General features: G+C 41.9%; 1 protein-coding gene across 1 annotated transcript; it reads left to right on the plus strand.

Moving 5' to 3' along the window:
- The first annotated feature begins 5,410 nt into the window (after positions 1 to 5,410).
- fa2h (fatty acid 2-hydroxylase) lies at positions 5,411 to 99,913 on the plus strand. The gene is made up of 7 exons (XM_067997755.1): positions 5,411 to 5,860; positions 76,860 to 76,943; positions 82,312 to 82,454; positions 88,710 to 88,816; positions 89,452 to 89,624; positions 94,433 to 94,685; positions 97,237 to 99,913. Exons 1-7 carry the CDS (start codon positions 5,558 to 5,560, stop codon positions 97,314 to 97,316), a joined length of 1,143 nt encoding a protein of 380 aa, XP_067853856.1. The 5' UTR covers positions 5,411 to 5,557; the 3' UTR covers positions 97,317 to 99,913.
- Positions 99,914 to 144,179: the final 44,266 nt, after the last annotated feature.

Consider the following 144,179-nt stretch of genomic DNA (forward strand, 5'->3'; position numbering starts at 1 on the left):
AGGAGAGATTGAGTAGACTAGGCCTGTATTCTTTAGAGTTTAAAAGAATGAGAGGTGATCTCATTGAAACATACAAAATTCTTACAGGGCTCGACAGGGTAGATGCAAGGAGGATGTTTCCCCTGGCTGGGGAGTCTAGAACCAGGGGCCACAGTCTCAGAATAAGAGGTAGGCCATTTAGGACTGAGATGAGGAGATATTTCTTTACTCAGACGGTGGTGAATCTTTGGAATTCTCTACCCCAGAGGGCTGTGGAGGCTCAGTCATTGAGTACATTCAAAACAGAGATTGATAGATTTCTAGATATTAAAGGCATCAAGGGATATGGGGATGGTGCAGGAAAATGGCGTTGAGGTAGATGATCAGCCATGATCTTGTTGAATGGCAGAGCAGGCTCAAGGGACCAGATGGCCTACTCCTGCTCCTATTTCTTATGTTCTTAATCACTGTGAGGGAGAGCAACAATCATTGCAATCTGTGTCCCTGATGCATAATGATATTCACACTGAATGACAAAGAGCAAAATGTAATCATTGCAAGTTTATTATGTGACAATCCACAGTTAATATGTACAGACAAGGAAATAAGATGCCCATCTAACACACAATGAAAGAAAATCCGATTCAAGTCAAGTGATTCAACTGAAGAATACCGACGCTCAGCGCTGGGCACTTTAAGTGCCTACTGCAGGCAAAATAAAAACCTGAAGTAGTAAACTACCCCCCATGTCCACAAACTATTATATATTTATAATAAGAATCATAGAATCATAGAATGATACAGCACAAAAGGAGACCATTCAGGCCATCGTGCCCATGCCAGCTCTTTGAAAGAGCTATCCAATTAGTCCCATTCCCCTGCCCTTTCCGCATAGCCTTGCAAATTTTTTCCCTTCAAGTATTTATCCAATTCCTTTTGAAAATTATTATTGAATCTGCTTCCACCACCCTTTCAGGCAGTGCATTCTAGATCATAACAACTCGCTGCATTAAAAAATTTCCCCTCATCTCGCCTCTGTTTTTTTGCCAATTACTGTATCTCTGTGTCCTTTGGTTACCGACCTTTAGAACCATAGAAAAGATACAGCACAGAAGGGGGCCATTCGGCCCATCGTGTCCGCGCCGGCTCGCTTTCTGCCACTAGAAATGGTTTCTCCTTATTTACTCTATCAAAAACCTTTATGATTTTGAACACCTCCATTAAATCTCCCCTTAATCTTCCCTGCTCCAAGGAAAAAAAACCCAGCTTCTCTAGTCACTCCACGTAACTGAAGCCCTGCATCCCTGGTACCATTCTAGCAAATCTCCTCTGTACCCTCTCTAAGGCCTTGACATCCTTCCTAAAGTGTGGTGCCCAAAATTGGACATGATACTCCAGCTGGGGCCTAACCGGTAATATATAAAGGTTTAGCATAATTTCCTTTCTTTTGTACTCTATGCCTCTGTCTATAAAGCCAAGGATCCCATATGCTTTTTTAACAGCCTTCTCAACTTGTCCTGCCACCTTCAAAGATTTGTGGTGCACCCCTAAGTTTCTGTTCCTGCATCCCCTCCAAAATTGTACCATTTAGTTTACATTGCCTCTCCTCATTCTTCCTGTCAAAATGCATCATTTCACACTTCTCTGCGTTGAATTGCATCTGCCACGTGTCTTCCCATTTCACCAGTCTGTCTGTGTCCTCCTGAAGTCTGTTACTATCCTCCACATTGTTTATTACATTTCTGAGTTTCGTGTCATCTGCAATACAAGTTGGAACTTATTTCAAGAATACAACATGGTGTCAATAAGTTATGAGAGGTTTATGCTACTCAAGCACTTCCACCACATTGCAAGCCACAAATTTGTGGAAGCTTTTTTAAAAAAATAAATTGTTCACATTCATGCAGGAAATGTAAATGTAGCTTTTAAATGAAACATTTAAGTTTCCCATGTGAACCACAAACATTTAAACAAATGCAAATGGTGGGATCCATGCGTGAATCCCTTCCATGCACTGTGTGTTATATATATATAGGATACCTACAATTAACAGTATATTACCAGACTCATGTTGGTTATCAGTGGCATCTCAACTCTCAGAAGAGTTACTGCTTGTTTTTTGCTCCAGTAAAGAGCAACAAATGGCCTTCTTCTGCGCTGTAACTTTGTATGGTTCAACATGCTCCAGAGTATTGCTTTCCATTCTTTTGGAGGTTTCATAATAGAAACAAGGAACAATCAGCACTGACTATATACCACCTGATTAGGCCAAAGGTGACAATAAGAAGAAAGTGTGCAAAAGCTAAAACTTCTAAATGTAAAAGAAAAGAAGAACTTGGATTTATATAGTTCCTTTCACAACCCAAAGTGCTTTAGAGCCAATAATGTAATGTAGGAAATGCGGCAGCCAATTTGCGCACAGCAAGGTCCCACAAACAGTAACGTGATAATGACCAGATAATCTCTTTTAGTGATGTTGATTGAGGGATATATATTGGCCAGGACACTGGGGAGAACTTCCTTGTTCTTCTTCAAATACTGTCATGGGATCTTTAACATCCACCTGAGGGAGCAGACGGGGCCTCGGTTTAATGTCTCATCCGAAAGACGGCACCTCTGACAGTGCAGTATTCCCTCACTACCGCACTGAGGTGTCAGCCTGTATTATGCACTTGTGTCTCTAGCCTTATTCCCACTGAGCCAAAGCTGACTCATAAATACATAAGTAGCAAATGCATGGCATGTAATACTCGATTTAATTTCACTGCCTTATAAAAGGAGAACACCACAGCCTCCTGACACTATGCACAGTATTTGCTGGGTGTAACATTCCTCACAAAAGAAACAAGGTTCCAATCTTGTTGCACATTGTTTATTTACATCAAACCAATCAATCTGGTTAAATCCAATGCATTTGCAAACTCCTTGCAAAGCGAGAGAAATAATGAACGAATTAAAAAAAACACTTAAAATGAAAGAGAAAGGAGGCTTGCGACAAATGTAAGGTTCATAATACAGTAGAGAACCAGGCTGAATACAAAAAGTACAGATGAGATCTAAAAAAGGGCATGAGGGGCAAAGTGAGTGTATGAGAATAGATTTGTGGCTAACATAAAAGGGAACCCAAAAGTCTTTAATAAACATATAAATAGTAAAAGGGTAGTCAGAGGCGGGGTGGAGCCAATCAGGATCCAAAAAGATCTTCTTGTGGAGGTAGAGGGCATGGGTGAGGTAGTAAATAAATACTTTGCATGTCTTCACTGGAGAAGAGGATGCTGCCAATGTCGCAATAAAGGAGGAGGTAGTGGCAATATTGGATAAGATAAAAATAGATAAAGAGGAGGTACTTAAGAGGTTGGCAGTACTCAAAGTAGAAAAGTCACCTGGTCCGGAGGGAAGTAACAGCGGAAATTGCAGAGGCTCTGGCCATAATCTTCCATGATATGAGGGTAGTTCCAGGGGACTGGAGGATTGCAAATGTTACACCCCCATTCAAAAAAGGGGAGAGGGATAAACCCGGCCAGTCAGCCTAATGTTGCTGGTGGGGAAACCTTTAGAGACAATAATCCGGAACAAAATTAATTGGCATTTGGAAAAATATGGGCTAATAAATTAAAGTCAGCACAGATTTGTTAAAGGAAAATCGTTTTGACGAACTTGATTGAGTTCTTTAATGAAGTAACGGAAAGGGTTGATGAGGGTACTGCAGTTGATCTTGTGTGTATGGACTTTCAGAAGATGTTTGATAAAGTACCACATAATAGACTTGTTTGCAAAATTAAAGCCCCTGGGATTAAAGGGACAGCGGCAGCATGGATACAAAATTAACCAAGACACAGAAACCAGAGAGTAATGGTGAACGGTTGTTTTCCAGACTAGAGGGAAGTTTACAGTGGTGTCCGCCAAGGGTCGGTATTAGGACCACTGCTCTTTTTGATATATATTAATGACCTGAACTTGGGCATAAAGGGTATAATTTCAAAGTTTGCAGGTGACAGGAAACTCGGAAATGTAGTAAACAACGATAGCAACAGACTTCAGGCAGACATAGACAGATTGGTGAAATGGGCAGACACATGGCAGATGCAATTTAATGCAGAGAAATGTTACATTTTGTGAGGAAGAAGTTATGTGGAGAGACTGGAGAAGCTGGGGTTGTTCTCCTCAGAGCAGAGAAGGTTAAGAGGAGGTTTGATGGAGGTATTCAAAATCATGAACGGTTTTGATAGAGTAAATAAGAAACTGTTTCTAGTGGCAGAAGGGTTGGTAACCAGAAGGCACAGATTTAAGGTGATTGTCAAAAGAACCAGAGGCGACATGAGGGAAAAAAAATTACACTGTGTGTTGTTCTGATCTGGAATGCACTGCTTGAAAGGGTGGTGGAAGCAGATTCAATAGTAGCTTTCAAAAGGGAATTGGATAAATAGTTGAAGGAAAAAATTTGCAGGGCGTTGGGGAAAGAGTGGGGGAGTGGGACTAATTGGATGGCTCTACAAAAGAGCTGTCACAGGCACGATGGGTCGAATGGCCTCCTTCTATGCTGTATTATTATATGATTCTACTTCAGGAACATCCTTAAAGTTGGTGGAAATATAGGTCTGTGAGAATGGTTAGTTTTGATGCTGAAAGATGTGGAGCTGCGGGACCTGGTGGGTCGGTGGGACAGTGCCCTCCCTTATTCAACAACAACTTGCATTTATATCATGCCTTTAACTAGTAAAACGTCCCAAGGCTCTTCACAGGAGCATTGTCCGACAAAATCTGACACTGAACCACGTGAAAAGATATGAGGACAGGTGACCAAAAGTTTGGTCAAAGAGGTAGATTTTAAGAAGCGGCTCGAAGGAGGAGAGGTGGAGGGTAGAGAAGTTTAGGGAGGGAATTCCCCAGAGCCATTCAGACTATCCATACACGGATGGTACAGTCGAGTGCCTCAATTGATGACTTACTGAACAAATTAAAACAAATGGAGGGAGCTGGTGAGATAGTGCGCCGTGAACGATCAGGAACACACACCGTCACTTATTTTGGGTTTTCTGCACATAAACACACCCTAAACCCCCGCCTCATAAAAGGGGGGCCTAAAACACACAAAAAAAGCGTCATCCTAACTGCACTTCCAGTCGACACTTCAGAGCTGGACTGAGTGGAGGGCAGGGCAGAGCTCTGAGCAGAAGGCAGAGTAGAACGACACCCCTTGCCTACCTACTGGAAAAAAAGGAACACACACCATGAGGAGCTACAATCAGCTCAGGGCAGGTTCCCAGGCCAGGTGCACCGCCCAGTGAAATAAGCATTCATTCCAATGAAGGCGACCCCTCGCACTGCGCAGGTGCACGTCTGGTTGTATTAAAATGCAGGAATTCACTCATTAATATTAATCTCGATTTTTTTTTTCCAAACAGAGGCGTGTTGGAGTCAGGTGTATGGTGGTGTCATGCCTCATTATGTTAATGAGGCGCTGGCTGGTGGAACAAGTGGTGTTGCTCAGTAGGGGGATGCGAGCGCTCGAGGTGAACCAGGGGGAAAAGTAACAATTAATTCACAGCGAAGAGGCACCGAGTGAGAGGAGGCAGAGATGGAGCAGCGCTACTTCAGTGTCGCCGAGGTGCAGGAGCACACGACAGCCGAGTCCTGCTGGATCGTCCACGGCCGGCGAGTGTACGACGTGTCCACGTTCATCCAGCGACACCCGGGCGGCGAGCAGATGATCGTCCAGCGGGCGGGCAGGGACGTGAGCCGGGACATGGAAGGACCGCCGCACCGGCACAGCTCCAACGCGCAGCGCTGGCTGCAGCAATACTACATCGGGGAGCTGAGGCAGGAGGAGGGGGAGGAGGATGAAGAAGAAGAGGAGGAAGAGTTCCGCCAGAAACAGAAGGTAAATCAAACCCCTCTCCACCAAAAAAAAAAGTTTTGAGATCAACTAGGAAAGTTGTATTCCCCCCCCCCCCCCCCGTCTCTATATTCCCTCCAAGTGGCATTTTGTGCACTGACATCTTGAGAAAGAATGAAAAGGACGAGGTCACTCCAGAATACCAAGGAGCAGAAAACAACCTTCTCCATGCGGGGCTGTAATATTATTAGTAATTGTAGAGAGAGAGACTTTTACAGCAGTGAAACCTGAAGGGGAGGGAACTTACTGCACAAATTCGCAATGTTAAAATACTGGCTTTCTGTAAACAGCACACCCGGAAGCTCTGGTCGTTCTTTGTAGCCTTTCGAGACCGTGTGTGTGTGTGTGTGTGTTTTTGTTTTTCTTTAAAAAATGCACCTGCTACAGTATTTGGAATGGGAATATCTAGGCTCCGTGTGTGGAGTAAAATACCGGAGAGAGCCAACTTTCAAAGCGCTCATAATCAGCGCACGATAGTGGTTTTTTTACATGTAGTTCGAAAGACTATAAAAAAACTTTTACAGAACGAAAGTAAACCCCCAAAAAAAGCATACGCATGTGATTCTGTAGAAAGGGGAAATAGGTTTAAAGAAATACAAAGTCAGGCATTGTAAAATAGCCACTTTTTGAGTTGCTGGGAGGAGATTTGTACCCGCGGGCGAATCGATTTGTACATTGATTCTTGTCCTGGAGAAACAGGTGCAGCAGCAAGTCTCCTATTTTTTTTTAAAAAGGGCGTTAACCGGTAGGTTAACAACCAAACCAGTTCAACAAGTATGAGGCATTTATTTTTCACTTTTCTCCTCTTTCTCTCCACCCCCCCACACACACAAACACACTTTTTTTTCTATAGGGGTGTGGGGAAGAGATAACTTCAAAATGTACTGATTCAGAATAAATCGACCATACTGAAATTCCAACACAAAGAAACTCTAGACTGGGTTCTCTGGTTACAGAATTCTGCGAGGAATTGGCCGCACACTCCACTGATTGCAGGGTCATGGATTTAGCTCATAGTTTGATTACATCCATTCTAGTCCTATATGTAGAAGTTAGAGTAACACTGCTGTATGAGAATAAACTGGCCTGTCCTCAACTCATGAGGTGTATGCAATATTGAATGGTGGTTTGTCCATTGATTTTTTTTTGTTATATAGCTTTCTGCATGCTTAAGAATTGGGAACAAGCTGACTTCTTTGTAAAGTTGCAGTAACTCTGGAATTGTGCAAAGTTGTATCGACTGATCAAATTTTTTTATAGCTTCCATATATGTAGGCGCATTGATACTTTTATTAAAGTATCAAATAATTTGGAAATGTGCATTGAACAGGGATAGTCAGATTCTCAGTAGGATGCATCCACAAAACCTGTTCCTAGCCAGTGGGCCTTTGGGGGTGGTAGCCAAAACATACAGGTGCTTCTCTTCAATTTTGTAATGGCTAATTTATTTATATGATGCAAATATGCAAACTAAAAATCGGAGAAAGAATCAAGCAAGGTCACCACGCAAAAGCTCATGGGAGCACTGGTGGGCAAGGATGGAGGAAGGGGATGGGTTGGGGGAATGATAGCAGTGACTTGTACACAGGCACTGAAATCCCAGATGCCCTGGCTTGTATAATCTTGAGTCAGCATTAAAAGATGTCATCCTTTGCCAGGTACCTTTTTGTTGCCTCGGCCTCCATCAGTGGAGAATTAAAGCAGTACAGGGCTCTGATCTGAAACTGCCACAGATTCCATAGAGGTTCGTTGGCATCTGCCCGTTCAAAATGTAGTGACTGACAATAACACACATAGAAAATGTTGCGTGCTTTCAGAAGCTGCTAGACTGGCCCAAGTGCTGCTTTGGGAATGGAGATAACATGGTTGGAGGCAATATGCTTTTGTGAACTTGTTTGCCTTGTAGAATTTGTTTTTTGTGGAAGGGCTCAGTCAAAGTTTGCATATAGAGGGTGGTCAAAAATGGTACAGTTGGCAAGAGATGTTGAGATGGGCACTTTGTGGATGTCCCCTATTTAAACATAGAATAAGACATCGGAACATGCCCACAAGCTGTTAATGGCTGTGCTATTCAAACACTCTAACCAGTATTGCATATAAAAGTTCTCCCTTTACTCTAACCATTGCTCTTTGTTGGTGACAATAGTTTTCAGATCCTTCTTGGATATTAAACAGGGTATTTGGCCATCTGGAAATGGCAAAGGATCATATTCACTTTTCTGCTTCTTCCCCCTTTTCATTCTGATTTGATGGTTTATTTAAATTTGAACTTTTTTTTTCTCCCTCTTGGTTGCCACATCAGTCACTGGGGGACAGGTAACCTGCTCCCATCTCCCTGCCAGCAGCATTCTTGAGCTGATTTACCAGGGATATCTTCAGAACCTGAGATGACACACTTTTTTTAGTTCTTTGCAAAGAGCTTAGTTTACTGTTCACTTTATTTCTCTCTCTTTCCCTCGTCTCCTTTCTTTTCCTTCTCCTCTTTCCCCTCCCCCCCCCCCCCCCCCCCCCGCCACAAAAAAAAACCTCCCAATCCTGGTGACGTCCAAGTGTGGCCCTTAAAACAAATCCGACCACCGTGACACAGTTCACGGTAGCACACTGGTGATCGTAATGTTGATCTGGAGTCAGCCAGATCTGCCTGGGCTTCCATTCAATGTCTGCTAGCGTAGAGTTCTTGAACCTTGCTGAGGTACCAATGTTATAAATCAGGGTTTCAATATCAAGCTTGTCATTGTCCAACAACTGTTTGATTTGCCTTCTCTTTCCTCATTTCACCTTTGATGCTTCCCTGGCTTTAGCCTGATTTTATACACGTGTTATGAATATTCTCAATGTAGCTGTAAAGATCAGTACAGTGTTAAGAATCATAGAATGGAAGGAAGCAATTCGGCCCATCGAGTCCCACTCCCCTGCTCTTTCTCTGTAGCCCTGCAAATTTTTTTACTTTCAAGTACTTATCCAGTTCCCGTTTTGAAGGCCATGACTGAATCTGCCTCCACCACCCCCTCAGGCAGTGCATTCCAGATCCTAACCACTCGCTTTGTTAAAGTTTTTCCTCATGTCAGCTTTGGTTCTTTTGTCAATCACCTTAAATCTATGTCCTCCAGTTCTTGACCCTTCTGCTAATGGGAACAGTTTCTCTCTACTCTGACTAAACCCTTCATGATTTTGAATAGCTCTAGCAAATCTCCTTGCAACTATCTCTGCTCCAAGGAGAACAACCCCAGCTTCTCCAATCTATCCATGTAACTAAAGTCCCTCATCCCTGGAATCATTCCAGTAAATCTCTTCTGCACCCTCACTAAGGCCTTCACATCTTTTCTAAAGTGCGGTGCCCAGAACTGGACACAATACTCCAGTTGTGGCCGAACCAGTGTTTTATAAAAGTTCATCATGACTTCCATACTTTTGTACTCTGACTCTCTTAAAGCCCAGGATCCTGTATGCTTTTATAATACCTGCCCTGCACCTTCAACGATTTTTGCACATATACCCCCAGATCTGTGCTTGTGCCCTCTAGTTTATATTGCCTCTCCTCGTTCTTCCTATTGAAATGTATCAATTTGCGTTTTTCTGCATTAAATTTCATCTGCTACATGTTCGCCCACGCCACCAGCCTGTATCACTATCCTCCTTGCTGTTTACTACTCTTCCAAGTTTGTCATCTGCAAACTTTGAAATTGTGCCCTGTACACCCAAGTCCATGTCATTTTAATATATATCAAGAAAAGCAGTGGACCCAGCACTCGCCCCTGGGGAACACCACTGTACACCTCCCTCCAGTCTGAAATACAGCCATTCACCACTACTGTTTCCTGTCCCTTAGCCAATTCTATATCAATGTTGCTACTGCCCCCTTTATTCCTTGGGCTGCAATCTTGATGATAAGCCTACCATGTGGCACTTCATCAAATGCCTTTTGAAAGTCCATATACTCAATCAACTGCATTGCCCTCATCTACCCTTTCTGTAACCTCATCAAAAAAACTCTCTCAAGTTAGTTAAACACTATTTGCCTTTTAACAATCCATGCTGGCTTTCCCTAATCAATCCACCCTCATCCAAGTGACTGTTAATTCTCCCCTGGATTATCATTTCTAAAAGTTTCCCACCACGGAGGTTAAACTGACTGGCCTGTAGTTGCTGGCTTTATCCTTACACCCTTTTTTTGAACAAGGGTGTAACATTTGCAATTCTCCAATCCTCTGGCACCGCCCCTGTATCTAAGGATGTTTAAAAGATTATGGCCAGTACATCTACAATTTCCACCCTTACTTCCCTCAGCAACCTGGGATGCATCCCATCCAGACCGGGTGACTTATTTACTTTAAGTGCAGCTGGTCTTTCTAGTACCTCTATCAATTTTTAGCCCATCCAGTACCTCAACTATATCTTCCTTTACTGAGACTATGGCAGCATCATCTTCCTTGGTAAAAACAGATGCAAAGTACTCATCTAGTACCTTGGCCATCCTGTCTGCCTCCATGAGTAGATCTCCTTTTATGGTCCCTAATTGGCCCCACCCCTCCTTACTACCCATTTACTGTTTACATGCCTGTCGAAGACTTTTGGATTCCTTTTATATTGGTCACCAGTCTATTCTCATGCACTCTTTGCCCCTCATTTCCTTTTTCACTTCCCCTCTGAACTTTCTATATTCTGCCTAGTTCTCACTTGCATTATCAACCTGACATGTCAAATGTCCCTTTTTTTTTTCCTGTTTCATCTTACTCACTATCTCTCTTGTCCCAGGGAGCTCTGGCATTCATTGCCCTACCTTTTTGCCTTGTGGGAATATGCCTAGACAGTACCTGAACCATGTCCTCAAATGAAATGCAAATCCCCTCTACATAAATATTTTTACATGATGCCAAAATTTGATATTGAATTCTCGGTTGGGACTGAGTTACTATAGAATCTTGACGAGGCTAGTGTCTGTTCCAGGCTTAGGCCCTTCCAGTTATCTTAGCCCTTGAGAGTATATTCTGTCTAATGGTCAGGATGCTACAATGGTTTAAGAAAAATCAGTGCATCTTTCTGCAATTTTGTGTTCAGTGAGCTGTATGGATCACAGAAATATAAATTATTTGAAATTTTCTAGTGAATCTCCCCTGGTGTTGCTCACACTGGATCAGAAGACATGATCTGTAATGAGGGTCTTTTATGCTCTTACAGAAAATGCCCTTCCTGTTCCAAGCACAGACAGAAATTTCCCATCTAGCAACAATTTCACCCTTTTTTTCCCTCCACCCCAAGTCTGATTCAACCAAGTCTTTCTCCTCTTTCTCCCCTTCCTCTACTACCAGGATATTCTTCTTCTCCCTGAGCTACAGAACTGCTGAAATAAGTCAGGAGTTTGTTCATGGGAGATTGATTCTTGTGCACATTAGCCCCATTGTAGGCTGTATGAAGGAAGGTGTGTATTCCATTGTGCTTGTGTTGGAGTCCAGCAGTGTGGTGCATTCTGACATGTTTTTGTTGCAGGTGGATTTATGTTCATCTTGTTTGTAGTGGGATTATGGTGGATTTCCAACTGGGAGTCACCTGATTGCCTGTCACCCCCAGATACTTCACAACCAGAGTCTGAGGTGCCATATATCATGAAAAGGGGACTTTAAAAAAAAAAGTAATAATTTGTTCTTGGCATGTGGGCAACACTGGCAAGGCTGTAATTATTATTCACTCATAGAATCATAGGGTTACAGCACAGACAGAGGCCATTCAGACCATCAAACCTGTGCTGGCTCTTTGTAAGAGCAACCCAATAAGTCCCATTCCTGCTCCTTGGTCCCCAAGGACATTAAGAATCAACCATGTAGGCCAGACTGGGTAGAGGTGCTAGCCTATAAATTTAATAGCTTTTGAAATTTAATTTCACAACTTGTCATAGTGCGATTTGAAATTAAGACCTCTGGCTTGGTAGTTCAGTACCATAACCGTGCCTGCTTCTGTTATGTAAACTGATTTTCAGGGGTATAGAGTGGGACCGAGTGTTGCCATCATGAATCTCCAGAATTATGAGTCAGCAGGTTGTGGGTTCAAGTCCCACTCCAAGGATTTGAGAACATAGTCCAGGCTGACACTTCAGTGCAGTATTGAGCGAGTACTGCACTGTCTTTCAGATGAGATGTTAGTCCCTGTCTACCCCCTCGGGTGAACGTAAATGATCCCTCGATACTTCTTGAAGAGCAGGGAAGTTCGCCCAGTGTTCTGGACAATATTTACTCCTCAACCAACACCACTGGAACAGACTACCTGCTCATTTATCTAATTGCGTCACAAGAGTCAGTACACTTCAAAAGTACTTCATTGGCTGTGAAGCACTTTGGGACATCCTGAGATTGTGACAGGTGTTAATATAAATGCAAACTTGACCCCAAAATTAATGAATGATGTTTTGGGGATTGGTTGAAATTGAAGAGATGGCTATTTTCTATTTTCACTATTAACAAATTGGAATGGTTAAATCTGTTTCTTCTATCAGAAGGTAGCAAATTGACATGGCAGCCATGATGTAGATCAGTATTGGCCACTAGCCACGTGGCTAATTGGGAATCCAGATGTGGCTAATTGCATTAGGTTAGTTAATAGAGTAATGGACAGTCACTGGGCATGTGATCTCCATACTCGCTTGCACACACATGCAAGTGTACTTTAACTTTTTTGTGCGTTTGTTGGTGAAATGTTAAGACTAAAAGTAGTGTGCGAATGTTTTTTGATTGTTGTGCTTAGTTTCCTTGGTTACTGAAGGGTGGTAGATGCTTCTGTAAATGTACATTTACCTGTATTATGTAAAGGATTTCTACTAAAAGTACTGCATGCAGCTAAAATGGTACTGCAGCTATGGCAATTTCCTAATTTCTATTAGGCAACACTGATATAGATGAGACTTGATAAATTTTCTTCTACTCACCTGCCTTGTGTTAATGATTATGTAATAAAAAGGATTGCAATAGATAAGGTCATTTAGTTTATTTTCCAAAATGCTAGAGAAACTTAACTCAGCAAAGTGGCCAAAGATTCTTTCATGAAGTGTGTTTTTCTCTCTCCCACTCCTCGCTCTGTGTAGAGTTATATTATTTGCTAAATTACTCATCCCAATAGCTAGTTATTGGGGCTAGTAATTAATTCAGTAAGGTTAGCAGTTTCTAATTTACAAAGGGTGAAGTGCTCATGAAGATCACATTGCTTCAGTTGATTTCTTGGATAGAGTTGTGAATGGACTGTCCAGAAGTGCATTATCTTCCAAAACTGCTCAACCTGTATTCTGCTTGCTAATGCTGAGTAGCATACTTCAGGCTGAGACTTAAATATTGCTGTTGTTGTATAACATGTGCTGCATTGGCCTGAAAGTTTTCAATTCAGATGCAAGATGTGCATGAATCTGTTAAAGTTGCCAATTTTGCTCTGTTTCTAATAGTATGAGATGTCCTGGAAGGTGGATCTGTGCTGTAATCTGATGGCAGATGCTCGTTAATGGTGCAGAGACATATATTGAAACTTTTTTACAAATTGTTCATGATTAACTCTGTTCAAATCTCCAGTAAAAATGACTGATGGGATGGCCTGTTCTTTCATTGACGCACGCATTTGCTGTCAGTCAGATACTTGAGCAGCAACAACTTGTATTTATACACTGCCTTTAATAAGAGCCAAGCTGCTTCAGAGATGATCACTTGCAAAACACATACTGAGCTTGGAAAGGAGAGATTAGGAGTAACAGTAAGCTTGGTCAAAAGTTTGTTTTAAAAAGGGAAAGATGTAGAAATTTAGGAAGTCAATTCCAGAGTAGGACCAGCTTAAGGGAAGGGATGCACAAACATAAGAATTGCTAGACTAAAAATGACCACGGTCCATCTAGTTTGCCTCTAACTTTTTTGTCTCATGTTACAACAATAATTGAGTTGTTAATTAATCATAGCAATCAATCTGAGACCAGGAAAACTGTGGTGGAAAGCTTTGAGAACCATGGATCCAAAGTTACCTGTTCCCCCTCAAGCATGCTACAATTACCACATGTCATTTCTCAAATTATTCATGAGGGTGGGTGTTTGGAGCAGGGTGTCTACCTTGGGTGGGGCAAGGCCATGGAAGGGTTTGAAGATGAGCATGAAGATTTTAAATTTGAGGTGTTGGGATAGGGAGCCAGTGTGAATCAACAAAAATGGGTGATGGATGAGTAGAATATGTGCAGCAGAATTTTGAATAAATTGAGTTTATGAAGGGTGGGATACCATCAAGGAGACCATTGGAGTAGTTAAGTCTGGAGGTGAAGAAGACAAATGTATAAGGGTTTCAATGGCAGCAGGGGGAGGTGGAAGTTAGCAGCCTTTAGGAAGGAGAGGAAATGAGTTAATCTGTGGGGGAGGGGGAGCTGAAACTCTGCTTGGGGTCAGAGCATGTCATAGTTGTGAACTGTCTAATTTGGCTTTAGATGGTTGCTGGGTAAGGGGATGGGATCAGTGGCAAGGGAGTGGAGCTTGTGGCTGGGACTGATGACAGTGGCTTTAATCCTCGCAGTGTTGACCTGGAGGAAGCCAAGACTGGATGTTGGACAGGCAGGTAGATAGCAGAGATGGTGGAGAGGTTGTGTGTCAAGTGTGCATGTGGGTTGAGTTCTGTATGGACACAAAGCTCTGCCTTGAAAGTGACTGAGTGGAATAATTCTACACTGGTGCCAGTACTGGCCGTATAACTGACACATGGTTGATATGGTACCAGTTAGGCTGCATCCCTCCAGCACAGATATGACAGGGTCAGGTTAAAATTGTGTAGTTCACAGGGCTAGTGGTATATTTAGGCTGGACAGGGGGAAAAATTCTACCAGGCCTCCCATTCCTGATCACTTTCCAGTAACCCTTGCTGGAAAGTCATGTGTGGCTGTTGGTTTCGAAAGAGGTTAAGACCAGAAGGCTGCTGGTGTCTGTGAACATGAGTCATTATGTTCATTGATAGGGGTGGGGGAAGAAAATCTAAAGCTTTGAGTTGTGAATGAAGTAGATTAGACATCTTTTAATGGGAAGTCATTGGAATTCTAACTTCAGCATAATCAGTTTATATTACAGAACTGCTTAATGTTAGAAAGGGATCTATAATGGTCTTGGATCCTGGTGCTGTAGCATCTGCCCTTTTAATACAACAGAATGGATTCCACAGCACTGTCAGGAACAGATGGGCAGCAATTATCTTTGTAGCTATCAGGATTTCTTCCACTCCCTTTTTTCTCTCCTCCTCCTCCACCCCCCCCTTTTCCTTGGTAGCTGGAAAAGGTATGTACAGACCCATGGTTGATGATCATCGTTGGCCTGTACGTGTAGTGATTATGGTTGCCTACCCTCCATGAATTCAAGATTAATCTCCCAGACACTGCTGCGAGCAACCTGGGAGAAAAACCAGGAGCAATAAAAGTTTTTTTTTCATTAAACGCTTCTTTAAAAAAAAATTGGTAGGGGGTGGGCAGCGGAGCGGTTGGAGTTGGAAATAATGAAACCTCCAGGAATGTTGGCAACCCTACTTGTTGAACATTCAAAACATTTTCAGCTAGAGGGGGAAAAAAAAGGGGTCAGCATTGCCTGAGGTGGTAAAAACCTATCTCTCCCAGTAAGTTTTGATGCCCCTGGAGGAAGTCGTGCTGCCTCACTTAACTTGCAGCTGACTTCACCTACAGTGGGTGAGTGTACTATAAATTAGTGTTGTGCCCATCTAGCAAGCATGGGTAAGATGCAGCTGTGGGGGCTCTTGGGTTGGTTCATATTCTGTTCCAGAGGAGAGTTATCTTGCTAAGACAAAATTATGGTTGTCCTTCAGATCACTAGGTTTTGTGATAATTAAACTACAGCCTGGCGTGAAGGGGCTACATTGTCAAAAGAATGTGTTTAATCCTAACATCTTCAATGCAGAATTATCCAGTAACTTCTTTGTTTTTATGGTGGGGAATGTATTCAACAGATAACCCATTGTAAATGGTTAACTAGGCAGTGCTATTTGTGTTTTGCACCAGTTCTGTTCATGCAATGTGTGCTGAAAATGCAAGTGTGCAACTGAACAGATTGCCTTGAAATTCAGATCCATCGGTCACTGAATTTGCGTGGTCAAAGTTTTAAAAACTTGTGTTTGGCAGGAACAGCGTAGTCAGTAATGAGGAACCCAGTTCTGATGAGAAGGTCATCAACCTGAAATGTTAACTGTTTCTTTCTCCACAGATGCTGCCTGACCAGTTGAGTATTTTCTGTTTTCACTTCAGATTTCCAGCATCTGAAGTATTTTCTTTTTTTTAAATTTAGGAATCTAAACTGACTTAGTAGTTTGAAGAAAATTCCACAGTTGAAAGTATCTTAATACTGTTGGTGAGTTATTTGTCATGTATTAAGAACATAAAGCATGAAATGAGACCATTCCTTCCATCAAGCTGTACCTTCACAGATGGTGTATAATCTTGTCCTGTTGTGGACATTTCCTCCATCTGTTTAATCTCCTGAGGGAAAGTTCTGTGAACAATACTCCCTAATCCCCAAAGGTGGTTATGCAACATTCCAGAATATTCATCCACCGTCACATCTCCAACTACAACCCTGACGTAATGTTCTCATGACCACATCTCCGCACCTCTGCATTACAGCAGCCTATGTGCTCCAGTTTATACAGTTCCCTGTAATCGCCAAGTCTATTTCTAATCAGGTATTTTCCAATTCCTGTTTGAAGGACCTTTTTTTAGTGGTTTCCCCTTTCCATTTCTGAAGCTATTAACCTGTCAAAAATGAGTTAAGTGGTATTCAGCCTTCAGTGGCCTTGACAAATGGACATTGATTGTGTGTGCCTTGATATATCCAATGTTGGCAAGGTACTTGATCACAGCCAAGCTGAATTTTTATAGTCCTCCTCCTCCAGATACAGAAAGACATTGTGTTTTAAAAGGGTCAACCAATTCTCCATGTTTTCACACATCCAATTGACCCTGAAATGGCAGCCAAGGAAGGACCGTGAAGTCTGGCACACAGGCACTGATGCAGGTGGGAGTTTAAGAAAATAGTTTCAGTTTTGCAGACATTGAGCTGAAGGAAATTCTCATCCAGGTTGTTAATGTTGAACTTTACCGTGTGTGTGCACACATGTGCTGCCCATCACTGGTGACAACTGATGGAGTGAATTAAAAGCCTATTGGCACAATATTAATTCAAACTGGCTTAAATATCTTTTTCTACAGTGTATTGATATCAACCACCAGTGACAGACCTCTTAATCACCATTACTTCACCCTACTGTTCTACAATTTAAAATGGTCTCTCCAGACACAACCCAAGTTTGGACGGGCAAAATCTAGGATCATCCTGCTTTATTTTACAGTTCCGGTGTATGTAGTACAGAAACTTTATACACACTGTTGCACTTCACTGAAATCCCAGTGGCAACATTATAATTTGCTTTTAATGAGTTGAACAATATTGGAAATTGTCATGTAATGTTGATTTATTTGGGGGAATATTTATTGGTGCTTTGCATTTACCATCTATTTCCCAATGTTGGAGTTCTATCTCTTGCCACAATAGTGACCTTTTTTTCTCCTGTTGGGGTCTGCTTCACAACTACAGTCATCACCAAAGCAGATGTTTACATTGTTTATAACTCCTGTGTAAATCAGGAACCCATATATTAAAATTCCCTTATCACAAAGATGGTATTCTAAAAGAACCTATTGTATTTGACTTTTTTTTAAAAAAAAACTTTTTCATTCTATTACTGTTTTTGAAGTCCCTAATTTCCCCCCCTTCCCAAAGAATTGGCCTTGTTTACGTGTCACCATCTGACAATGCTCTGGTTGTTTTCCTTCTCTTTCACTGCCTTGCTGTGCGCTGCTTAGCACAACACCACCCTACAGTAGCTGTATAAATTTGAAATGCAAAATGTATTGGTTCAGAAACTACAGACCACAGTATTTGCTCTGTTCTATTCAGTAACAATTGTCCAATAATTAGTGTTAAATCAGGCTTAAAGTTTTCATTTGTTGCATGTGCAACACTTCTCCAGTTGAAACCTCGTGAACACTTGGTGTTCAATCTGCTTAGTGTTTTAAATTCAGTGGAGTTTCAGCATTAAATGTCGACCTATCATAATGCACCCCAGGGTATGTATTTTTTCTTTAGGAAAGAAGCTTTTGTTTTAACTTTACAAAGTGTCAGTGTATACAAGTACAGTTTAGCAAAATATCTTCAATTTTACACACGAGAATACTTACTGCTGTCTGTTTTTAAAAATAAAAACAGCCTCAGCTTTGCGTCTTTTAAGCTTCAACCTTAGTGCACAAGTTGTTAAATTGAGGAAATATCCCTCATGAAAGCTTGAAACTTAAATGTCCAAATCTTGCCTCTTTTTATTCTGGTGGGATGGGTGCTTTGTACTGGAGTATTCACTGTCTTAAAAAGACAATAAGTGTGTGGGTGCTAAATGGCTGCTTCTGGCCAATTTTATGCCTACGTTCTTGATTCATGCATGGTAATGGCATTTGTGAAGAATTCTGCTTTCGAGCCATTAAGCTTAAGTGGTGCTGAAGTGATTTCTTCTGGTCTAGTAAAGGATACCATCTCTTCACATTTCATTCTCCATTTAAACTCCTTCCTCCTGAGGGCACTGAATTCATGGTTTTTTTGAATGATGGGGGAGGTCGTGCCACAACCCATATGACCCCATATCCTTCCACCTGCTCACTTCTCATCTAGGGGAACAGGCTTCTTGTTACATGTGTAGCCTTGGAAATGGCCTCAGCCTACAGGTGGTGAGGAACATGTAAACAGCCTATAACCAAAGTGATGACCCTTGTTGAGCAGAGAGTACCACTCATCTTGAATGTTCTGCCCCCAAAATCAACATGTCAGTTGACGCTGCTAGCAGTGGAATTAAGAGCTGTGGGTTGTTTTTACAGCCAGAATATGAGTTAGAGGTTTATTCGAAGTGTGTTATAAGTAAAGATCAAAGGTTTAGCTTGCTGTAGTTCACATTAAAAGAAGTCATTAACCTTAAAGTTCAGTCTTTCGTAAAGTTGGTTTTTCTTTTGCTTTGTCAGACTAGTCTATTTCAGTGTTCTCCAGGACAGCCTCCAGCCTGCCACCCTCATATACTTGAGCTATCCAAAACTTTGCTGCCCATATCCTAACTCACACCAAGTCTTGTTCACCCATCACCCCTCTTGCTCATTACATTGGCTCCTGGTCCGACACAACCTCAATTTTAAAATGCTCATCCATGTGTTCAGATCCTTCCTTCTCCCCCCCCCCCCCCCCCCCCCCCCCCCCTGCCATGTGCTAATCCCTCCTATCTCTAACCTCCTACTACCCTCTGAGATCTCTGTACTTCCCCAATTCTTGTTTCTTGTGCATCCACCATTGACAGCTGTGCCTTCAGCTGCCTAGATCCTAACCTCTGGAATTCCCTCCCTGAATTTCTCTGCCTCTTTACCCCTCTCCTTTTATTAAGTTGCTCCTTTTAAAACCTACCTCTTTGACCAAGCTTTTGGTCACCAGTCCTAATATCTTCTGTGGTCTGATAACGCTCCTGTGAAGGGCCTTGGGACGTTTTTACTGCATTAAAGGCGCTACATAAATGCAAGTTGTATGCTGCTGCAGTGAAGAGCACACCCACTGTAGCAGAATGTTGCTTTGGTTTTCCTGAACTTGTACACTTCTCACATGCATGTTCTCTGCAAACCAATACTTGAATTCATTTTTAAAATGAGTTTTGTCTGTGTTGCATTGCCCCAGATGTATGTTTCTCATGTAGCTTCATAGTTATATCTCTCTATTCTAACTGTTTATAACTAGCTGAATTTCAATGGATGAAAGAATGAATATATTAAAGTGGGACTGAGTTGAAAATAATTTCAGAAAATGCTGGAAACACTCAGCAGGTCAGGTAGTATTTGTGGAAAGAGAAACCAGAGTTAACATTTTAGGTCATTGACCATTCAGTTGCAAGGTGATCGACCTGAAACGTTAACTTTTTTTTTCTCTGCACAGATGCTGCCTGTTTCCAGCATTTTCTGTTTTTTTTTTCAGACTTCCAGTATCCACAGTATTTTGCTATTAGACTTGAAAAATGAGTTTCCCAAAGTGTTTACCCACATGCTATACACTGACAAGCAAGGAAGCATTGGGAAACATTTAAAACAGTGATCAATAGCGTTCAGAAGAAATAATCCTACTGACAAGCAAGAACAAACTAGTTGGTAATGACACCATGAATGAATAAAGAAATAAGGGCAAAATTGAAACTGAAGAAAAAGGCATACATATTCTAGACACAAATAACAAGAAAAATCAGGCTAGGGCCACTGAAGGATGCAAACAATAAACTCACAGGTAATGGCAGAAATATTGAATAATTACTTTGCTTCTGTATTTATCAGGGAGACTAACAAGATGGCATGAAAATTAGATCAAAAAAGATAGACATTTTTAAGATCGAAAGAGACAATTGATAAACGAATCAAACTTGGAGCTTTATCCTATCGTCCAGGGAACTATAGACCAATTAACTTAATTTCGATGGTAGGAAAGATAATGGGATCCTTACACAAAGATTTGGGGGGGTATAGTTAATACTGAGGACTGTGGGGGAGAAAATACAGGAAGACATTATTACACTTGCAGAATGGGCTTGTAATTGGCAAATGAATTTCAATATAGATAAGCGTGAGATGGTAAATTTTGGTAGCAACAATGAGACCACATGTTGCTTGGATAATAGTCTAAATGGGTAGAGGAGCAGAGGGATCCCTGGGTACAGATACACATCACTAAAAGTAGTAATACAGGTTATTAAGGCCTTTTTTAAAAAAAACAAACCAAGCACTGGGGTTCATGTCTAGTTCTCAATTCTATCCCTCCGAGAAAAGTTATGATAAACTTGTATAGAACCTTGGTAAGACCACACTTGGAGTACTGTGAACGGTTCTGGTCTCCAGATTATAAAAAGGAAATGTGGTTCAGCTCAATCATGGCGCTCCCTCAGCTAAACATGAGCAAAAGGAAACATTGGGATTGGCTTCTTCAAAGACCTTAATCCAGATTAATTCACAGAAATCATGTCCCAGGTTAATTTTGTACAACTGCTATGGATTTTAATTAGTTTGTTGGCATTTGCCTCTAGGGGAGGGGCCAAATGATTCAAATACAAAACACTTGGTGGGGTTTAGTCAAATACTGTTTGGCTGCTTTTAGTTTAAATCTGCTTGATCCTGGTCACCCTTTTTTGATTTTTTAAAAAAAAAAATCACAATCTACAGATTGAGTTTGTGTCTGAAGCCTTTGACGTGAGATCGTGGAGTCAGATCGCTTCTGTACATAGTAAGATGATGAAAGGAGCTAAAGAAGAATATTCATTGATCATAGCACAGTCACAACTGTATATGAACTTGAGCATGATAAACTTAACTACTGTAACAATGTTGCTGTTATGACTGTTTGTTCTGTAACTGTTCAATAAATTTGTTTGGCAGCTAATGTCAAAGTGTAATGGCCTGCCTCTTGAGATACCATTCTAAAATTAATAGGGTTCTCTGTTAATTCCTGGGCACACTCCATATTTACCTGGTTATCATTTGGGCAAGTGAGCTAGGGTTCAACTACAAGATATCCAAAACTAGGGGTCATAACTATAAGATAGTCACTAATAAATGCAATAAGGAATTCAGGAGGAACTTCTTTACCCAGAGAGTGATTATAATGTGGAACGTGCCACCACATGGAGTAGTTGAGATTAGCAGAGATTAAGGGGAAGCTAGGTAAGTATATGAGGGAGAAAGGAATAGAATGGTAGGGTGGGAAGAGGCTCATGTGAGAGCATAAACCAGATGGGTGGAATGGCCTATTTTGGTGCTGTAAATTCTATGTAAAGGGGAGTTCTCCCTGGTGTCCAGACTAGAATCCCTCCCTCAACCAGCACCATCAAAAAACAGATTAATTGGTCATTCATGATCTTGCTGTATGCAAATTATTTACCTACTTTCATGATTACGCTTCAAACGTAATTCATTTGGATGTGAACAGTTTTGTGACATCCTGAAAACTTAAGGCATTGCAGAAATACATTCATTTGTTCAGAGTGAAACTGCTGGTTTCATGTCTTTTTTAAAAAAACTTAATTTTGAGATTACTTACACTTAATTTTCCTTGTTGCAGGAGACTTTTGTCCTGTCTGTCTGATTTAACTGCCATTGTCCCACCTCTCAAATACCCATGCTGAACCCTGCTGTCCTTGGAAATTATTGCCCCATCTCCTCACCCCCTCCCTATCTCTGTAACCTCCTCCAGGCTTGCAACCCCTGCTCTGAACTCTCCCTTCCTCTGGTCTCCTGTGTATTTGCTCCCTTCAGTTAACCCATTTGGTGGTTGTTCCTTCTACAGCCTAGGTCTCTCACTGGAATTCCCTCACTAAACCCTTGGCCATGCCAACTCCCTCTCCTTTAAAACGCAAGTTTATGGTCACCCCCTCCTTATATCTATTATATTGATCGCTCTTCTATGAAATGCATTGGGATGCTATATAAATGCAAGTTGTTCAGCACTGTCCCCAAATAAGACTCTTTTAGCCCACTACCCAGGTGTTCCTTAATTCAAAAGTGAATGTTAAATTTAAAAATTAATATTTCAACTTTGCATAACTCCTCAGGGGCAGAAAATTAATCCCGTAACCATGTTGGGTGTTTCTGGCATTAGACTGCAGCTGAAGATCCCCCAGTCACACCTACCTGGCTGGCCGTTCAGTTAGTAAGTAAGCACAGCAGGCTTTATTGCAATGCTGCATTCCTTCCTTCCCACAAGTTGTGGTTTGTGGGAACAATGCATTTGTTCAGTTTTGGTGCTGTGCTCCTTTTGGAAAGCATAATGGTTTGTTTATATTTAAATGTAAGGTTGCTGGTGTTTGAATTTGACCTATTTACATTGTGGGGTGGAATTCTGATCAACAGTAACCAACCAACATATGCTCAGATAGTACAAGCATGGTTGCATTCATAAGTGTTTTAGTTTCTGGCCTGGGACATTTTCCAATTTGGGGTGGGAAGGTCTGTGCAGGCTAGGAATGCAGAAACCGCAGTATTGGCCAGTGTGGGCTGGCTGAGCTCTTGGCCTGTCTACGTAGCCAGCACCAAAAACAATGACTCAGCATTGAGTGCTGCCATTTGTGGCCAGTGATGCTTTGCCTCCAGTTATTAAAGTGAACCTGTGCATCAAGGGCATTAGCACTACCTCCTTTATACCATAGCACTGTCTGATCTTATCAAGCACTTTCCTGAATCAGTGCTTGATAAATAACTTAAATCTTGAGTAAAAGTTTTTCTTTATAGTTTGTTATTCAATTGGAATAATTGATTTCTAAAACTCTAACTAAACATGTCGTGCAGTGGTTGGGAGTGTTCATGGCAGTTGAGGTTTGCTTATGCTTGTGTTGGATGTATGGAGCTTTGTGTACTTAAAATATGTTTGTAAAATGTTTTTGTGCTTCTCTCAAAGCAATCTTCACAACACTGCATCTCATTGCTGTAATTTTTTTATATTAGCACAATAGACAAAAGGCTTTCCAAGTAGTCTGGCCACCAATCTCATCTGTGAGTCTATTGTGTTTCTCATTGGATATGTTGTGGAATTTCTAAAGCATGCATACAAACCATAAATTGGTGGAGAATGTAGTGGGTGTGTGTTCACACTTAGGTTCTGGAATGTGTCTGTTTACAGAATCCTCCCAAGGAATGTGCGTTACAAAAGTCAATTGGGCTTGGCACAAGTGTGTGCCTGTGTACATATCACCAGTTGAAGGATTAAAATTTTATTTTCTTGGCATTTAAACATCCAATATATGGATAGAAGCAGAAAATACATAAGTTATGACATGGTTTCAGTGAACTATGCAAGTGGATATGGGAAGAGTGAATGTAACATCTCTTGGCAAAACTTTGTCTCTTTGTGATGCAAGAGTGAGAACCTAGATCAGTGTAGGTTTAAATACATATAAATACTACCCCTCCCTTGTATGATGCCAAACACTCAACCACTAATGTGGAAATACTTTTGAATAACTTGTGCTATATATTGAAGGGCCATTGTCTTTGTGGGAAGGGTTTTTTAAGGAGTGGGGGGGGAGGGGAGGGAGAGGAGGAGGAAACGAGAGCCTTATGCCAGATTATTTGTAACAACTATACAAGTATTGTAATATATTTTGATGCAGTTAATGCCATTGACTTGATTGGCGAAGATGTGGTCTTTTAAAATCCTTGTATCATGCTTATTTTTTCAAAACATTAAGGATATAAATTATATTGAAGAAAACAAAACTCCAAATACATAAGAGGAGAAAGATGGACTGAAAGCCACTGAGTTGTAATGTAATTTTTTTTCTTTTGAATGTTTTCAATTGACTCATCTTCCACTTTTTAAACTCGTGAGCCATTCCTTCATCGTGAAAATGGGCAGATTTGGTCCCAGGTGTTTTTAGTGGTGCTTTTGTCTTCATCCAACTCCCAGGGAACTGGAAACCAGCTGACCTGCCTGCCAGTTGTCCCAAGTCTTTTTCTCCGCCTAGATCAGGACCTTGCCAGCTGATGCAAACTTGTACCTTGTGTGAAGAACAGTGATTTAACCAGGCCCTTTAATATTGGTGAAACACTTGTTAAATTAGTTTTCTTATCCTGGCCCTAGGTCGTCTTGTAGAAATGTGCCTTTAAAGCTATTTTAATACTGATGCAGCTTTAGTTCAGATTGCAGGGGACTCGTGAATCCAGTTGTTCTAATGTTACTTGCAGCCACTGTTGAGTGTTGGTATCATGTCTAACGGTTTGGGGCAGTTCATGACATCTGGTAGCAAAATGACTGGCTTGTATGGAAAATAGGCAAAGATCCTTCAGCCACTTGGTGTACTGATAGCATGCCACTCTCTGCTCTACATTGGAGTTAGAACTGGCCTCAGGGTGTGGGAGTGAAAATAACCTACATTAGTGTTCTCCTGATTCTCTGTTTGCATGGCATATTTGTTGTCAAATTCAAAGCAAACAAGGAGCTTTGAAAGTCATAATATAAATTAAACTGAGTGAGGGGAGAGTCAAAGTGGCTTTTGCCTTGTACAAATAGTCAGCTGCATTCATAGTTTTCTTGTGATACTTACTAATATAAATGACCCAACCTCACCACAGCCATTGGCAGCTCAGACCTGCTTTTTGCAAAAGAGCAACACGCTCCTGCTCCCTAAATGTGCTGAATCACTAAATAAATGTGCAAGAGATATATTTTGGAAAATGAGGTTATTTAATTCTGGTGCTGTTGTAGGAGTACCTGGGCTACAATAAAGCCATGAAGTAAAAAGACCACAGCACTCCTGAAGGGTCCAGAGTAGACATTACTCTGCTAGCAACTACTGCATCAACATTCCAGAGTGCTACATGAGCTGCAGTAATTCCAGCACATTAAATTAACTTGTTGAAAGGGCAAAATAAACACTCTAGGTCAAAGCTATTTGCATACTAACTAGGTCTATTTATATTTAAATTATGCATGAATAGTTGTGTTGAATTCTGGTTGTAATTCTATTGTGCATTCCCTCCCCTCACCATTGGCAGCAGTGCCTTTTTAGTTGTCCAGGCCCTATGCTGTGGAATTCCCTCCTAAACTCTCCACCTTTTTCTCTTTTACCCCCCCCCCCCCGCCCCCCCCTCAATACCCTATTTTAAAACCCCCATCTTTGATCAGGCTTTGTCACTGGTCCTAATCGGCATCCATTTTTGTCTGATTACACCTCTGTAGAACACCGTAGGATATTTTTCTAAGTTCAAGCCATTATATAAATACAAGTTGTTGATTTTACAGATACCTTCCATAGATAACTTTTGGTTCTATGTACATTAATGAATTGGGTCAAGTATTATACTGTAAGCACTCTTTAATTTGATGCTAGAGCAAGATTATGGGAGAGCAAAATCTGTGTACAAGCTGCCCATATTTACATTGCTAAAACTTGCTCTGCATTCAGTTTTGTAGGTTTGCCATTCTGCCGTAGGAATAAGGGAGACTGTTACCAGTGCAGATGTGGGGAACTGGCCCATGGTGGTTCACTCTCGTGCCCCAAACTCTCAAAGTATCCAAAATGTAGCGGCTAATGCACATTTTACACTAAGTTGATTTTACATTTTGCACTAACCAGAGATTGTTGTCAAACTATCTGCCGCTTTTGTTCTCACTTCAAAAATAACTTTTTTTAAAAGAAAAAATTACATAGAAACTGCTGTTGCGTTGATTCCATTTGACTGCGGGTTCAATGAGAACTGGCAGAATATCTGGTCCATAGTTTTGTTAAATGTGCTATTTTCATTAAATTAGAAGTGAGATTGAAGTTTTAATGGCTCCATTAACTTTGATTGCAATTGTTGTCATGTGTGAATCTTGAATGCTTCAAAGCTATATTTGTGGTTTATTACAAACGTGTTTTAAGATCATTCGCAGAGGTCCCAGTGTTTATGGTTAATCTCTGCCCTGATTCCATTCAGGCTTTAAGATTTTAACTACTGGCTTAATATATGCTGAATATCTTTCTCTTTTCCCCCCCCCCCCCCATCAGATTCTTATCCTGCCAACTCCCAGCACAAAGCTGCAGCATCCACCAGTTTAAATATTCCACCAATGGGCACATCATTTGTTTGCTGTTCTTGAAGCACAAGTGAAACCTGTTGCACGTTTATTGTTGTGTTCATACTGGTGACGCCGATTCCACTGATGTGATGTGTGAGGCTGCTGGAACTTGAGAATTTGTCTCATTTGCAACACTAGGCAGCTTCCAGAGCACCAACTACAACACTGAGACAACCGATCAGTTCTCAAGGCCTGATGCAAATGCCAGGTTTCTGATTGAAGACCTTGTCTTCATCAGTGACTGCGGTTTGGCAGCCCAGGGAGAACCTACAGTCCTAAAATGGATCTTTGTGCTGTATGAGGCACTTGGGCAGCCTGATTTATGTTACAGCACTTCACTGGAGGCTGGCATCTCTCCAGCTGCAATACAGAGGCAGCATTACACTGTGCCATGCTGTGTGCCCTGTTAGTGGAGGGCAGATGGATAGCCTTGAAGATCTAGATTAATGAAATGTTAGTGTGTTGGGATGGGTGGACCATTTTTGATGCTGAACAAAAACCTAATTTAAATTCTCTTACTATTGCATACAGCAAGGCAAGTATACAGAGGTCTTCAGTCTACTTGGGATCCAAGCTATGAATCTTCATGGGTGTAGTCACAGTCATGAATCACTTCTGGTGCCCATGGAATTCTAAGATAGTGTCACTTGGAACAATGTCTCCTGGAACTCCCCCCCCCCCCCCCCCCCTTTGCACACACAAGTTCTTAAAAGTGCTTGCCTCTTAGCTTTGATTTAAGATGTTTAACTGCAGCAAGTTTGCACACTGATGCCATGTTAGTTCTCAAATCTTACCATGCTGTGAATGATCACCAGGCTCTCTTTCAAAAGACTGCCATAGGGGTTCAGACAAATGCATACCAAAAAAATTCACTCTTGCGCTCTCTCCACTTATGGGGTTACCAGAGAGGTGCTTGCCTGATATCATCTGGGGGCTTAGTGGGTTTTGTTTAATTGACATCCTCTGAGTTTGAATGCTGAACCAAAGCTGTTACCTTGACATTCATGGACAAGTATACAGCTGGTCTGTAGGTAATCTGCAATGTGGAGAAGAAGGGACTGGATTTGAGATTCCAATTTCATTCATCAAGCCATAGAGCAAAAGCTGATGTGTTGCTCACTTTGGGCATGAATTTATAGAAAGGTTATCATGTAAAACGTTCTCAAAATAACTTAAGGACTAAGAGCAGCGCTGCACATCTGTCATGCTGAGTGTCTAATTGCAGTCCCTCTGCTTCCCAGTGTAATCCCCTTGACAAATCAATTTTTTAATAAAGTCTGCACAGCTGATCTCTGCTCATTAGCATCTGTTACCAGGCAATCTCGTGGCATGCTTGGAGACATTTAATAGATTTTAACTGGTGTTGCATTTACACTTTTTGCTTGGAGTGATTCCAGTAAAACTTGTTTGTGACACTGAAGCTGGACTAATCCAGATGTTCCACCCTAGATTCCTAGCTGTGTAGTGCAGAGAGCAACACTTGAGATCATACGAATGACTTTACAACACTATTAATAGCACCAGTCTTTAAATTTATACTATCCACTATTTTTGCTTGCTGTCATCAAGGCGAAGGGTTTCGATGTTGGGGAGGGGGGATGGATCACTTTCGTTGTGGACAGTATTTTGTATCGAGCATTGAAGTAGTGTACAGCATGAACTGTGCATTAAAGATCTCCTCACTCTGTTGCAGTGACCTTCCTTCATCTCCAAGTCTTAGCACTCCAACTGTTTTCTACATCCGCCGTACTTGCTGCCTGAGCGAGCTCACCAATTTACAACACATCCTGGAGAGTGCTGTGCTGTGGGCCTGGGTTGAAACCGCTTAAAATTATTTAACTTAACCTTTGTCGCCAGCAGAGAGGATACTTTTGATACTAGCAGTTCAATTGTATTTGAGATGATTTAATGTATGCACCACAAAGTCTAATAACATATTTCTCTGTGGCCTGGTTTGTGAGAACTGGATAGTGTTTGTTAATTTTGTTAATTTTTCCCTTTATTGTAGCACAGCAACATATGAAGGTTTCCATTCTACTCGGACTGCTTTCATTTAATTTACATGTGTCGTTAGCCAATATGTTAACACTGTGTAATACAGTACAGTGCAACAGTTGCTTTAATGGCTGCTTTTTTATTATCCAAAGAATCTCCTATCTGAATGGAAAGAACCTGGATTGGAATTTTAATTTCTTTTTACATGTGATGCATTTGTCTTTCCAAAAGAATCCAAGTCTAGAAATCTTTGCCTTCTGTACACTCTGCAATTGCCCAAAGTCTTGGGGTAAAACGAGATGCTACCTGCACAGAATTCCCATAGAATAATAGTCACCTTGGAGTTGTGCTCCTCATAGAGCATTTAAAAACTGGTCCATAACTGCTCTAAGATTTTATCTTTCCATTTGATTTTCATCAAGCATATTTTGCTGTCTTGTAATTTGACAATTGTAAACAATTTTACAACACCAAGTTATAGTCCAACAATTTTATTTGAAAATCACAAGCTTTCGGAGGCTTCCTCCTTCCTCAGGTGAATTCACCTGAGGAAGGAGGAAGCCTCCGAAAGCTTGTGAATTTAAAATAAAATTGTTGGACTATAACTTGGTGTTGTAAAATTGTTTACAATTGTCAACCCCAGTCCATCACTGGCATCTCCACATCATTGTAATTTGGAAGGTTTTGTTTGTATGTACAAGAACACTACTAACATTGTGTTTTAAATGTCATTTGCTAGTGACAGCCTCCCAAGTTCCATGTCCTTGTGAATAATATCTGCCTTTTTTTGCCTTCCCACAGTGTCTTGTGTGGATCAGCAAAATTTGAAATTCTACTATTTTTTTCAGATTTGTCAGGCTTAGTGTTGGAGGTGGGTAGAGAATAATCCAAAGTATAGCTTTCTTCACAGAATATTGTGACTTTACAGAGGCCTGCTGCCTCTTCTATGATGCATATTGATGGCAACGTAAAATAAATAATCATGAAATAAAACCTTTTCATTTATGTTTTTTGAGGAGACATTTCTACTGGCTGCACTTGAATACAATGCTGGGGTTTGTGGCCACAAGTTCTTGATACCAGATCAAGATTCTGCTTTAAATCAATTTTTCTCATGAGCTCTTTGAAAAATGAAGGGTTATTGATGTCGATTCTTGTGCTCCACTAATTCTCCCCAGAGAAAAAACAAATTTTGTATTTTTATGGCACCATGTCAGGTTTCTCAAATCTCCTGAAGCACTTCACTCACTTTATGAAGTGCAGTCACTGTTGTGGCCAGATGCAGTGGACATTTTGTGCACAAGTTTCCACAAATGGCAATGAGATGAAATTTTTGGTGGTGGTGATTGAGGGGGACATGTTGGTTAAGCTACCAGGAGAATTCCCTGCTCATCGAATAATGGCATGGGATCTTCCTTGTTCACTGGGTCAGACAACTTTCGTTTAAATTCTCATCCGAAGGATACCACTGCCAACAATGATCTTTTTCCATACTACATTGAGTCACCGTGGATTATATGCTGAACTCTTAGAGTCGGACTTGAACCCACAAGTAACATTCATGCCAGACGATGACCATCTCCAAGAGAAAATCTAATTACTTCCCCTTGGCATTCAGTGGAATTACCATCACCGAATCTCCTGCCACCAACATCCTGGGGGTTGTCATTGACCAGAAATTCAATTGGACCAGCCATACACATTCCGTAGCTACTAGAGCAGGTCAGAGGCTGGGTATTCTGCAGCACGTGGGTCACCACCAAGTAAGGAGTGTGATGGAATACTCTCTACTGGCCTGGGTGCAGCTGCAACAACACAAGAAGCTCAACAACATTCAGGACAAAGCAGTCCCCTTGATTGGCAGCCCATCCATCACCTAAAGCATCCACTCCCTCCACCAGTACACCATGGCTGCAGTGTGTACCATCTAAAAGATGCGCTGCAGCACCTCCCAAACCAGTGACTGCCACTTCCTAGAAGGACAAGGGCAGCAGATGCATGGGAACGTCATCACCTCCAAGTTCCCCTGCAAGTCTCACTGTCCTGACTGCCACGTACCGCTGTTCCTTCATAGTCACTGTCACAATCCTATAACACTCTCTATTTAACAGCACTGTGGGAGCCCCTTCACCCTGCTGACTGCACAGGTTCAAGGTGGCTCACCACCACCTTCGAGGACAACGAGGGATGGGCAATAGATACCGGCCTTGATAGCAATGTCCATATCCCAAGAATGAATTTTTAAAAAATAAACACTTTTTGGATTCTGGGAGAATTTGATGGTGTAGAATGAGTAAAGCCATTCTGTCCATACAGCGTCAGCCCTGGCTCAGTGGTGGTATTCTCGTCTCCAAAAGTCATGAATTCAGGCCCCACACCGTCTTGAGCATGTAATCAAGGCTGAAACTTCACTGAGGGAGTGCTGCATTGCTGGAGGTGCCATCTTTTGGATGGGAAGTAGAGCGAGCCCCTGTCGGCCCCCTCTAGTAAACGTTAAAGAGCAGGCAGTTCTCTCTGTCCTGGTTGAGGAATAAATGTCCCAAAACACATTATTTGGTCGTTATTTCATTGCTGTTTGTGGGACCTTGCTGTCTGCAAACTGGCTGCCACATTGCCCTACATTACAACAATAATTATACTCACTGATTTAAATACTTTTGAAATGCCTTGGGCCACCATAAGGTGGTGAAATGTACTATATAAATGCAAATTTGTTAGTTCTTTCTCAACTTGCCTAAATTATTTAATTTTTGTATAAGGAGGTAAGTGACTGGTAAAAGTTACAAGATAAAATTACTCCAATTTAGCTTTAGGACACTCCTGGTCATTACATCCCAAAGTGGAAAAAATAACATTTCGAATCCATTTCATAAATTCCAAGAGCTCTTGTCTTTGCTACCAGTGTTTCATGAGGTATTTCATCACCTATGGTAGTCAGGATGCTGCTTGCAATATCTACAAAATTGCTCATCTCCAAATCCAGTTAACTTGTAGAGTCACTTGTTTCATTTTTACATCTTCTATTGATTTATTCTTAATCCTTATCATTGTGCTTTCTTTTTCAAAAAAGGGGCAATCTCTAGGAAGATGATTTGACATTTATGCGATCACACCAATTAAGCCATTCTTTTAGTGTTTAATCCCAATTTTCCTTCACCCCACCCTTTATCTCTCTACTCTTGATTCCTAACTAAGTTACCTACGTTTTTAAACAGCTCAACTCACTGCATCGATAGCCTTTCTGGAGCAGTGCACATGTACTTTCAGCCTTTTATGCAAAAGTCGTCTTTTATGGATTCATTTAGCATGTCTTAGCTATAATTTTAGCTTTTGTCAAACTAATTTGGCAAACTCCCAGGGGATCAAGTTCCCATCTTTTAAACTGGATTGACATTGGATCCCTTTCAATTAATGGGGATCAAAGGCTGTTTTTACATCATGATTTGGGATTCCACGCTGAATGAATGCTAAGAAGTTAGTGTTAAATCTGAAATTAGGCCCTGACTTGATTCCAGGGTGAGACTCTCTACTTCAGGAAGTCCCATTCCACTTTACTCCAGAGTTAAGATCCAACCTGACTCTATTCAGGCTATGTATAAATTTCATAGCTTCTGTGCAAAGTGAAACTATTTCTCACACATGCTACAGTTGTGCAAATGCAGTTTAAAGTATATGCTAAAGCTGGGAATTGCTTCCTTGTCAGCCGTGGCTCAGTCACGAGGTCGAAGTCCCACTCGAGACTTGAGCATAAGATCCAGGCTGACACTTAACAGTGCAGTGTTGAGGGAGTGCTGCACTGTCTGAGGTGCTGTCTTTCAGATGAGATGTTAAACTGAGGGGGCCCCCATCTGCCCTTTCAAGTGGATGTAATAGATTTCATGGCACTATTCAAAAGAGTAGGGGTGTTCTCCCTGGTGTTCTGGCCAATATTTATCTCTCAACCAACATCCTAAAACAGATTATCCAGTCATTTATCTCATTGCTGTTTGTGGGACCTTGCTGTGCACAAAATGGCTGCTGCATTTCCTACATTACAACAGTGACTACACTTTTTAAAAATACTTAATTGGCTATAATGCACTTTGGGATGTCCTGAGATCATGAAAGGTACTATATAATTGCAAGTTTTTTTTACTATTAGTGTTTACAAGGCCCCAGGCCTTCATCAGTGAGAATATTTAATGCCTCCTGCATCTTAGCACAGACTCTACAAGGAGGATTAAAAGAACCTGTGTAAAAAGGACGTGTCTTTAATCAGCTTTCCAGTATTGCATTGTGGAGGTTCAAGCTTTAATGAACATAATGGGAACAATTCTCATTGTCCATTCATTGTAATTGTTTCATTTCTTCATGCTGTTTCAGTAATGCTCGCTGATTAGATTCATTTCCAGATTCCTTTTGTTTAATTTTTCCCCCAAGATTTACCTCCCATTGCTTGACCTTTCAATTTCCCAGTTGATTCTTTTCTTACTCCCTTTTGAAATTTGATTTAAGCCCAGCATTACATATTTCAATAGCTTTAAATTTTTACTGGTAATCAAAACTAATTTTGATCTCTTTGCACCCAATACTACCAATGTAGAGCTCACACAATGGCTTAATGAGTGAGCTACATAGACCAGGAGTGTCCCAGGATCGAGTCCTAATCTGTTACCTGATTTGAGTTGAGACTGCAGTAGGAGCATGACAATTAGCTTCAATGGCCTGGGTTCGGAAGGGGGAATTTGGTCAGGGCTTCTGCTCTCTTTAAAATCCTCTAGGAAAATGTCTTGTGAACATTTTGAGGACTGGAAAGTACTTGGTTGTGATGCCCCCTCCTGCAGGAGTCAGTGACCTGTCAACACATTGAAAGCTCAAATGAATATTGGACACTTGGGTGAAGTACTGAAGGGCAACTTGCCCATGTGGAGCTATATACAGGGCTTTGGTGAGACCTCACCTGGAGCACTGTGTACAGTTTTTTGGTCTCTTTATCTAAGGCAGGATATCCTCACCTTCGAGGCGGTGCAACAAAGGTTCACCAGATTAATTCCTGGGATGAGAGGGTTGTCCTATGAGGAGAGATTGAGTAAAATGGGCCTATATTCTCTGAACTTTAGAAGAATGAGAGGTGATCTCATTGAAGCATATAAAATGCTGAGGAGGCTTGACAGGGTAGAGGGGTTGTTTTCCATGGCTGGAGAGTCTAGAACTAGGGGACATAGTCACAGGATAAGGGGTTGGCCATTTAAGACTGAGATGAGGAATTTCTTCACCTGAGGGTTGTGAATCTTTGGCATTCTCTACCCCAGAGGGCTGTGCATGCTGAGTCATTGAATATTTTCAAGGCAGAGATCGATAGATTTTTGGAAACTAAGGGAATCTAGGGATATGTGGATCAGGCAGGAAAGAAGTTGAGATTGAAGATCAGGCATGATCTTGTTGAATGGCGGAGCAGGCTCGAGGGGCCGTACAGCCTACTCCAGCTCCTGTTTCTTATGTTCTTGTATCCCAGCAAGGAGTCAATACTTTCAGGAGAGGAGAAAATTGGTAAGTGGAAGGGGCCAAAGCAATAGAATTAAATACAGAATTTATGCCAGAATGTGTTAATCAGCATCAAACTGCTAGTGCAGCAGGGTGTACCTTTATTCTCCACTATTGATTCTAGTTTTTGTTTCCTGTTTGACATCCTTAAAAACAATCTGGATACACTTTCCACCTTTTTAACTGTAAAACTTTTTAACATTTTTCACTTCATTGTACCAGCAGGAGGCAACTGAAGGTGAAGTCTGGTCTCTCGTTACCAGTGTGAGCTGCAAGCTTCCCCTTGTGCCATCCCTTTCTGCCACTCTTCCCCCAGAGGCTGGTAGACTGGCATTTGGTAATGAGAAGGTGGTAGTGCAATTAAGGACAGTGAGTTGCTCTAAACATGGATGCATGGGGACCTGAACTTGTGCAGTGTGATGTTATGGAGGTAGAAGTCGGCAGTCGTTGTGATGGAGTGGACATTGGGTCAGATGTTCAGCTTGGGGTCAAATAGGATGACGAGGTTACACACAGCCAGGTTCAGCCCCAGATGATGGCCAGGGAGATGGAATCAATGGTGAGGGAACAGTGTGTGTGGCAAGGGCTGAAGACAATGACTTTGGTCTTCCCAATGATTAATTTGAGGAAATTAAACATTGGGAAGTTACTCAATCTTTTCTGCCCTTAATTTGGGTGCCATCCTCACTTTTGCTTAAGGTGGGGGTCTCTAATTAGGATAGGTCTCTTTTATCTATTAGCTGTTGAATTGTCCAGAACCTGTTTAACTACTTGCCCTGTATTGGGTTATATGAAAAGTTCTCTGCCTCTTAATGAGGCAATACATTCTAATAAATCTTCCAGCAATCTTTTATTAAAGGTATTTTAATCATTACTTCCTTGTTACCCAATTGAACAGCTGGCCAGGGCAAAACTAAATCCCTTGGGTGGAACGTGAATTTTCACTGCAGTGACGTTTTAGATAATGTGCCCACAGTCCACTGTTTACTTTCATGCTGATGTAACTCATATGGAACTTTGAGTCACATTTGGGCAACCTCTCTTTTTCATTGTCTTCCACAAGGCTTTGGGAGTGTTGCTGAGAGGCAGACTCAATAAGAGATGACTCATGTTGTACGTGAAGATATTTCTCTTTTTTATTTTAAACTTTGAGTTTATATTGATGTACAGATGTCTTGTACACTTTTTTTCATCCAGGATTAGGTGTGCATTGGTAAATTAGATTTGATTATGCAATCATGGCCTGTGTTTACTTACAAACTGTAGTTTGGGTGGGCAAGGGGGTAAAAAGATTGGCTTTGGGGATCTGTCTGTTTTTGGTGGCATTTGCTTGGGTCACTTGGGCTGCGGAGGAGCTTTGGGATGGAAAGTTGGTGGGGTCTGTGCTTGCTACCTCAATCATTGCCTTGTACTCCTCTTCCTGTCCCACCCTACAGAAGTGTGTGATGTGCACTTTCAGAAGGGTTGTTTGTGTTGTATGAAGATTTTGGTGGAAGCCACACTCATTTGTTCCAGATTATGTATATCCCATAGGTGCTTCCCTCATTTTCATTGGTAGGGGGGAAAAGGGAGGGGGAGGGAAAGAGAACAGCAATGTTATCCGAGCAGTGTATCATTTAATTGGGATGTCTTGAAGACATGAAAGATGCTATATAACCTCAAGCTCTTTTTATATATTAAAAAAAATGCATCTGCACACTTCCTATAAACTTTTTCCATTACATATTCCTATGTTTGCATTCATAATGGAAAATGGATATGTAAACTTGTCAAATTGTAATTGCACCTTCCACTGTGCTGCAGCACCACTGCTAGTGGGAGGGTGTAATTGCAGTGTGACAAGATTAGTAAGGCAGTTTCCGTTGTACATGTGGACATAGGAATTTATAATAGCAATATAAAAAAGGAAGACCATATGACTTTCCAATGGGGCTGTATTATGCTGTGTCCTGGTCCAAATATTCGGCTTCAAACCTTTACCTAAACCTGCACTTGACCCTGACACCCTACATGTAGTGCTACAGGAGTTTGTGTCCCAATTAAAGAGTTGTACTACAGTTCAGTACAAAGTTCTTCACTCTTTAAATTTTAAAGTATTCCAGACTATGTTTGGAAGAAATGATATCTTCAGTCAAATTATTAGTCTGATTTTCATCGTTATGTTTTCAGAACAGAAAATTTGACTTCAAGGAACTGCACTAAACTTTACAAACATATGAATTAAGAACAGGAATAGGCCATTCGGCCCCTCGAGCCTGCTCTGCCATTTGATAAGATCATGGCTGATCTGATAGTGACCTCAACCTTACTTTCCTGTCTACCTACTATAACCTTTGACTCCCTTGTTAATTAGGAATCTATTTAACTCAGTCTTAAAAAATATTCAATGACCCTGCCTCCACTGCTCTCTGGGGAAGGGAGTTCTACAGACTCACGACCCTCAGAGAAAAAATTCTCCTAATCTCTGTCCTAAATGGGAGACCCCTTATCTTTAAACTGTCTCCTAGTTCTCGTCTCTCTCCCACAAGGGGAAACATCCCCTCAGTATCCACCCCTTCTAGTCCCCTCAGGATCTTATGTTTCAATAAGATCACCTCTCATTTTTCTAAACTCCACAGTATACAGGCCCAACTTGTCCAACCTTTCCTCATAAGATAACCCCCTCATCCCAGGAATCAGTGAACCTTCTCGGAACTGCCTCCAAAGCAATTAGTCCTTTCTTGAATAAGGAGACCAAAACTGCACACCGTATTCTCGATGTGGTCTCACTAATGCCCTGTACAACCATAGCAAAACATCCTTACATCTTACATCCATCCATTCCCCTTGCAATAAACAACATTCCATTTGCCTTCCTAATCACTTGCTGTACCTGCATATTAATTTTTTGTGATCCATGTACTAGGACACCCAGATCCCTCTGTACCTCAGTTCTGCAATCTCTCTCCATTTAAATAATATACTGCTTTTCTATTCCTCCTGCCAAAGTGGACAAGTTCACATTTTCCCACATTATACTCCATCTGCCAATTTTTTGCCCACTCACTTAACCTATCAATATCCCTCTGCAGACTCCTTATGTCATCTTCACAACGTACTTTCCCATCTACCTTTGTCCTCAGCAAACTTAGCAACCATACATTCGGTCCCTTCATCCAAGTCATTGATCTAGATTGTAACTAGTTGAGGCCCCAGCACTGATCCCTGTGGCTCTCCTCGTTACATCTTGCCAACCTGAAAATGATCCATTTATGCCTACTGTTTCCTGTTAGCTAACCAATCCTTTATCCATGCTAAGATGTTTACCCCCTATGCCATGAGCTCTTTGTGGAGTAGCCTTTGATATGGCACCTTGTCAAGCCTTCTGGAAATCCAAGTACACCACATCCACAGGATCCCCTTTATCCACGTTGCTTGTTACTTCCTCAAAGAACTCTAATAAATTAGTCAAACACAATTTCCCTTTCACAAAGCCGTGTTGATTCTGCCTGATTGCATTGAGATTTCCTAAGTGCCCTGCTATAACCTCCCTAATAGATTCTAACATTTTTCCTATGACCGATGTTAAGCTAACTGGCCTGTAGTTTCCTGCTTTCTGTCTCCCTCCTTTCTTGAATAGTTACATTTGCTATTTTCCAATCTGATAGGACCCTTCCAGAATCTAGAATTTTGGAAAATTAATACTAATGCATCTATTATCTCTGCAGCCACTTCTTTTACGACCCTAGGATGAAGTCTGTCAGGATCTGGGAAATTGTCAGCTTTTAGTTTTAATAATTTTTTCAGAACCCTTACCCTGGTGATTGTAAATGTTTTAAGTTCCTCCCTCCCTTTCACCTCTTGATTCACAATTATTCCTGGCTTGTTATTTCTATCCTCTACAGTGAAGACGGATGCAAAATATCTGTTCAATTCATCCGCCATTTCCTTATTCTCCATTATTAATTCTCTAGAGGACCAATGCTCACTACTTTTTTCCTTTTTAAATACCTGTAGAAACTCTTACTATCTGTTTTTATATTTCTAGCTAGCTTTCTCTCATAGTCTAATTTTCTCCATTATTTTGGTCATTCTTTGGTCGGAATATAAAAAACAGCAATCTTCTAACCTGCCACTAATCTTTGTGGAATTATGTTTTTTTTTTCACTTTGATACTATCTTTAACTTGCTTAGTTAGCCACGGATGGTACGTCCTTCCCCTCGAGTCTGTCTTTCTCACTGGAATGTATGAGTGTTATGAAATATCTCATTAAATATCTGCCACTGCATCTCTACTGACCTATCCTTTAACCTAATTTCCCAGTTCACTTTAGCCAGCTCTGCCTTCATAATTGCCCTTATTTAAGTTTAAAACACTAGTCTTAGACTTACTCTTCTCTCTCAAACTGAATGTGAAATTCAATTATATTGTGACCACTGCTACCTAGAGGCTCCTTTACAATGAGGTCATTAATTAATCCTGTCTCATTACACATTACCAGATCTAGAATAGCCTGCTCTCTGGCTCTAGAACGTGCTGCTCTAAGAAACTGTCCCAAAAGCATGCTATGAACTCATCTTCCAGGCTATATTTGCCAATCAGATTCTTCCAATCTATATGTAGATTAAAATCACCCATGACTATCACTGTTCCTTTCTCAAGCCCCCATTATGTCTTCCTGTATACCCTGTCCTACAATGTGGTTACTGTTAGGGGGCCTATAAACTACTCCCACTAGTATTTCTTGCCTTTATTATTTTTTATCTCTACCCAAACTGATTCTACATCTTGGTCTTTAGAACGAAGTTCATTTCTCTCATGTCATCCTTAATTAACAGAGCTACCCCATCTCCTTTTCCTAGCTTCCTGTCCTTCCAAAATGTCAAGTACCCTTGAATATTCAGGTTCCAGCCTTTGTCATCTTGCAGCCACATCTCTGTAATGGCTATCAGATCGTACATATTTATTTCTATTTGAGCTGTCAATTCATTCATTTTGTTACAAATGCTACGTGCATTCAGATACGAAGCCTTTAGTGCTGTCTTTACAATTTTTGCAACCTCTTGCCTTATCTGCTGGTGCTCTCAAGCTTGCATGCTCTGTCCCTTCCTGCCACTCTGATTATCATTTCCCTTATTGCTACCTTGCCTTGTCGTCTTTCTTTAATTTATCACATCTTCCCTTACTTGATCCCTCGCCCCACATTATTTAGTTTAAAGCCTTCACTACTGCCCGAGTTGTAGGATTCGCCAGAACACTGGTCCCAGCATGGTTCAGATGAAGGCCGTCCCAACGGTAGAGCTCCCACTTTCCCCAGTACTGGTACCAGTGCCCCATGAATCAAAACCCATTTCTCCCACACCAATCTTGGAGCCACGAATTTAACTCATCTTATTTAGCCTACGCCAATTTGTTCGTGGCTTAGGTAATAATCCAGAAATTATTACCTTTTTTGAGGTTCTGCTTTTTAATTTTAGCCCCTAGCTGCTGATACTCCCTAAGCAGAACCTCTTCCCTCAACCTACCTATGTTGTTGGTACCTACATGGACCACAACAACTGGATTTTCCTTTCTCCCCCCCCCCCCCCCCCCCCTCACTGCAAGCTCCCCTCCAGCCCAGAGCAGGTGTCCCAATCCCTGGCACTGGGCAGGCAACGCAGCCTTCTGGACTCTTTCTCGGCTGCAGAGAACTATATCTCCCTGACTATACTGTCCCCTACTACTACATTCTTATTGACTTCCCCCTGCTTGAATGGCTTCCTGTACCATGGTGCCACAGTCAGTTTGCTCATCCACCCTGCAGCCCCCTTTTTCGTCCACAGGCTGCAAGCATCTCAAACCTGTTGAACAATTGCAAAGGTTGAGGCTCCTCCACTTCTATCTTCTGGATCCCCTTACCTGCCTCGTTCGCAGTTACACCCTCCTGTCCCTGATCACTGACCAATTTAGATGACCTTATCCTAAGGGGTGTGACTGCCTCCTGGAACCGAGTGTCCAGGTATTTCTCCCCCCTCCCTGCTGTGTCTGCAGCTCGACCTCCAGCTCGATGACTGAGCCGAAGCTCCTCAAGCCGCAGACACTTATTGCAGTTACGCTTGAAGACTAGGGTGAGTCTGAATTGGGCTGTTACTGGTGGAGGTGAAAATAAGCTGGTGCAAAAAGTACATTATAAAGACCACAATCTCAGACCATTAGCAGTATATTTAATATTTGCATGCCACTTTCAGATTTACTACACTGGCTGGGAAAATCTTCCAGATGGCCAACTATGGAACCTTTTGAGCATTCAGATTTTGGAAGGCTGCTACAGCAGATCAAAAGTTTGAACAAAGTGTGCCCACACTGCCTGCCTAGAACATAGGAAGAGAAGTAGGCCATTCAGCCCCTCGAACCTGTTCAGCCATTGAATTAGATCATGGCTGATCTGTATCTGAACTCAATCTACCTGCCTTGGTTCCATAATCCCTTTAATACCTTTGCCTAACAAAAATCTATCAATCTCTGTTTTGGCATTTTCAATTGACCTAGCCTCAACAGCTTTGAAGGGGAAGAGTTTTCTAGATTTCCACTACCCTTTGTGTGAAGAAGTGCTTCCTGACATCAGCCCTGAATGGCCTAGCTCTAATATTAAGGCTGTGCCCCCTTGTTCTGGATTTTTCCCACCAAAGGAAATAGTTTGTCTATCTACCTGATCAAATCCTTTAATCATCTTAAACACAATTTTATATCCTCCTTTTAATCTTCTATACTCCAGGGAATACAAACCTAGTCTTTGCAACCTTTTTTTTTAGCTCTGGTGTCATTGTTAAATCTGCGCTCTCCCTCTTTCCCCCCCCCCCCCCAAACAGGCCAAGGCTGCAGATTCCCAGTCAGATGCCCATGCCCATGGCCATTGTAGAACGATGTGAGCCAGCGACATACGCATTTGCTTTGTCATGATACTGTTGACTCCTGCCAACAGGTCTTGCCAAGTTGCCGACTGCCTCAAAGCAAATGAGGCAGATTCGCCGAGGCTGGTTTCGTGCCACTGGCTGCTGATGTGCGGGTCTTGTGCAGTGAGCTACAACTCCTAGTAAATGTGTTGGACTCGCCCACAGCAATCTGCATGTTTGTTTGGAGAGTTGCTGCTGGATGTAGCGCAAAATCAGTATAAAGCATCTTATATACTCTTCGCCCGGCACTGTGATCGGGGCAGTGAAATTCTTAATGCTGGTGAAAAGCCAACTGTCCTCTATTAAGTGGTACACAGAACCCTGGGTGCGAAGCCCATGCTGTGTGGCTTGTGCTTGACAAAATTTGGGTCACACTGAAAATAACCACCTCAAACGAGATGTGAACTGTGACTCCTGCTTTTGGGATGTGTTTTTTTTTCACATCGATGTGACTCAGACTGCAGGACAGCTTTTAGGGGTCTACAAAAGGATTGATGCACATGTAAGGTCTTTTCAAATTCTCCCACCCGACTGGGGGACGAATCGAATGACATAGATTTAAGGTGATTGGTAGAAGAACCGAAGGTGATGCTGTGTAAAAAAGCTTTTCCTCACAAGTGGTTAGGATCTGGAATGCACTGCCTGAGGGGGTGGTGGAGGCAGATTCAATCTTGGCCTTCAAAATGCAACTGGATCAATACTTGACAGGAAAAAATTTGCAGGGCAACGGGGTAAGGGGAGGAGAGTGGGACTAGCTGGATTGCTTTTAGAGTCGGTGCAGACTTGATGGGCCGATTGACCTCCTTCCATGCTGTAACCTTTCTGTGACTGAAGATGGGAATTCCTGAATGACCAGCATTCCGGTGCCACCCGACAGCTCATCCAAGTGGCCATTCTTCATGTGAGGATAGATGGTGAGTGCTGGCAGACTAGTTACCTGTGGAGGAGGGTACTGCAGCCCAAACTTGCCCTTCTGATAATTCTGATTTTCCTTCCTAGCACAGGGGCATTTAGCCTTGGTGTTGAACGTCTGAATTGAATTGACACATGCTGATAGCAACCATTTAGTTAAATGAATGGTTGAAGTTTAAAATTGAACTCCCTGGTATTATTGCACTCAGATGGACAAAATATGGCCAAACCAGCTCCTTTATATTATCATGTGAAAGCAGTATTGTTTACTGGTAACTGGGGCTGTCACTGTTCCAAATAGTGTATGGTGTGTGTTTCCTTTAATGCTGGTGCAGGAAACTAAAGCAACAAATATTGATTAACTCCTCCTTACCATAGAAATCCAAGGACTGAGATTTCAATTTTATGTTGTCTTAAACCTCCCCAACGTTGCCAAATCTAGGATGTGCACAAGTGACCTGTAAGCCAGCCTTGGATTGCTTTGGTGGCCTGTGGTGTTAGTGTGTGTTTCTCTGAAGAATAGCCCAGCTTCCACTCAGCCAAACGCTTCTGCAATTTGAAACTATTACTTCACAAGTATTTATAGGCACCAGCCTATTCAGTTAGGCACATCTTAGGAGGTCTACTTTACTTTGAACACACATCTTTATAAGTTGGTTAAGGATGAATTGTGCTAAGCATTAATGTTGATTCTTTCCACACTTGAACTGAGAACAGTGTGGTTGTGGCGAAGGCAAGCATCATCTTGTAGCGTAGTTCACACTTACACCAGTTTGCTTCCTGTCCCTTCTCATTTGTCAAAAGTGCAGCTGTTTTCAGAATCTGTCTTTTTTTCAAAAAAAAATGTATGTACATCTAGTTTTTAAAAAAAAAAGTATTGCATTCTCTGACCTGTACTAATCCATGCATCTATTGCCTGTGCTTTGTCCAGGCGTTTGTACATTCACTGTCCCTTCTGGGTACGCCCAAGTTGCCTTTTTCAATTTGTCTGCAATTTCCTCCTTCAGGCTCGTGTGAGGAATGGCCACTTGGATAAGGGGTTGGAGGAACGAGTGTAAGCAGGCTATCCACTTGGGAAACTTCAGCTGAGCCCAATCCTGTCCTTGTCCCATTGCTGGAAGTTTATTCAGTGACCCACAGCAGCAGCCCTACCTGAGTGTATGACTCCCCAAGCCCAGAGGTACCAAGGCCAGTTGTAATGCCGTACTGCCATCCAAGCTGAGATCTGCTAAGTCAACAGAGACTAGGGATCACATTTGAAACCACATTGGTCTGTATGATCCATACCATACAATGCAGTGCATTAACCTGGCAAGCTATTGGACATGCAAGCTCATTTTATTTTGAAATGAGCAAAGTTTGGGGTCCCTGGTTGCTCAGTGAGCTGTTGAGCTGTACACACCAGGAAGGTCAGACTTTTGATCCCTGGTCTGTGTGGAGTTAACTCACCTTGGCTCAGATGGCAGTAATTGGCTTCCAAGTCACTGGGTAGTGATCAAGTGCCACTGGCCAATTCTTTCCCCCTCCATAACCCAATGACTGAGCAGAAGCGTGTGCATGTGAGACAAGACAAGGACATGCAGGAAGTCTCTGTGCCCCCTGTGGTCAAATAGATTGAGGCAAGTGCAAGAATAATGGCCACCCAATTGAGGTGCTGGAGAACACCTGTACAACAATACTCCAACACAGAGTCACAACCTTTAGGATTAGAGGGGAATTAATGGAGGAAACTTCTGTGTCCAAATCCTGATTAGGTGGTTCACCCTGCTGGTGAGGGGGGAGGGAAACTGTAAATTAAATATGCAAAACAACAAAAGGGTGGATTGAAATAATGGAGTTCATGCAGGGAGGGAGACTGAAGGGATTGGAGTTGAAGTGTAATGGGTTTGGAAGTTGCATGTGATGTCAATAGGATACTGATCTGGGTGACTATGCCTTGCATGTTTCTTTTTTTGTTGTACGTCTCCTCTTGGTCTTGAGAGGTGGATAAAAGCAGCTTTGTCTTGTTGCCCAGGGAGGGTGTGTACTGTGTGTTTTTCTTGTAGCTAAAGTACCAGCAATCTCGATGGCTGTCACTTCACTGGGCTTTGATGTTTGAATAAGTTTACAGTTAAAGAACTGATGCTGGAGTTGAGGTTTTGAAAAGCTGCTCTACCAAATTCGAAGACAAACGGCAGAGTTTGAGTTTTGTATGTGCCAACAGAAAATTGTAAGACTGAAATTTACTGCTTTTTAGCTTTGCAGATGCAGTTCTCTCCCAGCCCACTCAAAGATGCTTGCTCACTTTGCCATTCCATGGGTGCTGGTAGATCTTTGCTTATGTAGCTATTTTCCTTGTGAGGCTAGGTGATTGGGCAGCTAGTCATCCATGGGGACATGATTGCAAAGCTGGATCACCTTGGTCACCATGTGCACACAGTAGGAAACCTAGCTGACCTTTATATATACACGCACACACGGTACCGCCTGAAATGTTGCACTTACAGATGGTTCTGTAATGCATGTGTTTATATCTCCAACTTTGTACAGTATTTGGAGTTGGTGTTTTGTGAATACTTGTGTGCTAACTTGATATATGCTGGATGTGGTAATCTGTCTGGCACTGCTGAAAGTGCCCAGAAGAGAAACTGGGAGGGGAAAGCCCCCAGGCCACTGACTTGTGAACTGTTTTCAAATTCTGTGAACAGGAGGCTAACGTCAGTTCAGTAATCCTTTTGCTCACAGGCACGACTGGTGATTCTGCTCCTGTTTTGCAGCTATAAATGCAGAGTTTACAACAACTTGCATTTATATAGTTCCTTCAAAGTAGGAAAATGTCCCAAAGTGCTTCACAGGATTCTCACAAAAAATTGACCACAATCCAAAGGAGATGTTGGGATAGGTGACTAAAAGCTTGGTCAAAGGTAGGTCAAAGAGCATCTTATCGGAGGTGAGGTGGAGAGATTTTAGGCAGGGAGTTCAAGATTGGAACTAGACTGTTGAGTAGGCCTTGGCCACTCCAGAGGACATCAACTAGTCTGTGGCCCACAGAAGCATAAAGCAAGAAATGTTTCAGGACAAGTATCGTCACTTTCAAAGCGGACCCAGCAACTATAGAGAGAGCACAGAGCTGTGGGCTGCTCAGGGTGGGTGTCGCTGCTCGCCCAACCGAAGTGAGTGAGACTGTCACTCTGCTGGATACTTAAGTTTAACCATCAGAGGTGGGGGGATTCAGCCACTGGTTTTGGGGGAGGGTTGGAGAATAGAGACCTGTGTTCAGTGCCCACCCCCAGGAGGAGGAGGTACACAGAATGGAGCAAAATACCCTTTCAGTGAAGGACCTTTTCTGCTATCCAGCTGCAATTGTGTTGTGAAAGCAAACATGTCGTAGCCCCCATGAATGTGATGTACTACTCAACCTGCATTGCCATCTTTCTGCCCAGTGCCAACACTTGCAACCTTGCCACAACTGAAACAAACAAGCAGTACCCATACCCCAGACAAACAAATATAAAGATCTGCTATTTTGTTTGTATTAAATGCTTTAATCCCTGCAATAGTGATTTTTTTTCTCTTTCCTTCCCTCCCTTAAAAAAAAAACCCTGGCTCAAATGATGTGCTTGTCTTACTCCTCAACCTTGTGACAAAGTGCTTTGAGTGGGGAAAAAGCAACTGGTGGCAGGTTGCTTTTTGGCTTTTGCGGCCTTGAAATGGTCGATGCTTGGTGTCTTCCGGCAGGGTGCTCTGATGTTCCTGTCACATCAGATGATGCACTGACTTCCAGTGCCTTTCCTCTGGCAATTCCTCACCTTTTTTTGAGGGGCCTGGCTGGACTGGGAATTTAATGCCGGTTGTCTGAGAGGAGGCTGTCTGTCTTTCTGGGCCCTTCTCTTGTCATGGCCTCAAAGCTGGGCCTCCTAGCTGCATGCTCCACTATCTGCAAGAGCATTGTGAAGGGTGTCACAGGGTGAAGCCAGCTGTCGGTGCTCTTTCCAGAAGGTGACCTAGCCTATCAAATCTGTTGGCTGCTTTGGATTTGAATACTACCACTATTCATGAGAAAGCTCCTTCATGCTTTTTGGAGCTCTCCTGCAGAGGGCTGTGAACCTGCCACTTTTCCATAATGCTCTGCATGTCAATAAATCCAGATCACAGCACTGCAATGATGTCAGATGGACGATTGCATATTCTGACTGCTGCTGCAGGTTGTACATGGCAGTTCCAAATACGATTGCAAATGTTTTTTTCGCCTACATTCATGCCACCTGAAGACCTACAGTGTAGGATCTAATGCCTTACTCGTGCTGTTGACGAATGGCATGGACTCACTGCCTTGCTACACCTTTCCGGATTCCTCTCTTGCCTCCACTTGTTCCTCCTCCACTTGTAATTTGTGCTTGACCTGAATCGTTGTAGGTTCCAGTGTCTGTGGTGGAGCTTAGGGCAGTTGGAGAGCTTGATGCATTGTGCTGCAAAGTGCTTGGGGCTGACGTGCCACTTGTTCTGCACCCCCCTGCCCCCCTCACTGATCTTGGAAAGAACCTACAGGGAAAGAAAAGGGAATATATTTTATGATTGTATTTCCAAGACAAATAAGATTATACAGCTTCAGTGCATCATGCAGCTGACTGTCAAATGTAGCCACTGTTGGTAGGATTTCAAAACTAGTCACGTGAAGGGGCGTAGCAAATAGCTATTCGCTAGACCGAGGCGCCATGACTCATGCTTTCTCTGCCAAATAGGACATAGTGCCATCTCATCTGTCGTCGGCACCTTCTGGAAGAATGATGCGGCACAGAAGGAGGCTGTTCAGCCCATTGTGTCTGTGCTTACTGGTCCATCTCCTATACTGATTCTTTCCCAAAGATTGTGGACAGCCTTTGGCTGTAAGCACAGTGCATTTATGGAGCAATTAGCAAGCACACAGTGGTGTTGTGCCTTGACTACTTCCTTCTCTGGCTTCAACTACTTCTGTTTTGCATAATGTTTACCCAGACCCACAGTTCGGGGTTGACCTGTTGAGTTTAGTCAATGAAACGATTGGCCCCCACTACTAACTAGGTGTGCCACCTTCTGCAGAATGGAAGGTGTGTTGCAAAAAGGGAACAATGTTGTGTGACTGATTAGCTTCACCCTCTGAAACTATCTGCCAATGAATAATTTGGTTAAGGCCACACTTTGTATGAAGCAATAGTAGAAGTACATGCAGTGGTGCTTGCATTTACCTTTGCTGGGATTAAGACTCCTGGGTAGTCTTTTTTGTATGCTGCAGTTTTATAGATGCAGCAATTGAATTTTTAATTGTTAAAATTGTTTTGCTCATAATTCATAGAATCATAGAAAATTTACAGTACAGAAGTGCTATTCGGCCCTTGTCCGTGCAGGCCGAAAATGAGCCACCCAGCCTAATCCCACTTTCCAGCACTTGGTTTGTAGCCTGGTAGCCAGCGATTCATTTGGGGAATTAATAGCTAATCTATAATTGCCGTCAATTAGTTGTATGGAAGCCTGAATAATCAAATATTTGGGAGCAGTTCCCCAGGAAGGATGGCTTTACCTTGAACTTATACTTCTGACTTACTCCATTTTTGCCCCATCACCAAAGACACGTGATGCAAATTACAAAAAGCAAGTGCACAGGTTCAAAAAGGCAATGTAATGTTGGCCTTTATCTCAGAGGTTAGAATGTAAAAGTGAGGAAATGATGCTTGTTGCACAGAGCCTTGGTCAGAACTCGTGTGGAGTACTGCATTCAGTTCTGGGCACCAAACCACAGGAAGGATATATCTGGCTTGAAGGGGGTACAATGCAGGTTCACCAGGGTGTAAAGGGTTGAATTGAGGTTGAATAAACTTGGTTTGTAATCCTTTGAGTCTAAATGGTTGAGGGATGATCCAATCAAGGTGTTTAAAATGATAAAGGGATTCAATAGGGTAAATATGGAGAAACTGTTTTCTCTGGTGGGGAAATCCAGAACAAGGGTGCACAATTTTAAAATTAGAGCTGGGCCATTCAAGATTGAAATTAGGATGCAGTTTTCCCACACAAGGGTGGTTGAAATCTAAACTCTCTCTTCCCCCAAAAGACTGTGGATCCTGGGCTAATTGAAATTTTCAAGGCCAGGATAAATATAGATTTGTGTTTGATAATTCAGGGATATGGAGTTGAGTTGCAGATCAGCCATGATCTAATTGGGCAGAACATGCTCGAGGGGCTGAATGGCCTGCTCCTGTATCCTTCCGCTGCTTGTGTTTAGTTGTCCATAATATTTCTAATCATGTGATGTTGGTCGTGTTTTTTTCCTCCTATTACTGATCTGAGTATTAATGCACAGGCTACTTAATTCAAGCTGCCTGATTCGGTATTTTTATTATCACTATGGCCACTTTGTTCTTATCACTTAATTCAAATTATTAGATAATTCAAATTTTTTTGTGAAAAACATTACTTCATACTGTTCAGAGTAGATCAGCCAGTTCAGTTGCTGTCTCATAAATGGACCTCGAGTAAATAGAATCTGCACTATTGCATCGGAATGCTGCAGCCTTCCAACAAGGAAATTCCACAAATGGAAGACCAGTTCAACCAGTCCTGTTCCATCCACAGTATCGGTACACGATTGATTCCGACCTTCCTACAGGATTGTTAAATGAACCACAGAAATGACATGTTTAGCTCTGCTGATGATTTCTCTGGTTTTTCCTAGCTGGGCTTTTGTAAACTATTTTATATATAGCTGCTGTTGTAGTGTGTCTCAGCTGACAAAATATGAAGGGACTCCCTGCTGGAGGTGAGTGTTGCTGCACTTAACTGCAAGCTGCAACATCAGATTTGGATAGTCTGGTTACTGCAGGTGGTTGTATAGAATCTTACAGCCTAGAAGGTCGTCAGTCAATCGTGCCTGTACCAGCTCTTTGAAAGAGCTATCCAATCTGTTCCACTCCCCTGCTCTTTCCCATAGCTCTGCAAATTTTTCCTTTTTCAAGTATATATCCAATTCCCTTTTGCAAGTTACTTAACGTGTTGAATCTGCTTCCACCACCCTTTTTCAGGCTGTGCATTCCAGATCATAACTTGTTGCGTTTAATAAAACATTCTTTTATTCCTTCTCTTTCCCCTGCCACCTCCCCTGCAAACATAATTCTTTTGCCAGTTATTTTACATCTGTCCTTTAGTTACTGACATCCTTGCCAGTGAGAAAACACTCCTTATTTACTGTGCCAGTATCAAAACCCCCCATAATTTTGAATGCTTCTGTTAAATCTCCATCTCCTTTTCTGCTGTAAGGAGAACAATCCCAGCTTCTTTAGTCTCTCCACACCCTGGTATCATTTTTGGTAATTCTCCTCTGTACCCTCTCCAAGACATTAGCATGCTTCCTAAAGTGTGGTCCCCAGAACTGGGTACAATACTCCAGCTGAGGGCCAACCAGTGGTAAAGGTTTCCCATAACTCCTTGCTCTTGTACTCTATAAAGATAGGCAGAAAGCCAAGGATCCTGGATCCTGTGCTTTTACAGCCTTATCAACTTGTCCTGACATTTTCAAAGTGTAAACCCCAATACAATGTCAGTTAGTGGGAATGGTTATTGTGCCAGGATGGGGAATTTAGATGACTGTTATTGGTTTCAACAATATCTCTAAGGAAGACTCATTGTATCTCATTGTCTCCATTTAAGCAAAACTCAGTTTCCTAAAAGGAGACTGGTATCAGATATTTCTTAAGTATAGTCTTTACTGGGCCAGTCTGTTCTGTGTTCCTGGCAATGAGAACCTTTGTTAGCACTTGGGCAGAAGTTGGTAGACAAAGCTAGAAAAGTACATTGCCCACATCCCATGAATGAATAAAAAACATCACTGGCGAGGCCGGCATTTATTGCCCATCCCTAATTGCCTTTGAGAAGGTGGTGAGCTGCATTGAACTGCTCCAGTCAGTGTGGTGAAGGCTCTTCCACAGTCCTGTTGGGTAGGAAGTTCCAGATTTTGACCCATTAACTAACTATGAAGGAACGGCAATATATTTCCAAGTCGGCATGGTGTGACTTGGCGAACGTGCAGGTGGTGTTCCCATGTGCCTGCTGCCCTTGTTCTTCTAGGTGGTAGAGGTCATGGGTTGCGAGGTGCTGCCAAAGAAGCCTTGGCGAGTTGCTGCAGTGCATCCTGTGGATGGTACACACTGTAGCCACAGTGCGCCGGTGGTGGAAGGAGTGAATGTTTAGGGTGGTGGATGGGATGCCAATCAAGTGGGCTGCTTTGTCCTGGATGGTGTCGAGCTTCTTGAGTAGTGTTGGAGCTGCACTCATCCAGGCAAGTGGAGAGTATTCCATCACACTCCTGACTTGTGCCTTGTAGATAGTAGAAAGGCTTTGGGGAGTTAGGAGGGGAGTCACTTGCTGTGGAATACCCAGCCTCTGACCACAGTAGCCACAGTATTTGTGTGGCTGGTCCAGTTAAGTTTCTGGTCAATGGTGACCCCCAGAATGTTGATGGTGGGGGATTCAGTGACTGTAATGCCGTTGAATGTCAAGGGAAGGTGGCTAGATTCTCTCGTTGGAGATGGTCATTGCCTGGCACTTCTCTGGCGTGAATGTTACTTGCCACTTTCAGCCCAAGCCTGGATGTTGTCCAGGTCTTGCTGCATGCGAGCACGGACTGGTTCATTATCTGAGGGGTTGCAAATGGAACTGAACAGTGTAATCATCAGTGAACATCCCCATTTCTGACCTGATGGAGGGAAGATCATTGATGAAGCAGCTGATGGTTGGGCCTAGGACACTGCCCTGAGGAACTCCTGCAGCAATGTCCTGGGGCTAAGATGATTGGCCTCCAACAACTGCTACCATCTTTCTTTGTGCTCGGTATGACTCCAGCCACGAGAGTTTTCCCCTGATTCCTGTTGACTTCAATTTTACGAGGGCTCCTTGATGCCACACTCAGTCAAATGCTGCCTTGATGTCAGGGCAATTACACTCTCCTTACCCCTGGAATTCAGCTCCTTTTGTCCATGTTTGGACCAAGGCTGTAATGAGGTCTGGAGCCGAGTGGTCCTGGCGGAACCCAAACTGAGCATCGGTGAGTAAGTGCCACTTGATAGCACTGTTGACGACACCTTCCTTCACTGCTGATGATTGAGAGTAGACTGATGGGGCGGTAATTGGCCGGATTGGATTTGTCCTGCTTTTTGTGGATAAGCTATACCTGGGTAATTTTCCACATTGTCAGGTAGATGCCAGTGTTGCAGCTGTACTGGAAAAAAATTTGGCTAGAAGCACAGCTCGTTCTGGAGCACAAGTATTCAGCCCTACAGCTGGGATGTTGTCGGGGTCCATAGCCTTTGCTGCATCTAGTGCATTCAGCTATTTCTTGATATCATGTGAAGTGAATGGAATTGGCTGAAAACTGGCTTCTGTGATGGTGGGGATATCGGAAGACAGAGATGGATCATCTCTGCACATCTGGCTGAGGATGGTTGCAAACGCTTCAGCCTTGTCTTTTGCACTTGTGCTGGACTCTGCCATCATTGAGGATGGGGATGTTTACAGAGCCTCCTCCTCCCGTTAGTTGTTTAATTGTCAACCACTATTCACAACTGGATGTGGCAGGACTGCAGAGCTTTGATCTGATCCATTGGTTGTGGAATTGCATAGCTGTCTATAGTATGTTGCTTCTGCTGTTTAGCATGAAATGTAGCCCTGAGTTGTAGCTTCACCAGGTTGGTACCTCATTTTTAGATATGCCTGGTGCTGCTCCTGGCATGATTGCAAGAGTCATCTGAGTTTACATCTACAAGGCAAGATAAATGTGTGTTGACACATTGGAATATGTTATCAATTTGATCAAAAGGTTTAATTTAAATTGGTGGTTGCCACTTATCAAAACTTTAATGAATGTGGTAATCTCCTGATTTATTCATCAAAACAATTGACTACCCTATCTACCTGGCTAGGTGGACATGAAGATCACAACACCACCAAAAACAGGTGTGTGTGGTGTGTGCCCCACTTCAAGTTCATTTGGCATTTTGTAACGGCTCCGATTTAAAGTCAATGTTTAATGTACCCCCTTCACGTTCAGTGTTGTTCATCTGTTACTTTTATGCAGCTTAAATTTTAAACAAAAATGATTTATGGGGGATTTTAAAAGCACATTGAAATCTCAGTACTTCTGTGCCTTGAAATTGAAATAACTGATCACCTGACGAAGGAGGAAGCCTCTGAAAGCTTGTGATTTCAAATAAAGCTGTTGGACTATAACCTGGTGTTTTAAAACTCCTTACAAATCTTCAAAGCTGTTAATAAACTTAAGGTCACTGAGCCAGAAGTAGTTTACTATCCAAGCCTTCAGTGTGGTGGTGGGATCATGTGTTACACAGGATGTAAATCACTGCTTCATTTGCTTGACAAACTTCTTTCCCAATTTACAAACTTGTTGAGTGAGGGTGGCCTTTAAATGGATGTTTTTTTCCCCCTGAAGCGTGCACAACTTTCTGGGAGTTGATTAGGAGTCAGTGAAACTATGAGCTCATCGACTTAACTAAATCAACTAAGAGTGCAGCATTCAATTTCTAAGGTGTGATTGGATTTTCTTCATTCTATTACTTGCATGACCAGTTTTTTGAAAGATTGAAATTTGTTCAAATTGTACACGGTGCATCTTTTATTTGGCCCAATAAAGATCTGATGAAGAAAATTGGTGTTATTACCACAGGTTCCAGTCACAGCAACAACTATTTGCATTTATGTAGCACCTTTTTTAATGTAGAATTTGCTGTAGGAAGGCAACAATGGCATCTGCTGTTAATTAGACTTGCCTTTGCCCCTTCAATCTCAATATTTTGTGCTGCAAATTGCTGGAAATGTCAGTGAGGGAAACGGCATCTGGGACCTGAGTGAACAGGGCAAGTAACTGTATCTCTAACTATTTAGATTGAAGGGTTATGAAATTAACAGTGCAAGGACTGAGAAGGAAATGTAAGTTAGCGGGTGAATTCAATGTCAAATCAAGTACAGAAAGAAAGAGGGAATGAAAGATTAGAGAGAGACACCAAGGAAAAGTGTTTAATAAGAAATGTAATTTTAATTTTTTAGAAACTCCAACACTTAAACCTGAAGGCATGAGACACCAGACTAGAATTAGTTAATTTTCAGTGCCAGATAGGCTGACTGGCAGTAATTAACACTTTACATTGTTAAAAGTGCACATGACTCCTTTCTTACCCAATATGTGAGAAACCCAAAGAGAGGAATCACTGCTGGGTCTCGTCATGGGAAATGAACTGGAATAGAAAAGAGAAGTAAGCATGGGGGAAATTCTAAGCAATAGCAATCATAACAAGGTTGAAAATAATTGACAGACCTAAAGACAAAGACCAAAGTAATAGGTCAGAAAAAAGCTAATTTTTGAGGGAGTGAGAATGGAACTGGAAGGTAAATTGGAAAAAATTTTGGACAAAGATAGGACAGCAGTGGGAAATATTTAAAACAATGATCAATAGAGTTCAGGAGAAACACATTCCACTAAACAAGAATAAACTAGCCCTTAATGGAACACCATGGATGAATAAAGAGACAAAGGTAAAATTGAATTTTTTTAAACAAAGCATACTCTAAGTACATCGAGAATAAAGGAAAGGATGGCAAAGGGGAATATCAAACTTGGGAAAGTCCAAAAAAATTAAGGAAGTGGAACTACAAATTAAATTATCAAGGATTATAAAAAATAAAGTATTCTACAGACACAAGTAACAGAAAAATCAGGATAAGGCCACTAAGGGATGCACAAGATAAACTTGTAGGTAATGACAGTGAAATGGAAGAAATATTGCATCGTTACTTTGCCTCAGTGTTTACCAGGGAGACCAACAAGGTGGGCATGACACTAGGAGATCAAAAAAGATATAAAGACTTAACATAGAAAGGGGGCAGATAATTGATCAACCAATCAAACTTAGAGGATAAAAACCCCTGGTCTGGATGGATTGCATCCACACATTAAATTAGGGAAGAAGATAGCAGAAGCACAATTAATCTATATAAAAATTAGAGAAGGGAATAGTGCCTGAGGACTGGGGGACAGCTAATGTTCTTTCTCCCTTAAATATAGGAACAAGTCCCAGGTATTATAGACCAGTTAGCTTAACATTGGTGGTAGGAAAGGTAATGGAATCTTTAATCAAAAATGTAGAAAACAAAGATATAATAGTCAGCATGGATTTCAGGAGGGAAAGTTGTGCTTGACCAACCTAATTGAATTCTTTGAAGTAGTAAGAGTAGACAAGGGTATTGTAGTCAATGTAATATATTTGGATTTTCAAAAGGCCTTTGATAAGATACCGCATTGTAGACTCAAATCCAAGGTTAGAGCGTGTGGTCTCGGGATGGGTAGGAGAATGGATAGCAAGTTGGCGACAAAACAGGCAATGGAGTAAGGGTTAAGGATAGCTACTCCAGACTGGCAAAAGGTGGGAAGTGGTGTTCCACAGGGACTGGTGCTGGGACCACTTGTTCACAATTTACATGAACGATTTGGACTCTGGAATTGGAAGTACTATTTCAAAATTTGCAAATGACACCAAATTGGGAGGTGCAGTTAATACAAAGGAAGAATGCGTTCAAATGCAAGAAGTCATTAATAAACTTGCAGCATAGGCATGTAATTGGCAGATGAATTTCAATATAGATGAGGTGGTGCATTTTGGTAGGAAGAATAAGGTGGCCACATACTGCTTGGATAAGAGTCTAAATGGGGTAGAGTAATAAGGGGATCGCTAGGTACAGATACACATCACTAAGTAGAAACGCAGGTTAATAAGGCCATAAAAGCAAACTAAGCACTGGGGTTCATTTCTAAAGGAATAGAATTGAAAAGAAGTTACATTGAACCTGTAAAGAACCTTGGTTAGATCACACTTGTACTGTGCACAGTTCTAGTCTCCATTAAAAGGATATTGAAGCATTGGAGAAGGTACAAGGATGATACCAGAACTGAGGATATCCTTTATCAGGAAAGGCTGAACAGGCTGGGGCTTCTTTCTCTAGAAAAGAGAAGGCTGAGGGGTGATCTGATAGAGGCCTTCAAGAAAATGAAAGGGTTTGATAGGGTAGTCATAGAAATTGTTTCCACTGGTGAGAGTCCAAAACTAGAGGTCACAAATACAAGATAGTCACTAATAAATCCAATAGGGAATTCAGGGGAAAGTTCTTTACCTGGAGAGTGGTAAGAATATGGAACATGCTACCATAAAGAATAGTTGAGGCGACTTGCATAGATGTATTTATGGGAAAGCTAGATAAGCACATGAAGGACAAAGGAATAGAAGGATGTGCTGATGGGGTTAGATGAAAGGGAGGGAGGAGCCTCGTGTGGAGCATAAACACTGGCCGAGACTAGTTGGTCTAAATGGCCTGTTTCTGTGCTGTGGTCTCTATTTTAACTCGCCTATAAAACGGTACTTGGGCAGAAATGGACAAAATTTGACTGATTTTAGTTTATAATCTACCACACAAATACAGGAACTTCATGTCATTCAATGCATTTCAGCAGCGAGGCAAACAGTGACGTGCCGTTTTTGTGAAGCTAACAGTGGAGCGGTGCAACACAGACAGCAACTTTGGATTTCCGCTTTTAACTGCATATCTGCCCTCGCCTGAAGTGGCTGTGGCATTTGTGCATAAATAACGGTGAGCGCAGTTAGCCTCATCGTTTGACAGCAAATTCTGGGCCACACAGTGTAGTACGTAGCTCCTGCTTACTTGTGCAAGGAAAAAAAATAAACATTTGAGCCATTAAACTGTCATAAAGAACTAATTCCTTTTAATAGGAATTTCAGTGATAGTCTGATGCCAAAGATTGTGTAGATTATAACACTGGAAAAACACAAATTAAAAATCAGAGAATCTACCTCTAAGAATAATCTGGGGGTACGGTAGCATAGTGGTTATGTTACTGGACTAAAATCCAGAGTAATGAGTTCAAATCCTGCCACAGCAGCTGGTGAATTTAAATTAATTAAATTCAATTAATTAAATAAAAAGCGGGAATTAAAATACTAGTATCAGTAATGATGGCCATGAAACTACCGGGTTGTCGTAAAAACCCATCTGGTTCACTAATGTCCTTTAGGGAAGGAAACCTCCCGTCCTTACCCGGTCTGGCCTATATGTGACTCCAGACCCACAGCAATGTGGTTGATTCTTAATTGCCCTCTGAAATGGCCTAGCAAGCCACTCGGTTGTAAAATCTCGCTACGAAAAGTCATAATAAAACCAGACGGACCACCCGGCATTGGACCACTAGGCACCGGACACGACAACGGCAAACCAAGCCCAGTCGACCATGCAAGGTCCTCCTTACTAACATCTGGGGACTTGTGCCAAAATTGGGAGAGCTGTCCCACAGACCAGTCAAGCAACAGCCTGACTTAGCCATACTCAGAATCATACCTTTCAGCCAACGTCCCAGACTCCTCCATCCCCATCCCTGGGTATGTCCTGTCCCACCGGCAGGACAGACCCACCAGAGGTGGCGGTACAGTGATATACAGTCAGGAGGGAGTGGCCCTGGGAGTCCTCAACATTGACTCTGGACCCCATGAAATCTCATGGCATCAGGTCAAATGTGGGCAAGGAAACCTCCTGCTGATTACCATCTACCATCCTCCCTCAGCTGATGAATCAGTTCTCAATGTTGAGCACCACTTGGAGGAAGCACTGAGGGTAGCAAGGGCACAAAACATACTCTGGGTGGGGGACTTCAATGTCCATCACCAAGAGTGGCTCGGTAGCACCACTACTGACCAAGCTGGCAGAGTCCTGAAGGACATAGCTGCTAGACTGGGCCTGCGGCAGGTGGTGAGCGAACCAACACGGAAAAACTTACTTGACCTCGTCCTCACCAATCTACCTGTCGCAAATGCATCTGTCCATGACAGTATTGGTAGGAGTGACCACCGCACAGTCCTCGTGGAGACCAAGCCCCGTCTTCACACTGAGGACCCATCCAATGTGTTGTGGGGCACTACCACCGTGCTAAATGGGATAGATTCAGAACAGATCTAGCAGCTCAAAACTGGGCATCCATGAGGCACTGTGGGCCATCAGCAGCAGCAGAATTGTATTCCAGCACAATCTGTAACCTTATGGCCCAGCATATTCCTCATCTACCATTACCAACAAGCCAGGGAATCAACCCTGGTTCAATGAGGAGTGTAGAAGAGCATGCCAGGAGCAGCACCAGGCGTACCGAAAAAATGAGGTGCCAACCTGGTGAAGCTACAACTCAGGACAATGAGTGCAAAACAGCGGAAGCAACATGCTGTAGACAGCTAAGCGATTCCACAACCAACTGATCAGATCAAAGCTCTGCAGTCCTGCCACATCCAGTCGTGAATGGTGGTGGACAATTAAACAACTAACGGGAGGAGGAGGCTCTGTAAACATCCCCATCCTCAATGATGGCGGAGTCCAGCACGTGAGTGCAAAAGATAAGGCTGAAGCATTTGCAACCGTCTTCAGCCAGAAGTGCCGAGTGGATGATCCATCTCGGCCTCCTCCCGATATCCCCACCATCACAGAAGCCAGTCTTCAGCCAGTTCGATTCATCCCACGTTATATCAAGAAACGGCTGAGTGCACTGGATACAGCAAAGGCTATGGACCCCGACAACATCCCAGCTGTAGTGCTGAAGGCTTGTGCTCCAGAAGTAACTGTGCCTCTAGCCAAGCTGTTCCAGTACAGCTACAACAGTGGCATCTACCCGACAATGTGGAAAATTGCCCAGGTATGTCCTGTCCACAAAAAGCAGGACAAATCCAATCCGGCCAATTACCGCCCCATCAGTTTACACTCAATCATCAGCAAAGTGATGGAAGGTGTCGTCGACAGTGCTATCAAGCGGCACTTACTCACCAATAACCTGCTCACCGATGCTCAGTTTGGGTTCCGCCAGGACCACTCTGCTCCAGACCTCATTACAGCCTTGGCCCAAACATGGACAAAAGAGCTGAATTCCAAAGTTGAGGTGAGAGTGACTGCCCTTGACATCAAGGCAGCATTTGACCGAGTGTGGCACCAAGGAGCCCTAGTAAAATTGAAGTCAATGGGAATCAGGGGGAAAACTCCAGTGGCTGGAGTCATACCTAGCGCAAAGGAAGATGGTAGTGGTTGTTGGAGGCCAATCATCTCAGCCCCAGGGCATTCCTGCAGGAGTTCCTCAGGGCAGTGTCCTCGGCCCAACCATCTTCAGCTGCTTCATCAATGACCTTCCCTCCATCATCAGGTCAGAAATGGGGATGTTCGCTGATGACTGCACAGTGTTCAGTTCCATTCGCAACCCCTCAAATAACTAAGCAGTCCGAGCCCGCATGCAGCAAGACCTGGACAACATCCAGGCTTGGGCTGAGAAGTGGCAAGTAACATTCGTGCCAGGCAGTGACCATCTCCAACAAGAGAGTCTAACCACCTCCCCTTGACATTCAATGGCATTATCATCGCTGAATTCCCCCACTATCAACATCCTGGGGGTCACCATTGACCAGAAACTTAACTGGACCAGCCATATAAATATTGTGGCTACGAGAGCAGGTCAGAGGCTGGGTATTCTGCGGCGAGTGACTCACCACCTGACTCCCCAAAGCCTTTCCACTATCTGCAAGGCACAAGTCAGGAGTGTGATGGAATACTCTCCACTTGCCTGGATAAGTGCAGCTCCAACAACACTCAAGAAGCTCGACACCATCCAAGATAAAGCAGCCCACTTGATTGGCACCCCATCCACCACCCTAAACATTCACTCCCTTCACTTTTTTAAAAAAAAAATTCTTGCTTTTTTTTAAGCTTCCAATATTTTTTTTAAAAGTTAATTTCTTCAAAGGCAGGAAACTTCAGTTTGCCTTTGGTCAATGCCTTAAGTCCCATGAGAGAATTCAACACGTGAAATTCAGATTTTGGAGTAATGACGTTTTGCGTTAATGTACCTCGCCAAATTCCAAAATAACTCTTCATTTCTTTGAAAGTGATCAGTTTCTACTTGCCAGATTGAAATTTAACTTTAGCACATGAAATTTTAAGAGTTAAAAATTTTGAAGTCACCTATTTTAAGTAACTTTTCCACCCATATTGCCTTGATTTCCCTTTCTTTCCGTACACACCCCACCACACTAAACTGCCTATCGTTTGTGCAAAACCATCACCTTATCCTTGCTGCCCTACATTTGGTTCCTGGTTTCTCAATGCCTTAAATTTTAAATTCTCATCTTTAAAAAATTTTCTGGCCTTGCCCGCCCCCCCCCCCCCCCCTCCAATCCTGACTTGTACATCCCAGCATTGACAGCAATACCTTTTTAACTGTGTAGTCCTCATGCTTTGGAATTCTCATTATAAACCCCAACAATTTTTTTTTTTTTTTAAGAGCCACCTTTAAAACTTTATGATTTTCTCTTCCTTTTGGTTCAGTGTCCATTTTCTTATATTCTGAAGCTTGGAACATTTTTTCTTATGCTGAAAGCTATATAAATGATGGTAGTGAAACTATAAATTTCAAAACTCATGTCTACCTGAAATGAGCAAAAATACTTGTAGAGGACATTTGTTAAACGCCAGTCGAGATTTGATGAGTTGACCAAAGGTTAATTGTCAATTAATATAATAGATCAAAGGGCATGGAGTGTTTAGGTTTTACTGTACAGTTGTATGTTGGCCAATTCATTTTAATGTATGATATGTTGCAAGACACTAGTTCATGTCAAACTACTTCCAACAATACCACCGCCAATCGAATTATCAGTGCTTCGACTCTAGTATAGCTTAAAATATCTGCAGAAATAGCCCAGGTTTGCAAGAAAATAATCACTTTACTGCTGGCTGTAACTTGGTTCAAGTGATTGATTTCACGTGCCTGTTAGTTTGCTGGCGTTCCTGTGATAGCCCTACATAGTCCAAGGGGATTATCTATATTCTTCCTCATTCATCCAACCACCACAAGTTTAAAATGTGCAGTCATTCACAGAGAAAAACTACTCTGGTACTTCTGTTTTAAGAAACCCCACTCTGGATCTTTTTTTCCCCCACCCTGCCTGGTACATCAGACTTTGTTCTGAACTGCACCTTCATTTCTTGTTGTGGAGATGCCGGTGATGGACTGGGGTTGACAATTGTAAACAATTTTACAACACCAAGTTATAGTCCAGCAATTTTATTTTAAATTCACAAGCTTTCGGAGATTTTCTCCTTCCTCAGGTAAATGTTTCAAGATCTCCTTGAAGCCTACGCATTTATACATATTGAATAATACATGGTGTTTACAGACTGCCCCTGCAACTGCCCGTTGCCAAGGCAATCACCGTGTTCAGACAGAGAGGTGTCATCTGCAGAACCCCCGAATACACATTCAACAAAAAAACAAACAGGGGAAAAAAAACAGAGAAAAAAAAACAGAGAGGGGCAGAAACATCCGGAAGGCAGAGAGAGCCAGCAAATGACCCATTATATTAAAAACAGATAACATTTGTTCGCTGGTGGGGTAACGTGTAGCGTGACATGAACCCAAGATCCCGGTTGAGGCCGTCCTCATGGGTGCGGAACTTGGCTATCAATTTCTGCTCGACGATTTTGCGTTGTCGTGTGTCTCGAAGGCCGCCTTGGAGTACGCTTACCCGAAGGTCGGTGGATGAATGTCCATGACTGCTGAAGTGTTCCCCGACTGGGAGGGAACCCTCCTGTTTGGCGATTGTTGCGCGGTGTCCGGTGTCCCATCTCAAACAGACCATCGTTCGCAGCAAACTACCCAGCTTTCAAGAGAACAGCGTCCACGACGCCACACAACCCTGCCACGGTAACCTCTGCAAGACATGCCAGATCATCGACACAGATACCACCATCACACGAGATGACACCACCCACCAGGTGCATGGTTCATACTCCTGTGACTCGGCCAACGTTGTCTACCTCATACGTTGCAGGAAAGGATGCCCCAGAGCATGGTACATTGGCGAGACCATGCAGACGCTGCGACAACGGATGAACGGACACCGCGCAACAATCGCCAAACAGGAGGGTTCCCTCCCAGTCGGGGAACACTTCAGCAGTCATGGACATTCATCCACCGACCTTCGGGTAAGCGTACTCCAAGGCGGCCTTCGAGACACACGACAACGCAAAATCGTCGAGCAGAAATTGATAGCCAAGTTCCGCACCCATGAGGACGGCCTCAACCGGGATCTTGGGTTCATGTCACGCTACACGTTACCCCACCAGCGAACAAATGTTATCTGTTTTTAATATAATGGGTCATTTGCTGGCTCTCTCTGCCTTCCGGATGTTTCTGCCTCTCTCTGTTTTTTTTTCTCTGTTTTTTTTCCCCTGTTTGTTTTTTTGTTGAATGTGTATTCGGGGGTTCTGCAGATGACACCTCTCTGTCTGAACACGGTGATTGCCTTGGCAACGGGCAGTTGCAGGGGCAGTCTGTAAACACCATGTATTATTCAATATGTATAAATGCGTAGGCTTCAAGGAGATCTTGAAACATTTACCTGAGGAAGGAGAAAATCTCCGAAAGCTTGTGAATTTAAAATAAAATTGCTGGACTATAACTTGGTGTTGTAAAATTGTTTACAATTCATTTCTTGTGTGCAGGCAAGACTGATACTGCTGATAACTGAAGTTGATCAGTTTTTTTTCATGAAGCAAGATAGTATAATTTTGTGGTGCCAATGTTCAATTTGAGCTTTGTGAAATTTGTAGTGAATGTTGCTACTGTGGTGGTTTTTGCTGCTACCTTTTTTTGGCCTAACTGACACAGCCCCCACCCTCTGCCTCTAAGATTTTTAACCTGGAATATTATTGCTGGAGTAAAACAATGGGCACAGGTTCAAACTGGCAAATAACTTTATTATTCATATCAGGAAATTCCTCTATGATTAGCACATAGAATGTACCTCCAGATAGAATAAGGGAGGCAGAAACCCTGTAATCATTTAAGAAACAATTAGATTTTACAATTGGTGGTGGGGGTGGCGGCGGAATGCTCGGCTCTCTGAATTAAGATGGGCAAAATGGGGCTTTCCTCATCAGTAACTAGTAAAGGAAGTGTGATTTTTGGGAGTTGTGATGTTGCTCTGGATCTAGAATTACCAAGTGCTGCACATGAAGTGAAAGTTGATCACACCTGTAAACTGGAATGTTCCCCCTCCCCCAAGTTTTAATGACTAAGGTTTCTATTCTGGTGCAGTGATTTGATATAGGAATAATCTGGGATTTATGATGTATTGTGATATATAATCCTATAATTAGAAGTGTGTCAATGGTTGGCTGATTTTATGGGACTGAGTTCAGCAGCACTGGAGAATTGTGTGCCAGAAAGTCCTGCTTTGAAGGTGGGGGGGGGGGAAAGGGGATAAGAACATCAGTAGGAGCAGGCCATCCAGCCCCTCGAGCCTGCTCCACCAGTCAAGATCATGACTGATCTTCTACCTCAACTCCACTTTCCTGCCCAATCTCCATATCCCTTGATTCCCTTCGTGTCCAAAAATCTATCTATCTCTGCCTTGAATATACTCCACTGAGCACCCATAGCCCTCTGGGATAGAGAATTCCAAATATTCACAACCCTCAAGAAATTTTCCCTCCTCCCAGTGCTAAATAGCTGACCCCTTGAGACTATGACCCCCTAGTTTTAGACACTCTAGCCAGGGGAAACAGCCTCTCAGCATCTATCCTATCAAGCCCTCAGAATTTCAATGAGATCACCTCTCATTCTTCTAAACTCTGGAGAATATAGACCCATTCCACTCGATCTCTTCATAGGACAACCCTCTCATCCCAGGAATCAATCTAGTGAACCTTTGTTGCACCCCCTCTAAGCCAAGTATATCGTTCCTTAGGTAAGGAGACCAAAACGCTACACAGTGCTCCAGGTGTGGCCTCACCAGAGCCCTGTATAATTGCAGCAAGACCTCCTTACATTACGTTTGTGTGTGTGTGTGACAAAGTCCTGCTTTGCTGAAGGGGGAGGGATGGGCTTTGTATATAACGTAAGGGACTTACAAGGAGTAGGAAATGAAAGTAAGCCTTTTATAATTTTTTTTGTGGTAAATTTGCTAAATTAGAGTCCCATTGAGAATAACTGTGTATAAACCATCTTATTCACATGAACTAAATGCTTCATTTTGATCTGTCACCTGTTCAATCTAAATTAGGTAGAATTTAAGGTTGTAGGGGATTATGGTTTTCTACTCCATTCCATTTGGATTTAGCCTCGAAGCAGCAAAGCACCCAACCTCAAAACTTTGATGCACTCTATTTGAAGTATGAGGTGCTTAAGCATCTTTTATAACCAGACACAATTCTGCTGTTCACTGCCTAAGCTCAAGTCTAGTGCAGTTCTAGAATTTGGGCAAAAGAGAATTTCAACTTCTATATCAAGTGACTCATTTTTAAAAATAAGTGTATCCATCAGCAGGTACAAAGTACAGTACTGTTGAAATACCAGTACCAGTTCATTCCATGTTTAATATGTTGACGGTTGCTTCCACTGCTTTGATATTGCACCAGGACCTGTATTAGTGGTGCAAACTTCCAGTGCCCAGCAACCCAAAAGTAATCTTCCTGATATTCACTTAAAGCTGATACTTAGAATGACAGAATTATACAGCACAGAAACTGCCCATTCTGCCCAACAGGTTTATGCTTCACACTAGCCTCCTCCCATCTTATTTCATCTCACCTTATCAACAAATCCTTCTATTCCTTTCTCCCTAATGTACTTATCTAGGTCCCCTTAAATGCATCTATGCTATTTGCTTCAACCGCTCCATGTGGTAGCAAGTTCCATATTCGCACCACCCTGAGTAAAGAAGTTTCTCCTGAATTCTTGGATTTATTCGTGGTTCTTGTATTTATGGCCCCTAGTTTTGGACTCTCCCACAAGTGGAAACATCCCCTCTACATCTACCCTCTTTATTCCTCCTACCAAAACATGCCACCTCGCATCCATATTGAAAGTCACTTGCAGTTCAGTATTTAATCAGATCTTCATTGCTGGAGCTATCTACTGTTGCTGGGGTATGAGGTCATGGGTGCTGGTACCTCAGCCAAGAGGCTATTGCTCATTTTATGAGTCTTGTTATCAAGGGTCAACAAGTGCTTGTCTCATTAACTTTGTGCAGCACTTGAACAGTCCCACATCCCTTGAAGGCCTTCGCTATGCTCACTGACTCCTATCAAAGACTGCTCGTAGGCACTTCTTCAATGTGAGCAATTCAGTAATGTCTTGTGTACAGCATCTCTAATGCAAAAGAATTCATACCAAAAAAAAATCCACAACAAATTCTAACGCAAAGGATGTTCCTGCCTGGTATTCCATTTCTAATTTAGGTTTTCTCTCATTCCCTTTTTAGGTAAGTGGCTCTGTTCCATGCAGTATTCGTGCTGGGAAAGAAGTGCTTGAAAGTCAAGCTACGAATGCTGATCAGCGGGGTGCCTCGGTGATGAATGTACTTTAAGCTTAAAACAATGGGTGGACTTCAAAGTACAGTAGGTTCTGACAATTGCATAAGATGTGTGGTTTTCTACACAAATAAGCACTTTAGCACATTATAGTGGTGACAATGCACTCAACAATTAAAACTTCAATGATTATAAAACATGCATTCTGTACATCATGAAGAGGGGGGATGTAGTGAACTATTCATAGAAGTGCATAGATCATGGAACTGATATTGCAATTGGGATTTTAAGTCTCACTTACAGAATTTAGTTAGACCAGTTATTTCCCTTGTGCAGTTGAAGATGCTACAGTGAAAGACCAGTAATTGGAGAGTTGAAGTTTGTGCAAATGACCCATTGAGTCATTTCTTAAGGGCCTGAATGTAAACAGCTTCAGTCTTTAAATTTTTTCCTAATATTGTGAATGTTTTCTTAAATGTTGGCAAGGACAGCATTTATTGGCCATCCCTAGTTGCCCTCTAGGATGGAGGTGAGCTCCCTTCTTGAACTGCTGCAGTCCGTGTGGTGAAGGTGCTCCCACAGTGCTGTTAGGTAGGGAGTGGCAGGATTTTGACCCAGCGACAATGAAGGAACAGTGATTATATGACCAAGTCGAGATGGTGTGTGACTTGGAGGGGAACCTGGAGTTAATGGTGTTCCAATGCACCTGATGCTCTTTCCTTCCAGGTAGTAGAGGACACAGGTTTGGGAGGTGCAGTTGAAGAAACCTTGGCAAGTTGCTGCAGTGCATCCTGTGGATAGCCACGATGCACAGATAGTGGTATTGGGGGGGGGGGGGGGTGGATATTTAAGATGGTGGATGGGGTGCTGATCGAGCAGACTGCTTTGTACTGGATGGCATCAAGCTTTGAGTCTTGTTGCAGCTGCACCAATCCAGACAAGTGGAGAGTATTCCATCTCACAATTGGCGGCCATGCCTTCATCTGCCTAAGCTCTGAGCTCTGGAATTCTTTCCCTAAGGCCCTCTGCACCTCTATCCCTCTCTCCTCCATTACAACGCTCCTTAACCTACCTCACCTAATAGTTCCTTGTGTGGCTCGGTGTCAAATTTTGTTTGATAATTGATCCTGTGAAGTGCCTTGGGATGTTTTACTATGTTAAAGGTGCTATATTAATGTAATGTCTGGAGTACAAATTGTACCAGCATTGCCATGTTTGCACACTGCTGCTTTTGAAAGTTGAGTTCTTAAGGATATGGCCGCTTCTTGAGTCCAAATCCAATTGGTTACTTTTCCCCTCCGAAAGGAACTCTAGGCTCTTGCTGTCACGCCCCAATGGAACCTTCCCATGCTGATTCTCGGCACTGTGTAGGATGAGACAGGAATGTTGAGCAGTGAGCCCACATATGACTTAAATCATAGAGTTAAAGCACAAACAGGCCATTCAGCCCAACTGGTCTATGCCTGCATTCATGCTCCACACGAGCCTCCTCCCTCCTTACTTCATCTAACCCGATCAGCATATCCTCTATCCTTTTCTTCCTCTTGCTTATCTAGCTTCCCCTTAAATGCATCTCTGCTGTTTGCCTCAACTAGATGTCTTGGAGCTCCAAGCATTATTGTAGGAAATCTCCCCGAGTGGCACATATCCTAATAGGTAACAAAATACAATAATATAACAAATACAATTTACATTGAGAACTTGTATTGGATTTAGCTTTGAGTCTTCAGTTCTATTTTAGAGAGATGCTCAATGAACTTGTAGCACTTACTCATACTTAAACCTATTTCTGACAGGGATAATATAGAAATATGTAACTCACTAAAATTACCATTTTAAAATGGAAAGCAACTTCATTACATGGCTGTGACTGATATCCCAAGTCTTGTAGTGCACAAGAAGTTGGAGATATTTATATTTTCTAGGCTGATGAATATGAATTGGTGAACATGAACTTTGTTTTTAATGCGGTAAACACCAGGTGCTTGGTGACAGTCGGGATCATATCAAATGTCACAAAGGAACTTATTTGTAGCAACAAGTTGAGTTGCCAAAACATACTTGGGTCAGTTCTGAAACAAAATACTGTTATTCAAACTACATTTGATCAGGTGTATAAAGTTTTGTATTTGCCTTTTATTTCTCATCCTGTAATCTCTGTTGCCAAGAGGTTTCGTGGGTGGCCTATTCTCAAGCCTTTGCAAGTGCTGCTTATTGTCTCTTCCATTGGTGCCGTGGTGAGATTGGGAACTGGCTGCAGGAAACTATGGATGCAAGTTCATGTCCTGCCACTCTGTAGCGTAACTCATTAGTGTCAGTGTGCTGTACCAAGTAAGGAACATAGGAACGGAAGTAGGCCATTCAGCCCCCGAGCTTGTTCCGCTATTCATTTAGATCATTACTGACTGATTTGTATCTTAACTCCATCTACCTGCCTTTGTTCCATAGCCCTTGATACCCTTGCTTAAAAATCATCTATCGTTGCATTGCCCAATAGAGCTAGCTTTTCAAGTGCTGTGACTGGGCCAGCAAAGTTTCAGAGCTTTGTTTATACTGGTGGTAAATGGTATTTGGATCGATTTTAATTAGGGGGTGGGGAGAAAAATGGTTGAGGTAAAGAATGCAGAACCAAGTAGCTTGGGTGCTGAATCTTTTTGAGGTCCTATTAAAATGCAGCAATCTAACACTCTCATTTTCCCCTTCCTATTGAACTGCAAGTGGAATTCCAGTTTACCATCTCCTTTATCTTGTCCCTTGCTTGCTAATTGCTATCATTCCAAAAAAAGTCCATTTCCATCCATTTTAGGGGATGTTCCTTTTTAGCTTGTGATCTTGACCAAGTACTCTAATTTTCATGGTGTGCAACCAGTCCATTATTTGATGTGTTTTGCCTTAAATCTTTGTCAGTGTTCTCATTCAAAGGTAACATTACCATTGCACTAAAAAGCATCTGCTATGTTTGGTTATCACAAGAACACGGCTAGCTCTTGTACTTGTTAGATCTGTTCCTTTTTATGTTGGATGCAACTCTTATCCTGCCTGCACTATTCCTACACTGTACACTGTCTTGGTGGTGCATGCCCATTTGTTAGCAAAATAATTTGGGGCCTTGGCTCAAGTTTGGGTTTTGCTTGTGAAACACTGGTTAACTGCCTAGCCATGCCCTCTGTAGATTAATTCCTGTCAACACTTTAGTTGTGGTCAGTTTTTTAAAAATGCTGGTGATGGTAGTGTAGGACATAATTTAAGTGGATGCACAAGTGTTACAGTAATATGATGCCATGAACTGGCTATAGGTGATTTTACATTAAATGTAGTCTTGGAAAGTGTGTGCCTGTGGATCTGCAGTCTGACTCCTCCAACAGACCTGCTAGTCAGGAGAAACTAAGAACATAAGGTTTATCTTGAGATTTCCCTCTGAATCTGATTCGGTGGTCTGGGCAGGGGAAATTTGATGCGGGGAGCCTGGAAAATGACAGCCAGTCCCGTGAATCAGGAAGCTTGTGTGATTCCACTCCTTGGCGCAAGCACACTGATGTACTGAACTCTCTTGATGCATTTAGTCCGTCTGAGGCGGTCCTTCTGACTGCCAATTGGGAGAATCGAGGAAGCGTGGGTCTCTTAATGTTGCCAGAGGCCAGTATATTTTTCTATAATTACACTAACTTGGGAATCACTAGTCGAATGGAATGTGTATTCAGCAAATTATGTAAGACTTGCAACATTACTTCTGTTCTAATTGTAGAAAATAAACTTGGCTCGATCACTGATGATCTGGTCCTGCAACAGTATGTGAACATGTACCTGTTTGACATTTTCCCCTTGATTCTCCGTTTTCTCTCCCCACCCCCCAAAAAAAAAATGCCTGGAGTGACACTAAACAGACACATCTTATTTCTTGTTTCAAACCTGTTATCAGAAGCCAAAACTAGAGAGTTTAGCTACACTTTCTGCTTTGCTTGGTAGTTGCTGATTTCAATATTTTGTTATCAATGTTGCCCCTTGTGGGGCTTCAGTACTAGATTGTCTTGGCCATTTGCACCATATTCCATAATTGTAAGACACTTAATTTAACTTGTTGCTCCAACTGTTGCTCCAACTGTTGAACGTCAGTGTTCATTTAAGTCTGTAATTATAGATGTCAAATGGCATTTACACTCTGTTTTGAAGAAAGTTGAGGCTGAGTGTATGTGTGTCTTTTAAAATACAGATGGTTCTAAATAATAGGTCAACTTCTGTAATTGTGACATTTGCATGCAGTCTTATTTCTGTATTAAACTGTTCACGGGGGTCACTCTTCCTGAAATCTGCCACTTTTGAAATTTTGCCTACCCACTCCTGATAGCTCTTTGGGATTTATGATGAGGCGAGCACACTCATGTGTGATCCTACACTGACTATTGGCAGTCTGTGTCTTTAGAGGGGGAAGGTATGGCATTTGAATCTGATAATGTCCACACGTTTTTCTGGCAGGAGGTGCAGTTACTCGATAGCAACTAGAATAGGAGTCCTGGTTGTTTTATTTCTGCCTCTCCCCTAGCAAGTGAGTGGTGCCAACGGAACAAGTCTAGCATTAGTCATCTAATCAGTTGAAAGATATAAATTGAATGCTGATTGAGTTTTGAAGCATTCACTGGAAGTGTTCTTAAACAAATGCATTCCTTTAGTCAGTCAATGAATTAACACATTCAAGATACTGGTTCAACTGACCTAAGGAATAAATTTCATATCACAAACAGTACGAGTTTGTCCAGGCTTCGTTCAATGGTAATTGCATCAAGTTGCATGGTGCTGCTGACATGATCTAGTGGCGGGGGGTGTAATAGAGTAGTTGCAGTCTAGCAGATGAAAAATTAGTATATTGGGATGCATTTAGATCTTGGAAGAATACTTAATGTAAGGCCTATTGCCTAACGGGAGGTCAGAAAGCATCTCCTAGGAGTGTAGTCTTAACTGTAAGCTGCAGATTCATGAGTCTTTCAACACCCTTGTTAGATCGTGTTTTTTTTGAATAGCCACTCATGTTTAAGAAGCATCATTTAAGACCTTTGACACGTTGCCAAGATTTCTTACACTGTGGGCTGCCTTTCTGGCATTTGCTTGTCCAGAAGTACACAGTAAGTGGAAAGGGAATTCACTGATTGTGGAATTAGTAACAGATTGCTTCCAGTGCTGAAGGGGCAGCACTGCACATGGTATAAGTGCCTGTTACTTTTAACACTGTAAATGCAACTTGGGTTTCAGATTGTCATTCACAAACAGATGTGCTGCAATAGGCTAAAGGTCAGAACTCACTCCAGGAAAAGGGAAGGAATGCCTGTAACAAGATAACTAGAGGGAACTGACTATGCGAAGGGGAGAGAAATAGGTGAAGCACAGGATTTGTGTTCCATTGATCCAAGTCTGCTTTCATTGGTTCTTTTGGAGAAATAGAAGTGTGTTGGAGAGGTATGTGAAACTAACCAACATTTTGCAGTATCACACACACACTAACATTTTCCATACAAGATAGTTAAAAAATTAAGAACTGTTCATAGCTGAGAACACATGGGCTGTAGCAATTTTCCTGGGTGCAGAATGCCATAAAGGGCTTTTCAAGCACTGCATTCTTGAGGCTCAATAAAATTCCTCATTTGCATGCATGTCCCTAATTAACCCTATTCACAGCAGGGAATTTGGGTAGTGAGTAAATATTTCAGGCTTTTAGGCTACCCAATTCAGTGCGAGGAACACAGTCTACTTGTACTTTCGTTCCTCCTTCACTTTTTTTACCCCCCAAAAAAAAATTCTGAAGCCCAATTCATTCTAATCCCCTCCCCTCCCAACAAGTGTCTCAGGCTTCCCAGTTCAGTCCTGGGAAAGCACTTCTGTGAATCTGAACGGGGAGAGAAGTTGACACTTTTTTAAAAAATCGTCCCAGAACTCTAGCTTCCCTTCCCCACCAACCCCCCTCGCTCATTACTTTCACGTTGTTTCCAGAAACCCAACGCACCATATCCAACACAAGCCTTTATATAGCATCTTTATCGTAGTAAAATGAGATCCCACAACCCCTATCCCTAATGCTTCCATACTCCACCTCAACTATATCCACACTTGTAACACACTGCTCCCAAACTCTGCAACCCCTCCCACTACACTGAACAAAAGGTCTGCTCCCACATGTTTGCACCACCCTTCTAACACCATCAAACCAAACCTTATACCCCTCGCCCTCCTTCCCTCCAACTGCTACTGCTACATATTTCTATTTGGAATGACTTCTCTACCATCTTTGGAGATGGGACTTATGGTTGATTAAAGAACACAACATTGAGTACATAGCTGAAGAGAACATCTGAATCAGTGGCATTGATTACGTCCACATGTTTGTGGTAATTATAATCACATAATTTGAATCTGAAAATGCCGTTAACATTCACAATACTTTGTGAAGTTGCAATCACCATAAATCAGCCACCTTGATTATGTATTGTACACTGCATAGCCTAAAACTGCTCGTGGTAAATGGCGGATGCTCATTGTCCAAGTATATGTTAATTTACAATTTTTGATATGGTGTGATAAAATTATATCACTTAAGAACTTTTCAGGAATAGGCAAATGCTATTGGGCCCAACAACCTTACTTTTTTTTTAAAAACAACAAAAGCCAGCATCTCTGGCCCATCTTCTGCCTAATTCCCTCAATCCTTTCTCCATAAAATCACCATAATTGGCTCTCAAGCCTACTTGTGCTATGGGTTTCATTGGCATTCCTTGATTGCTTATTCCAGTTTTATTATCCTTTACCTTAGGAAGTTACATGACTTCCCTTTACTATTAACTTGCTAATTTTTAATTTGTATCCTGTGGTGTTTGAACTGGTTTCCATTACAAACAAAAGCAAAGGAGCTTCTTTCAACTTCAAGGCTGCAATACAGAAAGTCTTCTAAGCTAAATGCTGAACAGGTTAATGTATTTTGTCAGAGCATCTGGAAGAGAATGGCAAGTACTTAAATCTGTGTATATAAAATAAGACTGGTTGCTTGACTACTGGCCACTTGTCCAGAGTTGGTTGAATAATCACAGAACAAGTCATCGTTCACCTTGCCAACTCCTTGGGTGTGATCTGCTTCAAAAAGGATATAATATTTAATCCCCATTCTAGCAACAAGAGTGTTGGGGCCCTTGTTGATAAAATAGTCCTACATCTACAGTAGGAAGTGCACTGAGACTTAAACTCCCCAAACTGTTAGCTGAATGGCTATGGTTAGTTATTTCTTGCACTGCAAAATGAAAATTGAAGCATGCAGTGTTGTAAAAGTCACTTAACAGTTTCCCTACATTACAACAGTGCACTTCAAAAAGTACTTCATTGGCTGTGAAACACAATGGTTGTGAAAGACTAACTTCTGGGTAACTTATGTACTGTTACTCTACAGAACTACTGCAAGTGACATTTGACACTACATCTGTTATAAATATTCATACAAGCCATGATCAGTAACTTACAGTAATCAGACATTACATATTCTATAACGTAAAACTTGAGGTCTGCTTATGCACATGTATTAATTTGACCAATGTAACTCTATTAGCAAACAGAACCATTGGACCAATCAAATACATAGATCCTCCTATAAAGGGACTGACTGTACATTCAGCTCTCACTTGTACTTCATTTTGTTTTGGTTACTCAACACTTGGCTGCCAGTCCAGTGGTGACTGTGGGAACTTACACCACCAAATTCTTTATAGGTGACAGGATAGCTTGGCATTTGAAATAATTGAGCTGCAAACCATTAATAAATGGTGCAAATAATTAAACTCTTTCCTGGACATCTGATAACTAGGTACCAGCTTTGTGGAGTTGGGTGACCTTGATGCAAATGGATGCCTTTTTCTATAGCGCTGCATAAAATGTAAGGAAGTTGCCTGCAACCAGTCCAAGCTGTGCAGCTATGAAGTCTGAAGATGTGTTGGCACCCTGCTCTGATTTCTTCCATTTCTAACCATCGACCCAGCAGTGGTGGTGACCCGGGGGTATGTGAGATCCCACTGCCCTGCGTCTGATGTTTGATTTGTCATAAGTGATGCCGTTTTTATAAATTGACTCTCTTCCGTTCTTTGTTGGCTGTCCTCATATGGAAGATTTATTTTTCAAACACTAAAGCTTCACCACCACCCCCCCCCCCCCCCCCCCCCAAACCAAAGCTGAGGCCATGCACCATTCTTAGAAAAACATCCCCCGTTCATTACTTTTTTTTCTATGTTAGAGGTGCTATATAAATGCAAGTTATTATAACCCTGCTAGGCCTCTGCCAGTGAAGCTGTGAACCAAGTCATGCACAAGTCATTTCTGCCTTGGTACATTTTTTTTTTAAATGATGAAACTTGTTCAAGGTCTTAATTTCTCTGAAGTTAACATCTGCACATGAGCTTGTAGTTCTGCTTCTGACCTCCTGAGAATGTTAGGCCTTGCCCAAAAGCAAGTGGTGGCTCTAGCTTCAGTGAAGATAAGTGTGCTGCATGGGGTATGAACCTATTGGATCTCTGCCTGGAGATTTTAAAATTCTCCATCCTGGTGTTCAAATCCCTCCATGGCCCTGCCCCTCCCTATCTCTCTAATTTCCTCCCAGCCCTATAACCTTCCCCGAACTCTGCGTTCCTTCAATTCTGGCCTCTTGTGTGTCGTTGATTCCTTCACCCCTCCATTGGCAGCCATACCTCCAGCTGTCCAGGCCCTAAGCTTTGGAATTCTTGCCCTATCACACTTCTCCTTAAGACTGTCCTTCAATTCTATCTCTTTGACCAAGCTTCGGTCACCTGTCCTATCTCCTTATGTGGCTCAGTCAAATTTTGTCTGTTAACACTCTTCTGAAGTGCATTGACATTTTGCTGCATTAAAGGCACTATATAAATGCAAGTTGTTGTTGGACATTGTGCTGTAACTTTATCCACTTTATAGTGGGACCCAAGGATGAATAAGTCCAATTTCACCAAATCTAATTTTGGTTGCTCAGGATGTTGTATTGGTATTAATGTAATGGTTAATGACCCCAGTCTACAAACATTGAAGTATCTCTGAACAGTTTGATTAGGGTGTCTCAATGTTGAAGGATAAAGACAATGACTAAATTCAAGGATTTTGCTCTGAGGATCCATAATTAGATCGCTTATCTATAGATAAGATGTATTTGCATCTCTGAAGGAGTGATGGAGTCTGGTGCATTATTACATCATATGATCACAGTGGATGGTGTGACTGATTTATTAAGGATGTGAAGCAGCACCTCTGGTCAGTGGGGTTGGATCAAGCCTTTGAATTGTGCTGTGATACTATTTTTTTCTTGACTTCAGCTTTTAAGTTTCAGTTCTCCCCAGTGATGCTATTCCTGGAGTTGGAGATTTTTAAAACTTTTTCCTGCAGTGTCAGCGTATCTGCTCGGGCAGAAAGATAGCAGCAAACCACCTAATCACTAAACCTAGTCCTTTTGGCAAAATGTCTTGTTACTTGTGAACGCAACCATCCTGTGATATTACAAATAGCTGGTTCTGCTGATATTAAGGGGAAGACACAAGTTTTGGACTTAGAGGGCAAGGAGTTTACTAGAATGCTACCATTAAAGCCAAATATGCAACATGTTGCAAATGTCTTTTTTTGGTCAATATCACAATTAAATTTCTCATTCATAGAATCATAGAAGTTACAACATGGAAACAGGCCCTTCGGCCCAACATGTCCATGTCGCCCAGTTTATACCACTAAGCTAGTCCCAATTGCCTGCACTTGGCCCATATCCCTCTATACCCACCTTACCCATGTAACTGTCCAAATGCTTTTTAAAAGACAAAATTGTACCCGCCTCTACTACTGCCTCTGGCAGCTCGTTCCAGACACTCACCACCCTTTGAGTGAAAAAATTGCCCCTCTGGACCCTTTTGTATCTCTCCCCTCTCACCTTAAATCTATGCCCCCTCATTATAGACTCCCCTACCTTTGGGAAAAGATTTTGACTATCGACCTTATCTATGCCCCTCATTATTTTATAGACTTCTATAAGATCACCCCTTAACCTCCTACTCTCCAGGGGAAAAAAGTCTCATTGGAAGAGAGTTACCTGCAAAAGTTGGCTAAGCCGCCAGTGTTTCCAAATGGAAAAAACTAAAACATCGCTCAAAAGTTCAAACCATACAACAGCAACTTCTTAAACCTACCTATATGGCACTGAAACCTGGCTAATGTCAAAGACTACAGAGAACAAACTTGACCTGTGTGACATCAGAGCCCCTGTTATGAGAGCTGTCCATAAGTTGTCTCTGAGGAAGCTGAAACACTTATTCCCTGCTCTTTCCAAATGATTTCCTGTCTGTCCAGAGATAGACTCCTGTAACCAGGGTCTCAATGGCACCAGTCACAGCACTCGTGAAAGAACATTGTTCTACATTTGCTCATTTGCTGCTTTGAGGCTCCCCTGCAGCTGGCTGTGAAGATGCCACTCACTCCGTGGTACACTGTATTTGAGTAAAACTCTTGTGCGTGACTGCAGTGATATCAGAAATGCATTCTGAGCATCCAGCAGTTCCTGCTCATGGTGGACTCAAAGAATGTTGCAAAACCTTCCGCTCCTGCATCAGCAACCTTTAGGCCCAGCAGGATACCAAGCCCTTGCCCATACAGCTGACCTGCAGTATGGGCTCACAGCCTGGCCAGATATTTCTGCTTCATCTCCTGCATACTCGCGATTCACCGAGTGCCCCTTCCTCAAACTCATTAACAAACTTCATGGAGTGTTACTATCTGCTGGTGCTTGGAACAGATGGAGTGCTTGACACAACATACTATGAGGTCATGGTGCTATTTCTTATACGTTCTTCCCAAAATGGAGACACCATAAGAGAAAAGGCGTATCATTTACAATGCATCCCCCAGACAATGGTTTTTAGGACCGTTTCGTTCATAACATTTTTAATATGTCAAGCAACTGTAGCCTGAATGCTGAAAGTGTTGGATGTAGTGAACATGGGGAGAGAGTAGTGAACATGGGGAGAGAGTAGTGAACATGGGGAGAGAGTAGTGAACATGGGGAGAGAGTAGTGAACATGGGGAGAGAGTAGTGAACATGGGGAGAGAGTAGTGAACATGGGGAGAGAGTAGTGAACATGGGGAGAGAGTAGTGAACATGGGGAGAGAGTAGTGAACATGGGGAGAGAGTAGTGAACATGGGGAGAGAGTAGTGAACATGGGGAGAGAGTAGTGAACATGGGGAGAGAGTAGTGAACATGGGGAGAGAGTAGTGAACATGGGGAGAGAGTAGTGAACATGGGGAGAGAGTAGTGAACATGGGGAGAGAGTAGTGAACATGGGGAGAGAGTAGTGAACATGGGGAGAGAGTAGTGAACATGGGGAGAGAGTAGTGAACATGGGGAGAGAGTAGTGAACATGGGGAGAGAGTAGTGAACATGGGGAGAGAGTAGTGAACATGGGGAGAGAGTAGTGAACATGGGGAGAGAGTAGTGAACATGGGGAGAGAGTAGTGAACATGGGGAGAGAGTAGTGAACATGGGGAGAGAGTAGTGAACATGGGGAGAGAGTAGTGAACATGGGGAGAGAGTAGTGAACATGGGGAGAGAGTAGTGAACATGGGGAGAGAGTAGTGAACATGGGGAGAGAGTAGTGAACATGGGGAGAGAGTAGTGAACATGGGGAGAGAGTAGTGAACATGGGGAGAGAGTAGTGAACATGGGGAGAGAGTAGTGAACATGGGGAGAGAGTAGTGAACATGGGGAGAGAGTAGTGAACATGGGGAGAGAGTAGTGAACATGGGGAGAGAGTAGTGAACATGGGGAGAGAGTAGTGAACATGGGGAGAGAGTAGTGAACATGGGGAGAGAGTAGTGAACATGGGGAGAGAGTAGTGAACATGGGGAGAGAGTAGTGAACATGGGGAGATTCATTAACAAAATCTAGCTTTAAGCTGGGGAATTCATCCTGAACTCTGCCCTTGAATGGACGAGAACAGCATACACCCATTGCAATTCACCTTGACCATTGAGTCTGTGTACAGTTGAATTACTTTTTAACACCTTTGTGATTTTGTTGGTTGTGTTAATGAAGGAGCTCATCTGGGGCCTTTAGGATGGGCAAGTGACCTTCATGTATTTTATTTAGAAAGGGCAGCAGCCATTTTGCTTTCAGGGAAATCTTGTAGCTTCTACTTAACGTTCAATTCTAAACTATGGTCAGCCATCTACTACACTAACAATACATTTAATCTGTTGGAATCCAAAACAGTAAATGATTTTGTGTTCTGTACAATAGGATTTTACCCTCACTGGCCAGACCCCTAATGTAAGAATGCAGCATTGGCAGCAGCTGGGAAACTGCTATCTGGCCTTTTTAGTAGATGTGGTGTTGCTTGCAGAGTCAAAGTAGGAAAACATTAAATTGCAAAATAGGATGTGAAGTAAACATTTTGTAATGACCATTGTACAAATGGGTAATCTACTGCATTACACTGTTAGTTTGTTATCTGCTTTTATACTGGATTATGACTGATTTTTAAAAAAAATTCCACAGGCTGTCCGAGAAAGGAGAAGTACAGCCAAGCAGGCATCAAATCTGGTGATGGATGCCAGATGCAAGTCGGTGGATCCAGACAATGTAAGGACTTGTTAAAGCCTGTTTTACTGTAATTACTGCATGTTCTCTAACTGCTCACTTTTATGTAAAGTTATTTGTTCAGAATAATTTCACTGTCCTGTGGAGTGACTCACTTTTTAAAGCTTTTCAGTAGCTGACAGGTGTACACGTTTGGGAAATCCATATTTAGTGGGGGATCTTTAAAACTTAAACAATTAGAGCATTATACCTAATTGATCCAATTTTGTTTATGCCCATTTGCTGAATATTAATGTCTGAATATTGGTGTTGAAGGGTGGAGAGAAAGGAAAGTAGAGGTAATAGCATGCAATGTTACTTAACCTGATCGTATGAAATGATCCAAATCAACCTGTGCCATTGACTGTTATTAACCAGTGTTAGTCATTTAGTTACCTTGCACTGTTGTGCTCAGATTTGATTAACTTAGTGTCTTGTATGTCCAACTCACTGTTTCACTGCACTTCCCATTCCATCATTTTTGTTTTTAATTAAACATTGTAACTATTTTAAAGATACCTGGTGATGAGACTCCCTCTTCAACTCTTAAAGCACTGCAGATCATTTTCTCCATAGAATAGCTGTAATACCTAATTTCTATACAATTTTAATTGTGTATAGAATGCCACACGTGTTGAATGTTTTGCAACTACAAAACAAATTGGTTCCTGATTTTGGCTCAAATAACCACTATATATATATATATATATATATATATATATAGGTTAGTCATTCTGATTCACTAAAATTATAGATGGGTAGGAAAAGCTATACATCAAATCTGAGTTTTCCCATTTACTTTGGAAGGCAATGTTTTCTCAACTGTGTATACAGCTCTTTTGTTAAAAATCACCAAGGTATTAAAAACTTAAGCAATTCAGAAAAAAATTAAATTTATGCATGAAATTATGTCTTTTTGGAAATCCATCCCAATAGGTTTTTACTTTAGAAGCCTGGAAGGGTCCAGAGCTTCAGTTTTGCTGCTTTTCCTGGAGCTTGCTTTCTATTAGACCTCCATTGCGTGAGCTCCATGCAGTCATATAACTACTGGCCCTCCCCACTCCAAGGCTGCAGCTTCCAGTTGGTGCTCAGTTGGGCGTAATGCTGAGGTTGCCAGGTTACAGCTGACTGCCACTTCCAGTTGGGTTCCCTCTCCTGAGTCCTAGTTCCCACTGACCGCCTCGTGATAATTCTGGGCTGAAAGCATTTCTTACAGTGCAGCAATATCACAGCCTGAAGGTAATGTGTGCATGCACATGCAAAAACAAATTAAGATTCATTGAAGTAATAAAATGAAAAAGATCCAAAGGATAAAATCAGTAATAAAATATCAATACAAGAAACCTTGGTTAAGGGGAGAAGGAAAGCATGACTCAAAAGGTAAGGGGAAAAGATGAATCCATCAATAACTGTTCGTGATTTTTTTTCACATGCCATGTGAGATCCATTGGAGTGTGTCTTGCAGAAAATCTTGATTTTTGCTTTTTGTGCTTATTAACATATTTCAAAAAGATAATTGGATCTGAGAGGCTCTAATAGGAAAATACATCTTTTTAACAAAGGGTCTCCAACAAACTTAGAATGTTGCCAGTCTAGTTATCTCTGCAGAACAAATTCTGTTCATTTCTAGCAGTTCAACTGCACATCTGTTAAGACTGAGTTCACCTCTGATGTGATGTGTTTTTGAGCTGCTCACCATTCCATGTTTGCCATGTTATACTGAACACTTGCTGAAAATGTATTCACGTGCAGATAGATTGTTCGGCAGGGCTGGAGATCTGCACTCAATCCATTTATCATGTCCCAGGCTCATGGTAAACGTTTTTAATTTTCACAACCATGCATATTGTGTTGCAGCTTGCTATTTTAAAGTAAAAATAATCTTGCCTTCTGTTTTTTTGTTTAAATCTTTTCACTGCTAATTTTTAAATTGCCAGTTTCCTTAACATGGAGCTTTTGTCTGGTTTTTCTACTTGGTCAAGAACAGTGCTGTTCCAAGAAAATGTGCTCTAGTGTAGTTGAGGTTTTTAAGCCTAGATTGTCACCTTACTGTAATAATAAAGTTTACTTCCTAGTGAGCTGTTGAAATATTGCTGGTTTTTGCAGTAACTAACTATACCTGGCATCCGTCTCTTGTATTTTCACCTGCATGTTGCTACCTATATTGTGCTAGTGTTATGGCAAGACTGAAACCTTTTTAAAAATGTTTACCTTTCGAGTTTAAGCCAGTTTCATGCCAGTGTGTGCTAAGTCAGCTGATTTTAGCAGTGTTGAGGTACCAAAGTTGGTCTTAAGTGCTCCTGAGTTAGGAAGGGAAAATTTGGCTAGGGATTGTTGTGAACGGTTGTTTTTCAGAGTGCATGGAAGTTTACAGTGGAGTCCCCCAGGGGTTGGTATTTGGACCACTGCACTTTTTGACATTAATGACCTGGACTTGGATATAGGGGGAGTAATTTCAAATTTGCAGATGACACAAAGCTTGGAAATGTAGTGGTCTTCAGGAGGATGTAGAAAGACTGGTGAAATAGACATAGGCAGATTAAATTTAATGCAGAGAAATGTCAAGTGTTGCATTTTCAAAGAGTTAGGAGAGGCAGTATAAATGAAACGGTAAAATTTTAAAGGGGCTGCCGGAACAAAGACCCAGAGGCTCGCATCCACAAATCTTTGAAGGTGGCAGGGCAAGTTGAGATGGCTATTAAAGCATATGGGTTCCTGGGCTTTATTAATAGAAGCATAGAGTCCAAAAGCAAGGACATTATGGCAAACCTTTTATGAATCACTGATTAGACCTCCAGTTCTGGGCACTATACTTTAGAAAGGATGTCAAGGCCTTGGAGAGGGTGCAGAGGAGATTTAGCAGAATGTGCTCGTATGGATGTTAGATCAGGGCAGAATCAGGCCTGACTGATGCTCAATCACTTTAAACCTGAATAATGGTTATGTGGATAAATGTCTGTCGAACCGCAACCCGGTGAGTAGCCTTTAGACTGTTTTAAAAACACTTGCAGTTCCAAGCTAATTTTCTTCCTACTCAAGTGGGTATGGATTTGTTTTAAAATTCTGTCTACTAACATATATCTTTGATTCCTTTTTTCTGTAATCCAAGTTTCTTCTTTTTTTGACATTTTTCACAAATCTTATGTTTCTCATAAGTAAAGTAAAACCGTATCTCTAAATTAGACATTACACTACTTATGCTGCATTTAGGGCTTTTAAAAAAAAAATTTACATCTGCATGGTCAATCTCTTTCCCAATTCCCCTCTGTTTCTTTGGCCTGGAGGGGAGGGCAGGGCAAACAATCTGCTTCCAGGCCTCTGCCAAGGTTGGTCTTGATTCAAATGTTGGAATGTGTGCAGGATTACCTTGGGGTAACTCTCCTTTCAGTTTGTCCCTCATGGGAAAATTCCAAACTTCTAATCTTTCCCCTGAAGGCAAGACCAAGAGCTTGTGTTGCACCCTGGAATGTTAGCACATGCCTGTGGCTGCATTTTCCAGGATGCCCATAATTTCTAGACTCTGGCCAGATAATGCTGTGTAATTAGCTGCTGACTGTTTCTTCACCTTTTTTAATTGGCTAATGGTAAATCTGGACTCTGTTTGCTCTGTCTTGTCATGTGATTCTATCCTTGTGATCTACAGTTACTGTATACAGAGTTCATTGGGGAAACTGATCTTGAGAAACAATTTGCAGAAATGTGGTGTTTGCAGCACTCTGACTTGTTGAACTAAACTGAGCATCACTGGGATTTTTGGGTTTTAACAAATTTGTTTCCAGAAGTGATCATTTTGCCACCCATGTTCACAGGGAAAGGCTAGAGTTAACATTTAGAAATCAGTGCAATCTGCAACAACTTGCATTTATATAGTGCCTTTAACATAGTAAAACGTCCCAAAGCGCTTCATAGTGTTATCAAACAAAATCTGACAGAGACAAATAAGGAGTTATTGGGTCAGGTGGCCAAAAGCTAGGTCAAAGTTAGGTTTTAAGGAGCGTCTTGAAGGAGGAGAGAGTTTTAGGGAGGGAATTCCAGAGCTTGGAACCTAGGCAGCTGAAGGCATGGCTGCCAATGGTGGTGATTTTTAAAATTGGGGATGCACTAGAGGCAAGAATTGGAGTGCAGAGATCGGAGAGTTGTAGGGCTGGAGGAAGGATTTGAAAACAAATGAGTGAAAATTGAGGCGGTCAGGGAGCACAGGTGTGATGGGTGAACGGGACTTGATGCGAGTTAGGACACAGGCAGTGGAGTTTATGTAAAGATGAGACAATTTAAGCATCACTGTTTACGTAGTGCTTGTTGGATTTTTAAGATGCTTGCTATCCTTCACCTCAGTGTACATTAAAGGACTAGGAAATATTGACATGTTTGATAACTTTTTTATTAAAATATAACCCATTAGATGCAGTGGCTGAGATGTCACAAAACTCACAGGCATAGAACATATCAAGGCTGGTGAGTTAGCTTCTCTCCACTGCTTGCAGTAGTCCTGAGTCAGAGTTCCTGAAGTACAACAGTGTAGCCTGTACTTGTATGGTAAACTACTGGGTCCAATACGCCATTACCTTTTGTGTACATGCTGTTGATATGTCAGCTTGTTTATCGGTTAAGTCAGCTGCTATCAGTCCACGTGTCCATTAATGTCTTTCTAACGTATGGATGAATGAGTGCTCATTACAATTCTCTGTGTAGCCTTTAATCTCATCCTGTCCAATCTATCTGCACTGGGGCTCTTGCTCTCGGTAACCTATCTTAACCATACAGTAGTCTAGCTCATTGTATAATTCTGTATAATACCAACTAGTTTATTCTATTATCTCTACATGCCTATCCTTACATATGTTCATGGATCTCTTGAATAGAATCATGCTTACAATTATATAGTTGAGTTCTGATGAGGATGTAACCTGAAATGAAAATCTGAACAATTTAGTATTAATGCAAGCCTGAGTTGAAGTCTGTTAAGCCAATTGTTCTTCCTTTATTGCTGAGTATCCCAATCGTGTCCAAATTTGATTGCTGTATTAATGATATTTGCACAAATTCATATTTTTTAAAATCCCTGAAACTGGAATTGTCTGAAACACTAGGCAATTTATTGATGGGCTTTGGTCACTTGCCACTCATGGGTACCATCAGTTTCAATTTCAGACCAATGGGGCATTGTAATGAGTCTTGGATTCAATCATAGAAACTTTCCTATTAATAAACAGGAAGCAGAAATGGCTTTTTAGCCAATAAGAATGTAAAGCAGGGTGAATTTAAAATGGACTCCTCAGTTGGCATTGAGGTTAGTCCAGCTGTTTTTAAAAAATAATTTAAATGCTAGTAAAGGGGTTAATGCAGTGCTTCTCTGATTGTAATCCTCCAGGACCTAGTAGATTGGAATAAACCATTGCTGTGGCAAGTTGGGCATTTGCGTGAGAAGTACGAAGAATGGGTGCATCAACCGGTAGATCGGCCCATCCGCCTCTTCTATTCAGATTTAGTAGAAGCCTGCTCAAAAACAGCCTGGTAAGGAACTGAAGTCGCTGCTTGCCTCACAGTTCATGTAATTCATCCTTTGGAAAGTTCCAATGTAATTTAACTGAAAAATAGGTTTTGGATATAATTTTGGATGAAGCTTTTGATTACAGAAAACTGAATCAACGGTAATATGTATTGGGAGTTATATCTAATCTATACATTAATCAAGATATCCTTTATTTAAAATGGGAATTATCCCATCTGATCCACTTCAGAGGAAAGAATATTCCATAGAAGATTACAGCATTGGAGGAGGCCATTCTGCCCATTGGGTCTGTGCTGACTCTTTGCTAGAGCAATCCAAAAATAATCCCACTATGTCGCTCTTTCTCTGAATAGCCCTATGTCTTCCTCCACTTCAAATGTTAACCTAATCTTCCCTTTAAGTGGGCTCTGCCTGAAGCATTGATGCTGTTTTAGTTCTACAAAAACACCTTTCTCAAACAGAAATTTGCAAAGACTTTCGATTATTCAATGCCCTGATTTGTAAAACTGGACAGCAGATTATGTCTCAGTATTGTATATTTTATCATCGGAATACATGAACACCCATCAGTACGAGCATTGGTGACTCGTTTGGTGTAAGTGCGAAGAAATGGATATGGGTTTTGTGCAGGAGTTTTCGAGCCAAAACCAGATTGTTATAGAAATTATTGCAGCTATCAATCTAATATTTTACGTCTCATTCTATTTTAGCCTCTCCTGTCGATTTGGCTTACGGTAATTGAGCAATGATGGATCTGTCATATTTATAATCAAAGCTGGGAATGGTTGAATCATTGAAGAATTTTATGTCTTATATATTCAAGAATTTCAGTTTTTAAAAAAATGATTAGATACCTTTTTAATAGAGACCCCTCTGATTAGTTATCCACTAGTTTCAATTGGAGTAAGCAAATACATATAAAGTACTTCGAAACAGTTATTAACATAACTGGAAAAAGTCCAAACACTCAGTTTACATAGGGTAATGAGTGTGTTGGAACATAGGAACAGGAGAAGGCCACTCTGCCCCTCAAACCTGTTCCACCATTCAATTTGATCATGGCTGATCTGTATCTTAACTCCATCTACCTGCCTTGGTTCAGTTACCCTTCAATACTTTTGCTGAACAAAAAATCTATCAATCTGTCTTCAAATTTTCCATTTACTTAGCCTCAACAGCTTTTTGAAATGGTTGAGATCTTTGGAGCCAGATCTATTGCATCTTATAGAAAGGTTTGGCAAAATTCCACATCATGCCAGCTATAGGAACAAGAGTAGGCCATTCAGCCCCTCATGCCTGCTCCGCCATTTGATAAGATCATGGCTGATCTGTGATCTAACTCCATATACCTGCCTTTGGCCCATATCCCTTAATACCTTTTGGTTGCCAAAAAGCTATCGATCTCGGATTTAGCAATTGAGCTAGTATCAATTGCCGTTTGCGGAAGAGAGTTCCAAACTTCTACCATCCTTTGTGTAGAAATGTTTTCTAATCTCACTCCTGAAAGGTCTGGCTCTAATTTTTAGACTGTGCCCTCCTAGAATCCCCAACCAGCAGAAATAGTTTCTCTCTATCCACCCTATCTGTTCCCCTTAATATCTTATAAACTTCGATCAGATCACCCCTTAACCTTCTAAACTCGAATACAACCCCAATTTCTGTAATCTCTCCTCGTAACTTAACCCTTGAAGTCCGGGTATCATTTAGGTAAATCTGCGCTGCACTCCCTCCAAGGCCAATATGTCCTTCCGAAGGTGCGGTGCCCAGAACTGCTCACAGTACTCCAGGTGTGGTCTAACCAGGGTTTTGTATAGCTGCAGCATAACTTCTGCCCCCTTGTACTCTAGTCCTCTAGATAAAGGCCAGCATTCCATTTGCCTTCTTGATTATTTTCTGCACCTGTTGAAATCCCCAGTGGTACCCAGAAATAGAGTCATCGTACTTGTGAGCTGTGAATAAAGGCAACAGTTGGCTGTACAAAGTGCAGTAGCTCCTCACAATGACGTTCTAATAGTTCATGACCTGCGATAAATGAGCAGTGTTTGTTGACTAAAAAACGAGATGAAGCATCCTTTTATCAATATTCCACTGGCTTTGATAAGGCTCCCAAACAATTTCATAAAGGGGTGTGTATATTTTGCATCTGTTAAGTCAACAATGGATCCATTGTATAGCTGACTGAAATCCATGCTACCAAGTTCCCATCTCAATCTTCCCTTAAAGCACCAGTTTTTCCCATTAGAATATATGCAAAGTTGATATGTTCCCAGTAATCTGAAATACTTAAAGCATTGGGCTCTTTATAAAAGTTCTCCTCACATTCAAACACGAAATGGAAGCATTTTTTTAGGTGCCTGCCTTCTTGCTGTGCATGCAGTTATTGCATGCTGTCTGTAGCATGCTTCTGCTATTTTTTTTTTTAAAAAGTCACTTTTGAACTAGTGTGTATGGTGATGGAAGTTAATATCTAACAACTATTGCATAATTGTTCAAATACCCAGTCTGATTGTAAGGGGGCGTAGAAACCAAAATGAGTTATGAATGGCTCAATCATGCATTAAAATGGAGTATAGTGGAGAGGGAGTAATTAATTTGTATTGGTGGTTATGGTATTTAGAGTGGGCCTGCTGTCCATGATTCATTACCCAGAGCTGTGATGCTGGGTAAATAGCCCATTCACTCCTCCTTCTGTAGGTTCACTATTTAAAAACAAACCCAGGAAGAGCAAAAGGTCCTGACCAAAACTTAATTTATTTTAATGTAGTGAGTGTCAGCACTGTTGATTTTTTACATTCCTCTCCATTTTTTAGAGTTCTAATTTGTCCTGTTAAATCCCCAGGTCATTGGACTTGATTATTGCGAGAAGTAACCATCCAAACCAGAGTCAAAACAAATTATCAATTGATGTTTACTCTGCAGTGAATTCAACTTCGACCCAAAGGAAACCAGCTTTTATTGTGACAGAGCATTTCCACCTTAGTGTATAATACTGTGCCCCACTAGTTAGTTACCTTAAACAACATTTTAAACAAAAATCCATTTATAAAAGTCATGATACTAAAGAATGAAAATTGAATTATTAGCATGAAGTTCAATATCACGTACAAATGAATATTCTGTTATCCAACAAAGCAAGAAGCATGAGTCTCACTGCTCCCTGTATATTGCTACCATGTGGGGTATCTTGGTCAGGTGGCCTGTCTTGTCATCCAGAGTCACATCTTAGTTTCTTTCCGCTTCTGTTTACGTACATGCGAAAGTATCGTTTTTTCCTCATGGAGATTTTTGCACTTTAGTTTTACAGTCAACTAATTGAGCTTTTTTTCCAAAATGTACTTGTTTTCCAACGTAGTCTATATCTTCCAAATCTTTTGGTGCAACTTCTGCTGAGGAATGATTTTGTTTTCATGTTCTAAGTACCAGCCATCCCTTTAGGTAGACCTTAAGGTGACAGCATTTGGTTAAAATCTGTACTGGATAACCATGATCCTTCCTGCTGATGCACCCAACACTTGGTGGCACCTCCTCTACTCATGATTTTTGGACGCTTATTCCTGTCTCAGCTCAAGGATCCCATCATGGCGATTTTGGTGCAAGTGCCTCCAGACATGACTGGCTTTGTTCGAACTGAGTTCTGCTTCGAAGAAGCACACCTCCAAATTCAGGTCAGGAAGATGGGGACCATTTTGGGAATGGTCTAATAAAAGGTGGCACTGACTGATTCATCATGCAAAGTAGCTCAGACAGTTTGGGAAGAGATGTTAATTTCTTCTGAGTGCTCAATTTCCTTCAGTTTATTAAGGTGCTGAGCACAAGAACTTTGATTTTTCCCTGGTGCTCTCTGATATTGGATTCATTAATCTTCGTGCAGCTATCTGTTCTCCTTTGTGGTTTCCAGTAACTCCGTTCTGACCAAGAGTTCTTGCAAGATTCCCAGAAGCACAGGGTGTATTCATTTTTCAAGATCACTTCCTTGATCATTCTTGTTTCACAGGATTTGTTGTCTTTATGGTTTGATCTACTTTAGCTTAAGGGTCCAGCCATCATAAAACCACATCTCAATTTTCTTAACTTGATTTCAGTTCTAAAGAAATAAGTGGCAAGATCTTACTGCCATATGCTTCTTCCATTTAAAAAGAAATTCCATTTTGTTGCACACAAAACTTTAGCACTTCAAATAAATGCATTACATTTTATTATCCAGTCAAGTGTTTCCTATGTGAAGAAAGCTTCACATCTGACAGAATAAATAATTATTTGGGTTGTTAACTTATCATCCTAGTGTTTCTAAATTGGCCAGGAACTGCCAGAAAAAAAATTGAGCCCGTTCAGAGTCCTATGACTACTTTGTCCCAAAAATGTAGAAAGTTTGACTTGACACTCTCTGTATGGCAGTGGTGTAGAGTAATTTGTGATATTAAGCATTATTGTCTTAGTCTGGCAGCCTGAATTTGGAAAGTGCAGTTGTGCTTTCTGGATGATTACCAGCCCTTGAACGTAATGTGACAAAAGTGAAGCATTCTTATCTAAGATTTTGCATTTCATTGGCTTCTTCATTGATATTGTTACATAAAGGTTCAAGAACCAGCTTCACTCTTCGAAATCATATCCCAGCTAACTTGATAGTTTAGTCTTTGTGCTGATGTAGTGGGGGCAGGGCAAGGCATTCAGTTCAATACAAATTTAAGTTGTTGGACAGATATGTAGCCGGTAAAATTCCACAAAATCAAAGAACCAAAAAAGGGGGTGTATGCATCATGAGTAGTTGTACTGATTTGAAAAAAAGCTAAAGTGATCATTGCAGATATTTCAGTAAACTGCCAATGCTAATGTTTAAACATAAACTAAATGCTGGAAACCTGAAATTAAAACAGTAAATGCTTAATAAACAGCAGGTCAGTCACCATCTTAAGAGAAAAGACTGGGTTATGATGATTCGGGTGTGTATCATTCATCAGAACAGTCGACCCAATGCTTAGTTGTGATAAAATGGCAATGAAGGTATCTGGTTGCATTAGTAGGGGGACAGAGCACAAATCAAATGAAGTATTGTTTCTGCATGAGACATTGGTCAGGCATTTGGAGTGGTGTCTGCAATCCTGGTTATGTAATCAGTGGAAGAATATTATCGTCCTGAGGGTACAGAGATGAACAGCAATTAGATTCTGGTTATCTGGAATGTATACATTGAGGGAAGGTTGAAGAAGCTGGGTTTAGTTTCCTTGGAAAAGAGGAGGCTTTAAAGATCTAACTGAAGCTTTCAATGTTTATGAAGGGAATTGACAAAATTGATCAATATTTTACAATTGTGACTGGTTCAAATACCATCAATACAATGGAAAGTTAAGAGCAAGATGGTGTATTGGGCAAAATCTTTTCCAATCAACTGATAAAAGTTGTGAAATAAGTTGCATGGGAAGGTTGAAGCAGACAGTACAATTCAAGAAATGGGATCTGGAGAGGGAGGAAAGATTGGAAGCTATAGTGAGGTAGGTAAGTGGTAATCTTTATGCAAAAGGTGTAGGATTTTTACACCTAAAGGTGTCCCATGTTAAGAGAATATTATGTTCCAAGCACTTCAGTTTGGCAATCCCCAAACTAGCCTGACCATTTAAGTCATAATTTCTATCTTTTTAAGCATTACTTTTGCGGAATACATTTCCGCATTGTCACTAGGTAAGTAATGTATTGGCATCAATATGCAACAGGAAAAATATCGTGAAGTCCTCACCCATGAAGCATCACTGAAATCCCAATGAAAACATTGCATTTGTATGTGGTGATTGAATAAATAAGGAAAAATGTGCCATTGCTTCTTAAGACGGTCATCTTCATTCTTTGTGGAGGTTGAATGACATTTCAAAGCTTCCTGTCTCTGGGTTCTTCTGATGCAACTTAGAGCTTACTGATAAGCCTTTGTGTGGGTGTACATTCCAATGTCCCTACTTTGCATTCCAGCCTTCAGTCAAAGAATTATGGTGTGGCTCAAGATGAGGCCTTGAATACAACATTAATGGGGAAAGCACCTGACCAAGGTAGCTCCTCTTCATGTGAAGCTGTTAAAGATTCCATGCCCTTGGATATTATGTATTCCTTTGTATGTGAAGGTTGAACTACATCCAATAGAATAAGAAAGATATGTATGGTGGGTAACCTAGCATGTTGCAAAGATGATACCATCTGTATTGGGTCCATTTCCCTTTAGCAAGCTGTTAGTTGTTGAACTGTGAAGTCTTTTTTCATTCTGTACTCCGCAGGTATATGGTACCTTTGGTTTGGACTCCCGTTGTGATTTTCTTTAGTTGGTACTGCTACACTGAGCTAGCACAAGGCAACACTCGGCTTTTAACATCCTTTACAACAGGTATTTTAGTAGTTTTGGGATAGCAAGTAACCAAAATTGTGTAGCAAAAAGTCATACTTAATGATGCTTGGTCCACTTTTGATATGTTCTCACCTTCCCCTTCCAAGTCAATTACCAGTGAAGCAACATAGATTCTAAAATTATGTCTGGTAGCACCAGGACTAATCATGCTGGTAGACTGTGGGCATTTACAAATCTAAATTGTGCATTGCTGTCTTCCCAAAGAGAAGTGCACAGGTTTCTGCTCAAGATGCACAAGAAGTTCTTGAGGTATGGTGCTAAAATTGGATGATTCCTCCCACAAGGAGGGGAGAATTCACACTTGTATCCAATTACCCAGCAGCATTGGCAGTGGCCTGCCAAGCCTCTTGACAAGGAATTGGAACTGGTGTTGGGGGGTAGGAACAAAATATTTTTCATGTAGTTTTCCATTAATGCTTTAAGAATGAGGAAACTGGTCAGTGACTTGGAGCAATCCAAAGTCTCTAACTTTTTGTAGTAACATTTAATTAAACTTTAATAGAAGATCAATTATAAGAGTAATCTAGCCTTCCTGAATACTGAAATATGCTGTACTGACTGATGCCTGTAAAGTGAAGAGCAATGATTCACTAATGGTTTCTTTTTTTTTGTAGAATACTCCATCCCCATCCACAAGTACTGCTTCCCCGTTTTATTCTTGCTCGGAATGTTTCTGTGGTCCCTGGTTGAGTATCTGATCCATCGGTTCATTTTCCATATGAAACCGCCAGCCAGCAATTACTACCTCATCACTCTTCATTTTATGCTTCATGGGCAGCACCACAAGGTGATTGGAGGAAAGGATAGACTCCTTCCTGAGCTGAAGTTATAAGTAGGGCCTGCAGCTGCTTGACTTTTTTTTGTAATGAAATTCATTATTTTTTGAGCATCGCCATTTTGGAATTTTCAATTTGACAATGCATCTTAAATCTTTTTCTCAGAAAAGCACAGTGGGATTATAAATCTCAATTTATTCATTGTTGAAGCAGTTTGACATGTATAAAGGTTGCTTTAATGAAACTTTTTTAAAGGGAACTTCGCACATCCCTTTTCCACGAGGGCACAGTTTTTAGTAATTAACTAATCAGTTTTCCAAATTAGAATAGTCTTTCTGGATGACTGTGAAGGATATGATGAGTCTATTCTGGCAGTTGTTATACTATGTACTCCCTGGCACTGGCACCCATTTAAACTGTCAGTCAAAATTCAGACCTGGGGATGAAGCAGCAATTTTACTGCACTTCCATTATGACTATTCTGAAAGTGCATGCTTTGAAGATAGCTAGCAGAATCCCAATTTTACCAATTTTTCTTTTGTAAGTGATGTCGCATGGAGATGTACCTTTTTTATTCAATACACTTTATATAAAACCACAAATTAAACAAAACCTTAATATTTTTTCAGTAATTAAATAGAGCAATTGAATGAAGTAGCCAATATGCTCCTCCCTTCATCCCATCCTTCTGCTGAGTTATATCTAAATGCACCATTAAAGTATCTAGTGTAGATTCACTTAAATAGGTTTGCCTAATCTGAAGAAATCTGATGAATTTCAAGGGAACAGCCCAACTTATAAGCATTAATTGTAGCCCTGGGATGTAGTGCCTCTTGTGCAGCAGTAAGGTTAGTTCTAGTATTATGCACTAATTTTATTATTGTACTTTGCAAGAATATAGTTGGAAAGATTTTGTGTAAGTATTGCACACTTATTGATGTTTTGACATAGCTAATGCTTAAGTGATTGTACAGTGTTGACCAAATAAAAACAAACCTCCAGTTTAGATTTGACATAGGTAACTGCCCTTAAGGAATGTCCTTGCATGACTTGATCTGATGTTTTCTACCACTATATTTGGGCCTCATTCTGAACAACATCCTTAAATTTCTTTCTGGGATGTTGACCTTTTTAGTGTTTTGCTAGGTTCTGAAAGTGTTGCAATCCTGTAAGTTTTTAAAAGCTCAATATAATCTTGAGCTGACAATTTTGAAAGCTGTCAATCCATGGTTCTGTTCTGAACCGTAGTGCTGGCTAATTGAGTGCTGTCGCAGGCAGACTGATTCCACTCAGTACCAGCTCCTGGCTTTGAAATCTGTCAAATGTTATCCTGTGCACACAGGATTTTAACAATCATGTTGGTTGATATACATCAGCTTTTTTTAGTCCATTCTTTCCTGCCATTTATTCTCCCACATCCCCTTAAGAATCTCCACATCATCGTGACTAGAGAATCATAAGTTACGGCACAGAAGGCTGCCATTGTGTACATGCTGGTCAAAGAAGAGCTATCCAGCTTAATCCCACTTTCCAGCACTTGGCCCATAGCCCTGTAGGTTATGGCACGTCAAGTGCTCATCCAAGTACTTTTTAAATGTGATGAGGGTTTCTGCCTCTCCCATCCTTTCAGGCAGTGAGTTCCAGACCCCCACCACCCTCTAGGTGAAAAAATTTCTCCTCAGCTCCCCTCTAATCCTTCTACCAATTACTTTAAATCTATGCCCCCTGGTCACTGACCCCTCTGCTAAGAAAAATAGGTCCTCCCTATCCACTCTATTTAGGCCCATCATAATTTTATACACCTCAATTAAATCTCCCCTCAGCCTCCTTTTGTTGTAAAGAAAACAACCCCAGTCTATCCAATCTTATAGCTCAAATTCTCCAGTCCTGGCAACATCCTCATAAATCTCCTCTACCCTCTCTAGTGTAATCATATCTTTCCTGTAATGTGGTGGCCAGAATTGTAAGCAGCACTCGAGCTGTGGCCTAACAAGTGTTTTATACAGTTCTAACATAACTTCCCTGCTCTTATATTCTATGCCTCTGCTAATAAAGGAAAGTATTCCATATGCCACCTTTATCTACCTGTCCTGCTATTTCCAGGGATCTGTGAACATGCACTCCAAGGTCCCTCACTTCCTCTACACCTCTGTCCTCCCATTTATTGTGAATTCCCTTGTCTTGTTTGCCCTCCCCAAATGCATTACCTCACACTTCTCTGGATTGAATTCCATTTGACACTTTTCTGCCCACCTGACCAGTCCGTTGATATCTTCCTGCAGTCTACAGCTTTCCTCCTCACTATCTGCCACATGGCCAATTTTTGTATTATTTGCAAACATCTTGATCAAGCCCTCCCACATCCAAGTCCAGATCATTAATAGATACCACAAAAAGCAAGGGACCTAGTACTAAGCCTTGTGGAACCCCACTGGAAACAGCCTTCCAGTTGCAAAAACACCCGTCGACCATTACCAAAAAATCAAGTGCCTGTTTCATGATTTTGAAACAGAGTCCGATCTCCCATTTCTGTATTACACAATCTGGCCTGCAAGCTCATCTCCAGGGATGTTATTTTGATCACCAATCAGCAGTAATGGTTCCTTTTCCTTTCCCAGACTGTTAGATTCATGGTACTTTAAGGATTTTTTTCCTTCTTTGGGGCATTAACCTCTTGGCACTTTGTTTTCCATTGTCTGGGGATAATTATAACTTTTGGCAATGATCCAATATTGCCCATTTTACATCAGCTGCTGCTAGACACGTCTCATTTTCATCTCCATTAATTTCAATGGAAACAAAAATCGGGAGATATGGTAACTTTAACTTTTGGCGATAGTGTGAAACGGGTGCTATCAGACTGGACACCAGTTCTACATCTCCTGATTTTTGTTTCCATTCTATTAAAAAAAAAAGAAATGAAATTGGGAGAAATGTATAATGACAGTGCAAAATGGATGATATTGGCTCAATCACCAAAAGTATAAAATTACTGCCTTCAAATTGAGAAGCCTTAAACATCATATTTACTTTCCCTTAATCAGTTCCATAATCATCGCTGAGAATGCAGCATTCTCTGTGCTCCCCAGTATTATCGTTCATGGAACCTTTTGAAAATTAAATTTATTGTGCTTAAGACAGTTTAGTTTCTGATTGTCAAGTTGGTGAGCTTTAACTCCTTGTGGTAGAACCATCATACTTTGCATTTAAGAGAGGGATAAATAAGAATTCTTGGATAAAATATTCTGGATTATATGAAGTCTCCATGCCACCAAGTTCCTTTTGAGCTTCCATGGTAATTCACTGAGACTACTTTGTGATTCTTTATCCCATTAGTAAAGCTTGGCAGTTATCAGTTTTATTTGACAAAAGTTTAGGTAACCCTGTTGCCAAACTATTGCTACATGTGCACTAGAATGTACACCTTGGTTATGAGCTAGCAGGTGAAGTATCACAGGATTTTGCAAGTTCATTTCCCCCCGCATAATCTCCTTGTACTATGTGGTAATGGCTGCCATGAATCATTGAGGTAGGCAGCAACATCCAATCAGAGTTAATCTACCATTCCCCCACCCACCCAAAGTATTGACACTATTTTTGATGTAGTGCTAAAGGTATACGAGGATCCTTTTTTTATTTTCCTTTTTAAGTCTTCCTCGTTCTTCTGCACAGTTTGATTTGTAATGATTGGATGTCACAAATTTTAATAACTTGTTTCCTTGCTGTTTAAACCACACCTTGCATTGCAGTTGCCTGCATCATAACTGGAGGCTATGGGCAGAACATCTGCAGTGTGGGACTGGTGAAGATCACATGGTTCTCGTATTGAGGTGCCTAAACAGGCTTTTGGTCAATGATTCCTGCCCCTCCAAAACTAAGTGGACTAATGCTAAACTGATGGGTAAATTACTTTAAAAGAATCAGGGAAACTGTCCTGAACATTGTGGCATCAGAGAAGAAAATATCACTACAAAAGTGCTCTTGCCATTTGAAAAAGAAATTCAATTTACTGATTTTTCTCCTTCCTGTGGAGATCCATTATTTCAAACCTCCACTTTCACCCTGAGCTGCTCTGATAACATGGTGTACAGTGCACCACAGAAACCACTTTGGACAGCCAGGATACTGAGCCAGACATGCCTGAGCCTGGACATTTTAGAACTGGTTTGAGTATTGACCACCACAATCAGGTGACTTTTTAATGAGGGTATTTTTGTGCTGAGGGTACTCTCTCCTCTCACATCCCTCACCTCAGCTTCTTTCTGTAATGCAAAGAAGCTTTTGTTTACACTGTGTCTGATGAAAAATTTCCACTATCCATCTAGTTAGGAGATTGGGGCACCATTCTAGGAGGGGGGAGAGCGAGAGAGCGACTTTTCCAAATCAAGGATTTCACTATTTTGCAAATTTCTCTCCCTCTTTGCTCCCTCCACCCCCAATTATAGCACAAAGTAAATATCAATGCAGGCCAGGTTTTGAATTCGAGGAGCAAGTGATGTCCTACTGCTTTTTTAAGTGTGAAAGTTGCATCTTCTGCTTGCTCTTGATGTTAAAGACCATCTGTGTAATTCTGCTACTCTTAATTTAACATATACAAATTAGTGCAAAACTGTTAACTCTAAGTTTTGCACTAATTTGACCTGAAATGTTAACTTTTTTCTCCAGATGTTGCCTGACTTGTTAAGTATTTCCAGCATTTTGTTTTTATTACAAATTAATGCTGTTGACAGTTGAAGGTTAGGAGGTTGTGTTCTGTGAAAATTGTGCATCTAAGCAAACATGTCTGTAAATACATAAATTTATTCTCTCTCTCCTGCAGTCTCCATTTGATGGTTCACGTTTGGTGTTCCCGCCTGTTCCAGCGTCATTCGTTGTAGGGTTATTTTTTGCTGCTTTCCACTTGCTTGCTCCAGGAGCATTTGGCAAGTCTATCTTTGTTGGAGGTCTATGTGGCTATGTCATCTATGATATGATACATTATTATCTACATTATGGATCTCCAAAGAAGGGCAGCTACCTCTATGTACTTAAAGCATACCATGTTAAGCATCATTTTGAACACCAAAAATTAGGTATGTACGACTTGTTTCCAACATGTTCACATTTAATATTGGGTGGGGGGGGAACAGCAGAATTTACAAACTATTAATGATCTAAGCACAATTAACTTTTTTCCCCATTTATGCCTAACTAAGCAGTTGCTTGTCCATTCCTTGCAAGAGATGCAAGAAAGGTCCAAGCTGAATGGAGGTCCATTAACCCGTGGAGCGTGAAATTTCTTTTTAAACCGTGCACACCAGTTTGTGAGTTGAAGCTCCACTCTAGGATTTGAGCCTGTAATCTATGCTAAAGGCCCATGTAGGGTGAGCTTTTTGAGTATTTCATATAAGCCAGTTTTGCCAACGGTTAAGTTTTTTGGCTACCTTGCACTTTTTAGGAAAGGAAAATGCACATCTTAGATTTGAGTGAATATTGGCGAGTGTGACTCCTGATGATGAAGTTAGCACTTTGTTTAAAACAGCAAATGGCTGCTCTCTGAGCTGAAAATTTCCCCTGTGAAACCATATTAATGAAATCCTAAAAGTAAATTGATGCATGCCAGGAGATCGCAGAAGTCTTCTGTGAAGTAGAAATTCCAAATGCGGAGTTTCCCTTAATATTTTTCTTCCCACGTAGTGTTGAGCTTCATTCTCTGTCCAAGTGGGCATGTGACTTCCTCGGCCTATCTTATACATCCACTCAAAGACATCTACAATTCTACCCCCCCCCCCCCAAGAAAAAAACCATAGCATCCAACTGATTTGAATGAAGACTTTTGCCCCCACTACTCCACCTGGAAGTCTATTCCAAGTGCTGATTTACGCTGAAGAAATTATTCTTAGCACATCCCAAATTCGCCTTTTACCAGTTTGAACTGATGCCCCTTTGTCCTATTGCCATGGCTTAGGGTGAAGTGGTACTCCAAATTTACCTTTTTTATACCATTTACTATCATGTACTTTTATAAGATACCCTCAGTTGCCTACTTCCCTCATGGCCCAATCTTCTGACTTTAGGGATCAGCCTAGTGGCTCTTCTGCACTGCATCCAGGGCTTGAATGTTTCTCATGTCTTGAGCAAAGCTGTGCACCATACTTGAGGTGTGGTTTGATCAGAGCACTGTGCAATTTCATCATGACATCTGACTTGCAGTCCACTGATTTTAGCAATCTAGTTCAGCATTAAGTTAATTTGTTTGCTGCTTCACAAGTGAGTATGTTAAGTCCCAATACCATAGATCTTTCAGCCTTGTTTGTAGCCAGTTCTAGAGTATTCACAAGGTATGTATGTCACCCATTTGTTTTTTTTTTCCAATGTGCAGTAATTTGCACTTACCTCACAATTATCTTGTGCCTCTTTCAATTCTGCTTCTATGGCATGTAGGGTGAGAAGCAGTTTTTGAGACTAAATTATCCTGAGAAGCACACGACAGACTACGTCATAAATTGTCCAGCTTGTTAATATATCAAACTTCCTCTTTTGGCAGGCTGTGTGAGCCTGGAGTCTAATTACATGACTTTCTTTGAATTCGCATTGCAGATGAAAATCCCATGAAAGACATCCTTTTATGGGAGGCCCTACATTCCCAAGTTTTCAATCAAACTATTTCTAAACTTGACATTTCTGAGATGCTTTTTGTGTTTCACTCTTGCAGCAATTTTTGAAAATAAAACTCTCAAAATAAAATATTTTCAAGAAACTGATCTGAATTCTTGCCTCAGCTGACTGGGGGTGGGGTGGAAGAAATGTGTTTACCAAACCTTCCATGGCCCGATTTATGGACTATGCAGAACTGGCTTAAATTAGGAGAAATAAGGGAACGAAGAGGGACACTGTCCAAATGTGTATAAAATGTTCAAAAGATTAATACTCCCTCAGATTACAAGCCACTTGTCCTGTGTGGATGGTCCAATATAGTTGAGCATAGATCTGAAGATGCACTGCTGAATAGAATTATTTTTTTCTGGGGGGTGGGGGAGGTGCTTCTCCCATAGGAAAGGAGAGACGCTGGAAGTTTTTCCCCCCCGCGGGTAGGTTAGATTCTCGGACTAAACCTAGAGCCCCTGCCTTTTCATATCTCATTAAATTATCCTGCTGTTTCCCTGGAGGTGGTGGTTTGCTCTGGGAAGCATTTCCTAGGTGCTGTGGACCTGCTGTGTTTCCCCTAAATTGCCATTCATCATGTGTGAACCTGAACAATGAATGTTTGCTGGTTTTAGTTGATTTTGGGGGAAGGGGGGAGAGTAAGGTGTGCACCACAGCCAGGCCTGATCAGGTTGTGATTTATAATCTGCATGTGTACTTTCATTGGGGGGGGAAGGGGGTGGCTCACTGGCCTGTAATCAAGGGTGGGATTCCCAGCTTTTTCCTTGCCATCCTAAAGCCCAGAGAGACAGTCTAATTGAAGTGCCTGGCTAAGATAAGCATAGACTAGGGAATTAGCTTGGGACCCTCCAGTCTGTAAGACTCAGTGCCATTCTACATTATGTATTTATTTACACATGTATTTAAAGTTTAATTGGGACATTATCTCGTATAATGTAACTTCTAACCTGTAGTTTGTTTCTCCCCCACCCCATTTAGGATTTGGAATTACTAGCTGGATGTGGGACTACCCATTCCAAACCTTGATTCCAGAAGAAATATTCGAGAAGAGTCACTGATGTCTACGATCAGTCTCCAGATCCACACTATTAATGCCTTGTCAATCAGCCAGCCTCTTGAGAATCTCTGTCCCGATACATTCCTACATACGGCCAGAACCAAGTCTTCAGCTACGTGTAGGATTCCTTCTACAGCTAGAGAATGTAAAAAGCTTCACTGCTTTCTGAATTGTCCAAATATTATACCCCACTATTTTCTAACACAAGTGCCTGATCTCGGGGAGCTGTATTGCCTGTTGATCAATATTTATTAATTGTTAAATGTATATTTTTTGGACCTTGATATCTATAAATCTTGTCAAAGCAGTTATGTATTGTAGGAAGTATTAACACTAAAGTTTGGGCTTTTGAGTTTTAGGCAGTTTATGGTTAGTAGGTAAGAATATTGAAAAGAAAAAGGGAAATCAACCTGCACAATTTAATTTATCATTCAGGTTTGACTTGTTTTGTTAATTTCCATGTTAACACGTGAGGAACAATGAAACCCACATTCCAAAGTTTGAATTTTCTTTTCTTATTTTATCATCTAACTTATCAGAGAAGTCTCTATACTTTCCACTCTCCAATTAAAGCTTTGTCTGCACAAAAACCTTTTACCTTTTTAATGTTGAGTTTAGTTTGGGTTTTTGAGTTACAAGTATCATGTTATGCCCTCCCAAGTAGTGTGGTTTCCAGATTGGCTGCTGTTCTGTGAAGTTCAGGTTGTAATATGATGTTGCTCCACAAACTCTTCCAGCCTGTCTCTTTTTCATTTTAATTACTCATCTAATCCTTCCAGCACCTAGACTACAGCTGCCAATCACCATGCATTTAATTCTCATCTTTAAATGTCAGACACTTGTGCACCACATCATGCTTTTTGTAAGATGCTTTACATTCTGTACATTTTGTAGCTGCTTTACATTCACCAGTATTTAATATAAACATGGTGTATAAGAAAAATTACCCTCTCTGCCTTCTTAAGGATTTTTTTTAATATGCATTTTGCCTGTTCTTAAACACCTTATGCAAAAATAGCAATGAAACCTTTTGAGCTTGTAGTGTGATTTTGGATTCTGCTTGTCTATGGGTAAGAGGGTTGCTTTACACTATTATAAATTTGGTTGCTTTACCAGTCAATTCACCGAACAGTACAAACCAGTGTATGCAGTTGGAAGTTCATAACCAGCAGAGAAAATTTGGAAGGTCTAGCAGTGAAGGTTAGAGGGAAAATGTTTCAACCATAAAGGGAGGCTATGGATGCTGGAAACATTGCATGCCCTTTGAGTTAGTTACTATCTCTCATTTAGGTTTTTAGTGCTGAATGTCATTGGATGGACCCCACCTCCCACCCCAAAATCAGGCCATGATCCAAATTGTTCCTCTTAACACTCGGGTCTTGTATGTTTTGGACACTGACTATTATGTGTAATTTTGGGTTGACTAGCTCCACAACTTTCTGGGACAGTATGCTGGCTTAACTATGCAGTTTAAGAAATTTTCATTTCATTTCTACTGTTTTACTACAAATGTTGAATTATTGTGAATGCTTGAGATTCTATATAAGGTGAAATGTAATTGTAAATAAAGTTCTGTATATTTTGAAAGTTTTTTGGTCCAAATTCTCTTCCCAAGCAATATATTTGTGGTAATTCCTTTAGTTGCAGCATTCTAATAATGTCACAGGTTTTGACCAAATTTAGAATCAGAAATGACAAGTGTTTGTTTCAAGTCTCACTGGCTTGTGATTAAACTCTGGTCAGTCGCCACAATTTCTGGGAGATGCCTGTCGATCAAAATACAGTAGGAGTTTTTATATATAGGCCGGAGCTTTGAAGTATATAATGCATTATTTTTATACTGTGCCTATACATTGATTTATTGTGCACATTTTTGTGCACTAATCGTTTTTAGTTTATAAACTAAGATCTTGCATTAATTCTTAGAATCATTGGTGCTTTTTTAAAGCATGATCTGTTTAAACTAAACCCCTAGGTCTGGTAGTTACCTAATTTCCTTTGCAAAATAGGTGTCAGCTATAGTGGGCCAATGTCTGTTATTGCTTGCTGGAACATTAAGCTGCAGTTTGATTACTGGCACTGACTCAGCTTAAATATGAAACACAAATGAATTGCCAGTTTTCTTGAAGGAAAAGTTAAACTGAAGGATTAGCAATCTAAAACAAATACATCTGTTTCTTCTATGTAATGCTCTTTCCTTTCTCAATTCTGAACTTGGGAGTAAAGTTGTTCCTCACATATGGAATGTCACGTTAAACAGAATCTTAAAATTTAGAGGTGAAATTGGGCATTATTGAAATGTTTTCTAGGCCTGGTGTGTTGTGGATATGTGAACTTTTTTACAAATAATTATGAACTCGGTAAACAGAGGGATGTTTTAAAACTGTCTCACTTGAATGCTACTGTTGGGGGGAGGAGGGTCCTGTGAAGCTCTGCGTTTAAATTGCAGGGTGGAATATACCCCATGTACAGCATTGCCCCAGTAATTCAAAATGTAGAATCTTGTGTAATGTTAATGAATTTATATCTGCAGCATTGTATCAAATTGCTTTTTATGATTAAGTGTTAATAAATTTCTAGTTTCTAAAATGAACTAAAGTGAGGTCTACAAAGAATTTTGTTGCAGAATACTGATTTGTAACCATAAAACTAATATTTGATCGACCAAGCACTGAGTTGTCAGACCACAATTCATTTTCCATCTATCTATTTAATAAACATGAGCATTTCAAAAGGCAATTGAAGAGAAGTTGTGGTCTATTGCCACCAGTTTAATTGAGATCATTTTATTCAACTTCCAAATGGGAAGACAAGACTCTTCCTTGGACACTTATTTGTTCTGCTTTAATCTCGTGATTTCCTTTTTCCTTTCTCTTCTTCACCTACCTCTTCTCTTTCCCCCCTCCCCCCTCTCTCTCTCTCCAAGACACTTCCCATGAGAAGTGCTTGGGGAAATCTGGTGAAAATCATACTGAAAATGGAATTGCCTGTATATGGAAAGCTAACTAAGTGGAATTGTAATATCACAAGTGTTACAGAAAGCACTCTTTGCTGCACTCATTTTACGTCACAGTATGCTGGGAGGAGGGCTCCTAAATCCTGTGTGTGATCAGGTTGTTTTCTCTATTAATTAGATTGTGGCATGTTCAGCCCACAGCTGATTGGATATTTTCTTGGTTCTTCAGTGTGAGGTCAGTAACCATGGGGCATAGATTTAAAGTGATTGGTAGAAGGATTAGAGGGGAGCTGAGGAAAAAAAATTTCACCCATAGGGTGGTGGGGGTCTGGAACTCACTGCCTGAGGATGGTAGAGGTAGAAACCCTCATCACATTTTTTAAAAGTACCTTGATATGTATCTGAAGTGCAGTAACCTACAAGGCTACAGACCAAGTGCTGGAAAGTGGGATTAGGCTAGGTGGCTCATTTTTGGCCAGCATGGACTCGATGGGCCAAATGGCCTCCTGTGCTGTAAATTTTCTATGATCAAGATAGCTGCTGTATATCGGATTAGGAGCTGAGATTAGGAAACCCTTAAAGGGGAAATCCTTTAAAGGTTTCAGGATGTTCAAGGGGAAGAGTAATAAAATTTGCCAGACAAAGGATCAATTTTCCTCTTTCACAAATCGTGCCTAGGAAAGTTAATCTAATTGACTATTGCTATTAACCACTGTGGAACTGATTTTAAAAAAGCAGTTTGTTTGCTAAAATAGAAAGCTTTTACTTGGCAGCAGCATTAAAATTGCTGAAGTAGTTCATGTGTTTTAGCCTAGCCTGTATCACCTGGATTCTGTTCTGCCATTGCTGAAATTCTCCGTTTGTACCCTGACTTTGAGAACTGAGGAAATTGACTCGAAATGGTAGAGACAGCTCCTAGAATTTGGACTCTGACCACAGGGCGGGAAGACGCCTTTCCTAATAGGTAGCTGTTAATTCTCGGGTTTTTTTCTCTCGCCCGTGGCTCACGCATAACCATAAGAATGTTTGCCGACCTCTTTTTAAGGGCTCAAGGAAGTCATTTAAAGCCGCCTTGTAACATTCTATTTAGGTCAGTCAATCTTTCCTATTAGATTTAGTACAGTTTACTTTGTGGAAATCAATATCTGTCCCTCCAAACTGATTGTGACCTTCTGTACAGTCTTTATACAATGTTCAAACATTGTTCCTTATACTCTTGTTCAAACAACAGTGTTAAGTAGCTGTGTGACCTGCAGAAGGACTTCCAGCAATGAGATAACAGCAGTCATTGGTTTTGATGAAATGGTAAACGGGGGGGGGGGGGGGTGAAAAGTACCTGAATCATAAACCTGTTCCGTAATATTCCGAGTATTCCAAACCTCTCAATCGCCTCCCTTCCTAGTCCAATTGTTTAACTCTACATTTAAAAGATAAAATTCCACTTAGTTTATGCTTATAGGGGACAGCTCCTGAGAGTGTCACATTGAAAATGTTTTCATTAATCTTTTTTGACCATTTCTACTTGCACTGAGTGTTTGTGCTTCATCCCTGCTTAAAGGTGAAGGAATTTTAGTTACTGCTCATTTAAGAATGTGAGAGACCTGGACTGTCGTCATGTAAATTTACTAGATGTACTTTTATCATTATCATCCTGCCACGTTTTAGGACTCTGGTCATTTTTGCACGGAAACGATCGAGGTCCGAGTATTTTAAACTGTGATTTGAGATAAAGCTTGCGTTAAGAGTGGTTAGCCTCTCGGGACAGCCCCATGTTGGGTTATGAATTTAAAGTCAACGAAAAGTTGTTAATGCCCATTGGAAGTTGTTCTCCTTCCTCCTTCCTTCCCCCGCCCAAAAAAACCAGACCAAAGTGATCAGCAGTTCCGTGCTTTGCCTCTAAGTGAGGGATTATTTTGTTTGAAGTTACGTGAAATGGGATAGCATTGAATGTTCTTTATTTTGCATCGTTACACGGGTACAGGTACTATTTGAACGAAGCAACTGATTGATTGATTGTATCTATTGCTCTACGTTTCACCCGCAGTAGCTTGTGACTCGAACCAAAGTTCACCTCACCTGTCCTCGGCCCGCCTTCAGAGATTGAGGAGGTACATGTGCGAAAGGAAAAATGAGCCGTTCCAGATCCCACGGAACTGTCCTTGTCACTCTGTCGGATCTTGCCTTTAAAGGGCAGCGTGAGTTAACTCTCAGAAAAGATGCTTAAGTAGCGGGAACGGCTGATACCACTGACCTAGAGAAGGTATCGAGGCTAACCCAAATTCATAACATTTCCACTTTAATCAGGGCCAGCCTAATATTTTGCTGGGGGTGTGGTGAGGGTGTTTTAAAAAAAAAATATTTCTAGGGATTGCTGGCGAGGCCAGCATTTATTGCCCATCCCTAGTTGCCCTTGAGAAGGTGGTGGTGAGCCGCCGCCTTGAACCGCTGCAGTCCGTGTGGTGAAGGTTCTCCCACAGTGCTGTTAGGTAGGGAGTTCCAGAAGTTTGATCCAGTGACGATAAAGGGACGATTTTTTCCAGGTCTGGATGGTGTATGGAACAGAAATTGGAGGAGATGGTGTTCCCATGCACCTGCTGATTTCACCTTCGAGGTGGTGAAGGTCGCAGGTATGGTCATTACACACTTTCTAGAGAATCACCATGAAAGCAAGTTGTCTTAGCTTTATCTCATATCAGAGCTTTATAGTCTACAGTGAAATTTGATCGTTTTAATTGCCTTAAAAAAAACTGCAGAAAACCATGGATGGCAAAGACCAGTGAGAGTGAGAATTGCAGAATAATGAGGAAGGGGGTGTGATCAGTGTTTGGGTATGTGTAGGTCAGGGGATGAATGCAGATAAGTGAAACTATGGAGAATCCATACTTCATCCAGAAATTACAACAACTTGTGCATGTGTGTGTATGTATGTATATATATATAATGTATTAAATAAATAAATAAAAAAGCACCTTTAACGTGGTAAATTGTCCCAAGGCAATTCACAGGAGCATTATCAAACAAAATTTGACACCAAAGGAGATATTAGGACAGGTCCCCAAAAGCTTGGTCAAAGAGGTAGGTTTTAAGGAGCATCGTAAAGGAGGGTGGAGAGGTTTAGGGAGGGAATTCCAGAGCTTAGGGCCTAGGCAGCTGAAAGCACAACCGCCAATGGTGAAGTGATTAAAATCAGGAATGGGCAAGAGGCAAGAATTGGAGAAGCGCAGAGATCTCGGAAGATTGTAGGGCTGGAGGAGGTTGCAGAGATAGGGAGGGACGAGTACATGAAGCAATTTGAAAACAAGGATGAGAATTTTAAAATCTAGGCATACCTGGCCTGGGAGCCAATGTAGGTCAGTGAGCACAGGGGTGATGGGAAAACATGACTTGGTGCGAGTTAGGATACAGGCAGCAAAGTTTTGGATGAGCTCAAATTTGTGGAGGGTGGAAGATGGGAGGCCAGCCAGGAGAGCATTGGAATAGTCCAGGCTGGAGGTAATAAAGGCATGGATGAGGGTGTCACTAGCAGATGAGCTGAGGCAGGGACGGAGATGGTTGAAGTAGGCTGTCTTGATGGAGCAGATATGTGGTCGGAAGCTCATTTCAGGGTCAAATAGGATGCCAAGGTTGCGAATGGTCTGGTTCAGCCTCGGACAGTGGCCAGGAAGAGAGATGGAGTCAGTGGATAGGGAATGGAATTTGCAATGGAGACCAAAGACAATGGCTTCGGTCTTCCCAACATTTAGTTGGAAGAAATTTTTGCTCATCCAGTACTGGATTTCGGACAAGCAATGGATCAATTCAGAGACAGCGGAGGGGTTGAGAGAGGTGGGGAGAAGTAGAGCTGAGTGTCATCAGCATACATGTGGAATCTGACTGTGTTTTTGGATGATGTCACCGAGGGGCAGCACGTAGATGAGAAATAGGAAGGGGCCAAGACTAGATCCTCAGAGGACTCCAGAGATAACAGTGCAGGAGCGGGAAGAGAAGCCATTGCAGGTGATTCTCTGGCTCCGACTGGATAGATAAGAATGGAACCAGGCGAGCACAGGCCCATCCAACTGGATGACTGAGGAGAGGGGATGGAGGAGGATGGTGTGGCCAACTGTGTCAAAGGCTGCAGGTCGAGAAGGATGAGGAGGGATAGTTTACCATGGTCACAGTCACATAGGATGTCATTTGTGACTTTGATAAGGGCCATAGGAGAGAAACTAGAGGGGAGATAGGAGAGAAACTAGAGAAAGATACAAATTCAGGGTTAGGTCATGGGGGAACCATAGTGGAAATTTGGCTTGGTGGGCTGGGGAAGGGAGGGAAGTGGCAGAGGCAGCTGAACTGATGGTCTCAATTTTAGTGACAAAGAAGTCCATGAGCTCCTCGCACTTTTCGTATCAGGGAAACAGTCCACGTTGATGTTTATCCCTTTTATCCCCCTTTTCTTCTACCATTCTACCAAGCCTATTCTTAACTGTTGACATAGTCTGTGCTTCAATCACTAACACTGAGAGTGCATCCCACGGCCTCCAGACCCGCTGATTTTTTAATGTTTGCTGTCCTAAATCTTTTACATGTAATCTTATTTCTATGTCCTCTCCTTCTAAACACATCGGCCACTGGGAACAGCCTGTTTCTATCTACTCTGTCCCATGCCTCCATAATTTTAAACACCTCTATCAAATCTCCCCATAACCTGATTGAATTTTTTGAAGAGGTGACTAAAGTAGTGGACAGGGGAATGTCAATGGATGTTATTTATATGGACTTCCAGAAGGCATTTGATAAAGTCCCACATAAGAGACTGTTAGCTAAGATAGAAGCCCATAGAATCGAGGGAAAAGTACAGACTTGGTTAGGAAGTTGGCTGAGCGAAAGGCAACAGAGAGTAGGGATAATGGGTAGGTACTCACATTGGCAGGATGTGACTAGTGGAGTCCTGCAGGAACCTGTCTTGGGGCCTCAATTATTCACAATATTTATTAACGACTTAGATGAAGGCGTAGAAAGTCTCATATCTAAGTTTGCCGATGACACAAAGATTGGTGGCATTGTAAGCAGTGTAAATGAAAACATAAAATTACAAAGGGATATTTAGGTGAATGGGCAAAACTGTGGCAAATGGAATTCAATGTAGACAAATGTGAGGTCATCCACTTTGGATCAAAAAAGGATCGAACAGGGTACTTTCTAAATGGTAAAAAGTTAAAAACAGTGGATGTCCAAGGGGACTTAGGGGTTCAGGTACATAGATCATTGAAGTGTCATGAACAGGTGCAGAAAATAATCAATAAAGCTAATGGAGTGCTGGCCTTTATATCTAAAGGATTTGAGTACAAGGGGGCAGAAGTTATGCTGCAGCTATACAAAACCCTGCTCAGACTGCACCTGGAGTACTGTGAGCAGTTCTGGGCACCGCACCTTCGGAAGGACATATTGGCCTTGGAGGGAGTGCAGCGTAGGTTTACAAGAATGATACCCGGACTTCAAGGGTTAAGTTACGAGGAGAGATTACACAAATTGGGGTTGTATTCTCTGGAGTTTCGAAGGTTAAGGGGTGATCTGATCGAAGTTTACAAGATATTAAGGGGAACAGATAGGATAGATAGAGAGAAACTATTTCTGCTGGTTGGGGATTCTAGGAGTAGGGGGCACAGTCTAAAAATTAGAGCCAGACCTTTCAGGAGTGAGATTAGAAAACATTTCTACACACAAAGGGTGGTAGAAGTTTGGAACACTCTTCTGCAAACGGCAATTGATACTAGCTCAATTGCTAAATTTAAAAGGTAGGTATATGGAGTTAGATCACAGATCGCCATGATCTTATCAAATAGCAGAGCAGGCACGAGGGGCTGAATGGCCTACTCCTGTTCCTATGTTCCTAACCTTCTCTGTTCAAACTAAAACACAGGTTTTTCAAGTTGATGATCTTCGGTCCTGCTTGCCAATTTCTCTTTCCACCTCACCTCAGTCAGATCACTCCTTATCTTTCTGATATCTGCCCTGTTCCAATCTGGTACCCTTGTTTTATTGTGCTAACTTTGTTCTTCTATTTGACCTTAAACCTTGTTAAAGTGCTCATCCACATTTAACTTGTTTACCTAATCTATTTCAATAGTCACAGCTAGATCTAGCAATCCATACAGACATACTGCTCGAGGAATGAGTCCTGCACTCATTTTAGGAATTACATTCCCTTTTCTCCCTGTCCCAATCAACGAGTGGGTAACTAAAATTTAGATCAATAATTTTATTAGTCCATTTCATCTCTCTGATCTGTCTACAGATTTCCTCTTCCATTTTCCTCCCACAATTAGGGGGTCTGTAGTACAGCCCCAATAATGTAATAATCCCTTTTTATCCTTGATGTCAAACCATATTGATTCTGTCTGAACCTCCTTTGTGTGCATCAATTCTCTCCTTCACCAATATTGCCACTCCCCCTCTTACCTTTCTTTCCCTCCTAAAAATATTATAACCTAATAGATGTATTTTCCACTCCTGCCCAGTTAGTGCCTTTAAACATTTTGTCTATATAAGTATATTAAGGTAGAACAAATCAAGTAGGTTGTAAATAGATAAGATAATATACACTTACAATACAAGAACCCCTGATACACTTGTGTATTATATCTACAAAACTTGATGGATTTATTGGAGATTAGTTGATGCAGAGATGGGACTGATGATCAGTACGCACTTTTAAATGTTGGAAATGGAATCTCAATCTAATATACCACAGTTGAATTTAAGTCATGCAACTTACATTAGGGGATTTTATAATGTGATGAACTATTTATAACATTTATATTTATATATATATATATATATATATAAATATATATAAATATAAATGTTATAAATAGTTCATCATATTTATAACATATATATATATATATAGTATGGTTGAATATTTTGGTGTTTCAAACTGAAAATTGCTTCCTACATAAAGTACAGGCCAATAATAACATTCAATTGCATTATGCCTTCATGACACTTTGCAATGGTTTAAGAAAAAATATGGATACTGAACCAAAAGAGATATTAGGGCTTACCTATAGCTTGGCCAAAGAGATGGGTTTTATGGAGGGTCTTAAAGCAAGAGAGCGAGGTGGAGGTGTTTAGCGAGGGAATTCCAGAGGTTAGGATTTAGGCAGCTGAGGGATGAAAAAGCAGTGGAGATGCTGAAGTCAGGGCAGTAGAGTTTGGTGTGGGGGAACATTGTAGGCCATAGGAGGTTACAGTAATAGGGAGAGGTGACGCCATGGATGGATTTAAACAAAAAGATAAGAATTTTAAATTTGAGTTGTTGGGGGACTGAGAGCGAGGACAGGAATGATGGGTGAGCAGGACTTGGTGTAGGATACCATAGGGGCAGCAGAGTTTATGAAGGATGGGAGACCGGCCAGGAGAGCTTTGGAATAATCGAGTCTTGAGTGACAAAAGAATGGATGAGGGTTACAGTGGGAGATGGGCTGAGGTAGAAGCAAAGGTGGCCGCTGTTATGGAAGTGGGAATAGGCAGACCTTGTAATGGAGAGATAAGAGCGGTAACTTAACTCTGAGTCAAATATAATGCTGAGGTTGCGAACAGTCTGGTTCAACCTGAGACACTGGCCAGGGAGTTGGTGGCGAGGGTATAGAGTTTATGGCAGCGGTCAATAACAATGGTTTTGGTCTTCCCAATGTTTAGCTGGAGAAAACTGCAGCTAATTCAGGACCAGATCGCAGACAATTGGTCTGACAGGACAGAGGCAATGAACCATCAAGAGAGTGGATAGACAGCAATTTAACTGATTCCACTTGCTCCTTCCTATAATCAGAAGTCCTATCAGCTGGACAGTAATCTGGATACAGCACAGTAGTCTCAGCAGTAAAAGGGCTGTACTTGGGTATTCTGTGACTCCTATAGTTTTCCTATCATGTTTGGCAGCAGTGACAAATAATTGAACTTTCATGTGGTTTGTCAAGCCAGAAGGAAATTCCTGGCGTTTGAAGCTAACATACATTCTATTAAAGATAAAGACACATTTTGGCTGAGGTCCTTGGCATTCAACTTTCCTTCATGGGTCCTTGTGCCTGCTTTCATCTTCATCATAGTTTCTATGATTTGTATCGTACATCGCTGTAACTTGTCTGCATATCTAAGTGTGGTACCTTGCTTCTGAAATAATTCTGAAAGCAGAGATAGAGACAATCTGTAAAGGATATCATGTGTTAGGTCTAAATCCTGGATGAGTTCAGGAGAGTGCAGTCTTGTCAACAGAATGTAGCTCTGTCTCCCCTTTATTTCTTGTCCTCTAAAGTAGCAAGGATACGAGCATGATCCCTTCAAAGCTACTCCTTGTAGTATACAGTGTCCTTATGAACCTGCAACCCACCCGGTTCCCAATATATTTCCAATTTTACTTAGTTGTAAATCTAGGTCTTCGGCAATTTATTTTCTTGTTAAAAGATGGGATGGGGGGTGGGGTTGGTGAGCTGCAAATGCTGGAAATCCAAAATAAAAACAGAAATACACAGCTGGTCTATCGGTATCTGTAAGGAGAAAAGGGTAACATTTTAGGCCCTTCAGAAAAGAAAACTGAAAACCCTTTTAGTGGAAAATGGCTGTACAGATTATACAGTCTATCCAAAAAAGTCTGAAAATGGTTGAAGCCATTCACTTCATCAAGATCATGTGTAAATGCTAATTCAGATCTGTGACTGAGTCAATGCCACATCTTGATGTCTGAATATTTATCTCAATGAAGCTCACCAACTCTTGCATTAACACTGCCATTGACAAATTATCCATTATATCAAAACACTCAAAATCCCTGATGGTGTCTGATTTCTGATCAGGGTTTCCCAATAGATCCAATGAGGGTCATTCCTTTTGTCAGTGTCACACATCTCCAATATGCCACTCGAGCAATTTGGCTGCTCAAGGATGTAGATTCATTAATTCAGATTGATGACTTGAACTGCATTAATCTAATTGCAGATTTTCTTTCACATCTCCTTGAGGATGTGATCATTAATTTCTGTTGCACTATAACCTGAGTACGTTCCAATTTCGACCTTTAGTCCGTTTGTTTCCTGCAGTTCAACTAGTCAAAATATGGACAATTATTCCTGGTCAGGTGGTAAGCAATGCAGAAAACCTTTGTGGTGGAATCTAGTTCCAATGCATGCAATCTCTCCACAACCTTTCCCATAATTTCTTTCTATTTTCCGACAGAAACTTGCCTGCTGTTTTTTAGGCCCAAAAAGCTTTTGTGTTTCAATGTCGTCTTTCTCAAAGATTAGATCATAGCATCTCAGGATTTACCATTATAGGTTAGACAACTCACTTGATACTGATACTCCTTTAGTTTTGAATGCTCCAGTTTGGCACAGTAATGCAAGCCTCACATCCTATTTTCTTGATGAGAACACAGGCGTAGGCCATTCAGCCCCACGAGCCTGTTCCACCATTCAATTAGATCATGCATGTTCCGCCATTCAATTAGATCATGCCTGTTCCGCCATTCAATTAGATCATGCCTGTTCCACCATTCAATTAGATCATGCCTGTTCCGCCATTCAATTAGATCATGTATGTTCCGCCATTCAATTAGATCATGCCTGTTCCGCCATTCAATTAGATCATGTATGTTCCGCCATTCAATTAGATCATGCCTGTTCCGCCATTCAATTCGATCATGCCTGTTCCGCCATTCAACTCCATTTATCCACTTTTGCTCCATCGTGATCATTTACCTGAGGGTAGGCATCTCTCTTTGATTTCCACTTATTAGCAGGACACACATCTGGCAAATACCTTAGACACCTTCATCGGCATCATCAGCTACTTTTCTCAACTCCAAAATTAAACAAGGTTTGCTGTTTTCTTTTCTCTGCCACCATTTCATCTATCTTGCTTGAATAACACATGTTTCATACATGCACTGTGATGGGCATCAGTGTTGGCCACACAAGTTCAGCCATAGAATCCATGGACATAGCATGCACAAGGCTACTTGGGGGCCTTAGGCTGAGCAAACAGACATTGTAAGTTAAATGACAGTAAGTGCTGATGAAGTACCAGAACAATATTTCTGAGCATTCTGGCCCAGCTACACCCCTTGTCCTAAGTGCTAATATTTATTAGAGTAAGTACTGGCCCTGCCCAGCAGTACAGCAATTCATTCCCTACTCTGGAAATAACTGTAAATAGTTTCTTTTTTTAAAAAGCTCCGAATGTGTCCAGACATATGTGTTAATGAGAAAGAGGGATTCTAGCAAGAAAGATGCTACAAAGGAGAAGAAAGAACTTTTTTTCCCAATGACTAACAAAAAAACCCTGATTTGAACCTTTGTTGTCCCTTTATAGAGCAAATTTTAAGCAGTTCATTTGTGAGAATAGGAATCCCTAAGATAAGTGGGGACCCTGATGTATAAAATAGCTGATTGAAGGTGGACAAGCCAGCACTACATGTGATGTGACAAGCACTTGAGGACTTGCACAACTCTGGCTATGACCCTGATGTTTCTCCCTTTTATTTCTGCTCTTACTGTTGCTCTCACTAAGATGACATAGGATTTGTATCATTTCTCTTGAAAGAGGAAGTTGGTGCAATGACACAGCAGCACAGATTGATGCATAAAAAAGTCGCATGTGAATATGGCGTAAGAACTCGAAGCTCTTTTAAGAGATTTCAGCTCTCTCTCACAATGAATCCCTGCTGTACCAATTCTACGCCTATTGATCAATAAGTCATGCGCTTGTGAAGAAATTCAGTAGAAACATTTAAAGATGCATTGGTTCCTGATTTAGCATTGAGCACAGATGGTAATCCATTCAGGTCTACAATTGGGTGAACTGAATGGACAATGTTACCTTGTCTTGTTCATAGTCAAACATGGAGTTGCAGGAAAGAGAGGCATGGATTTGGGAGGCAGCAACACGTTCAAGGACTCTGCCATGCTTTGCTGCCGGTATGTTCCGTGATCTTTTTGGCTTGACGTAATCTGCCTGATTCCCCAATTGGTGCTCCTGGTTTGGAGTGGTGCTCACAGGGAGCACCCAACATGGAAATCACAAGCCTACAGTACCTGATTATCCTGCCATTCATTTAAAAGGTCGAAAAACCAGGCTTCGTGGCCTTGCCAATTCCCAACCAGTGCAGTCTGTGAGTGCTGATCCACACAAGGCACGCCCAAGCCTCCAATCAACCCAAGAATGTTGAGCTGTTTGTCCACTTGCTTATTAAACATGAGTGATGCTAACATCCAAAAGCAGAGGGGATATAAATATTAAAATAAAATGTTTTAAGACTACAGCCCACAATCGTTTTAGATGAAAGGGTCATGCTGCTTTTTTAAAGTCACTGATTCCTTGTGGCTGCACATTAGATCCTGAACACTGTACAAAAAGATGCCAACCCTGTCCTGCCACAACCAAGGCCTCTCGGCATTCTCGTGGCTGCTACACAACCCATTTAATGTCCTGAAGGAAAAAAAGGATCTGCATAGTTTTTCCTTCCCCTCCCGCGAGCAAATTGAGCAAAACTTTGAAATATCTAACTAACCCTGCATATGATATCCAGCCGGCCTGATCAGCTGCCTTCATTGCCATGGTGTTTCCATGGTCCCAGCACCATTTGGCCATTTCATCAATTAAAAATGGGACAAAGTAAATGATTGCCTTTTGCTAATGATTACATGGAACTTACTTTAAACCTAATCTTGAGATACCAATTCCTTAATTCATGAATTGAACTGAATTTTTAAAAAATCCAATTGCAGTTCAGATATTGAGTGCACTGAAAATACACTGGAGCCTGGTAATATTAAACCAGCAATGTATCGTGTCCGACAGGAGATTCTGCATCTCTTTCATTATAACCAGCACCAAGCAGGTACAAGTTCTGCTTAAGATCAATTATTTCCTTTAACAATAAAAAAATGATGTTAAAAGGGCTCTGTGTATAAAAGTATCTGTGTTGTCTCGTGTACTTTTAAATGATGAACATCGCACTAAAACAGATATTAACTAAAATGGAAATTTTCATTCGCAAATATTAGTCTAGATTTTCTCGCCCTGATGAAGTTCAGCCCTGAATAGCTACAAACTGAGTGCAGAGCTGACCAGAAGGGTAATGTGCTGATTGCACACAATTTCCCTTGGTCAGCTCAATGTGATACTATTCATTATCTCCATGTGCAGCTTTGGCCCTGAAGGGAAGGAGCCTAATTGGGGGAACTGGAAAATTGCACTTCAGGTGGGGTGCAAACATTTAAAAGGTAAGTGGTAGCATGTGGAGGGACAACAAGAGCTCAAACTCCCATGGGTCGGCATGTCTGGATAGGAGATGGAGGCAGATCTGAGGCCATAGGTAACCATTGCTGTACTGACCCAGAGTCCGTGAAGCCAGTTCCACATGACCGCTGCCAGGTAAGTGTGCCAGGGTCTGCAGATATGGATGGTGGCATCATGGCAGCCATGGCAGGGCAGCTGACTATTGATCGCCCAGCATGCCTTCTTTCACGCACTAACACTTAGGCCAAATGTGTTGTGTACCCACCCGCCAGTGTAGGGACCAGATGTGTTGTACACCCGCCCGCCAGTGTAGGGACCAGATGTGTTGTACACCCGCCCGCCAGTGTAGGGACCAGGTGTGTTGTACACCCGCCCGCCAGTGTAGGGACCAGATGTGTTGTACACCCGCCCGCCAGTGTAGGGACCAGGTGTGTTGTGTACCCACCCGCCAGTGTAGGGACCAGGTGTGTTGTGTACCCACCCGCCAGTGTAGGGACCAGGTGTGTTGTACACCCGCCTGCCAGTGTATGGACCAGGTGTGTTGTACACCCGCCCGCCAGTGTAGGGACCAGATGTGTTGTACACCCGCCTGCCAGTGTAGGGACCAGGTGTGTTGTACACCCGCCCGCCAGTGTAGGGACCAGGTGTGTTGTGTACCCACCCGCCAGTGTAGGGACCAGGTGTGTTGTACACCCGCCCGCCAGTGTAGGGACCAGGTGTGTTGTGTACCCACCCGCCAGTGTAGGGACCAGGTGTGTTGTACACCCACCCGCCAGTGTAGGGACCAGGTGTGTTGTGTACCTGCCCGCCAGTGTAGGGACCAGATGTGTTGTACACCCGCCCGCCAGTGTAGGGACCAGGTGTGTTGTGTACCTGCCCGCCAGTGTAGGGACCAGGTGTGTTGTGTACCCGCCCACTGCTGGAAAGGTAATCTTAAAAATCTTTATGGCCCTTTGGCAACATATTTATGGGAATGTAGGTCAATTGACATTAAAGCTGCATTTCTGCAGGGTGATACTTTTCAGAGAGAAGTGTTTGTAAAACCACCTAAAGAGGCAGCAGATACAGAAGGAAAACTGGAAACTACACAAATGCAACTGTGGCCTGAATTTTGTTTCCAGGGTATGGTATTTTTCAGTGAGATTTGTTTTGCTGAAAATAAGTTGTATTCAACTAAAAGCAGATCCTGCAATGTTTTATTGGTACCATAATGGAAAACTTTCAGGCATTTTCATAATGCGTGTTGATTTCTTATGGGTTGGTACTGTGGAATTTGAGGAATTCGTCATTGATAAAATTGGAGTAGAATTTAAAATTGGGAGTCTGGCCTAATGGGCTTTTAAATATATTGGTTTAGATAATAAGCAGAGTGGGTCTGGTATAACTTTAAATCAACTGTCCTATTTAGAGAGTGTTCCTCCCATCCCGGTTAATCGTACTAGGTCATCACAGAAAGGTGATGTTACATATAAAGAAGAGACAGAGCAATTACGAAGCTTGATTGGTCAGTTGCACTGGTTGTGCACTCAGATTAGACCAGATGCTAGTTTTGATGTGTTGGAGTTAAGTACTTCAATGAAACATCCCAAAGTAGAGAATGTTTTAAGGGCAAATAAAACATTACGAAAATTAAATGTAGATAAATGTGTACTTAAATTCCCACCCTTAGGTGACCCAAAGAAAATGAAGCTAGCTATCTTTAGCGATGCTTCACATCGTAATCTTCCTGATGGGTATTCTCGTACAGCTGGTTTCATAGTGTTTCTTATGGGTGAGAATGAGAAATGTTGTCCTTTAGCTTGGGAAGCTAAGAAATGAAAAAGGGTTGTTAAAAATACTCTGGCTGCTGAAACACTGGCTCTTGTAGACACAGTGGAAATGGGATTCTATTGGCAAATATCTTGAGTGACATCCTGCACAATGGGAGTACTGAAGATAGTATACCCACTGAATGTTATGTAGACAATCGTTCTTTGGGGGATAATGTACACTCTATGAAAAATGTGACTGAGAAAAGATTATGGATTGACCTCGCTGGCTTCAAACAAATGCTGGAGAGAAATGAAATCTCTAAAATTAAATGGGTAGATTCAAGCCATCAACTGTCGGATTGTTTTACTAAAAGAAATACATGTACGAAGGAATTCTTAGTGGTCCTAGAGAAGGGTCACCGCACAATGTAATGCTTTGAATAGTATAAGTTGTACAGAGTACGGAAGATTTTAATTTTTGAAATTTTGTTTGTATTGTGTATATATAAAGTTTTTAAAAATTTTATTTGAAGAGAGAGAAGGGAATCTGTTAATTGTATCAATGTGATTTATATCAATTAGTGTTAATTGTATTCAGGTGGTGGGTATCAATTGGGGACTCTCTTGTATCCATTTAAAGGAGGGTGTATAATTTTGAGCTGTGTGTGAATAAAGCCTCGGAAGCTACTGAAGACCAGGCTCTAGTATTCTGTCCTTCACCACCTGGCTATCCAATTTATAACAGGTGGGTGTACAACAAACCTGGTCCCTACACTGGCGAGTGGGTACACAATACATCTGGTCCATACACTGGCAGGCGGTTGCACAACACCTCTGGTCCCTACACTGGCGAGTGGGTACACAATACATCTGGTCCCTACACTGGCAGGCGGTTGCACAACACCTCTGGTCCCTACACTGGCGGGCGGTTGCACAATACATCTGGTCCCTACACTGGCGGGCGGTTGCACAACACCTCTGGTCCCTACACTGGCGGGCGGTTGCACAATACATCTGGTCCCTACACTGGCGGGCGGTTGCACAACACCTCTGGTCCATACACCGGTGGGCGGTTGCACAACACCTCTGGTCCCTACACTGGCGGGCGGTTGCACAACACCTCTGGTCCATACACCGGTGGGCGGTTGAACAATGCCTCTGGTCCCTATACTGGCAGGCGGTTGCACAACACCTCTGGTCCATACACTGGCAGGTGGTTGCACAACACCTCTGGTCCATACACTGGCAGGCGGTTGCACAACACCTCTGGTCCATACACTGGCAGGCGGCTGCACAACACCTCTGGTCCATACACTGGCAGGTGGTTGCACAACACCTCTGGTCCATACACTGGCAGGCGGTTGCACAACACCTCTGGTCCATACACTGGCAGGCGGTTGCACAACACACCTGTCCATACACTGGTGGGTGGTTGCACAACACATCTGGTCCATATACTGGTGGGTGGGTATAAAATACATCTGGTCCATACACTGGCAGGGAGGGTACAACAACTCTGCTCCCTATACTGGTGACTGGGTGCACAACATCTCTGGTCTATACACAGGTGGGTGGGTGTACAACACATTGGGTCCCTACACTGGTGACTGGGTACCCAACTCCTCTGGTCCCCATACTGGTGGGCGGGTGGTACCCAACTCCTCTAATCCCTAGCATTCTTCCATTCATACTTCTCGTCTTCCTCGAGAAAGCACAAGTAAAGGGGGATTCCAATATCGAAACCCACTGTGCCACTATTGTGATGGCTTTGCCCTAACAATTGCCACAATGTCTCCTGACTATGTCAGAGCAGCAGAAAAATAGAGAAAGGTTGAAAAATTGCCTAAATATCCTCATAGTAATCTTCGGGCAGGGAAATCTATCTTCACATATGTTTGTACCTAGTAACCTTGGATATGCACATACAATGGGTGAGAACATCAGAAAATTAAATTCCCATCGAGTGTCTCCTTACAAAGCTCCCAGAAGTTTCTGTACTATGATTCTGGAACTAACAACCGCCACCAAAATAGATTATCTGGTTATTTATTTAATTGCTGTTGGTCGGACCTTACTGTGCACAAATTGTTTGTCGCGTTTCCCTACATTATAACAGTGATTGCACTTCAAAAAAGTAATTAATTGGCTTGAAGCTCTGTGGACATCCCGATGACCTGAAAGATGCTGTAAAAATACAACTTCCCTCCTTCCCTCCCTCACCGACAGGAACTCATCCATTTTTATAAAAACCTACCATTGATTTCTGCTCCCCAATTCTAATACCCTCTTAAATAATATCATAATATCACCTAAATTAAAGCCCGAGGCTGGATTATCTTTCATGTTAACTCGGCCCCCAAGTTCAGGAATCACACTCAGAGCCCTCCTCTGAACTTCCTCTGATGATTTTACATCTTTTTTGTAAGACGGTGACCAAAACTGAAAATAGTAGCTGCAATCTCATCCAGGCCAGATACAGCTACAACATCATCTCTTTTGACTTCCTTAAGTCACACCCCTAACTAAACATCCCAAAATTTTCTTTGCTTCCTTGAGTGCCTGCAAATACTGAACAAATGGTTTCAATGACCTATCCACCAAAAGCCCCAAATCTCTTTCCTGCTGTTACCTCAAGCACCAAGAAATGTGTACTCCACATTCTCACTTCTTTTACCTAATCTCATAACTTTCCACTTTTCTGTGTTGAATTTCATCTGCCACCTCATTGATCTAGCCTGTCCAACTGCTTTTGGATTATCACACAATGAATAGCCACCTATTTCTGGAACCAGAACCAGAAAAGCGTGCAATGGGAAAAATGAGTGGGGATCTGATGAGACAGTCAGCTTTTCAACCAAGATTGAAAGTATCGACTAATCAGATCATTTGGAAGATTGAATTGGAGCCTGTCAGAGCCACAGAGGTTGTAAGGTGGGACTGGGACCAGTCGGGTGTTATTTTCTCTCGTTGTTTGTTGTTTACAAACTTCAGGCACAAAAGTTTCAAATGAGCTGTTGGTTTCCGAGAGTCCAAGTGATGGATGTTTGTCCCTAAAGAAATTATTTTTTATATATTTTACTTTCCTCAAAAAGAACTTTCGGAGCTTGCCTGAGTATTGTTTAATGTGAAGGTTTATTTTCTTCAACACTGATTGCAGCTGGTACTTTTGAGCTAAAGGTGTGAATATGTTAACTGGTTTTATTTGCTACTTCCTGTCACTGTACTTGTGGAATTGCCAAAGAGTGGAAGTAAAATAAGCAGTGCAGTTGGGGTAATGATATGCTTTACTTAATTTAAAAAAGATATATGGTGAGATTCACACTCAGGATCACAGTAGGCTCCCAGATACCAATAAATACAGATGTCAACAATCAAAATGTTCTGGGGGAGGGGGCATGTTGTCATAGAAACGAATCCTCGTGACTTCAATTTCCAAGCCACCACTCCTGCAAACTGTTTTTTGTGCACTGCAACGAAAGTCATAGAATCATAGAATGGTTACAGCACAGAAAGAGGCCATTCAGCCCGTCGTGCCCGTGCCGGCTCTCTGCAAGAGTAATCCATCTAGTCCCACTCCCCCGCCCTTTCCCCATAGCCCTGCAAATTTTTTCCCTTCAAGTAATTATCCAAGTTCCTTTTGAAGGCCAAGATTGAATCTGCCTCCACTGTCCCCTCAGGCAGTGCATTTCAATCATAAACCATTCGCTACGTAAAAAAGTTTATCCTCATGTCGCCTTTGATTCTCTTGCCAATCACCTTAAATCTGTGTCCTCTGGTTCTTGACCCTTCTGCCAATGGGAACAGTTTCTCTCTATCTACTCTGTTTAGACCCTTCATGATTTTGAACACTTCTAGCAAATCCCCTCTCAACCTTCTCTGCTCTAAGGAGAACAACCCCAGCTTCTCCAGTCTATCCATGTAACTGAAGTCCCTCATCCCTGGAACCATTCTAGTAAATCTTTTCTGTACCCTCTCTAAAGCCTTCACATCCTTCCTAAAGTGCAATGGCTAGAATTGGACACAATACTCCACCTGTGGCCGAACCAGTGTTTTATAAAGGTTCATCGTGACTTCCTTGCTTTCGTACTCTATGCCTCTATTTATAAATGTAAGGAGTCGTACAACACCAGGTTATAGTCCAACAGCTTTATTTGAAATCACAAGCTTTCGGAGCTTTGCTCCTTCGTCAGGTGAGTGCAGGGTACCATAAAGGCACAGCATATATAGTCAGAGAACAATGTCGGTGAGCGGCGGCAAAGAGTGAGACCAGAGCGGGGATTTAAACAGCGCGGAGAGAGCGGGAGTTCAGTCGGTGAGCGGCGGCAAAGAGCGAGACCAGAGCGGGGATAAAAAACAGCGCGGAGAGAGAGGAGTCCAGTCGGTGAGCGGCGGCAAAGAGCGAGACCAGAGCGGGGATATAAACAGCGCAGAGAGAGCGAGAGTTCAGTCGGTGAGCGGCGGGAAAGAGCGAGACCAGAGCGGGGATAAAAAACAGCGCGGAGAGAGAGGAGTCCAGTCGGTGAGCGGCGGCAAAGAGCGAGACCAGAGCGGGGATATAAACAGCGCGGAGAGAGCGAGAGTTCAGTCGGTGAGCGGCGGCAAAGAGCGAGACCAGAGCGGGGATAAAAACAGCGCGGAGAGAGCGAGAGTTCAGTCGGTGAGCGGCGGGAAAGAGCGAGACCAGAGCGGGGATATAAACAGCGCAGAGAGAGCGAGAGTTCAGTCGGTGAGCGGCGGCAAAGAGCGAGACCAGAGCTCACTCTGAGAGCGAGACTCTGAGACCAGCGGTAGTTCGAGGTGACGTCACCAGTCAGAAAGTGACGCGGCACAGGGGAGGCAGCTGATTGGTGAGTAGGTTCAGGTGAGTATTTCTACCGTTTTACTGTAAGTAAAGTAATAAGAAAGGGAAGATCTGCAGGTTTTATAGCAGGTAGTGTGTTTTTTTAAGTGAACCTAGGTCCCTGGTATAGTTAACATTTTCTAATTTCAACGTAATTTGAAGGGGGTAACTAGGCTAGGGCAAGTCATGGCAGCAGACCTCGCACCCGTGATATGCCCCTCCTGCAAGATGTGGGAAGTCATGGACACTACCAATGTCCCTGCCGACCATGTGTGCAGGAAGTGTGTCCACCTGCAGCTACTGACCGATCGTATCTCGGAGCTGGAGCTGCGGGTGGATTCACTGTGGAGCATCCGCGATGCAGAGAAACTCGTGGATAGCACGTTTAGCGAGTTGGTCACACCGCAGGTAAAGGGTATACAGGCAGGAAGTGAATGGGTGACCACCAGGAAGAGTAAGAGGTGCAGGCAGGTAGTGCAGGGGTCCCCTGTGGCCATCCCCCTCTCAAACAGATATGCCACTTTGGATGCTGTTGGGGGGGATGACTTATCGGGGGAAGGCAGCAGCAGCCAACTTCCTGGCACTACGGGTGGCTCTGCTGCACAGGCTGGGAGGAAAAAGAGTGGAACAGCTATAGTGATAGGGGACTCAATTGTAAGGGGAATAGACAGGCGTTTCTGCAGCCGCAACCGAGACTCCAGGATGGTGTGTTGCCTCCCTGGTGCAAGGATCAAGGACGTCTCGGAGCGGCTACAGAACATTTTGGAGGGGGAGGGCGAACAGCCAGCTGTCGTGGTGCACATAGGCACCAACGATATAGGTAAAAAAGGGGATGAGGTCCTAAAAGCAGAATATAGGGAGTTAGGAGGTAAATTTAAAAATAGGACCTCAAAGGTAGTAATCTCAGGATTGCTGCCAGTGCCACGTGCCAATCAGAGTAGAAATAGGAGGATATTTCAAATGAATACGTGGCTAGAGGAATGGTGCAAGGGGGAGGGATTCAAATTCCTGGGACACTGGAAACGGTTCTGGGGGAGGTGGGACCAGTACAAACCGGATGGTCTGCACCTGGGCAGGGCCGGGACCGCTGTCCTTGGAGGAGTGTTTGCTAGTGCTGTTGGGGAGGGTTTAAACTAAAGTGGCAGGGGGTTGGGAACCTGAGCAGGGAGATAGAGGAAAGCGTATCAGGAAGGGACAGAAGGTATGGAGTAATAGGTAAAGTTTTAAAAAAGGAAAAAGCAGGAACTAAGTGTCACAAAACAGATTTGAAAGTTCTTTATCTGAATGCACGTAGCATTCGTAATAAAATGGACGAGTTGACGGCACAAATAACTACGTATGGGTATGATCTTGTGGCCATTACAGAAACATGGCTGCAGGGTGACAACGACTGGGAATTAAATATGCCAGGGTATTTAACAATAAGGAAGGACAGGCAGGAAGGAAGGGGAGGTGGGGTGGCTATGTTAATAAAGGAAGGAATCACTGTAATACAGATAAATGATATTGGGACAAAGCATCAAGATAATGAAACAGTTTGGGTAGAGATAAGGAATAATAAGGGGAAAAAAACACTAGTGGGCGTAGTATATAGGCCTCCTAATAGTTGCAACTCTGCTGGAAGAAGTATTAATCAGGAAATAGTCGGGGCATGTAATAAGGGAACATCTATAATTATGGGGGATTTTAACTATCATATTAACTGGACAAATCAAATTGGGCAGAGCAGCCTTGAGGAAGAGTTTATTGAGTGTATTAGGGATGGATTTCTTGAGCAGTATGTAACTGATCCTACAAGGGGGCAGGCAACCTTGGACCTGGTCCTGTGTAATGAGTCAGGATTAATTAATAATGTCCTAGTTAAGGATCCCCTTGGAATGAGTGACCACAACATGGTTGAATTCCATATCCAATTAGAGGGTGAGAAGGTTGATTCTCAAACAAGCGTACTGAGCTTGAATAAAGGAGACTATGATGGTATGAGAGCGGAATTGATTAAAGTGGACTGGGAAAATAGATTAAAGGGTAAGACGGTACATGAGCAGTGGTGTTCATTTAGGGAGTTATTTTACAACTTTCAAAATAAATATATTCCACTGAGGAAAAAAGGGTGTAAAAGAAATGACAGCCATCCGTGGCTAAGTAAAGAAATCAAGGATAGTATCCGACTAAAAACAAGGACATATAAGGTAGCCAAACTTAGTGGGAGGATAGAAGATTGGGAAGTCTTCAAAAGACAGCAAAAAGTAACTAAAGGATTGCTTAAGAAAGGGAAGTTAGATTATGAAAAGAAATTAGCAAAAAATATAAAAACAGATAGCAAGAGTTTCTACAGTTATATAAAAAGAAAAAGGGCGGCTAAGGCAAACGTAGGTCCCTTAGAGGATGAGACCGGGAAATTAATGGTGGGAAACATGGAGATGGCAAAAATGCTGAACAAATATTTTGTTTCAGTCTTTACGGTAGAGGACACTAAGAATATCCCAACACTGGACAAACAGGGGGCTCTACGGGGGGAGGAGCTAAATACGATTAAAATCACTCAGGAGATTGTACTCAGTAAAATAATGGGACTCAAGGCGGATAAATCCCCTGGACCTGATGGCTTACATCCTAGGGTCTTGAGGGAAGTGGCAGTAGGGATTGTGGATGCTTTGGTGATAGTTTTCCAAAATTCCCTGGACTCAGGAGAGGTCCCGGCAGATTGGAAAACTGCTAATGTAACACCGTTATTTAAAAAGGGTAGTAGGCAGAAGGCTGGAAATTATAGGCCAGTTAGCCTAACATCTGTGGTGGGTAAAATTTTGGAGTCTATTATTAAGGAGACAGTAACGGAACATTTAGATAAGCATAATTTAATAGGACAAAGTCAGCATGGCTTTATGAAGGGGAAGTCATGTCTGACGAATTTGCTTGAGTTCTTTGAGGATATAATGTACAGGGTGGATAAAGGGGAACCAGTGGACATAGTGTATTTAGACTTCCAGAAGGCATTCGAAAAGGTGCCACATAAAAGATTATTGCTTAAGATAAAAAATCACGGGATTGGGGGTAATATTCTGGCATGGGTGGAGGATTGGTTATCGAGCAGGAGGCAGAGAGTTGGGATAAATGGTTCATTCTCGGACTGGCAGCCAGTGACCAGTGGTGTTCCACAGGGGTCGGTGCTGGGTCCCCAACTCTTTACAATCTATATTAACGATTTGGAGGAGGGGACCGAGTGCAACATATCAAAGTTTGCAGATGATACAAAGATGGGAGCGAAAGTAGAGAGTGAGGAGGACATAATAAACCTGCAAGGGGATATAGACAGGCTGGGTGAGTGGGCGGAGATTTGGCAGATGCAATATAATATTGGAAAATGTGAGGTTATGCACTTTGGCAGGAAAAATCAGAGAGCAAGTTATTATCTTAATGGCGAGAAACTGGAAAGTACTGCAGTACAAAGGGATCTGGGGGTCCTAGTGCAAGAAAATCAAAAAGTTAGTATGCAGGTGCAGCAGGTGATCAAGAAAGCCAACGGAATGTTGGCTTTTATTGCTAGGGGGATAGAATATAAAAACAGGGAGGTATTGCTGCAGTTATATAAGGTATTGGTGAGACCGCACCTGGAATACTGCATACAGTTTTGGTGTCCACACTTAAGAAAAGACATACTTGCTCTCGAGGCAGTACAAAGAAGGTTCACTCGGTTAATCCCAGGGATGAGGGGGTGGACATATGAGGAGAGGTTGAGTAGATTGGGACTCTACTCATTGGAGTTCAGAAGAATGAGAGGCGATCTTATTGAAACATATAAGATTGTGAAGGGGCTTGATCGGGTGGATGCAGTAAGGATGTTCCCAAAGATGGGTGAAACGAGAACTAGGGGGCATAATCTTAGAACAAGGGGCTGCTCCTTCAAAACTGAGATGAGGAGAAACTTCTTCACTCAGAGGGTGGTAGGTCTGTGGAATTTGCTGCCCCAGGAAGCTGTGGAAGCTACATCATTAGATAAAGTTAAAACAGAAATAGACAGTTTCCTAGAAGTAAAGGGAATTAGGGGTTATGGGGAGCGGGCAGGAAATTGGACATGAAGCTGAGCTCGGATCGGTCAATGCCCTGTGGGTGGCGGAGAGGGCCCAGGGGCTGAGTGGCCGGGTCCTACTCCTACTTCTTGTGTTCTTTAGATTTGTGGTTGGGATCAGATCAGCCATGATCTTATTGAATGGCGGAGCAGGCTCGAGGGGCCGATTGGCCTACTCCTGCTCCTATTTCTTATGTTCTTATGTTCTTATTACAGATAATCTTTCTAACTGCCCGTTATCACACCTCGGCAGAGAGATAATCACAGCAATCAAAGGAGTGGATGGTGTTCAGACAGGTTTCCTTAATTAATCCACACTTGTCCGAGTGACTGTTAATTTTGTTCTGGATTATCGTTTCTAAAAGTTTCCCCACCACCGAGGTTAAACTGACTGGCCTGTAGTTGCCGGGTTTATCCTTACACCCTTTTTTGAACAAGGGTGTAACATTTGCAATTCTCCAGTCCTCTGGCACCACCCCCATATGTAAGGATGTTTGGAAGATTATGTACCCTTACTTCTCTCAGCAACCTAGGATGCATGCCATCTGGACTTATCTACTTTAAGTACAGCCAGCCTTTCTAGTACCTCCTCTTTATCAATTTTTAGCCCATCCAGTATCTCAACTACATCTTCGTTTACTGAGACTCTGGCAGCATCCTCTTCCTTGGTAAAGACAGGTGCAAAGTACTCATTTAGTATCTCAGCCATCCCCTCTGCCTCCATGCATAGGTCTCCTTTTTGGTCCCTAATCAGTCCCACCCCTCCTCTTACTACCCATTTGCTATTTATATGCCTATAGAAGACTTTTGGATTCCCTTTTATGTTAGTTGCCAGTCTATTCTCAAACTCTCTCTTTGCCTTCTTATTTCCTTTTTCACTTCCCCTCTGAACTTTCTATATTCAGCCTGGTTCTCACTTGTACTATCAACCTGACATCTGTCATACGCCCCATTCTCTGCTTCATCCTACTCTCTATCTCTTTCGTCATCTAGGGTGGTGGAAAAGTGATGGAACATTGGGTAATCTGCAGTGTAGATCATACCAAGGCCATATCCCATTGCATTCTTGACCTAACTCCTTGTCTTGATGTATCGTCGGTCTATATTCAGAGCTGTTTTTGAGGTCTTGGTTCCTTTGGACCTATGTCAGCTATTTTTTTTGAAGCTGCTCATCAGTTTTTTCCAGTCTTCGAGGTTGGCACTTGTGCACGGATGACTGTGACTCTTCCTTTGAGTTAAGGGCTGAGGCTGTTCTGACTGATAGAACAATAGTGGCGTAATTGAGGGGAATTGAAAGACGGCCTTGCATTTATATGATGCCTTATCACATCTCAACATGCTTCACACACAATGTGATTACTTTGTAATGCACTGACTGTTGTTTCATAGGCAAAGATAGCAGCAGTGTCCTACAGACAGCAATGAGATGAATGATGAGCTCATTTAAATCTGGTGATGTTAGTTGAGGGGGGAATGTTGTCCAAGACACCAGGGAACTCTTTGCTTTACCTTGAATTGTGACCGAAACAAGCAGATGGGACCTCAATTTAGCATCTCATCTCATCTGACAACACTGCAATCAATGCTGTACTGCAGTGTTAACTTAAATAATGTAAGGAGTCACACAACACCAGGTTATAGTCCTGGACTATAACCTGGTGTTGTGCGATTCCTTACATTTGTCCACCCCAGTCCATCACCGGCATCTCCACATCACAACTTAAATTATGTGCTCAAGTCCTGGAATAAGGCTTGAACCCATAAGCTTTGACTCAGATGCAGAAGTATTACCAAATAAGCCAAGCTGACATTCTAAATTATTGTGAATTGCTGATGGGTTAAGCATTAGGAATAAGAATGTTTAGTAATTTATTAAACTGGCTCCTAATTGGTGGGCCATTTCGTTTTTTGATTGTTAATATAAGCCCTTGGGCCCTCTGGTGAAAAGAAAACAACTCCAGTTGATGTTTGATTTTAAACACATCTCCAGGGATGTTAGGTTTCCAGGCCGTCTCCTCTTGTTAAAGGATTTTGATGATCCAGGGAACTGCTTTATAGACTTTGCTAGCATGCGGTAGGCCCTGTGTGTTTATTTTTAAAATTTATTTTTAAAGGGTCGGGTTTAAGGTTTTATAGGTTTTTTTCAGCACATTGCTCCTTTTTTTCCCCTTTTAGTTTTCCATTACAGGTTGGGCTATTACAGGTTTGCATCCTAGGTGAATGCTTCCTGACTCTGTTTCCCCCCAACCCCCGCCCTGTAATTCCCCTGGTGGTTGGCTTTAAAAAAACATCTTTTAAGAGAATGATAGCATTTGTAATGATTGTTATGATGCTGAGATGAAGTCTGATAGTTGTATAGTAAATTGTAATACACCAAATTCCCTTCATCTTTCTGATCCTCTCTTTTTGCGATTATCAGAAATTTGTGACCTCTTGTTTCAGTCTTGCTGACCAGTGGAAACAATCTGTTACTATTTCCTTTATCATAGCCCTTCATAATCTTGAAAGCCTCTATCAGGTCACCCCATAACCTTCTCCGATCTGGTGAAAAAACTCTAACTTCTCAAGTCGTCTCTTCCTAACTCTTTATCCCTGGTAGCATCCAATTGAATCTTTTTCATTCCTTTTACATCTTGCCTATAACTATACTTGACTTATATACCTTTAATGTGGAGATGCCGGTGATGGACTGGGGTTGACAATTGTAAACAATTTTACAACACCAAGTTATAGTCCAACAATTTTATTTGAAATTCACAAGCTTTCAGAGGCTTCCTCCTTCCTCAGGTGAATGTTGTGGAAATTTCACCTGAGGAAGGAGGAAGCCTCCAAAAGCTTGTGAATTTCAAATAAAATTGTTGGACTATAACTTGGTGTTGTAAAATTGTTTACAATTATATACCTTTAAGTATGGAAGATTGAGGGGTGATTTAATCGAGATGTTTAAAATGTTCAAAGGATTTGAGAATGTAGATACAGAGAAACTATTTCCTCTGGTGGGGGAATGAAGAACAATTAGAGCTAAATAAGCCATTCAAGAGCAAAATCAGGAAGCACTTTTTCACACAAAGGATAATAAAAATCCGGCTGAGTTCCCCCAGAAGATTATGGATGTTGGGACAATTGGAGCATTCAAGACTGAGATCGATAGATCTTTCTTGGGTAAGGGTATCAAGGGATATGGAGCTAAGGCAGGTCAATGAAGTTGAGGTATAGATCAGCCATGATCTAATTGAATGGCGGAGCAGGCTTTTGGTGCTGAACGGTCTACTCCTGTTCCTATACACATTATTGCCACAGAAGGTTTTGTACAAATTTAATATTACCTCTTTGCTTTTGTATTCTATGTCATTAGATACAAAACCAAAGATTCTATTTATCTTTGTTTTTGGCCTTTTCTGTTTCCTTTAACAATCTGTGTATCTGGGCATCAAGATCCCTCTGCTGCTTTATTCCAAGAGGACTCATGAAAAGGAGTTAGTCTAGTACCAGCTTTCATGGAAATTCAGAACGTTTAGGTGTCCAGAGTCCCAAGGCGGGTAGAAAATGAGGGTAAAATTTGTGATGGGGGTTGGTTTGGATGCGACCCAAATATAGTATTTCATTATCACTTCACTGTTGAAGAGATCCAAGATGAAAGAAGGCCTGCCAGGTAGGCCAGCAGGTACCTAAGCCACACTGGCCACATTTTATACCACCAAACTTATCTACAGGCCTTGGCATGCCTACCTGCCTATTACTGAGCAAAGCTGCCTCCACAGGGTGAAGCCAGTTGCAGACCTTTGCCATCTGCTACAAGGACAACTGCAGCCAACCTGCAAGATAGACACAACACTGCATAGAGGCTATCAAGGTCATTTCAGCCTAAGCCTCTGGTGTATTGCAGACATGCTGACTATGGGGAGGGTAGGTTGGAGGGTATCCTTTCTCACGACCACCTCATGCAGCATAGTTACCGCGTTGGAAGCCATAAAACAGGGTATTGGATGCTGCATCACTGTGGCATTTGCCCCCAGACTCTGTTGTGCCTCCACATTGAGTTTCTTTCACTTCATTTCCCCACCCCCTTCCTCTGTAGTCTTCACAAAAACTGCCAATGGGGCAAAATTCCTTCTGAGCCGCACTAAAGGCTGTAAGAATTCCACCCCACCCCCCCACCCCCCCACCCCACCCATCCGATGTTGCTATCTACCTTTAAATAGCTGCATTGCTAAATTTCACCTGCACTGCAAATTTATGTGCCCCCACCCCCTGCTCCACATTCGGTTGGCTCCCTGCTCAATGCCACAGCTTCACTGGGAGCTATGAATAATTATGGAAATGAGCTAAGCGGCAAAAATTGTGTGGCAATCAGCACATTATACTGCTGACTAGATTTGCACTAGAACTTAGCCCTATTGGACTGAACTTCACCAGGAGCTAAAAATCTATCCTACTTTAGTGGTAATAATGTTGGTGGTCATGTCATTCCACTCCTGTAGGGATGTTTGTTTAGCTTTACACAGTTTTTGGCTGTCCCTGCACATGTATACTCCAAAAGGCACTAGATTTTGTGAATCTGGCTCTCTCCTTGCACTTTTTATTCAAACTGAATGCAAAAGGCAGCTTGCATAGGCAAGCACTGCACCGCTCCCTATGAATCAAACCATGAACTGGTGCACAAAAGATCTAAGATAATGGGCCACTGGGTGAGCAATGAACCATTTTACTGTTGGAGTATGCAGTGGAAAATAGTACAAGATACCACCATAAACTCTCAATCTCCCTGACTGACACAAAACATCCACTGACAGAACATTAGCTCAGTCTTACGTTACTAATTTGTGTTTATTAAAAAGCAAGATTATACAGAAGCAAGAGCAAATTAGATAAATTACAGTACTTCACTGAATTTTACATCGTCTTAGCAATTCTCGCCAATAGATTTTGGACATGTGTCCACAATGAAAAGCTTTTCTTACAGATGCATCCCACAGAGTCTCTCATTTTCCTCTGCCACTCAAATAGTGGCAGAGGAAAAAAGGAAAGCTGAAGCTATCAGCAACAGTTGCCATATTTATTCCCAGTCTCTGACAGAACTGTCAGTCAAGATCAGAACAAAGACATAATTGTAACGTTTCTGGTTAAAGAGCAGTGACACCTGATTTCTGTGGATAACAGGAAATGCTAATGCTGACGCAATGTGTGGCCTGCTCAAGAGAGTTTGGGTGTTGCTGACTAAAGTTTAAAGAGTTTCTTTTTTTAAAAAAAAAAGCAGTGTATGGTGATTTGGACTAGAGCCATGTTTCATTGGGGAATTATATCATCCCATAATCTGTACAAATGAGTACTGATGCATGTAAAATAAAATTATAGGATTTGGGTATCAATGGTTATGTCTTTCTGTATAAAGCACTAGTTAATCCACAGCTTGAATACTATATACAGTTCTGGTCACCACATTACAGGAAAGATGTGATTGCACTAGAAAGGGTACAGAGGAGATTTACAAGGATGTTGTCAGGGCTGGAGAATTTTAGCTATGATGACAGATTGGATAAGCTGGGGTTGTTTTCTTTGAACAGAGGAGGCTAAGGGGTGATTTAATTGAGGTATATAAAATTATTAGGGGCCTAGATAGAGTGGATAGGAAGGACCTATTTCCCTTATTGAGAGGTCAATAACCAGGGGGCATAGATTTAAAGTGATTGGTAGAAGGATTAGAGGGGAGCTGAGGAAAAACATTTTCACCCATAGAGTGATGGGGGTCTGGAACACACTGCCTGAAAGGGAGGTAGAGGCAGAAACCTTCATCACATTTAAAAAGCACCTGGATATGCACCTGAAGTGCCGTAACCTACAAGGCTACGGACCAAGTGCCAGAAAGTAGGATTAGGCTGGGAGGCTCATTTTTGGCCGGTGCGGACACAATGGGCCGAATGGCCTCCTTCGGTGCAGTAAATTTTCTATGATTCTATGATTCTGTGGATGGCACAACGCTAATAGCTCGCTCAGAAGCATGGACAGAATATGTTCAGTTTGAATTTATAGATTTCAGTGTGAATTTATAGATTAGTAGCCAATTTACCACATTGGGACATCCTTTGCTGTGTGCATGAAAAGGAACCTGATATATATAGATCTCTCTCTATAGATCTATCTCGTAAATATTGGCTTTTGCTTGAGCTAACTTTTTCTAGTCACAGTGTGGCCTACGACCTGGTAGATGTTTGGGAAAGGTGTAACTAGGCAGCTTAAGATTTTATCTTCTTTCGCTCTTGTAACTCTTACTTGAGAATTGATTGCTTGCCCCCACACCCTCTTTGCTTAATTTGTCATACTCCACAGTTGCATGACATAGCTTCAGTGTGGAATTGGATTGCACTCTGACTAGTTGACAGTAATAGACCATTTCACTGGCTGGACACCAAGAAATTGGGTCAGTGTTGACACATCTCCTTCCTGTGTGGTTAGGAGTTTGACATTAGGACCAACTCACATTCTTCTTGGAGAAAATCATACATCAGTAATGGCCAATTCTTCGAGAGAATGTTAAAGCGTTAATTAGAGGTGAGTAATCTCTTGCACCCCTGGCAAAATAATTGCGAGAAGTTAGCTTTGTATAAAATCTTGAAGGATAAGATTAGGATTTGGCAATCACCATTAGAACTAGGTTATCTCTCAACTGTTAAAGATTGTATCCTCTGTAGTGTGTTCATAAAGATCCATATCTGTTCTTTATTCTAGCTCAAAAGTATTACGTAAAGGTTCAGGCTCATGACTAAATAACTTGATCACCAAGTTGAGTCATCCAAATTAAACTAGTTTTTTATTTTAGGGAGGCACTTTTAACAATATGCGTCATTCCTTATGTTATGTACACCTGAGAATCAGCCGTGGTGAAGCATAAAAACGTGTTCAACTGAATTGATTATGGCTTTCTGAAAGATATTCTGATACCTGAGTTTGATGTCACCACCCTCAGCCTCCTGTTCCTTATCTACATACAGCTCCTTGACGACGTCATCTGTAGAGCTGGGGTAGGTTTTCACACGTACACTGATGACACCAGCTCTACTTCTCCCCCTCCTCCCTCTCAACCTGTCTATTGCTCAGTGGTGTCGGTCTTGGATGAACAATAATCTCCTCCAGCTAAACACTGGGAAGGCTGAAGCTATTGTCTTCAGTCTGCCAATGCCTCAAATTTAAAATTCTTATCCTCGTGCTTAAATCCCTCTCCTTATCTCTGTAACCTCCCCCGAGCTACCTGTTCCTCTGACACCAGCCTCTTGTACATTGCCTCTACTTTTGCTCCACCATTGGTGGCAGTCTCTTCAGCTGCTTAGGCACTGGAATTCCTTTTCTCTCCACCTCCCTTCCCCCCCTTTATAGGCCCTCCTTAAAACCCACATCTTTGACCAAGGTGTTTGTCACCCCTACTAACCCAACCTTCTTTGACTCAGCATTCATTTATCTTCATGTCTTCATGAAGCACCTTGGGACATGTTGTTTCTCAATCAGTGAACTCCTCCAATGGCTTGGTGGGTAAAGACATTGTACAATCTGATATGCATCAACGCAGTATAGAAGGTCCTAGGTTTGATTACTGGTTGGTGCTGCATTAGCTGGTCTCAGTTGGGATGGTACAATTGCCCTCTCAATTCCCTTGGGTTAAGCAGATGAAATATGTGACTGGGTTCCCACTCCTGATCATTAGCAGCGACCCTGCTGAACGTGTGTATGCATGTTTGCATTGTGGAGAACAAAATTAGGCTTAGTTGTAATGCCATGGGTGGAAAATTGTCCAGGCTCACGTACAGAAAATGGTCAGTTGGGTAAAGTACCAGAGGGTCATTGGCGTGCATAGAATTGTACTTTAGCCAAAGTCAATGCTTTCAGGAGCGAAGGGGAGAAAACTGGGAGCTGGTCGGGAGGGGAATTAAAATAATAATTCAGAAACGTGCCCATTGTTGTCTGCCCTAATAGTTGACCCTTCAACTGCCAGTATTTTGGTCAAACAAGATACCCTTGTGATTTCAATAACTGGTCAAGAGCACATTATACACAGCTCATGTTCTGTTGTCTGTGTATATATAAACCTGTGACTGCCTCGTCCCTGGTTTTCATTGCATGATGTTTATGTTCAATTAAACAATATGGTGCCAACACAGAAGCTATGCCTTTGGCCGTCTGCTTTTTCTGGAAAATCTGAGGAAGGAGGAAGCCTCCGAAAGCTTGTGAATTTCAAATAAAATTGCTGGACTATAACTTGGTGTTGTAAAATTGTTTACAATTGTCAACCCCAGTCCATCACCGGCATCTCCACATCATGACAAAGGAAGATGGTAGTAGTTGTTGGAGGCCAATCATCCCAGCCCCAGGACGCTGCAGGAGTTCCTCAGGGCAGTGTCCTTGGCCTAACCATCTTCGGCTGCTTCATCAATGACCTTCCCTCCATCATAAGTTCAGAAGAGGGGATGTTCGCTGATGACTGCACAGTGTTCAGTTCCATTCACAACTCCTCAGATAATGAAGCAGTCCATGCCCCATGTACCAAGAGCTGGACAACATCCAGGCTTGGGCTGATAAGTGGCAAGTAACATTCGCGGCAGTCAATGACCATATCCAACAAGAGAGTCTAACTACCTCCCCTTGACATTCAATGACATTGCCATCGCTGAATCCCCTACCATCAAAATCCTGGAGATCACCATTGACCATAAACTTAACTGGACCAGCCACATAAATACTGTGGCTACAAGAGCAGGTCAGAGGCTGGGTATTCTGCAGCGAGTGACTCACCTCCTGACTCCCCAAAACCTTTCCACCATCTACAGGCACAAGTCAGGAGTGTGATGGAATACTCTCCACTTACCTGGATGAGTGCAGCTCCAACAACACTCGAGAAGCTCGACACCATCCAGGAGTAAGCAGCCCGCTTGATTGGCACCCCATCCACCACCTTAAACATTGACTCCATTCACCACCGATGCACCGTGGCTGCAGTGTGTACCATCTACAAGATGCACTGCAGCAACTCGCCAAGGCTTCTTAGACAGCACCTCCCAAACCTGTGACCTCTACCACCTAGAAGGACAAGGGCAGCAGGCACATGGGAACAACACCACCTGCACGTTCCCCTCCAAGTCACACACCATCCCGACTTGGAAATATATCGCCGTTCCTTCATCGTCGCTGGGTCAAAATCCTGGAACTCCCTACCTAACAGCACTGTGGGAGAACCGTCACCACACGGACTGCAGCGGTTCAAGAAGGCGGCTCTCCACCACCTTCTCAAGGGCAATTAGGGATGGGCAATAAATGCTGGCCCTGCCAACAACGCCCACGTCATGAATGTACAAAAAAAATTTAAAAATCCATGATGAGGTTTGTCGAGGTCAGTAACTTTAGGAAGATAGACCATTATTTTTGTGCATGTCCTCCAGCTTGAGTATATATCCCATTAATGACCATCACTGCAGACAAACCCATACTTTCATATATTTGAATGTTCAAATTGACTCATTAACAACATAATGCACACAGTGACAATTAGAGTTGAGCATGTCCCCGCTGTGAATAAAAGACATAGGATATGCTTCTATTTAAAGCAGCGTAGGCCATATATTATGCATTTAAAATTGACTGAATGAATGCATCCAATGCAAAATGTGGAATGGAATATATCTAATTGTGTTGCAGTGGCCTGGCTGTAGCAGGAAGCCATTTTGTATAATTAGGCCCCAAAATGTGTGCTTGCCACTACTAAATGCAAAGCTCTCCCTAATGACTGTAGGAACCATTACTGACTAACTCATATTTGTTGTCAGTTTTTGCCTTTCTCCTCGGGATGCCTATTTTCGAGAGGGTTCTAAAACGGGCATTAGGCCCCTCATTTACATATGCAAGGGGCTAACGCCTGTTTTAGGTGGCCACCAGGGATGCCTAAAAAATCGTCCCATGCATTTTGGATGGGTTGGTGATGGGTTTCCAGGTATCAATCACTGAGCTAACCAACAAAAAAACTACTTGCTGAAGCTAATTGAGATTTGCCACTACAGAGGTACTTCCCCTTTGCTTCAGAACATGCCTTTACTATCTTTAATTAATGTGCAGTTGTGTGTAGGCAGTCCAGCCATGCGGCCACAGGGCGGTCGTTCACGGGCAGACTTCATTACCATTAGGTAACTGGATGATGATGACGGGAGGATACGTACAGGCAAACAGTGAAAAAATGAGAGGGTTTTTGTGAACTTACTCATGAAGAATTGATTGAAGGCGAAGAGATAATTACCAAGGCAACTATCTCATTTTTTTCAAAAGAACCAAGTGCAATTTGTGTAACAATTGTAAATATCTCCCTTGTCAAAAGGGAGTTTTATATACCGTGTTTAATTTGTGAAACAAATCCTACAAAAGAAATGCAAAATAAAGCGGTTTTTAAAAAAACATTCAAGCATTGCATTTCAGATTAAAAACGAAACACACTCAAGGTGGCCTGATTGAACCATTTCAAACCACAGATATTAATGTGGTTTCCTCTAACATGACTTAACATTTTTAAAAATATTTTTTTCAGTTACAATTCTCTCTTTTAAAACTTCCATTGTGATTTAATTTCACAATTTACATCTTCAATAACCATAGATGATCTTCCTTGGGTTGGTTTCTCTCTAATACATTAAATGTTTGTGTAAAAAGAAAATAATTTGAGTTTGAAGATAAAGTCCATTTGAGAAATATACTAGAGTTTGACAAACCCTAAATTAATTTTTTTCACTACAGCAACAGAGTAGAAAGATCCAATCAGATAATCACAGTCAACCATGGGAGTGGACTCTGTACTATAATACAGGAGCTAATAAACCACTGTGTCTACATTTTCTCACATGGATACTTGAAATAAATATTAAAACACCAAGGGCAGGAAGCAACTCTAGTGAATAGTGATTATTTTATTGATGTTCAACATAGTGATTCATAGAATCATAGAATCATAGAAGTTACAACATGGAAACAGGCCCTTCGGCCCAACATGTCCATGTCGCCCAGTTTATACCACTAAGCTAGTCCCAATTGCCTGCACTTGGCCCATATCCCTCGATACCCATCTTCCCCATGTAACTGTCCAAATGCTTTTTAAAAGACAAAATTGTACCCGCCTCTACTACTGCCTCTGGCAGCTCGTTCCAGACACTCACCACCCTTTGAGTGAAAAAATTGCCCCTCTGGACCCTTTTGTATCTCTCCCCTCTCACCTTAAATCTATGCCCCCTCGTTATAGACTCCCCTACCTTTGGGAAAAGATTTTGACTATCGACCTTATCTATGCCCCTCATTATTTTATAGACTTCTATAAGATCACCCCTTAACCTCCTACTCTCCAGGGAATAAAGTCCCAGTCTGTCTAACCTCTCCCTGTAAGTCAAACTTACAGTCAATCTACTCACTTTCTCCCACCCCTCTAATGAGTTCCTGATCACAGCCAGGTCATCTAGAATGTCCCCCCAGCAGAGAAGGGATAAATTAGAGGGCTAATTAACCCACCACGGTCTCACACATAGCTGTAGGGAGGCCTAGGGTAGCAGAATATTTATGCTGTTAGTGAGAGAATTTTGCATGATATTGGGACCCGAAAGAACAGGATAAAATTTAAGCGTTTAAAATATAAATCTATTGTTACCAAAAATGACCGTCAATGCAGCTCCACTTTCTATAATCCCATTAGTTCAAGTAAGCATGTGAAAAAAAGAGTTTGCATTTATATAGCGCCTTTCACGACCTCAGGACGTCCCAACGTTCTTTACAGCCAATGAAGTACATTTGAAATGCAGTCACTGTTGTAATGTAGGAAATGCAGCAGCCAATTCGTGCACAGCAAGGTGGAGTCCTATGATACATGGTGGATGGGATGTGAACTAGTGCCAGCAAATAAACGGACGGACCCCATTTGATTGTGAGACGCGCTGGAGAAACTGTGTGACCAGCTGCTACAGCAGACTCTGGCTCATGGTCTCCAGCCTTACAGCAGCTCAGCAACCGCCTGGTGAGTAAGCCCCAGCCTGGAGTGTCATGTGCAAACTCAGCGTTGGGCTGCTAGAGCATGGGGATGCACAGCGTGTCCATGTCTCAACAGCATGTCCATCAGAACTACACATAGTCCAAGCTCCGTCCCAATGTCAAACAAGTAAGAGAGATGCCAGGGCTCAGACATTACAGCGCAGCCAGACATATTATGATAGGGGATGGGGAGGTTCGTGGGACATATACAGGAGCAGATTCTTGAGACCTGAGTGCTAAACCTTTTTTTTAATATGTGAGTAACTCCATGAGATATCACTAACCTTGAAGATTTTTCTGAAGGTTATAGATTTGACATGTAGCCAACCAGATACAATATTCATGAGCTTTTTCCTGAGCATTTGTATAAAATCTTATCTTATGCAAATGGAATTTAACCCGGAAAGCAAATGGAATTTAACCCGGAAAAGTGCGAGGTGATGCACTTTGGAGGGACTAACAAGGCAAGGGAATACACAATGAATGGGAGGACCCTAGGCAAGACAGAGGGTCAGAGGGATCTTGGTGTGCAAGTTCACAGATCCCTGAAGGCGGCGGAACAGGTAGATAAGGTGGTAAAGAAGGCATATGGGATACTTGCCTTTATTAGCCGAGGCATAGAATATAAGAGCAAGGAGGTTATGATGGAGCTGTATAAAACACTGGTTAGGCCACAGCTGGAGTACTGTGTGCAGTTCTGGTCGCCACACTACAGGAAGGATGTGATCGCTTTGGAGAGGGTGCAGAGGAGATTCACCAGGATGTTACCAGGGCTGGAGCGCTTCAGCTATGAAGAGAGACTGGGAAGATTGGGTTTGTTTTCCTTGGAGCAGAGGAGGCTGAGGGGGGACATGATTGAGGTGTACAAAATTATGAGGGGCACAGATAGGATGGATACTAAGGAGCTTTTTCCCTTCGTTGAGGGTTCTATAACAAGGGGACATAGATTCAAGGTAAAAGGCGGGAGGTTTAGAGGGGATTTGAGAAAGAACTTTTTCACCCAGAGGGTGGTTGGAGTCTGTAACTCACTGCCTGAAAGGGTTGTGGAGGCAGGAACCCTCACAACATTCAAGAAGCATTTGGATGAGCACTTGAAATGCCATAGCATACAAGGCTACGGACCAAATGCTGGAATATGGGATTAGAGTAGACAGGGCTGATGGCCGGCGCGGACACGATGGGCCGAAGGGCCTCTATCCGTGCTGTATAACTCTATGACTCTATGACTTAACTTTGCTTATCTAAGCTGATTCAGAAAGGTTTTAGTAATATTTCAGAACATTATTGAACCTATATTATAACATCCTTATGGTGTGAAGCATTTTAATAAATTTGAAAGTCAAATGGAGTGAGAAATGCACAACAGAGAATCCCAGAACAGTAATAAAAGCCCTTAATATAAACATATACAAATAGAAGTTCTACACTGTAAGTGAAACATTATGCAACATAAATAAAATATCCACAATGCAAATTTAATTTTCACAATACAAGTTAAATGTAACAACCCCCACTCCCCAAAACTAGATAGGCTGCTCTGAAAATGCAGTCAGTGCCCTAACAATGTTCCAGAGTCTAGAAATAGTTGAAAAGTTTGAAATTGTTTTAAAGTTTTGATGATTAGGCTTCACCAAAAGAAATAATTTGCATTTATACAGCATCTTATTAGATCCTCGGGACATCCCAAAGCATTTCATAGCCAATGAGAGTACTGTTATTATGTAGGCAAACAAGGAAGTTAATTTGCATGCAGCAAGATCTGACAGTGAGCAAATGAACCAAACAGCCAGCTAATCTGTTTTGGGGGTTTTGGTTGAGGGAAGATTGTTGTCCAGAATACTAAAGAACTCCCTGCTGTTCTTCAAATCATGTCATGGGGTCTTTTACATCCACCTGAGCAGGCAGCCGAGGCCTTAGCTTAATGTTTCATCCAAAAGACTTGACAGTGCAGCACTCCCTCTGTACTGCACTGGAGTGTCAGCCCAGATTATGTGCTTAAGTCCTGGAATGGGGCTTAATTCCACAACTTTCTGACTCGGGCATTAATGCTAGCACCTGAGTCAAGCTGACACATTGCCATGTTTTGCTAGCCTTGGCTATGTTTTGAGTGATGGAAGGAAAACTTCATCATGAAGACCCCCATTCCTTGGTGCTGAAGTATGCTTGCTAGTTGGTATTAATGACATCAGCAAGGTGAACCTTCCGTCCTATGGGGATGTTGGTTGCTGACAGATATTGACAATAGACCCTGAAAGATTGTTGGAGATGGCCTTGGAGAGCTTCAGTAGCTTGATGGATTGTAAAGGCAAGATTATGAACACTTTTATACTCATTGACCATAGTAGTGACTGCTAAAGACTAGCTATAGTCTGTGCATAAAGTCCTAATGAATACCTGAAGTGGCCAAATCAGTGGTGGAAGTGGCCTGGTGAAAGCTGTTGAAACTGGAGATGTCCTTTGAGAGGCTGAGGCTGGTTGCAATATTATGAAGGGTAGAAACATGCAGCAATGTAGTACCAATGGCATGCTGATGTTCACCATCAGTAAGAATATTGTGCTATTCTGACAAACGGCAGTGGCATCTTGAGGAATACTGACAGCAGTCTGTGAGAGTCTAGCGGAAGCCTCAAGGACTATGCCAATTGCTTATGGTAGACTTGTGTTGTCTTCAGTAAGGCTGGCAGTGGCTGCTGGTGTTGGTAACCTTGTGAAAGATGACACCATCTCAAGAAAATTTAAAGAATACTTGCATTCATATACCCTTTATTACATCTGTGAAACATCTTAGTGCTTCATAGGATGAATCACCTTGAAATGCTGTTACATGTTTTGATAGGCATTCATCAAGGTGCCACAAACAATAATGAAATATGTGACCAATTAATCTACTTTTGGTAGCAAGGCAGACTTGAGACTTGAGAAAACTTGTGTATAATGAGACCTTGTTGCTGTTTTATAAGAAACTGTAAAATGTGTTAGTAATGTCAATTTTCTATTATTTAAGGTGTCCATTTGTTTTGCACGTTTGTTGTCCTAGTTCAAGTCTTCCCTTTATAGGTCTTGAAGCTCATTACACCACAGTGGCATGAATATTCATTCTATATATGCCAGGGAGTTACCGAATACCCCAAATTTGTGCCTGATGGTAATCAGTGAGTACCGAAACTCTTGCATCATTGCAAGATTGCACCAGCAGGGCAGAGGTAGAATATTTATAGTATTCAGTGCCTCACCACAGCTATTACAATACTGAGTATCTGTTCTTTTAATACACATCAGTGCTAAGTGCCATAGTCAAATGTTCATACAATGCAATGCAGAGGAGATTTACTAGAATGATACCAGGGATGAGTGATTTCAGCTACGTGGAAAGACTGGAGAAGCTGGGATTGTTCTCCTTAGAGCGGAGAAAGTTAAGGGGAGATTTAATCGAGGTATTCAAAATCGTGGAGGGTTTTGATAAGAATAAATAAGGAGAAACTGTTTCCAGTGGCAGGAGGGTCGGTAACCAGAGGACACAGATTTAAGGTAATTGGCAAAAGAGCCAGCGGGAGATGAGGAGAATTTTTTTTTACACAGCGAGTTGTTATGATCTGGAATGCACTGCCTGAAAGAGCAGATTCAATAATAATATTCAAAAGGGAATTGGATAAATACATAAAAGGGGAAAAATTTGCAGGGCTATGGGGAATGGGACTAATTGCATAGCTCTTTCAAAGAGCCAGCACAGGCATGATGGGCTGAATGGCCTCCTTCTGTGCTGTATCATTCTATAATTCTATGAACACTGCAATAGGATGTGGGAAGGTGGCCTCAAAGCTGTGGCTTTCAATGAGTCTCAGAGAAATTTTCCTAACAAAATATAATGCACCAAATTGGAAGCTTACACTAGTCCACAGCAAAGATTCAATTGATCAATCGTGTTTATCCTAAAGAATTCACAACAAATCACTTCATTTTCCCTCACAGCCATTCCATCCTCCTGATTGAACAGCCTATCATACGGATACCGTAATAGTTGGTATTGGTGTTGCTCCATTGTTGACTCACTGGAGGGTACAGTTGATTAGGGAGAGCCCCCAACCCCAGTTATTCTCCCCTCCCATCCTCAGATTTCACTGCCAAATTTGGCAAAGCTCCTCTCTAGGGGAAGCCCAAATGCAAATGTTAAATTCCAGTCAAGTCCCGGGTTTAAAGTAGTGTCTATCAGTCAAACATTGTAGAGATAATTTTAAAGATTGGAATTACAACGTGACAGATGATGTCCTCATTATCGGCAACACTGAGAACCCACTGAATGTATATACTAGTCTTGATTGAAATTGACCATGATTTAACATGTTGGAAAATGCACCAAAAAATAGAATTGTTGCTTATAATACTTCTACCTCCTTGGACCAGGTAATAATTCCACACATTTAAAATTAACAATGAAAATAAAAATCAACAAAATGGAAACTAGACACAGAAACAAATTATAGCAATGCTGATGCAACAGGCACATTTGAATTCAGTTTAAAAATATCTGGAAATAAAAAGCTAGTGTCAGTTAAAGTGACCACGAAGCTGTCAGATTGTCGTAAAAACCCAACTGGTTCACTAATGTTCTATAGGGAAGGAAACCGGTCTGGTCTATTTGTGACTCTAGTCCCACACCAACGTGGTGGACTCTTAACTGCCCTCTGAAGTGGCTTAGCAAGCAGTTCAGTTGTATCAAGTCAACTAGAGATGGGGAATGCCCATAGCCCGAGAATGAAGTTTTAAAAAGACACTATTAATTTAAGTTGCACATCAAAGTTGCAGTGAGCTAACATGGTGCACCATGGAGATATTGGCCTTGGATTTACGCTGGTTTCTTTGCTGATCTTGCCGATAGCAACTTGCACCAAAATTTCCGGCAGAGCTCATTTGCCTATGCTGGTATGTAAAAGAATGGTGTAAAACAAGTGCTAAAGCAGTGCCACCAATAGGGGAATAGCGAGTGGGCTGCTGTCTTCAGCCATGGTGAACTCACTCTAAGAGACTCCTGAATCTGCTGCTCTTCTTCCATTGTTATGCAGCAGAGGGGTATGTTCATTGGGAAGACCATTCCAGCTGCTTATTTCTTCTGAACACTTTGGAGCGGGGGTCCGAAAAATATCGGAGGCACTGAGACCGACAGCACTTTGGTGAAGAATAGGGCAGGTTCTCATCCTTGTTTTTAAATCCCTCCAAAGCCTCGCCCCTCCTTTTCTCTGTAACCTCCTACAACCCTCCAAGATCTCTGCGTTCCTCCAATTCTTGCTTCTTGCGCATCCCCTATTTTAATCACTCCACCATTGGTGGCCGTGCCTTCAGCTGTCTAGGCCCTAAGCTCTGGAATTCTCTCTCTAAACCTCTCTGCCTCTCTACCTCTCTCTCTCCTCCTTCAAGACACTCCTTAAAACCTATCTCATTTGACCAAGCTTTCCTGTGCTATTATCTCATGTGTCTCGGTGTCAAATTTTGTTTGATAACGCTCCGGTGAAGCGCCTTGGGGCATTTTACTACGTTAAAGGCACTATATAAATGCAAGTTGTTGTTGTTTCAATAAAAAAAATTAAATCACAAAAGAAAATCATCATCCAACTCTAGAAGTCTCAGTAACATCCTTATCAGATGACCTTGGGCCATGCTTCACCAATATATTTGGGCTTAAATCTATGTCAGCATGTTACTGGCCTAAATGCAGGAAATTCCCGTGCTATCCAAAAGATGGCACCTCTGACAGTGCAGCACTCCCTCAGTACCACACTGAAGTGTTAGCCTAGTCTCTGGAGTGGGATTTGAACCCACAACCTTCCAACTCAGAAGCAAAAGTTCTACCACTGAGCCAAGGCTGATGCAGAGTAGGAAAAATGGACAGGAGGATACTAAAGGTGCAATAACCAGGCTAGTACAACTTATAAACTGTTTCAAGAAAAGAGAATGTCTGAATTTCCTGAAGTTTTCTTTTAGTAGCTTCTGGGTAATAGTTTCTGATGGTAAGTTATGTCGGACATGATTCCTCATGAAGTCCTTGTTAGTCTTCTCAGTGAAGCAGAGAACTGACAACCCAAGAAAGTCTGAGTTTTAAAAGCATCTTTTCCTCTTGATGAAAAATCAGACTCTTTCAAGATTATCCTGGCAAATCATGACATGTCATGGCAAATCATGTGTCAATATTCAAAGAAATGTGTATCGTCTGGGAAATGTTCATCCTTCATCAGCACAATGGCATTTGACACTCAATAAAAAAAATTACATCTTGAGATCACCACATCTTGAGATCACCATCAGTAAGAGGAATCCACTAAGAATAATCATGCAGATGATCCCCAGGATCACAATGGACTGTATCTTGTTTAGCCCAACACGCATTGAAACAACAAAGAGAACTCATTCTGGACAGACATTTCCCATTTAATATGATGTGGAGATGCCGGTGATGGACTGGGGTGGATAAATGTAAGGAATCTCACAACACCAGGTTATAGTCCAACAGTTTTATTTGAAAATCACAAACTTTCGGAGCTTACCTCCTTCGTCAGGTGAGTGACGAAGGAGGTAAGCCCCTCACTCACCTGACGAAGGAGGTAAGCTCCGAAAGCTTGTGATTTTCAAATAAAACTGTTGGACTATAACCTGGTGTTGTAAGATTCCTTACATTTGTCCATTTAATATGAAGCCTAGGTCTGGTTATATGCAGTCATTACAGTGTACCAACTGATCTTTCTCACGGTCAGTCTGTCACTTAGCTATGTAACAGTTTGATAGAGGTTACAGCACCATCTCTGGAGCAAGCAACGGTAACAGGTGCTCTTGTAATAAATTAAAAATAAAAACAGAACTTGCTGGAAATACACAGCAAGTGAGGTCTGTATGAGGAGAAAAGACAGGTTGCCATTTTGGAAGTGTGTACCTGGCACATCCAAAACCTGCTGTGCATTTCCACCATTTTCTGTTTTTCCTTTTAGATTTTATTATTCTTGTAATTTTTTTTAATTGAAGAGATAACAGTGCCACCTTCTGGAAAAATAAGAACAGCATGTGTTAGCATTACGATTACTGTTACAGCATTCCCCAGTCATTTCTGTGGACTGGGAGTGTGGCAGCACTACCAACACGAGCATTTACGAACGTACGAAAAGGACAGGACTAGACCAGCTGGTCCATCAAGCCTGGCCCAAACAGTCAAGATGCAACTAATTTATATACATCATATTTAATCAAAAGAGCAAATGTTCTGAATAAGAATTAAAATATTAAATTAAAATATTTACACACACAGGTTATTGAACAAACAGGAGTTTGGGATTCCAGGGTTTATGGGAATGTGTGGAACAGAAGCAGACTGGCTCCCCAGAAAGGGAGTGGGATTTTTATGGGGGAAGGGTGGGCAGTGATTATCCAGCATTTATGGAACCATTCATGGGGACACTTGGAAAATCTCCCGATTTCCTATATGGCCAGTCAGCCCCTGGTGTGGAAGACCCTTTAGCAGAAACACAGTGCTACTGAAACGTCAGGTGTGACCAGTTTATAGACTGCATGGACCCTCGGGACGCAGTAACAGCCTACTTTGCAAACTGGGAAAGCTTTCACCCCATTTAACATTCAGAGACTGAACGTTATAGACAGGGATCCCAGTACAAATTCTAGGTGTGATGTGGAGATGCCGGTGACGGACTGGGGTGGACAAATGTAAGGAGTCTTACAACATCAGGTTATAGTCCAACAGTTTTATTTGAAATCACAAGCTTTCGGAGGCTTGTGATTTCAAATAAAGCTGTTGGACTATAACCTGGTGTTGTAAGACTCCTTACATTAAATTCTAGGTGGGGGAAGAGACTATCAGGCTCTCTAGGAAGCACATCTTTTGGATATTTATTTCTGCACTGCCCATTTAAAGCTCTGTGATAGATACAAGGCAGCAAACCATCCTTTAGCCATCAATATGTTGTTCATCTCAACACCAGTTTTGTTTTGGTTCCCTCCTCTTCTCATAATGTGGAAGATTCCCATGACTTGCTCTGAGGCCTCTGCTAATGCTGTTCTTCAACTGGCCCCCGGAAAATGTCCAGACCAAAGAGGCAAGTGTTGTGTGGTGGGAAGAAATGAGCCCAATCATGTGCTTTCAGTGTGAGGGATGTCAGTGCTGGGGATCGAATGTTTTGCCCAGATTGTGCACTGTTAAGAGACCCTGGATAGACGAGGAGGAATAGCGTATCATGCTCACAGAGAATGTTGTTTCTTACTTTAGCTCGAGGTGTCTCTGTGCTGAGTAGGGGAGAAACCAGACCCGGGGGGGGGCGGGGTTCAGACAGGAAGTTTAGAAGCAGTTGAGCACAGAGCTGGGAAGTGACGGCATGTTCGAGAACTTAGAGAGGAAACGGAATTTATGGTTAGGGTGATAGTTGGAGAGGACACTGAGGGTGTGTGTTTTAAGGAAAGATTTTTAAAAATTACTTGAAATGAGCTGTAGATAATTTTTTTTGTTTTGCACTATTATTTTACTGGAAGCTTTGTATTGAGGTAATTTAATTTTTATCAGGTAGTTAATGTTGTAATGTGGATGTTTTGGAACTTTATTTACAGTATCGATGTTTTGTTTTAATGGTGTTGGAATTCTTGTTGAAATAGAGCCCTTCTGTTAACCATAGAACTGATTTCCCCTCCAGGCTATTCAAATACGTGGTTCATATATAAGTCCCAGTTTCCCTCTTACCACGTGTAAGTGAAACAACTTGCATTTATATAGCGTCTTTCACAACCTCAGGGCACCCCAAAGCACATCACAGCCAATGAAGTACTTTAGAAGTGCAGTCACTGTTGTAATGTAGGAAATGCGGCAGTCAATTTGCACACAGGAAGATCCCACAAACAGCATTGAACTAACGACCAGATAATCTGTTTAGTGCGAATCAATATGAATCGCA

This window comes from Heptranchias perlo, chromosome 16 (genome assembly GCF_035084215.1).
Source record: "Heptranchias perlo isolate sHepPer1 chromosome 16, sHepPer1.hap1, whole genome shotgun sequence".
Taxonomy (NCBI): Eukaryota; Metazoa; Chordata; class Chondrichthyes; order Hexanchiformes; family Hexanchidae; genus Heptranchias; species Heptranchias perlo.

Bases quoted from the DNA above. Each gene is read 5' to 3' on its own strand.
- fa2h (XM_067997755.1), top strand. From the start codon at position 5,558: ATGGAGCAGCGCTACTTCAGTGTCGCCGAGGTGCAGGAGCACACGACA. The intron at 82,455-88,709 runs GTAAGGAACTGA...TGTACTCCGCAG, and splicing joins GCCTGCTCAAAAACAGCCTG to GTATATGGTACCTTTGGTTT. The intron at 88,817-89,451 runs GTATTTTAGTAG...TTTTTTTTGTAG, and splicing joins TTTAACATCCTTTACAACAG to AATACTCCATCCCCATCCAC.